The sequence below is a fragment of the Salvelinus fontinalis genome, chromosome 3, assembly GCF_029448725.1.
Source record: "Salvelinus fontinalis isolate EN_2023a chromosome 3, ASM2944872v1, whole genome shotgun sequence".
Classification (NCBI taxonomy): domain Eukaryota; kingdom Metazoa; phylum Chordata; class Actinopteri; order Salmoniformes; family Salmonidae; genus Salvelinus; species Salvelinus fontinalis.
In genome coordinates, this window is record NC_074667.1 from 15,027,382 (window position 1) to 15,171,309 (window position 143,928).

The following is a 143,928-nucleotide window of genomic DNA, read 5'->3' on the forward strand; positions in this document are numbered from 1 at the left end:
CAGTTAAAGAACAAATTCTTATTTTCAATGACGGCCTAGGAACAGTTAACTGCCTTGTTCAGGGGCAGAACGACAGATTTTTACCTTGTCAGCTCAGGGATTCAATCTTGCAACCTTTCGGTTATTAGTCCAATGCGCTAACCACTAGGCTACCTGCTGCCCCATGGCTTCATAAGGATTCATGGCTTCATAAGGATTCATGGCTTCATAAGGATTCAAATTGGAATACTACAGAATCAAAAGGGAAGCACTGAATTGCATGTGATCTCCCATGGATAGTAGGAACCTGTAGATGCCTAATTTCACAAATGCTCTACTTAATTCAGTTTTGGTTAGTTTGGTAGCTTTCAAACAAAAGAATCCTCACACTACCGGCTGTTAAAGGTAATGTTCCTGCGTTCGAGGAGACCGCATTCACGGTAAACGCTGTATATGTCGGTACAATTGGAAAATTACCTTTAAATAGCGCATAGCCAACAAAGTGCTATCGGATTGAATCCTGACCTTAAGTTGCTTACCACCTTCTGTTCTTTGGAAGACCAGATTTAAGGTTAATCAGTATCGCTTGTTTAAAAAAGAAACAAATACATTTCAGACAATTTGTTACGATGCAAGTTTTATAGGTACATTTTAGGTTTTGGGTCATGTTCTCTACAGGGCGCCATTTTAGACCAGGCCTCTGAAGAGGAATGAGAGGGACGCTCCCAGAGCCAAACCCAGGGACAAGAAGAAGGCCATAATGGCTCCAGCTGTCTCCGCTTCATGAGCAGCAACTTTTCTGTGGAGAGAGAGAATGACAGCCGATAAGGTGTGGTAAGATTTTAGGTGCAATCTCATTTCTGTCAACCTGGGAGACATTTTTCTCTCGTAATGACCCTTGCAACGTGAGTAAACTAACCATAACATTTTAAATAGACAGGAGTTCCAAAAACTAAATAAAAGCAATTTTTCTCAGTTCCACGCTATGAGCAGTTAATGTCTTTTTGCTTGGTAGGACAGAATTGCTTTGCTTTTACCATGTGTGTCGTGCCTCGTCCTTCTAACAGACATTGTAACTTTAATAATTATCACCCTATTTCTAAACTTTATTTGCCTAGCAAAAATGTATGAATCCTTGATTAATGCTCAGCCAAGATCTTTCTTAACTTCAAAATCTATTCTAAATGTGCATCCGTCGGGCTTCAGACCAGGGCATAACACCTTCTCGGCAGCATCACTGGTTTTAAATTATATAGTAAATTGTTTGGATAGGAAGAAACAGTGTGCTGCTCTATTTATTGACTTGTCTAAAGCGTTCAACATTGTCGACCGATCTTTACACATTCAAAAAAGTTGTCTGAAATTGTCCTGGATCAGGTGACAGGTAATTGGTTTATTTGGTGCCCACATTGATCGTGTCCCTGCTTAATATCTGGGCATCTGGATTGACAAAAATGAATCTTTTCAAAAGCATATGGATGAGTTGAGAATAAAGTTGAGAATAAAAATGGGCTTCTTCTTTAGAAATAGATCATGCCTCTCCCTGAACAGCAGAAAGCAGATCATTCAGTCAACTTTCCTGCAATTGCTACACTACAGTGGCACCATTTATATGACTGCAGGTGCCACTACACTGAAACCATTAGATGCAGTTTACCACACCACACTTCACTTTATTACAGGCGACAGGTTCAGTACACATCACTGCATCCTATAGCAGAAAGTAAGCTGGCCGTCTCGTAGATCGATACCCTGCTCTCTTTTTGTTTATATAGCCTTCTTGCACAAATGTCCACCTGACCTTACTTCACTGTTAAATTATACGAGTCACCAGACCTGATCACAGGGATGGCTAACTCTAGAGGTCCCGTTGATCTCTACAGGATTAGGGAAATTCAGTTATTTTGCACCCTGTGTATGGAATGATCTGCAGACCACTGCACCTTGGTGCTCCGTTACCTCTAGGGCAGTTCAATTTAATAAGATGTTTTATTGTCACATACACCAGATAGGTGCAGTGAAATGTGTTGTTTTACAGGGTCAGCCATAGTAATATAGCACCCCTGGAGCAAATAAGGGTTGAGTACCTTGCCCAACGGAATATCAACATATTTTTGACCTTGTCGGCTCGGGTATTCAAACCAGCGACCTTTCGGTTACTGCTCTAACCGCTAGGCTACTTGCTCCTTGTTGAGGAATGTGATTGCTTTTTTAAAATTGATTGTAAATATTATCTGTTTTTATTACATTGTATTTGTATATTTTGTATAATTTGTGTACTTGCAAAAGAGGCATAGGTCTCAATGGGATTTCTCTGTTAAAGAAAAGTTGCATTTTTACTAATCCCGTCTATGTCAAATTTTTGTTAGCAAATGGTTAGTTTGCTCACAGAGTCATTGCGAGAGTAAAATGTTGCCCGGTACCTTGAACGTTGATCTATTTGGGTTTGTGCCCAGGCGAAGGCAAGAGGTCTTACTTGGGCCCAAAGCACATGCAAAGGCTTGCCAGGTATCCATTTGAAAAGGCAAAGACTATCATGAAGACGATGAACCAGGCGTCGTGTTCAAAGAAGATAGGCAGGTTGTAGCGGGGCTGAACATTGCACAGCATGAAGAGCGGCACGAAGATCACACGGGCCACCAGAAGAATGGGCACCAGTTTGCTGTCCTTCCCAGGCTGAAAGTAGATGGCAGAGGCATGTCAACACTACTGTACCTTAGCCAGACACACCACATTCACATTCAATGAAAAGCACTCAAGTGCATGTTTAATAAAACATTACTGCTGGAAGGCAGGAAGCAACTGATCAAGAGTACATTACTCTAGCCCCTTTTATACTAATGACCATGGGTCCTGTCACAATTATGATTGTCCTCACATTTTCAGAAATAGGTCTGCACCTGGTATTAAAATGTGTCTCTTATCCTCAGATCCTCAAAAAGTTCTACATCTGCAACCCTTGGTACGGCAACTGCAAGGCATTCAACTGCAAGGCGCTACAGAGAGTCGTGAGTACGGCCTAGTACATCTCTGGGGCCGAGCTCACTGCCAACCAGGACCTCTATACCAGGAGGTCTCAAAGGAAGGCCAAAGAAATTGTCAAAGACTCCAGCCACCCAAACAATAGATTGTTTTCTCCGCTACTGCAAGCGGCACCAGTGCACCAAGTCTGAAACCAACAAGACCTTGAACAGCTTCTACCCCAAAGCCATAAGACTGCTAAATAGCTAATCAAATGGCTACCCGGACTACCTGCATTGACCCTTTTTGCACCAACTGTCTTGCACTGACTCTATGCACAGACACTGGACTCTACCCACACATACTGACACCCCAACACACACATACACTACATATGCCCACGCACGCACGCACGCACGCACACACACATTTTTATCCATCCACTGTGACATTTGCAACATTCATTTGACATGCAATATCCACCGTCCCATAGAGAATGAATGTGTTGGGACGGGACACGCAGCTTTTCTCAGCCAGTCGAAATCATAAATCAGCATTATTTTTATGGATATATTAAAATAAATGTCAATAGAAAAACTGCTAGAATTTTTTTACGATCGCAACCCGACCGTTGCTGAAGTGCACGAGATGAAGAGTATAACTGAATTGAAAAGGACTCTCAGCACACTCAAGATCAATGCACAATTTTAAATGTATTTAGGCTGAGCTTTGGGTCGTCGGACTTTCATCGGAGCATACAAAAACACACAATGACTGGCCACATATAGGCAACGTGCGTAAATGCAATCAAATATGATGAGCAACACCTGTGTACAACACAAACGCCAGGATGCACATCAGTAATCAATTATTTCAGAAAAAGTGTGACTTAATCGAGAGTTTATGTTGTCTATGTGTGGCCTCTGTCAGTGTGTTTTTATATGCTCTGATGAAGGCTTGACGACTGAAAACGACTGAAAACGAAATGCAGCTAGTTTGCGGTCTTTCAGGCTTCAGTTTGAAGTGATTGTGTTAGCTGTGTAGTTTGCTAGCTAACAAAGGGGAAGAGCCTCCATAGAAAACATTTTTGTTTGGCGTAGCAACCTGCCAATCAAACTAACCACCAGTCGGATTGGCTGGCAACGATGTCATTCAAACGAATGACCAGTCGGCATAGCTGGCAACAATGCAAATCGAACAAACTACCAGTGGGCTTTTGGGTAGCAACCTCTGGAATATATCTTCGTGCAAGTAGTATTAATAAATAATTTTTTTAATGAAAATATTGTATGTTAATAATTAATATGTTGGTAACCATTGTATAAAAGTGATAATGCCTTTGAAAGCCATGGTTTGGAGGATTTATTGGCAAGGTTTGCTGCCCGAGATGAACACCCGTGTCTGGTTACAGGATCCAGGCGTTTGACGCTAGTTCCTACTACACTGTGGGACCGTTTGAAAAACATTTGAGGGGTTGGACATGTCGAGAGATGAGTCCTTATTGGTCCATTATGTCACACGCTTCTGTCTATAACAGAATGGGTGCTTCCCCATTATATCGATCATCTTTGCTACCACCGATTTTTGGAACGATATATCTATGGACAACTGCAAAAATGTTGCTACTGCTCTCAAAAACATTGCTGCCCTGAATTTATCTGGTGCTATCGACAAAGCTCAGTGGGCAAACGTTTAAGTAGAGAGACAACTTTCTGGAGGAAAATGCAATGCTGATATAAAGAGATCAGCAAAATCTTTCAAGGGCATTTTCTCCTATTTGTCTCTTGGTTTTACAGGTGTATCAACTTTCAAAGCAGCATAACTTTCCCTTGTTTCCTCCATCTATAGTGTATATGACATACCATTTTGAAGCTATGATTCTGTACAAAAAAAAAAAAAAAAGCTATATCGCAATATTTGACTTAATCTCATATAAAGTTGTTTGGTCACATATAAGCTACCCTCCAAACCAAGGCTTCTAGGACATTATCACATAATCGTGTGTGGAGAGCTAAATGTAATCCAGACCTGTAAACTGGAATCCTTAGTTCACAATATGAAAAACTTGAATACGAATCAGTTAGTTTCAGGCCTTTCCGTTAAAATCGACCAATTTCTTTCACTCTATTTACAAGTGTTTTGTTTTGGTGACTTACCCACATACACACAGCAGTAAGGCTTCTCCCAACCCAGTCGCTGAGGTTGAAGAGCAGGAAACAACACACCGGGATGAAGTACAGCTCTGAGAGGAGAGAGCAATGTACAATAAGACACCACATCTGTTCATTTGTGTTTCATTGGTTGTGAATGACTGAATATGATCATTTTGTAAATGCTTGCAAAATGACAAGTCATATACTCTAATATGGACTCATAAACCATGCTCTTATCATAGATATTTATACACGCATACATGTACACCACACCCACCCACCCACCCACCTACACCCACACACACACACCCCAGGTGCCTCCATCAGCGATGGTAGACTTGACATCCACAGTGACTGCCGGGAAGATGCCGATGGTGATGGTGAAGGCAAAACACACAGAGAGAGCCAGGACCCAGATCTAGAGTAAATGGGTCAGAGGTTATTAAGAAGAAAGCATATAAGAACAGCTGATGCCACCACAGACACCTTTTCCCCTGCAGATATACAGTTGAAGTCGGAAGTTAACATACACCTTAGCCAAATACATTTAAACTCAGTTTTTCACAATTCCTGACATTTAATCCAAGTAAAAATTCCCTGTTTTAGGTCAGTTAGGATCACCACTTAATTTTAAGAATGTGAAATGTCAGAATAATAGTAGAGAGAATTATTTATTTCAGCTTTTATTTCTTTTATCACATTCCCAGTGGGTCAGAAGTTTACGTACACTCAATTAGTATTTGGTAGCATTGCCTTTAAAACTTTTTAACTTGGGTCAAACATTTCGGGTAGCCTTCCACAAGCTTCCCATAATAAGTTGGGTGAATTTTGTCCCATTCCTCCTGACAGAGCTGGTGTAACTGAGTCAGGGTTGTAGGCCTTTTTGCTTGCACACACTTTTTCAGTTCTGCCCACAAATTTCTATAGGATTGAGGTCAGGACTTTGTGATGGCCGCTCCAATACCTTGACTTTGTTGTCCTTACGCCATTTTTGAAAGTATGCTTGGGGTCATTGTTCATTTGGAAGACGCATTTGCGACCAAGCTTTAACTTCCTGATGTCTTAAGATGTTGCTTCAATATATCCACATAATTTTCCGTCCTCATGATGCCATCTATCTTGTGAAGTGCACCAGACCCTCCTGCAGCAAAGCACCCCCACAACATGATGCTGCCACCCCCGTGCTTCACGGTTGGGATGGTGTTCTTCTTCTTGCAAGCCTCCCCCTTTTTCCTCCAAACATAATGATGGTCATTATGGCCAAACAGTTCTATTTTTGTTTCATCAGAGCAGAGGAACTTTCTCCAAAAAGAACAATCTTTGTCCCCATGTGCAGTTGCAAACCGTAGTCTGGCTTTTTTTATGGCGGTTTTGGAGCAGTGGCTTCTTCCTTGCTGAGCTGCCTTTCATGTTATGACGATATAGGATTTGTTTTATTGTGGATATAGATACTTTTGTAGCTGTTTCCTCCAGCACCTTCGCAAGGTCCTTTGCTGTTGTTCTGGGATTGATTTGCACTTTTCGCACCAAAGTACGTTCATCTCCAGGAGACAGAACGTGTCTCCTTTCTGAGCGGTATGACAGCTGCGTGTTCCCATGGTGTTTATACTTGCATACTATTGTTTGTACAGATGAACAAGGCATTTGGATGAACCAGACTTGTGGAGGTATACAATGTTTTTTCTGAGGTCTTGGCTGATTTCTTTTGATTTTCCCATGATGTCAAGCAAAGAGGCACTGAGTTTGAAGGTAGGCCTTGAAATACATCCACAGGTACACCTCCAAATGACTCAAATTATGTCAATTAGCCTATCAGAAGCTTCTAAAGCCATGACATCATTTAATACAGTGAATTATAAGTGAAATAATCTGTCTGTAAACAATTGTTGGAAAAATTACTTGTGTCATGCGCAAAGTAGATGTCCTAACCGACTTGCCCAAACTATAGTCTGTCAACAAGAAATGTGTGGAGTGGTTGAAAAACGAGTTTTAATGACTCCAATCTAAGTGTACGTAAACTTCCGACTTCACTATTGTGCTCAGTTAATTCAACCCAGGAGAAAGATAGAGAGCTGTATGTGGAAAAACTGTACAACAAGGTTCCCTAACTCGCCGATGGTTTTATTTGGCCCCCCAAGTTTTCTGAGGAAAAAATATATAAGTAAATTATAATAATTTTGTGTGTAATTTTCATTTTTGGAGATAAAAGACTGCAAAAAAACCACCAGGAAATCAGCTCCAAGTCATTTTTGTTAAAGAAATCTGTTCCCAAGTATTCCCATGCATAATAGAGAGACACAACGTGATCTGAGCAAGGTTTGAAACTATTATGCTTTAGTCAAACATTATGTCTGTTTGGGATTCTTGCGGTCAAGTTGCAATCTACAAATTATTTGTAAGTATGTTCCGGCCCCCCGACTATCTGCTCAAGATAAAAATCAGCCCGCTGCAGAATCTAGTTCCTGTAGAACATCAACAGTGTGATTGAAGGTGATTTGGTTTAGGGATATACTTTCGTAGTCTTGGAAAAGCGGCAAGTTAATCCATTTTAAGGAGTTATATAAAGAGTGTCTTGCTTTTCGTGATTTTCCAATTCATAAAGTGAATTGAAATTCATGAAATACATTTTTAAAAACTCCAAAACTCATTTGCTACGAATGTGACTGGTCATTCGACATGCTAAAGAGCTAAATAAACTGTAATTTTTTAAATAATTGGGCTGTTCCACGAAATGAGTCCCCTTTGATTTTGTAAGTCGAAACTGTGCACCAATACTGAATTTGAAAAGCATGTTATATTCAATTATGTTCCCTTTAATGAATACAGTGCCTTCGGAAAGTATTCAGACCCGTTAACATTTTGTTACGTTACAGCCTTTTTCTGAAATCGATTAAATAAAATAAAAAATCCTCAGCAAACTACACACAATACACCATAATGATGAAGCGAAAACAGGTTTTTAGAAATGTTTGTAAATGTATTAAAAATAAAAAACAAAAATGCCTTATTTACCTAAGTATTCAGACCTATTGCTATGAGACTCGAAATTGAGATCAGATGTATCCTGTTTCCATTGATCATCCTTGAGTTGTTTCTACAACTTGATTGGGGTCCACCTGTGGTAAAATCGATTAATTGGACATGATTTGGAAAGGCACACACCTGTCTATATAACGTCCCACAGTTGACAGTGCATGTCAGAGCAAAAACCAAGCCATGAGGTCGAAGGAATTGTCCGTAGAACTCCGAGACAGAATTGTGTCAAGGCACAGATCTGGGGAAGGGTGCCAAAAAAAGTCTGCAGCATTGAAGGTCCCCAAGAACAGAGTAGCCTCCATCTTTCTTAAATGGAAGAAGTTTGGAACCACCAAGACTCTTCCTAGAGCTGGCCGCCCGGCCAAACTGAGCAATCGGGCGAGAAGGGCCTTGGTCAACATCCAATAACCCGATGGTCACTCTGAAAGAGCTCCAGAGTTCCTCTGTGGAGATGGGAGAACATGCCAGAAGGACAACCATCTCTGCAGCACTCCACCTGTCACGAACGTCAAAGGGAGAGAGAGAGGACCAAGGCGCAGCGCGTGAAAAATACATCTTCTTTTTATTATAAGAAGGAAAAATGAAACAAAACAACAAACCGACGACCGTGAAGCTATATATACAGATGGTGCTGACACAAACACTAAACCATCTACTCTACTAAACCCCCTAAACCATACAACACCCTAGACAATACAAAAACACACAAACTTCCCCATGTCACACCCTGACCTAACTAAAATAATAATGAAAACAAAGATAACTAAGGCCAGGGTGTGACACCACCAATCAGGCCTTTATGGTAGAGTGGCCAGAGGAAGCCACTCCTCAGTAAAAGGCACATGACAGCTCGCTTGGACAGCTCGCAAAAATCACCTAAAGAAGTCTCAGACCATGAGAAACAAGATTCTCTGGTCTGATGAAACCAAGATTGAACTCTTTGGCTTTGAATGCCAAGCGCCCGGTCTGCAGGAAACCTTACATCATCCCTATGGTGAAGCATAGTGGTGGTAGCATCATGCTGTGAGGATGTTTTTCAGCAGCAGGGACTGGGAGACTGGTCAGGATCGATTTCATCAGACCAGAGAACCTTGTTTCTCATGGTCGGAGACTTATTTAGGTGCCTTTTGGCAAACCCCAAGTGGGCTGTCATGTGCCTTTTATTGAGGAATGGCTTAATGAAAACCTGCTCCAGAGCGCTCAGGACCTCAGACTTGGGCGAAGGTTCACCTTCCAACAGGACAGCGACCCTTAGCACAGAGCCAAGACAATGCAGGAGTGGCTTGGGACAAGTCTCTGAATGTCCTTGAGTGGCCCAGCCAGAGCCCAGACTTGAACCCGATCGAACATCTCTGGAGAGACCTGAAAATAGCTGTGCATCGACACTCCCAATCCAACCTGACAGAGCTTGAGAGGATCTGCAGAGAAGAATGGTAGAAACTCCCCAAATACAGGTGTGTCAAGCTTGTAGCGTTATACCAAAGAAGACTCAAGGCTGTAATCGCTGCCAAAGGTGCTTCAACAAAGTACCTAGTAAAGGGTCTGAATACTTATGTAAATGTGATATTACATTTTTTCTACATTTTCCGAAAAGTTCTAAAAACCTGTTTTTGTTTTGTCATTATGGGGTATTGTGTGTAGATTGATGAGGGGGAAAAAATAATTGAATCAATTTTAGAATAAGGCTGTAACATAAGAAAATATGGAAAAGGGGGTCTGAATACTTTCCGAATGCAATGTAGACCACATGGAGAATTCAATAAATCCGATTCTTTATATGAATAAAGACTTGCTAAAGGGCCAAAACTCTGCCTTTTGAAATATCCCTCTATGCACCCTCTATTACTTCAATGAGGATTTTAACCCACTGAAGCCCGAGTTATTTTGTTGCTTCGACAAAGTAATTTCTGAAGATTATTATTTATTTCATGTGATTCATTTTAAGGTTAAAAAAACGGTCCCTCATTTTAGGGTCACCCTGTTATGGGAACTGAACTCTTGATTTGATATGGTGAAACTAACGCTTTCAAAATACACTACCTTTCAAATTTTGGGGTCACTTAGTAATGCCCTTGTTTTTGAAAGAAAAACACATTTTTTGTCCATTAAAATAACATAAAATTGATCAGAAATTCAATGTAGACATTGTTAATGTTGTAAATGGCTATTGTAGCTGGAAACGGCAGATTTTTAATGGAATATCTACATAGGCGTACAGAGGCCCATTATCAGTAACCATCACTCCTGTGTTCCAATGAAACATTGCTGATAGGGGGCGCTGTTTTCACTTTGGGAAAAAATCGTGCCCAAATTAAACGGCATCGTACTCTGTTCTAGATCATACAATATGCATAGTATTATTACTATTGGATAGAAAACACTCTGACGATTCTAAAACTGTTTGAATTATATCTGTGAGTAAAACAGAACTCATTTGGCAGCAAACTTCCAAACAGGAAGTGAAAATTCTGAAAATGGGGCTCTGTGTCAGGGCCTGCCTATTCAATGGCTAATATATATGGATCTGTATGCACTTCATACGCCTTCCACTAGATGTCAACAGGCAGTAGAATGTTGAATGGGGTGTCTAGCTTGATGTGAGACCGAATGAGAGCTTTTGGAGTGACAGGTCCGCTCTATTGGCAGTATTCAACTGCGCACCAGGGAACCTCACATTGCCTTCTGAAATGCGTTAGGTATACACGACGAAATGCTCCGGCTCAGATTTTATTGGATACATATGAGAAAAACATCATAAAGTTGGATTTTCAACCGAGTTTGACCAGTTTATTCGACGTTTATTGGGACTTTTGGAATTTTTCGTTCCATGCGCTAAGAGTTCTTGGACATTTGCCCTCCACATGGCTAGCCAAAGTTGCTAATTCGACAGAAGAAATGGACATTCTAAAACAAAACAACGATTTATTCTGGAACTAGGACTCCTTGCACAACATTCTGATGGAAGATCATCAAAAGTAAGAGAATATTTATGATGTTATTTCATATTTTTGTGGTTTGTGTTGGCTCCAACAAGGCGGAGAATTGTTGGGCGCTGTCTCACAATATTGCATGCTGTACGTTGTACTAAAGTATTTTTTTTAATCTAACACAGCGGTTGCATTAAGAACCAATGTATCTTTCATTTGCTGTACAATGTGTATTTTTTAGTAAAGTTTATGATGAGTTTTTTGGTTAGATTACGTGACTGTCCAAAATATCTCCGGACAATTTGGTGCAATATGGATACGTATTAACAATGTAAAACTACGATTTATACCTCTAAATATGCACATTTTCAAACAAAACATAAATGTATTGTATAACATGATGTTATAAGACTGTCATCTGATGAAGTTGTTCAAAGGTTAGTGATTCATTTTATCTCTATTTGTGGGTTTTGTGAAAGCTATGTTGGCGGTGAAAACATGGCGTTGTGTGTTTGGCTATTGTGGTGAGCTAATATAAATATATATTGTGTTTTCGTTGGAAAACATTTAAAAAATCGGAAATGATGGCTGGATTCACAAGATGTTTATCTTTCATTTGCTGTATTGGACTTGTGATTTCATGAAATTATATTATATGATATCCCTGTGGCGCTAGGCTAGGCTATGCTAGTCAGCTCTTTTGATGAGGAGGATCCCGGATCCGGGAGGGTGACTCGTTAGAGGTTAAAGAAGCAATAAAACTGGCCTCCTTTAGATAAGTTGAGTATCTGGAGCATCAGCATTTGTGGGTTCGATTACAGGCTTAAAATGGCTAGAAACAAAGAACTTTCTTCTGAAACTCGTCAGTCTATTCTTGTTCTGAGAAATTAAGGCTATTCCATGCGAGAAATTGCCAAGAAACTGAACATCTCGTACAATGCTGTGTGCTATTCCCTTCACAACAGCGCAAACCGGCTCTAACCAGAATAGATAGAGGAATGGTAGGCCCTGTTGCACAACTGAGCACGAGGACAAGTACATTAGAGTGTCTAGTTTGAGAAACAGACGCCTCACAAGTCCTCAACTGGCAGCTTCATTAAATAGTACCCGCAAAACACCAGTGTCAATATCAACAGTGAAGAGGCGACTCCGGGATGCTGGCCATCTAGGCAGAGTTTCTCTGTCCAGTGTCTGTGTTCTTTTGTCGATCTCTAGTCTGTTTCTTTGCAACTCTGCCTAGAAGGCCAGCAGCCCGGAGTCGCCTCTTCACTGTTGACGATGAGACTGGTGTTTTGCCGGTACTATTTAATGAGGAACATTGCCTTTACATTTCACTCATTCAATAAAGTTGAAATTCAGCAATATAGAATGAATCTAGCCCTTAATTTACCTTCTTGAAGATGGTCAACATGGACACGTTTTGCTCCTCTTCTCCTTTATTGAAAACTGGTTTAGTCTCTGCTGCATTTTCTGAGGGGTTAAGGAACAAGGCAATCCATTAACTGCAGTTTAAACAATAACAAAGCAGAGACCCCCTCCACTGTTTCAGTAAACAGCTGAGGGATGGGGCTGGAGAAATGTAACCACTTTCAAATTCATAGACAGAGCTGTAGATGCAAGGACTGACCATCCATGATATTAACATTACAGTTTTAACCATGTTTTGAGGCTATAGAGTGTTTGTTTACAATAAAACAAACAGGAGTACAGCATGATTGGGGCCATACTTGCAAACATAAAAGTTTTTCTAAGTACATTTTTTTGCTTTGTCTCAAAATGTGCATCAGCCAGTTGCATGTGATACAATGCTACATGTATTTATAGCTGTTCCCATAAGATAGCCTAGCACATTTAGCCCTAACCTGACCAGCTGTCCGGTGATTATTTCCTCTAACAAATTCCGCATCAGCCTATCAAAGATATTAGACTTCATGTCCACCAAACAATATAATTTCTGAAAATAGGTCTTGGCCACCAGAGGGATATTTTAAACCTCCAAATTCAAGGTTACTTTTGTTCCACTTGGTCTTTCACAATTATAGTGTGGAAATATTTCATGATGCATCCTTGACTAGTCTACTAGCTTCTAACGTTAGAACAATTCAAGAGGCACGTTTTTACATAGTTTATTCAGAAAGTATTCAAGACCCCTTGACTTTTTCCACATTTTGTTACATTACAGCCTTATTCTAAAATTGATTGAATAGTTTTTTTCTCTCATCAATCTACACACAATACTCCACAATAACAAAGCAAAAACTGTTTTTAGAAAATGTTGCTAATTTATAAAACATAAGAAACTGAAATTGTACATTTACATAAGTATTCAGATCCTTTACTCAGTACTTTGTTGAAGCACCTTTGGCAGCGATTACAGCCATGAGTCTTCTTGGGTATGATGCTAGAAGCTTGGCACACCTGGTTTGGGAGAGTTTCTCCCATTCTTCTCTGCAGACGCTCTCAAGCTCTGTCAGGTTGGATGGGGAGCGTTGCTGCACAGCTATTTTCAGTTATATCCAGAGATGTTCAACTCCGGGCTCTGGCTGGGCCATTCAAGGACATTCAGAGACTTGTCCCGAAGCCACTCCTGCATTGTCTTGGCTGTGTGCTTAGTGTCGTTGTCCCGTTGGAAGGTGAACCTTCGCCCCAGTCTGAGGTCCTGAGCAATCTGGATCAGGTTTTCATCAAGGAGCTCTCTGTACTTTGCTCAGTTCATATTTCCCTAGGTCCTGACTAGTCTCCCAGTCCCTGCCGTTGAAAAACATCCCCAAAGCATGATGCTGCCACCACCATGTTTCACCGTAGGGATGGTGCCAGGTTTCCTCCAGATGTGACGCTTGGCATTCTGGCCAAAGAGTTCAATCTTGGTTTCATCAGACCAGAGAATCTTGTTTCTCATGGTCAAAGAGTACTTTAGGTGCCTTTTGGCAAACTCCAAGCGGGCTGTCATGTGCCTTTTACTGAGGAGTGGCTTCCGTCTGGCCACTCTACCATAAAGGCCTGATTGGTGGAGTGCTACAGAGATGGCTGTCTATCTGGAAGGTTCTCCCTTCTCCACAGAGGAATTTTGGAGCTTTGTCAGACTGACCATTGCATTCTTGGTCACCTCCCTGACCTCCCTGACTAAGGCCCTTCTTCCCTGTTTGCTCAGTTTGGCAGGGCGGCCAGCTCTAGGAAGAGTCTTAGTGGTTCCAAATTTCTTCCAATTAAGAATGATGGAGGCCACTGTGTTCTTGGGGACCTTCAATGAGTGCAAGAAATGTTTTGGCACCCTTCTTCAGATCTGTGCATCGACACGATCCTCTCTCGGAACTCACCGGACAATTCCTTTGAGCTCATGGCTTGGTTTTTGCTCTGACATGCACTGTCAACAATGGGACCTTATATAGACAGGTGTGTGCCTTTCCAAATCATGCCCAATCAATTGAATGTACCACAGGTGCACTACAATCACGTTGTAGAAACATCTCAAGGATGATCAACGGAAACAGGATGCACCTGAGCTCAATTTCGGGTCTCATAGCTAAGGGTCTGAATACTTATGTAAATAAGGTATTTCTGTTTTATAGTTTTAATACATTTGCAAAAATTTATAAAATCCAGTTTTTACATTATTGGCTATTGTGTGTAGAATGATGAGAAAAAACATGTATTTAATCAATTTAAAAATAATGCCGTAATGCCGTAATAGTGGAAAAGTCAAGGGGTCGGAATACTTTCCAAATGCACTGTATATGACATAATCCCACAATTTAGTTTCACATCAATGTACTTTTATCATCAGTTTCACATCGATGTACTTTTAAATATAAATGAAGTGTATACAACATGTAAGTTTATCGTACGTCCCCTCAAAAACACAGAGCCTTATGAACTTAAATAGTGGTCATGTACCATTATCACCATTGCTACTGTGGGGTTTTATAAGGTTTTTTGACATGCTTAACTAACTATAAGCTAGTAGGGCTTCTTATGCATTAAAGTTTGAATTGCTGACTCATGTGAACCTGCATTTTCCATTGTTCTCAGGCTTACGAGTGCTCAAGGCCTAACCATGGGGCCACAGCCTGAAATATGTGTGTGTATGCAACAAATGTATCAGGACGTAAGGGATGAGCAGAAGTGTGAAATAATGTGTGTGTGTGTGGTAAGAGGGGCTGTACTGTGTGACCGAAACTGTGCTAATCTTAGAGAGGCACAGGAGGGGTGTAGAGGGAGGGGGGTGAATCAGGAGACTGCTGACTGTGGTGTACAATAGACAATAACAGATAAACTATACACACGAAGAACATCTGTGAGGTTCTGAGTTATGCACTATAACCCAATACTCAACGTGATTGAATATTAGCAACTGTATATGTGATTGAATACTCAACGTGATTGAATATTAGCAAACTGTTGGCCTGGGCGCCTGGGTGTCTGTGTGTGTGTGTGCTGGAAGTAACAGTTTGCCCCAGATAAGTGTGCTGGGAAGCTGTAGTTAGCCTTGAGCGAGAACAGTGGGCATTGTATACAGGTGCAAATAGCTCAGACAATGTTACAGAACTGTCTGACCTCAGTCTCTGGGGTGAGGGAGCGTAATCTACACAGCAACAGCGACAGGACACCAGAGAGCGCAAAGGGGCTGGGACCAGCTTAAGCGCCAACACCAACGATAGGCTGGGTGAGTCTAAACCACGCCCAGTCTCTACTCTGACAGGCCTGCTCGGAAGTGGGAACTATCTCTGTCATGAGTATAATATACTATCTTTGTCAGGAACAAATCAGTTCTCTGTCTTATCCTGCGTGATGAAACATTGAACCCGTACATACGGAAATTGCATTTGCCATTTATTAACTTTTGAATTAAACAATTATTTTAACCAAGTTCAGGTGTGCTATTGTTCCTATCTCAGTTGAACCTTCGTAGCCTTAACACTACCAGGTGGTACACATTGCTAAAGTGGTTGACTCTAAATCAACAGTGCGTGTTAAGAATGGATACGAGCTCCACTTGCATCAAGCTTTTCTGTTAAATCCCCAATGGTTTTAAGTGCCCGGGGCTGGCCAAATTCAATGTTTAATAAACTATTTGTATTTTTTGATTATTTTTTTACCTACAAGGGTCCTACAATTCTAAATAGAATAGCTAAATGATCCTTGGTCATAGGATCATTTAGCTATTGTATTTAGAATGTTAATATCTAAATCTGTGGTTGGCATGAATTTTGGGTTGATAAATAGGCTATAATTTCTGTCAAAATAGGGCTCCAAAATTGCAGATGTATTTTGTTTAATAGCGATTAATTTGCCTACATATTTTTGTGTACAAATATCACATAACCTAATTCACTTGAGGGTAGGTCAGGTAGGGCGGCAACGCCTGCGGAGAGGGCGGCTGGTGGATGCTGTGTCTTCTGGGCATTGTGATTGATAAGACTATGAATTACTTTTAGATGGGCTGGGGTCCCTTTTATAGGGCTGGAGGGGGGCTGGAGAGAGTCATCATGGGATAAATTATACAATTATTATCACAGTTTGAATTTTGAAAACTCCTGTCTTTAGTGACATCATAGTAGCCTAGTATTTGCATGATGATGCAATAGAAACTGTGACATACCAAACACAAAAAACAGGAAAATAAACAAAAATACAAAACACAGCGGAATATAAAGTTGATTATTCGATGTGGGAGGACCTTTTTTTGACCCTAAAATGAAGAAAATCTGCCAGAAATTGCAGGAGGAGACCTTCCTGCAGCTTAGAATCCTTAGTATATTAAAATATAGATTTGTAATCACCTGGTACCCCTGCATATGCACTTGATAATGTAAGAATATTTCGAAGATATATACACAACGAAGAGGACTAAAGGTCAAGAGGATTAAAAGTCAATAGAGTACTAGCGATCAATGGAAATAGTGTTTTTTCTGTAATAGGGAACTATTGATCAATGGGTCAATGGGTCAATGTCAGAGACATGGGAGGAATTTGTCTACTCATTGAGCCTGAAATAGGATACTTGTCAATTGGCCATTGGCCCAGTTTTATTGCAAGGAATTCTAATTGGTCAACCACAGGCTAGGGTTGGGTTATAAAAGTAAATTCTGTCCCTTTGTTCTGTGGAGAGAATCACTGAATAAAGAATCACTGAGGACAGGGGAGAATGAATATCTACCTCTCAGCATAACATCTATGATTTGTCCTTTTTGAATAAACCTATTTTTCTCCCCCTAGTTTGCTTTGGGGTCTGTGTTATTGAAGAGTAACATCAACTGCTAACAGTAGGCTACTGGCACTCTCTGTATGTTAGCCTACTTTTACTCCTTATTGTTATTCACTGTGTATTCAGGCTATTACTCCTGTCACTTAAAAAAAATATATACATATATCTTAATCTTAACTCTGCATTGTTGGAAAACTACCCATAAGTCAGCATGTCATTGTTAGTCTACACCTGATGTTTACGAAGTATGTGACAAATACACATTTATTTGATTTGATCCTAAGGTTTTGGCTGCACATCCCTTTTCAAAACTATCACAATAAATGTAATTCTACATTTCAAAAGAATAACAATATCTCACCTGAAATTCAAACTTGCCGCAAGAGGCGAAAAGTGCCAGGAGCCAGGCTCACTAAACTGCGAGCAAATCATTCAGTTGCCATTTTGCGTACGTTGTACCTTTGATCATCAGGTGCCGTTTGATTTCTGTTAAGGGCGTTCTTATGGAAACGTGTTCCATCACGTACATCTACATAACATTTGTAATTGGCTGATGCAGAACTTGTTACCGGATATAATCACTGCCACCTGGTCAGGTTAGCATAGGGCTAAATGTGCCAGGTTATCTTATGGGAACAGGTATACATGTAGCGTTGTATCACGTGCAACTACATCGACGATTGTAAAACCACCTACAAGGCTACTTGCATAGGGTATTTGCTGATGTGCATTTTGAGATGGAGCATACATTTACACTATGGACCCACTTATATTTTGGGTTCTGGTGGCGTTAGACAACTACCCACTGGGCACAGACGCCAATTCAACGTCTAATCCACATTGGCTCAGCGTAATTTCATTGAAATTACGTGGAAAGAACTTTGATTCAACCAGTGTGTGCCCAGTATATAAGCTCATGGAAAATTATAATAAAGCTAATTTACAAAATAAACCCAGAATATAATTGTCTTTCATTTGAAATGGATAACATTGCCTATTTCATCATCTGCTAGCTTTATGTACAATTGATTACATACTTAACCTGTTGGGGATGGGGGCGCTGTTTAGACTATTTATGCTAATGTGGCTAATTTTTTAAACGGCTTCCCACAAAATCCTTGATCGTACAATATGCATATTATTATTATTATTGGATAGAAAACAGTCTATAGTTTCTATAGGAGTTGAAATTTTGTCTCTAAGTGGAACAGAGCCCATTCTACAGCAATTTCCCTGACATGGAGTCAGATTTGAGAAACGTTGGCCACTTTTCTGAAGTCATTTAAACGGGCACTGTCGTTGCTATGACTATACGGACACTTCTTACGTCTTCCCCTGGATGCCTTTACGTGATGACGATTCCAACGGGCTCGATTGCTCGTTCACAGGCACTACAAATGAAAAAAACCTTTAGCTAGCAAGTCTTTTCTTGCTGCGTAACGCGCGTGGAAGACACCGACCCTCTCCTGTTCCAAGCATTAGTTTAGCCTGTTATATTTCTCCGGTCATCTTTTCACTCGTTATAGGAGTTACAAACATCACAAAGTAGTTAATTTAAAGCGTTTTATAGCAATTTATATCCGTTTAGTGCGATTTTGGGACATTTATTTTTGCAACGATGTGAAAAGTTGGGAACGCTGTTCAGTTCATCCCGAACGTAGTTGACATTTCCACATGGCAAGAGGACAGCTTTCCACCAAAAGACGATTTCTCCCAAGAAAGGATCCTTTGCCCAAGATACTGATGGAAGAACAGCTCAAGGTAGGACATTTTTATTATGATAAATCGTGTTTCTGTCGAAACATTTTAGTGGCTTAGGACGCCATGTTTTTTGACGTAGCTTCGCTTGGCGCAAACTGTATTGAAAAGTAAGGATAAATTAAAAAATGTAATAACGCAATTGTATTAAGAATTAAATTGTCTATCAATCCCTGTCCACCCTATATTTTTTAGTCACGTTTATGAGTATTTATGTATAAGAGTAGATCACTGTCTAAGTGGCGCAAGGACGTTTTCTTTACCAGCTTGTCTACATTTCACATTGTCTAACCATGATTTTGGTGGCTAAATATAAACATTTTCGATCAAACTGTATATGCATGTTGTAATGTGATGTTACAGGAGTGTCATCGGAAGAATTCTGAGAAGGTTAGTGAAAAAATTAATATCTTTTGGCGATGTTGACTTTTATCGCTCACTTTGGCTAGAATCAATGCTGGGCTGCTATGTGCTATGTGCTACGCTAATATAACGATTTATTGTGTTTTCGCTGTAAGACACTTAGAAAATCTGAAATATTGTCTGTATTCACAGGATCTGTGTCTTTCGATTCGTGTATGCTGTGTATTTTTACGAAATGTTTGATGATTAGTAGTTAGGTAAACACGTTGCTCATTGTAATTATTCTAGTCCATTTGTGATGGTGGGTGCAATTGTAAACTATGCCATATACCTGAAATATGCACTTTTTTCTAACAAAACCTATCCCATACCATAAATATGTTATCAGACTGTCATCTAATGAGTTTTTTTGTTGGTTAGGGGCTATAAATATCTTAGTTTAGCCGAATTGGTGATGGCTACTGGTGTTGGTGGACAAATAAAAGATGGTGGAATATGCTAATGTGTTTTTAGGTAATAGATGTACATCTTTACATATTGTGTCTTCCCTGTAAAACATTTTAAAAATCGGAAATGTTGACTGGATTCATAAGATCTGTGTCTTTCATTAGCTGTATTGGACTTTAATGTGTGAAAGTTAAATATTTTAAAAAAATATTTTTTTTGAATTTCGCGGCACTGGTTTTTCAGTGGGGGGGGGGGGGGTGTGCCGCTAGCGCCACGCTGATCCTAGACAGGTTAAGCAATAAGGCCCGAGGGGGTGACCAGTTGGTAACCAGTTTATAATAGCAATATAACACCTCGGGGGGTTTTGGTATATGGCCACTGCTAAGGGCTGTTCTTAAGCACGATGCAAAGTGCCTGAACACAGCCCTTAGCCGTGGTATATTGGCCATATACCACAAACCCCCGAGGTGCCTTATTGCTATAATAAACTGCTTACCAACATAATTAGAGCAGGAAAAACAAATGTTTTGTCATACCCATGGTATACGGTCTGATAAAGCACAGCTGTCAGCCAATCAGAAATCAGGGTTCAAACCACCCAGTTTATTATAAGTTATATTCTTTAAGAATCAATGGTTATATATTACAAATTGAAAAGTCCAAAAATGTATGTAGCAATTGCAGATTGCCTCTTTAATGTATTTCTATCTCCATGATTGTTAAAATAGGTAATACAAATATGTTTGAATAGAAATATATTCAACGGGTGTCTAAGTTAATACAAGACTTTGATTACCTTTTCTATACAATAAAATAAAAATGACAAATCTCTTTGTCTTATTTCTACATTTAATATTTTCACAAATCTAAGAAACAGAAATGGCTGTCGTTTTACCTTTCTTGAGTAGATCCAGCTTGTTCTCCTCATCACTAACTCTGTTTCCACTTTGGGTCTTGTAATATTGGTAGAACTCCTAAAGTAAGGTTCAGAACGACCAATTATCTCACCAATGGATCAAATGGAGATATTTTGCATTTTGTTTCCTTTAACAACACTGGAAAATGAATAGTGGTGAATTATAGTAGTGAATTAAATGTTGTGAAAGGGTAACCATTTGTGAAAGGGTAACCATAACCAACTCAGATTTTTCACCTTAAAATGTATACCAAAGAAAAACTATTGATTTCAAAGAATAACAAACCATACAACTCTATGCACAAGGACTACTTTTAACAATTTCTACAGAGAATTTTACAAAAACTCATTTACAGTAAACACTGTGCAGATGCAAAGTTTGGTCACTGTTACGGTAAAATTGCCCGAAAGCATTACTTGCATTACTTATTATCATTGAGTAAACTCCCCTAAGCACTTTTTCAGCAAAATAGATGTAATAACATATAAAATCCAGAGTTTAGTTATTACCAGTTTAGGGAGGACCACATAGGATATTATGGCCAATAAGATCACTGCACAGGCTGTGATGAAATATCCAAAAGCAGCATCATTTATCTCCGAGCCACCTGGGGAAGGAGAGAGAGACAGAGAGCGAGAGAGATATTTGATTTTGGAATGCCACTGTTGCCCTCCCCTGTATCATCTCTCAGACTTACTTGCGATAGCACAGATCATGGAGAAGGCAGCGAAAGTTCCCGCCATGCCTTGCCCACTCATGATGGGTGTGGTGTATTGGGTAGGCAGTTTTCCTGCCATGCCAAACAGACTGCCCTGCAGGATAGCGCCAAAGGCTGAAGAGGTTGTAAAAAAAGAGAGTCCAGTCATACAACCAGGAATTATCGCTTGACAAATTAATGACTACTCACAATGACAATGATCCCAATATGCCCCATTTACTGATAGTACACTCCCCTACATACAGTATTTATTTGGACAGTGAAGCAAATTATTTTAATTTGGTTCTGTTCTCTAGTATTTTGGATTTGAGATCAAATGTTTCATGAGAGGACAGTACAGAATGTCTGTCACCTTTTATTTGAGGGTATTATCATACACATCTGTTTTACCATTTAGAAATGGAAGTATTTGTCATAAGTATTTTAACAAATTCACTTATAGTGTATTAAAGTAGTCAACATTTTTGTATTTGGTTTCCATATTCCTAGCACACAATGACTACATCAAACTTGTGACACTACAAACTTGTTGGAAGCATTTGCAGTTTGTTTTGGTTGTGTTTCGGATTATGTTGTGCCCAATAGAAATGATGGTAAATAACTGTAAGTGCGAACCACCACATTTAATCATGGCAAGGCAACTGGAAACATGACCGAATACAAACAGTGTTATTCACTCCGCAAGGCAATCAAACAAGCAAAGCGACACGATAGAGACAAAGTAGAGTCGCAATTCAACGGCTCAAACACGAGACGTATGTGGCCTATAGGACAATTAGAGTGCCGCTACCAAAGAATGTGGACCAACATGAGTAAAACATTTAAACGTGTTAACCCTTGCATTCCTTGCCACATCCTCAGAGCATGCGCAGAGACCAGCTGGCTGGTGTGTTTACTGACATATTCAATCAATCCCTAACCCAGTCTGCGGTCTCCATTGTTCCTGTTCTCAAGAAAGCAAAGGTAACATCATGAAGTGCTTTGAGAGACTAGTCAAGGATCATATCACCTCCACCCAACCTGATACCCTAGACCCACACCAATTTGCTTACCGCCACAAAAGATCCACAGACGTTGCCATCGCATTGCCCTATCCCATCTGGACAAGAGGAATACCTATGTATTGGGGCGGCAGGTAGCCTAGTGGTTAGAGCATTGGGCCAGGAACAGAAAGGTTGCTGGATCGAATCCCCGAGCTGACAAGGTAAAAATCTGTTGTTCTGCCTATGAACAAGGCAGTTAACCCACTGTTCCCTTTTAGGCCGTCATTGTAAATAAGAATTTGTTCTTAACTGACTTGCCTCAGGAGGCTGAAGAAATTTGGCTTTTCACCTAAAACCCTCACATTTGAGACCATCCTGTTAGGCTGTATCACCGCCTGGTACGGCAACTGCACCGCCCTCAACCAGAAGACTCTCCAGAGGGTAGTGCAGTCTGCACAACACATCACCGGGGGCAAACTACCTGCCCTCCACGACACCTACAGCACCCGATGTCACAGGTAGGCCAAAAAGATCATCAAGGACAACAACCACCAAAGCCACTGCCCGTTCACCCCGCTATCATCCAGAAGGCAAGGTCAGAAGACTGAAAAACAGCTTCTATCTCAAGGCCATCAGACTGTTAAACAGCCATCACTAACATAGAGAGGCTCCTGCCAACATACAGACTCAAATCACTGGCCACTTTAATAAATGGATTTAATAAAGGTATCACTTTAATTAATGCCACTTTAATAATGTTTACATATCCTACATTACTCATCTCATATGTATATACTGCATTTTATACCATCTATTGCATCTTGCCTATGCCGCACGGCCATCGCGCATCCATATATTTATATATACATATTCTTATTACATCCCCTTACATTGGGAGTATAAGGTAGTCGTCGTGAATTTGTTAGATTACTTGTTAGATATTACTGCACTGTCAGAACTAGAAGCGCAAGCATTTCGCTACAGTCGCATTAACATCTGCTAACCATGTATATGTGACCAATAACATTTGATTTGAAACTGCACTTGAAGTAAGTTCTTTAAATTTTCCGTATTGACTGATCTTCATGTCTTAAGCCATTTTGCCACAACTTTGGAAGTATGCTTGGGGTCATTGTCCATTTGGAAGACTGTTTGCGACCAAGCTATAACTTCCTGACTGATGTCTTGAGATGTTGCTTCAATATATCCACATAATTTTCCATCCTCGTGATGCCATCTATTTTGTCCACCAGTCCCTCCTGCAGCAAAGCACCCCCACAACATGATGCTGCCACCCCCGTGCTTCACGGTTGGGATGGTGTTCTTCAGCTTGCAAGTATCCCCCTTTTTCCTCCAAACATAATGATGGTCATTATGGCCAAACAGTTCTATTTTTGTTTCATCAGACCAGAGGACATTTCTTCAAAAAGTACGATCTTTGTCCCCATGTGCAGTTGCAAACTGTAGTCTGGCTTTTTTTATGGTGGTTTTGGAGCAGTGGCTTCTTCCTTGCTGAGCGGCCATTCCAGTTATGTTGATATAGGACTTGTTTTACTGTGGATATAGCTACTTTTGTACCTGTTTCCTCCAGCATCTTCACAAGGTCCTTTGCTGTTGTTCTGGGATTGATTTGTACTTTTCACACCAAAGTCATCTCTAGGAGACAAAAAGTGTCTCCTTCCTGAGCGGTATGACGGCTGTATGGTCCCATGGTGTTTATACTTGCGTACTATTGTTTGTACAGATGAACATGGTACCTTCAGGCATTTGGAAATTGCTCCCAAGGATGAACCAGACTTGTGGAGGTCTACAAATATTTATCTGAGGTCTTGGCTGATTTCTTTAGATTTTCCCATGATATCAAGCAAAGAGGAACTGAGTTTGAAGGTATGCCGAAGAAATACATCCACAGGTACACCTCCAATTGACTCAAATTATGTCAATTAGCCTACCAAAAGCTTATAAAGCAATGACATAATTTTCTGGAATTTTCCAAGCTGTTTAAAGGCAAAGTCAAGTTAGTGTATGTAAACTTCTGAACCACTGGAATTGTGATACAGTGAATTATAGGTGAAATAATCTGTCTGTAAACAATTTTTTGAAAAATTACTTGTGTCATGCACAAACTAGATGTCCTAACCGACTTGCCAAAACTATAGTTTGTTAACAAGAAATGTGTGGAGTGGTTGAAAAATGAGTTTTAACTTCTTATGGCTGGGTGGCAGTATTGAGTAGCTTGGATGAAAAGGTGCCCAGAGTAAACTGCCTGGTACTCAGGCTCAGAGGCTAATATATGCATATTATTAGTAGATCTGGATAGAAAACACTCTGAAGTTTCTAAAACTGTTTGAATGATGTCTGTGAGTATAACAGAACTCATATGGCAGGCAAAAACCTGAAAAAAGAATCCAACCAGGAAGTGGGAAATCTGAGGTTTGTAGGTTTGCCAATCCAATATGCAGTGGGATATTGGTCATATTGCACTTCCTAAGGCTTCCACTAGATGTCAACAGTCTTTATAACCTTGTTTGATGCTTCTACTGTGAAGAATGAGGGAAGGAGAGCTCTTTGAGTCAGGTGTCTGGCATGAGCTGAACATGCGCACTGACGTGAGAGCGACCTGCTTTCCATTGCATTTCTGAAGACAAAGGAATTCTCAAAGGAATCAACAAATGAGAGCGCCTGCGGAATGGGTGTGATGCTGGGGGCTGCAGGGCCTGGGTTAACCTCTACATCACCAGAGGAACAGAGGAGGAGTAGAATAAGAGTACGACTAAAGGCTAAAAGAACTGGTCTTCTAGTGCGTTCGGAACAGAGAGTAAAGGGTGCAGGTTTCTGGGAACGGAAGGATAGATTCAAGGCACAATGTATAGACAAGTGTATGATAGGACGTGAGTACAGTGGAGGTAAGCCTAGGCATTGAGTGACGATGAGAGAGGTTTTGTCTCTAGGAGCACCATTTAAACCAGATGCGGCCACCGCATGTGTGTGTGTTGGGGGGGGGGGGGGGGGGGGCTAGCTAAGGCATATTGAGCAGGGCTGGAGGCTCTGCAGTGAAATAAGACAATAATTACTAACCAAAACAGCAATAGACAAGCCATATTTACATTAGGGAGAGGAATGTGTAACCGAGTAATCATAGGGTCCAGTGAGTAGCTAGGCGAGCTGGAGGCACGGAGATTCAGACAGCTAGCAGGCCGGGGCAAGCAGCAGGCTAGCAGATGGGCCTCAGGGGGACGTCGCAACTGGGGAGCCTGTTGTAACCCCCTCGAACGGTTACGTCAGCAGACCAGTCGTGGTGGATCGGCGAGGTAATTGAAGCCCAGGAATTGCTTAATAGATCTATTCGGCTAGATGGGCCTAGATTCGAGGCCAGCTCCAGGCTAACTGGGGCTTGCTTTGGGACAGAGATATTAGCCAGGAGTAGCCACTCGGAAAGCAGCTAGCTAACTGTGATGATCTGGAGTAAAGGTTCAGAGCTTGTGGTAGGAATCCGGAGATATGGTGGAGAAAAGCAGTCCGACATGCTCTTGGTTGATATTGCGCTGTGCAGGCTGGCAGGAGTTGACCGGGCTGAAGCTGGCAGATGTCCCAGTTAACGGCGATGGCTAACTGACATCTAGCTAGTAGCTGGCTAGCTTGAAGGGGGTTACGGTTCTAAAGTATAAAAAATTGCAGATTCATACCGCATTGGATGAGGCGGGTTGCAGGAGAGTATGTTCAGTCCGTAGATGGAAAAATGTGATAAAAAATATATACGAAGAAAGAAACGATATATACAAGGGACGGGACAAGACAATCAAAACATCCCACTGCTACGCCATCTTGGATTCCCTAATATATTCTTGATATTCTTCTTAGGGCTAGACCCCTTTTTTCTCCACTTCCTGTCTGAATAACGTGCCCAAAGTAAACTGCCTGTAGCTCAGGCCCTGAAGCCAGGATATGCATATAACTGGTACCATTGGTAAGAAAACACTTTGAAGTCTGTAGAAATGTTAAAATAATGTAGGAGAATATAATACAATAGATATGGTAGGAGAAAATCCAAAGAAAAACCAACCAGAATAATTTTTTTGAGAGACCATCCTCTTCGAATTGCAAGAGAAAGTTCATATTGAAAATTAGCTCCCTGGATACAATTCCTATGGCTTCCACAGGGTGTCAGCAGTCTTCGTTCAAGGTTTCAGGCTTGTAACTACAAAAACGAGAAGGAAATATCAGCTTTAGTAGAGGGACACAGTCTTGGAAATTCGTGTTTGTGCGCGCCATGAAGACATTATGCACCTGCTAAAATCGGTTTCCTATTGAACATACTTCTTTCTGAAATAAATATTATAGTTTGATTACATTTTAAGGTATCTGAGGAGTAAATAGAAACGTATTTTGACTTATTGAAACAAAGTTTAGGGGTAGGTTTTCGGATTCCTTTTTCTGCAAGTTGAACGAGTGGATTTCTCAAATCAATGGCGCCAAGTATAAACAGACCTTTTGGGATATAAAGAAGGATTTTATCTAACAAAACGACACTACATGTTATAGCTGGGACCCGTTGGATGATACATCAGAGGAAGATTTTCAAATAGTAAGTGAATATTTAATCGTTATTTGTGAATGTATGACACCTGTGCCAGTAAATATTTGATGTGGGGCGCCGTCCTCAAACAATCGCATGGCATGTTTTCGCTGTAATAGCTACTGTAAATCGGACAGTGCAGTTAGATTAACAATAATTTAAGCTTTCAGCTGATATAAGACACTTATATGTACATAAATGTTTAAAATCCATAATTTTTATGATTATTTATTTGAATTGCTAGCTAGCGGGACTCCTATCCCTAAGAAGATTCTTAAGATATATGTGTTGACTGAATATAAGCAGCAAGTGATGTCTGCTAAATAATGGGGCAGTTATATACTGTAGCCTCTGCACCTACTGTACATAAAGATGAGTTACTCATTCATTCATGGCTTTGGATCAAAATAAATAAGTACCAACATTCTTTCTGATAGTCTTTAATTAAAAAATGTTTTGACTGTCCGCCTCATGACCTCAAACTGTACCATTTTGTTTCTCTCCGTCGCCCACACGCACTTTAAACATTTGGATAATAATACATTTTAAAGCATATTGAAGACAGAAGTCGGCTCTTAATGAGTTCCGAGAGCCGATCTGTTATCCAATGATTATTATTAACCCTGCATTATAATTATATAAAAGCCCCTTAGATATTCTCCCAGGGCAGATTTGCCATAAAAAGCACACATTTGTAAATCCCAAACTCTAATAAAAGTAATTAGAAAGGTAGATACAAAAGGTAGTAATCAAGTGACATGGCCAAACTTTAATCGACTGAAAATAGAAGTGATTAGAAAAATTCCCGACAATTGATTGTATAATAAAACATAAAAAAATACATATATAAAATATTTTCCCAATCGAAAAATACATCTACAAATATGTTAATTTATTATAATCCATAAGAATTTACAAGGACGCACTGCAGCCTGCACGTAGCCCAGATAGGTTACTTGAACTAACGCGCAGTGGACCTGCAGTCCTAAGTTATTTTACTGTATATCCTACAAACATCGCTTCCAGCTGCCTCATGGTGCCGATTTGACATATTCAATAATTATCAAAAAAAATCCTCCTGTGACGAAAGGGGTTTGAACATCTGCATGCATCCTAATAGCAACAGTGGCATTACCCAAGTGAGTGCTACACAAGTGGTAGTGCAAGACTAAATGTCTACAAAGGAGCATGACAAGGTGCGCAGCTGAAGCTACTGACCTGTCTGTCTCTGACTTCGACCAGCTGTGATCAAGATGCTCCGTCCACTCAGACCATCGATGCTTCCTTTGCTCATATACCCAAACAACTCTCTGGTCCATGATCTCTTCAGACCTCTTTATTTTCATGATTAGCCTGATTTTATTCTTCTTGAACTGCCTGTACACGCAATTCAGCTTTTAGCTGCCATATACTGTATACTGAAATAAAGCTAAACTCAGTAATAGTTATCCTGCTAGTTGTGAATCAGTGGAGGCTGCTGAGGGGGGGACGGCTTATAATAATGGCTGGAACGGAGTAAATGGAATGGCATCAAACACGTGTTTGATGACATCTGTGAGGGAAAAAATATGTATTTACCTGATTTATTTGATATTAATGGGTAACAATTCATATTTAACTAATAGTAAGACATTTCTGCTCTACTAGTGTCTGTGTTTTTATGGTCTCCACTCCGCTAATCTGGGCGTATGGTCACCAGAGATGGGCTTGACCTGACAAATTAGTTAAAGACTGCATTACATAGACAAGAATGTGTTTTACTAGAGATAGCTTAGGAGTAGAACGATCCCTCATTGTCTCAAAATCATCCTTCCATCTGGGAAACTAAATCAGGGTGGGGTTAAGACAACAACCCACGTGCAGATAACGACAGGATGAACCCAGAGTGGCTTATGATGCCCCAATCTGCATGGGATGTGTGGATCCAATCATGACTAAGCATTTTTTGTGTCAGCTATATATAGTATTCTGCATTTGTGTAAAGATTAGGTTACTCGGTCCAACACTCAAGGGTGTGGGGTCGACCACGCTCACTATTGCAATAATTAATCGATATTGAATAAAGATGACTGTTTGAAGAAATGACAAATGTAACAGTATAACTTTAAACCGTCCCCTCGCCCCGACACAGGCGCGAACCAGGGACCCTCTGCACACATCAACAACGGTCGCCCACGAAGCATCGTTACCCATCGCTCCACAAAGGCCACGGCCCTTGCAGAGCAAGGGGCAACACTACTTAAGTCTCAGAGCAAGTGACGTAACTGATTGAAATGCTACTAGCGCGTACCCGCTAACTAGCTAGCCATTTCACATCCGTTACACTCACCCCCCTTTCAACCTCCTTCTTTTCCACAGCAACCAGTGATCCGGGTCAACAGCATCAATGTAACAGTATAACTTTAAACCGTCCCCTCGCCCCGACACGGGCGCGAACCAGGGACCCTCTGCACACATCAACAACGGTTGCCCACGAAGCACGGTCGTTACCCATCGCTCCACAAAGGCCGAGGCCCTTGCAGAGCAAGGGGCAACACTACTTAAGTCTCAGAGCAAGTGACGTAACTGATTGAAATGCTACTAGCGCGTACCCGCTAACTAGCTAGCCATTTCACATCCGTTACACAAAGTCTCTCTCACTTGATTAGAATATTCCACGACACATCCCACCTATTCCACTCCAGCCATTACCACGAGCTCATTTTCCCCAATCAAAGTGCCACCAACTTCCTGCGTTGTGAATTCCCCCCAACATCGAATACCTTACTGTTGTACTTGTCATTCTTGCACTAACACTTGTCTTATCTTACTTGCACTGATTTTACAAATTGATGCTTTATTGAGGAATGTTATTATTTGCAATGACTGTGATATGTGGTTGTTCTATCTACCTTAGTTGAATGCACTGACTGTAAGTCACCCTGGATAAGAGCGTCTGCTAATGACCAAAATGTAAAGTCTTAAATAAAGACATACAACATTGAGGGTGCTGAGGCCTAGCTCTACTTTCAGGACAACTCAGAGGATTGAAGGGTAAAATATTTGACACGTTAAAAAGAGGGAGGAAGGAGGCAAAAAAGGGACACTAGAAAGGCCGGAAAAACTCACAGTTTATGATGACAATCTTGATCATGGTCAACGTGAAAAAGGGTAGGGGTGCCATCTCTATTTTAACCAAAATGGCTGTCAGAAGAAACACCACCAAAATCACTGCCAGGCTGCCCATGATCCGAAACTTCTGAGGAATCCTGTGAGTTAGAGAGTTGGAGAGTCTCAATCTTATGCTTACTACAAGTGTTTCTCCTGCCTAGTACCCTTTTCACACTACAGAGCAGAGCTGGGCCAAGCTGAAATGCAATGGCCTGGCTACGCATCCACTGTAGTTGCTGGAACCGTGCTAGAAAGGACAATGTGAAAAGAAAATATCTGCTCCAGTACAGTGCAGCTTGGGTCGGCACGATAGTGTAAAAAGTGTACAATCGTCTAAGTTGAACCCCAAAGGAAATCTAAACATGCCTGCTCAATACATGCACACATGATCATATTAGATGTCCAGCAAAAGATTAAAGTCCTACTCCAGTCAAAGATCGTCTATTATATTTGCAAGATACTTCTAGTGACTGCTCTAACAATGGAAATACATGTCCTTAAAGATGGAAGGCAGGCGGGAGGAGGAGAGATCAGGTGGGATCATTCTAGCCAAGGAGTGGTCCAAAACTTCACATTTGTTGATTTTTAGCAATTTTCACATATAACTTGATTGTGTGTTTTGGATAATTGTCTTGCTGCATGACCGAAACTACGCTTCAGCTCACAGACAGATGGCCTGACATTCTCCTGTAGAATTCTCTGATACAGAGCAGAATTCATGGTTCCTTCTATTAAGGCAAGTAGTCCAGGTACTAAGGCAACAAAGCATACCCACACCATCACACTCCCACCACCATGCTTGACTGTTGTTATGAGGTTCTGCAGTGTTTGGTTTTCGCCAGACATAACGGGACCCATCTCGCCCTTGTACATGACTGCATTTATACTTGGTATATTGTTTTTCAGCAGGAAAAGTTTAAATATAGCGGTAGTGCATCTTCGAGATGTAACTTTGGAGTAGTGCTTTAATGCATTAGGAAAGATGTGGGTGGGGTGGTGGACAAACCTTTGATGCAGGACTGAGTTGAGACAGGTGAAGGCCAGTAAAGGCACCATGGCACAAAGTGTCATTACGTTATTGAACTTGGCCTCCAAAAGGCTACGGTTGTCCCCTTCTCCCCCGGTCCCATTGCCTGACAGGTCGGTGCCCATTTGGGAGGGGTCTCTGAGACGGCTGCTAAAATACTGTAGAGACAGAGGACAGCCACTTCATTTTTGTTAATTGCTGATGTGTGGTGATAGTTCTGGCACAACATGTCTGCCATGCATTACCCTTGTGGGTGCTATCCATTTTTAGTGGATGAAATACAATAATGTATAAAATATACTATTATGTAAAGCACTTTGAGCATGCTATAAAATGCTATTTAATTTAAAACCATCATTAATTATTAGAATGAGTAGATTAGGGGTTATCAGTATTTCTGTTAATTATCATTGGCTATCAAGAAGATCTGAAAAGTAAGACTTGAGACATATTTAGAAATTGATACAGACATTTCACTAAAAGCTCTGGCATTGTATCGTTGAACTGTATTCTTTAATTATTCACACTCTTAAAGTAGATGATAAAAAAATATTGTGTGCTCTACCATGGTAGCTGTCATAAAGAAGTTCCATGGCAGGAGAGTTCCTAAGCCCAGCATGAAAAATATCAGCCACACGCCATTGTTTCTGTTGGATGACAGATGAGAGGAAACTAGGGTTACAGACTTTATTTGTAATTTGACAAAAAAATACCATATTATGTAGGCCCACAGAAATTATAAAGGTAGAATGGTATTTACTTGACTGTTGTGATACAAAATGTTGGGGGTTCAATTAGTCATTTCTGCGGGACTATGTGAAACCACTGGGGGAGCCCTGGACGTCTGACTGACCTCAAAGTGAGCACGCTAACCAAAGTCCCTAAAGATTTAACTCCCTTAGGGGAACTCGTAACACACTTCCAAACCAAAGGCTAACATAGCGGTTACATGACCATTTGGTGCAAAGAAGTAACCAAGTGTGTCACAGAAACTTGACACTGTATCTGTCAAATTGTCAAAATGTGAAGATGTCACCATACACATTGAACACATAAAGGAGGCTGCTACTCACTTGTCTTTTGGCTCGTGGACGGACATGATTTATCTTCAGTGATTACTATCACCCTTTTCCACACTTCAGCACCAAACCTGAAAGAAATAGTAATGTCAAGGAATTACAAGAAAACAAACTCATATTATTGCATGTTATTTTATCAACTACATTAGAGAAAAAAGACAAAGAGGGTTTTAGGAACTTAAACTGGGTTAGTGGAATAAAAAATCATATTTTAATGAATATGGGGCTATGAGATCTGAAAACTAGGGTTAGACTACATTTCCACAGTGCTGAAACTTCAATTGAATGACTGAAATGAAGATCTGCTGACTCTTTGGATGCTATTCAGTAGCATACTGACTAATAGCCTAGGCTACAGTTTTTTTGCTCTTGTACAATGTAAGATTGATATTCTTAATATTACCAAACATCGAGGCATTAGACAGAGAGCATCATGCAATGTGATAATGAGAGAAAAAAAACTTACAGCAACAGACTCAGTGTCATCAACTACCCATTTCCTAGACAGTTGTCAAGATCTTCTTATTTTTTAAAGTTGAGAGGTAGGCTAATGGACATTCTAAGAATTCAGATGTTGACTCCTCCCAAAATCAGGGAAGCCCTCACTCCTCCAAGCGCAACTTTGTGTGCGTTTCAGCGCCTTAAAGTGACTAACTGGAGCTATGTCTAATCTGCCCCACAGCCTCCCGACACGCTTTTCCATATTCCCCACACTACGTGGAAGAGAGCTGTGATGTATCAAAATAACAACTTAAAATGAATGAGCTACATTATTTTTCTCTATCTGCTTAATAATTGTATGGGCCTCATTACATTTTCATTGGGATCTGTAGGCTATAGCATCTCACAAGGTAGCCTACTGTGTTCAGTCTTAGGACAATACTGGTCAGAATGGATGGTCTGATTAGGTTAATCATTCTAACAATGTGCAATTCAACCTTATCAATAACTTCCTTCCTTCACCTTTTTCATTGCCCTGTGTCTCTGGGTCAAAATTAATGAGAACCACACCTCCCTGTCTCTCTCTATCGCTCTTTCTTTCTGTCCCTCTCTCTCTCTGTCCCTCTCTCTCTCTCTGTCCCTCTGTCCCTTTCTCTCTCCCTGTCCCTCTCTCCCTCTCTCTCTCTCTCTGTCCCTCCCTCTCTCTCTCTGTCCCTCCCTCTCTCTCTCTGTCCCTCCCTCTCTCAGGCATGCACGTTCACAGAACTTTTTTCTTTAAAAAACATCTCCTTTTCTCAAATTTAGCCTAGGTCTTGTGTTCCTCTGGTTAGTAAATGCAACAAAAGCACAATGCAACTCATCACTCACTAAACTGATTGTGTAATGGTCTGGGTGTAGCTGGTGCAGAGGAATCAGGCGCAGGACAGCAGAGATGAGTAATAAAAGTAACTTTTCTCAAAATTACCAAATACATGAAGTAATACCAAGCCCACACAAAAGGACCAAAATATATAAAACAAACACGCACAAAAACCATGGGGAAAACAGAGGGTTAAATAATGAACATGTAATTGGGGAATTGAATCCAGGTGTGTAAAACAAAGACAAAACAAATGGAAAATGAAAAGTGGATCAGCGATTGCTTGAAGTCCGGTGACGTCGACCGCCGAACAAACAAGGATAGGGACTGACTTCGGCGGAAGTCGTGACAGATTGTTTAAGCCTACATTGTAGAGTGGGTTTAGGCTTGTCTTGCCTTATTATCACCCCTAAACCCCCCTGGGAGAATAGCCTATAGCCTATTTGCCTTCAATACATATCATCATTCATCATTCACATCATACATTCATTTGCATGTCTGAGTGTTGCAGGTCAAGTGATGAACAGATTAACATGTAAGTAGAATGTGAGTAGAATTCTGTCTGTGTAGAGAGAGTTAGAGCAGCTAAAGGGGGCTCAAACCTATATGATCCTATGGTGCAGAGGCAAGTGCTCTACTCCCTGCACCTAAGGGACTTGAGCATCAGCAGTAGAGCACTCACATATGTCATGCTACACATGTATCAAGACAATTATGTGTTGCGCAAAAGTACTGTGCATGTAGTAGGCTAGGCTATATTGATCAGTCAGACAGGGTGCAGATGTAAAAATCTTAACAAATAGTTTAGGTGTATAAACGCAATAACCCTACCCTCCAAGCCTTTAAACATTACACGGTAAGCAAAGGAATATAGAGCCCACAATCATTTGATCAACCAATAGCCTACATATAGCCTTGTCTACACTTTGCAAAATCAGGAAAGCTCTCTCTTAAAAACACATGAACTGTGCACTAAAATCCGAATGCATTGTTGGTCTACAGCACACAGTACACTGTACAATGACGTGCAAGGCATCAATGTTGCATAATTCTACATACATTTTCCTGGCGCAGTTGTATTTACACAGACCTTAGCTCCAAATCAAACATATACAACTATCTCAAGTCAGTAGGAGTAGTCATGTCTGACGCAACAGCATGGAATGATGTTGCTGGCAGGTTTGAGTTGAGTGAAAGCTGTGTGAGGTTAAGCTAGGAGTTCGGCCTACATTAAGGAATTGAACTCTGGATAAGATCCCATGTGATATCAGAAATAAATAAGTATGAGGGGTTGCTTTGCAAAGACAGGTGGCAGTCCTTGTGAAATATCAAAATGTGTTAGCTCAACGATGGACGAATGCCACACCCAAGCAAAATAACCTTTGCCCTATTGAATAAAAGGTACATGCAGTACAAGTTTTTGTGAAAGTAAGTAGAGCTTTTTTGAAAGAAAACCTCAAATCATGAGGGAGGCCCTCCTAATCTTTTTTAATCCAAACTGAGATGCATAGTAGCCAGATAATGGCTAGGCTATCTTAGAGAATCTTAAGTGATGAGCAATTGTGGTTGATCTTGCCTATTCAAAGACTAATACAAAAAAGGTAGGCCTAATATTTAATAAAGGGCCTAATCTTTTAAATAATTTAAGTAGCCTAATCTTTAACATAGGTGCTATTGTGTTCTTAGCATTGGCCAGTTTTGGTCTCTAACCTCCTCCCTATAGGCTGTTTCATCGGGGTCGGTGAACAGGCTAACACATGTTGACACTGTTGTGTCGTCAGCAAACTTAATGATGGTGTTGGAGTCGTTCTTGGCTACGCAGTAATGGGGAAACAGGGAGTACAGGAGGGGACTAAGCACGCACCCCTGAGTGGCCCAGGTGTTTTCAGGATCAGCGTGGCAGTTGTGTTGTTACCTACCCTTACCACCTGGGGGCGGCCCGTCAGGAAGTCCAGGATCCAGTTGCAGATGGAGGTGTTTAGTCCCAGGGTCAGCACTATAGTGTTGAACGTTGAGCTGTAGTCAATAAACAACAAGTCAGAATAAGACAGTCTGCTAAATTACCAAAATGTAAATGCACATTTGTGTGTATAGGCCTGTTCTTTGTCATCTAGGTAATTTTATCAGTTTAAACTTAGGCTACCAGATATGTCAGCAGATATGTCCTACAGTATTTAGACCCAATTGAATTAAGATATTGTGCAAAAACACACTGTCACTCTTCTTTACAAAATATGATTGAGGGTTCAAATGAGAACCACTAAGCTTGAGCTCCAGCTGAAGATAGTGGGGTTATTTTGAAGAATAATTTAGGCTACTGTCATGTTAGGCTAATTATTATTGCTGATGACAAGCATACCGATAACATCATGCAGTCACCACCATGATTGAAAATATGAAGAGTGGTTCTCAGGGATGTGTATCGTTGGATTTGCCCCAAACAAAATGATTTGTATTCAGGGCAAAAAGCTTATTTCTTTTCACTCTGTAATTTATGTTAGTATTGTGGAGTAACTACAATGTTATTGATGAAACCTCAGTTATCTCCTAACTGCCTGTCGGCCCACCTGTCTGTATCTGTTTGGTTGTCTGCCTAACTGCCCGGGGGACTGTCATGACCTGGCATATGAAATTTGAAGTCAATAGACCCAAAAGCATTTTTGACCTCCATTGGACACAATGCTCTTGCAGTTCTAGAAACCAAGAGCCTTGTTATGAATTATTGAATGAATTCTGAAAATAAATACTGTCTGTCTGCCAGCCTACCTAACTGTTTGCCTGTTTCTCTGCCTGTCTGTGTCTGTCTGTCAGCTTGTCTAACGGCCTGTCTGCCTAACAGCCTGCCTCTGTCTGCCTGTGTCTGTCTGTCTGTCTGTGAGAGTGAGAAGAGGGAGAGATGAGAGGAGGGGGAGGCAAGGAAAAAGGAGGGAGCGAGAATGGAGGGGGAGGAGAGAGATAAAAGGGGGAGAGTGAAGGAGGGGGAGAAGGTGGGATGGGAGAGAGAAGAGTGTACGAGATGAGAGGAGGGGGAAGGAAAGAAGGAGGGAGAGAAAACTAAGGGGGATGAGAGAAAGAGTAGGGGAGAGTGAGGGAGTGGGAGAGAGTGATGGGTAGAGGGTGAAGGAGGGAGGGGGAGAGCGAGGACGGAGGGAAGAGAGTCAACAGACAGACAGAGGTGGGAGAGAGAGAGATGAGAGGGGGGGCAGGGAAAGGAGGGAGAGAGAATGGATGGGGAGGAAGGAGAAAGAAGGGGAGAGTGAGGGAAGGGGACGGTGAGGGAGAGGGTGAAGGAGGGACGGGGAGAGAGAGGAGGTCGAAAAGAGGGAGATGAGGAGGTCGAGGGAGGGAAAGAAGAAAGTAGAGAGAATGGAGGGGGGATGAGGGAGAGAGAAAGAGAGAGAGAGAAGGGGAGAGTGAGTTAGAGAGGGGAGAGAGAGGGGGAAGTGAAAGAGGAGGGAGAAAGAAGAGAATGAGTGTGGATAACGAGGAGGGAAGCACTTTGCAAAAATGGTCCATCCCAGGAGATATCTTTACATTACATATTTTTTAAATTCTGGAGCAGGGGTTCCCAAAATGTTTCACTCAGCATTGGGGAACATCCCACCGCCTGAGCTATTTTTACACATTTTGTCATGGGGTGCAGATAAAATGTTGCAGTTAGAAAGTCGTTTTGTGCCGTTTAAAGCTATTTTTCTTGCAATTCTATACATTGTGTCATGTTTAATATGCATTCATGTTATATTTGAGTGACTCGAAAATTACTACAAAATATGTGGGCTAAAAAACCTAGCAAGAAAATGTTAGCTGACATGGGCTAGTTGATCTGGACATTTCTATGAATAGCTCTCTAAAGGTATGCAATGACTGACATGACAAGACGAAAACTGATGATGCACTACACAATTTCGAAATTGCACCTTGTGCATTCTACTGTTACAACTTTTAAGAGTAAGATGAAAGCCGGACTGAGTTAGCCCCCCTGCAGACCCCTCTCGCTCCACAGTTTGGGAACCACTGGTCTAGAGAATACAGATCATTTCCAATGCATATTTTAAGATTTGTGGACATGCACCATATGCTGACAAATTCTGAATCCAGATGCGTCTTTTAGATATATATAATATTACTCAGAATATCACACATGGACATTTCCTGATATGGACTCAGAACTGATATTTGAAAATAAAAGAAACCTTAACCTGACAACAAATGATATATTGGCAAAACAAACTCACAGTTAAAACTAGGTAAATAAATAAACACATCTAGCAATGGCACAATGAAGTCACAGTCAATTGTGTGGCGACAACGGTTGCTCAGAATCGTATCCCTCTAACCCACAGTCCTCTCAGCACCTTCAAGATATGAAAATTATCTTGGCTGAGGTCCATATCCAGATCTTGATATGCTAAAGCACATTTTCTGGTGCATTTCTGAGTTTTCAGCACATGCTCAATAATTTGACAATGTGAAATCCATATTTTTCTTACACGCACAAATCATTTGTGGATTCCCTCCGGATATCATACATGGTATGGCCGGATATTGACTCATTAGACATAAGCTTATGTGGACATCTTATTAAAAAAAATATATACTGACAGTAGGCCTACATAGTATATCTGTGACTCGTTTCAGGAAACTAGGCATATGTCGCGCGTCACTACTTCACGGGAGAGCCATTTGAATGTAAAAATGTGTTTTTTGCAGAAATACTTTCTGGAACATGTGAACTTTCATGTGCCTTAATCACAAACTTGTATGCCATCTGTAAATATGAATACAATTGTTAAGTTACGAGCCTAGTTGGTTTAGCCATGGAAAAGGACAGGAACCTTTCCGCTAGCCATGATTGACTGAGATAATGGACACGCTTCTGTCTATAACATGAGCTGGTCAGTATGTGTAGGTAATCCTTTCTAACACAGATTTTTTTATATATCACATAGTAGAACTGCAAAAGTGTTTCTTTCCACTTTCTGGAGAACCAAGTTTTGAAATCAGTGGAATGTCCGGTGGAATTAGAGTATGATAGCTAAGGAGATGGAGAAAATGATGGCGTTTGACTGCAAATATGCAGAGGGAGTCGAAAAGAGAAAACACAGAAGGCTGTAGAATAAAACACATGTCTCCAGATTACATCTTCAAACTAAGGGCAACCATGGCATCCGTGACAGAGAGGGAGAAGTGTCCATCCATGTATACGGGTAAGATAGTCTAGCTAGCTACATTTTCAGATATTACATGTTTCTAATTTTGTCAGAAAGTCATTTCATTTCAATTTAAAGCGTACTTTTAGCTAGCTAGCTCACTTTAGCTGCCTGTCTCACTAGCTAACATTACGTGTATGATCTGTGTAGTAATATTATTCATATTTCAGAGCTATTTGCATTGCTAGTTATAGCTTAATGTTAGCTAGCAAACACTGAACCTGGTTTGTTAGTTACATGCAGATTCATGCAGGGTAGTAACTTTATGAGTTGGGATTATGGTTGATTGTTTAGCTATCTAGCTACATGTCTAAACAAAAGACTCCACTATGCAAGTTACCATTTCAATACAATGTTCATGATGTCACTGCAACAGCTGTTGATAGACGTAGCTGGTAAATTCACAGAATAACTGACTAATTTACAAACGCTCAACACCCGTTGAGTATGGCCGGTGTCAGTAAACGTTGGCAAAAAAAGTAATTAAATTGTTGCCAGCAGCACAGTTAGTCACCAATGCTCTGGATAACATGAAAATAGCCTAACCAGCTCTGCTATGGCAAGTAAAATGGTCAGAGTGAGCTGTTCTCTCATTTATGTCTGGAAGTGGCTAGCAAGTTAGCCAGTTAGCTTGGGTGCTTGACTGCTGTTGGTAGGTCTGAACACTTGGATCAACCCGAATCCTCAGTCATAGTGTCCAGTTGGCGCTCTCACCGCTCAGAGAGCGAAACGCTCTGAATTTACGAATGGACAATCTGACAACGCTCTGAGTTTACCAATGCCCAGAGCGCACTCTGGCACTCCAGATTGAATTTACAAACACACCAGTAGTATAAACCAGCCTTTAGTTATGAAATCTTTGGTTGTTTAGTACATGGCCTCACATGTGAATCCTTAAAGAGATGGTTGGGGCTAAGGCTTAAGAGTGTGTGAACGATGCTAAAAAATAAAAAATAAATATATATATTTTACCTTTATTTAACTAGGCAAGTCAGTTAAGAACAAATTCTTATTTTCAATGACGGCCTAGGAACAGTGGGTTAACTGCCTTGTTCAGGGGCAGAATGACAGATTTGTACCTTATCAGCTCGGGGATTCGAACTTGCAACCTTTCAGTTACTAGCCCAACGCTAGTAACCGAATGGGTGTAGACAAAGAAGACGTCCCCAGTAGGTTTACCAAAACATTCAAGGGCCATTTTATTAAAAGTGAGGTTACGGGCCTCACGAGTGGTGCAGTGGTCTAAGGCATTGCATCGCCGTGCTAGAAGCGTCACTACAGATCCGGGTTTGATCCCTGGCTGTGTCGCAGCCAGCCGCGACCGGGAGACCCATGAAACGGCACACAATTGGCCCAGCGTCGTCCAGGTTAGTGGAGGGATTGGCCGGCTGGGAGGTCATTGTTGCATCACACTCTAGCGACTCCTTGTGGCGGCGGGGCACATGCACACTGACTTCAGGTCGACCAGCTGTACAGTGTTTCCTTCGACCCATTGGTTCGGCTGGCTTCCGGGTTAAGCGAGCAGTGTGTCAAGAAGCAGTGCGGCTTGGCGGGTTGTGTTTCGGAGGACGCATGGCTCTTGAGACAAGACTGTAAACTGCCAATTTGATATCACGAAATTGGGGAGAAAAAAGGGGTAAAAGTACAGCAACAAAAAAATTAGGTTACAAGTTTATCAACTTTCAGAGCAGAATTAATTTCCCATTGTTCCTGATATACCATTTTCTAGATCCGAGTCTCAACTTTTATCCAATGTAAAAAATACAATTTCAAATTTTGCTACGTAAGACCGAATCGACCTGGTAGGTCACATTTGCAAAGCATATGCTCTTGACTGAGGTCCATATCAGGATCTTGATATGCTTTTTGCTATGCCAAAAAGAATAAAAATATTTGTTTTATTGGATGACTTTATTGTTTCATTTTAAGTCATCATTTAATCTCTATAGAGCTGCTGCCTAATGCTGTCTGACAAAATCAACAAACAAAAAAGTTCTTCGAAGTAAATAAGGTGTACGTTTATGACTGCTGAATAGCAACTATCAATCACTTAGAGCATGTATTTTCAGATAGGGGTGTTCTGAGTACTCGGACAAAACGAGTATCATAATATTCAGCATTTTCCAAATAGGTTTATGACAGGATATTTTTTGTAATTATCCGTGATCGGAAAAAAGTTATTTTCAGCTGCCAGCACGTATCTCTCTCATTCAAGCGATGTGAAGCGCTGTGTGCTCCAAACAACTATTGTCTACTTCTGTCTGTAAAGAAACTTGCAGAGTATTTGTTGAGCCTGCTGCAACAATTGGATTAGAACCAGTCTGCTCTCATTTCCCCAGATAGACACACCGCAGCTGTTTCAGTCACTCACTCACTCGTCTCAGGGCACAAGTCTCCCCTTCTCCAAATATCATGTATGAATCAGAATTGGTAGCTAGTCATTGTTGTTCAATCTACTTATTTTCTTACTCTCATTGAGTCTGTTTCTGACCGTTTGAGCAGACACATGCACATTTGTGGCCTGCTGGAGGTCATTTTGCAGGGCTCTGGCAGTGCACCTCCTTGCACAAAGGCGGAGGTAGCGGTCCTGCTGCTGGGTTGTTGCCCTCCTACGGCCTCCTCCACGTCTCCTGATGTACTGGCCTGTCTCCTGGTAGCGCCTCCATGCTCTGGACACTACGCTGACAGACACAGCAAACCTTTTTGCCACAGCTCGCATTGATGTGCCATCCTGGATGAACTGCACTACCTGAGCCACTTGTGTAGGTTGTAGACTCCGTCTCATGCTGCCACTAGAGTGAGAGCACCGCCAGCATTCAAAAGTGACCAAAACATGAGCCAGGAAGCATAGGAACTGAGAAGTGGTCTGTGGTCACCCCCTGCAGAATCACTCCTTTTTTGGGGGTGTCTTGCTAATTGCCTATAATTTCCACCTTTTGTCTATTCCATTTGCACAGCAGCGTGTGAAATTTGTTGTCAATCAGTGTTGCTTCCTAAGTGGACAGTTTGATTTCATAGAAGTGTGATTGACTTGGAGTTACATTGTGTTGTTTAAGTGTTCCCTTTATTTTTTTGTGCAGTGTAGTAGCGACTCAGGGATGCTAGCCTTCTAAGCAGAGTTCCCTTGTCCAGTGTCTGTGTTATTTTGCCCATCTTAATCTATTTTTTTATTGGCCAGTCTGAGATATGGCTTTTTCATTGAAACTCTGCCTAGAAGGCCAGCATCCCAGAGTCGCCTCTTCACTGTTGACATTGAGACTGGTGTTTTGCGGGTACTATTTAATGAAGCTGCCAGTTGAGGACTTGTGAGGCGTCTTCAGTATGAGATCTTCAGTTTCTTGGCAATTTCTCGCATGGAATAGCCTAAATTTCTCATAACAAGAATAGACTGACGAGTTTCAAGAGAAAGTCTTTGTTTCTGGACATTTTGAGCCTGTAATTGAACCCACAAATGCTGATGCTCTAGGTACTCAACTAGTCTAAAGAAGGCCAGTTTTACTGCTTCTTAAATCAGGACAACAGTTTTCTGCTGTGCTAACATAATTGCAAAAGGGTTTTCTAATGATCAATTAGCCTTTTAAAATTATAAACTTGGATTAGCTAACACAACGTGCCATTGGAACACAGGAGTGATGGTTGCTGATAATGGGCCTCTGTACGCCTATGTAGATATTCCATTAAAAATGTCAAAAATGTCAGTTTCCAGCTACAATAGTCATTTACAACATTAACAATGCCTACACTGTATTTCTGATCAATTTGATGTTATTTTAATGGACCAAAAATGTGCTTTTCTTTCAAAAACAAGGACATATCTAAGTGACCCCAAACTTTTGAACGGTAGTATATTTATAGAATACACACACACACACACACACACACACACACACACACACACACACACACACACACACACACACACACACACACACACACACACACACACACACACACACACACACAATCTTTTTAAAATACACTGCTCAAAAAAATAAAGGGAACACTTAAACAACACAATGTAACTCCAAGTCAATCACACTTCTGTGAAATCAAACTGTCCACTTAGGAAGCAACACTGATTGACAATAAATTTCACATGCTGTTGTGCAAATGGAATAGACAAAAGGTGGAAATTATAGGCAATTAGCAAGACACCCCCCAAAACAGGAGTGATTCTGCAGGTGGTGACCACACACCACTTCTCAGTTCCTATGCTTCCTGGCTGATGTTTTGGTCACTTTTGAATGCTGGCGGTGCTCTGACTCTAGTGGTAGCATGAGACGGAGTCTACAACCCACACAAGTGGCTCAGGTAGTGCAGTTCATCCAGGATGGCACATCAATGCGAACTGTGGCAAAAAGGTTTGCTGTGTCTGTCAGCGTAGTGTCCAGAGCATGCAGGCGCTACCAGGAGACAGGCCAGTACATCAGGAGACGTGGAGGAGGCCGTAGGAGGGCAACAACCCAGCAGCAGGACCGGTACCTCCGCCTTATTGCAAGGAGGTGCACTGCCAGAGCCCTGCAAAATGACCTCCAGCAGGCCACAAATGTGCATGTGTCTGCTCCACCTTTTGTCTATTCCATTTGCACAACAGCATGTGAAATTTATTGTCAATCAGTGTTGCTTCCTAAGTGGACAGTTTGATTTCACAGAAGTGTGATTGACTTGGAGTTACATTGTGTTGGTTAAGTATTCCTTTATTTTTTTGAGCAGTGTATATTTTCCTGTATTATTTCCCGTAAACACTACCACCCCTCACCTTATTGGGGTAAACTAATGAACAACAACACTTAGGCTTCCACAGCTTATTCATTTTTATACATTTCGTGTCGTCTGAGATACCCAAAGATTGGAAAGCAGCTGCGGTTATCCCCCTCTTCAAAGGGGGGGACACCCTTGACCCTAACTGCTACAGACCTATATCTATCCTACCCTGCCTTTCTAAGGTCTTCGAAAGCCAAGTCAACAAACAGATTACCGACCATTTCGAATCACACCACACCTTCTCCGCTATGCAATCTGGTTTCAGAGCTGGTCATGGGTGCACCTCAGCCACGCTCAAGGTCATAAACGATATCGTAACCGCCATCGATAGGAAACAATACTGTGCAGCCGTATTCATTGACCTGGCCAAGGCTTTTGACTCTGTCAATCACCACATCCTCATTGGCAGACTCGACAGCCTTGGTTTCTCTAATGATTGCCTCGCCTGGTTCACCAACTACTTCTCTGATAGAGTTCAGTGTGTCAAATCGGAGGGTCTGTTGTCCGGGCCTCTGGCAGTCTCTATGGGGGTGCCACAGGGTTCAATTCTTGGACCGACTCTCTTCTCTGTTTACATCAATGATGTCGCTCTTGCTGCTGGTGATTCTCTGATCCACCTCTACGCAGACGACACTATTCTGTATACTTCTGGCCCTTCTTTTGACACTGTGTTAACAACCCTCCAGGCGAGCTTCAATGCCATACAACTCTCCTTCCGTGGCCTCCAACTGCTCTTAAATACAAGTAAAACCAAATGCATGCTCTTCAACCGATCGCTGCCTGCTCCGGCCCGCCTGTCCAACATCACTACTTTGGACGGCTCTGACTTAGAATATGTGGACAACTACAAATACCTAGGTGTCTGGTTAGACTGTAAACTCTCCTTCCAGACCCACATCAAACATCTCCAATCCAAAGTCAAATCTAGAATTGGCTTCCTATTCCGCAACAAAGCATCCTTTACTCATGCTGCCAAACATACCCTTGTAAAACTGACCATCCTACCAATCCTCGACTTCGGTGATGTCATTTACAAAATAGCCTCCAAAACCCTACTCAATAAATTGGATGCAGTCTATCACAGTGCCATCCGTTTTGTCACCAAAGCCCCATATACTACCCACCACTGCGACCTGTACACTCTCGTTGGCTGGCCCTCGCTTCATACTCGTCGCCAAACCCATTGGTTCCAGGTCATCTACAAGACCCTGCTAGGTAAAGTCCCCCCTTATCTCAGCTCGCTGGTCACCATAGCAGCACCTACCCGTAGCACGCGCTCCAGCAGGTATATCTCTCTAGTCACCCCCAAAACCAATTCTTCCTTTGGACGCCTCTCCTTCCAGTTCTCTGCTGCCAATGACTGGAACGAACTACAAAAATCTCTGAAACTGGAAACACCTATCTCCCTCACTAGCTTTAAGCACCAGCTGTCAGAGCAGCTCATAGATTACTGCACCTGTACATAACCCATCTACAATTTAGCCCAAACAACTACCTCTTTACCTACTGTATTTATTTATTAATTTATTTTGCTCCTTTGCACCCCATTATTTCTGTCTCTACTTTGCACTTTCTTCCAATGCAAACCAACCATTCCAGTGTTTTTTTTTAGTTTTTATTTTACTTGCTGTGTTGTACTCACTTCGCCTCCATGGCCTTTTTATATTTTTATTTATTTATACATATATCTGTTTGCCTTCACCTCCCTTATCTCACCTCACTTGCTCACATTGTATATAGACTTATTTTTTTTATCTTTTTCACTGTATTATTGACTATATGTTTGTTTTTACTCCATGTGTAACTATGTGTTGTTGTATGTGTCGAACTGCTTTGCTTTATCTTGGCCAGGTCGCAATTGTAAATGAGAACGTGTTCTCAATTTGCCTACCTGGTTAAATAAAGGTTAAATAAAAAATAAATAAAAAAACATTTTACGGACACAATCCCTCCTCTATTTCTGATGTTCTGATTTCTATTTGCCATATATTTTTAACTGTGCTCTTTCGCAAAAGTTCTGAACCTATATAGTCCCACCCTTCAGCTCCATTCAACCCCTCCCATCTATCTCTTTACACCATCCATATTGCTATTATTATTATTATTATTTATTTTCGCATGTTTTCCCGAGCAACAGATCATTCGAAAATAAAATCACAAATGTACACTGCACAAAAATATAAATGCAGCATGCAATAATTTCAAAGATTTTACTTAGTTACAGTTCAGATAAGGAAATTAGTAAATTGAAATGAATTCATTAGGCCCTATTCTATGGATTTCACATGACTGGGAATACAGATATTCAGCTGTTGGTCACAGATACCTTAAAAAAAAGGAATAAAAGGTTGATCAGTGTGACTAGGGCTGTTAACGCCACACCAGCGGTCACAAGTCATGACCGCAGTCAAATTCCACATGACCGTTTAGTCATGGCAACTAGGCTTCTCCAAGCTCTGATGCTGCTGGTAGTATTAGTAGCCTACCAAACTTGCTAACTGCCTGGCACTCAGCACTCTATTGTTCCTCTAATCACTCTGACATCAATGCAAATGTAATTGAAGTCTAAAAAACACCCCTGAGAGTCCATGAGCTCATTGCGCAACATCTCTATAGGCTATGAAATTGTGTGACAAGACAGGGTTTTTATGGCCTCTATTAAAAAGAGGAGGCCCCATCAGCTTTCTATATTTATTTCTCAACTTTCCTAATATTAAGCACATTGCTTGCTTTACAACAGGAGTATAGCCTATCTGGCCAGCATGAAAATGAACCACTGGAAAAGTGTCCTCCATTCACTATTTATGTGCATAGATGACATGTATTTTTTCCCGTGGTCCTTGTTCCCCCGACTGGTGCATGATAATGGTCCATTCTAAATCCAAACCAATTTCACACATATATTATTTAGCATATGTAAAGACAAGACTAAATGAAGAATAGACTAATGGGTGACAATATTATCACGTGTGAATGATGCCCAGCATGTGTAGTAAGGCAAGAAACAGCACATACTTTTTTTTGTGACTTTTTCTAATTATAGTCACGCACCTCATGTAGCCTAGCCCATGATTAGGTTTGTACCACAACCAAAGTGGCATAATAACTTCTTAAAATTAAGCACATTAATCCTCTTTACAACCAGTGTAGAGCCTAACTGGCATACTGTACATAGGCGCATGAGTTTCAGGAAGATAATTTTCACCATAAAAAGGCACTTTTACAATAAAGCATTACATGCATAATCACATTTGAGGTCACTTTTGAGAATGGTGTTTTCCCGCTAATTGATTGCATTTTGGAACATTCACGCTTATAGCCTACTGCCATGTGCACATTACTGCGTTCATAATGTGAAGAAATAGCCTAATAGTTTAGCAACATTTTAAGCTAAACGTTCTGATCTGTTGCATCAGCCTCATTGCTTTTAAAATGTTTTTTTGAAGCAAGTGGCTATATTCATTTGGATCTATCGCATCCCACAAGTGTCCCAGAGTATGTTTAGAATATTTATTTCTCGGACAGAAGGACAAGTTGACCATGAAGGCCTGATTCACACAGTCTTCTCTGAACAGTTGATGTTGAGATGTGTCTGTTACTTGAACTCTGTGAAGCATTTATTTGGGCTTCAATGCCAAGAGTGTGCAAAGCTGTCATCACACAAAAGGTGGCCATTTGAAGAATCTCAAATATAAAATATATTTTGATTTTTTAAACACTTTTTTGGTTACTACATTTCATAGTTTTGATGTCTTCACTATTATTTTACAATGTAGAAAATAGTAAAAATAAAGAAAAACCCTTGAATGAGTAGGTGTTCTAAAACTTTTGACTGGTACACAAACTCTTCTAAACTGTTTCGCCTAGGAAGCATGCAGACGCCTTTAGAAGTAAAAGAGCCTGGAAGATCATTTTGGAGTTAACAAAATTGTCACACTGGTGTCGTGTCTTTGCTGGGAACCTTTCAAGTTCAAAAAGGTTCTTTTAGGAACCGCTCTGAAAAATGGTCTTCGTGGACCCCGCTTTTTGTGATGGGAGGTGTTTAATTTGGAACTTTTAAAGCAATATATTGTAGAGGTGGCAGCCTATCAGAAGATTGGAGGCATCGCTTTCACACAGTTCTTTTTGGCCACCAGTTAGAGTAAATATAATTTCTGTTCATCATGCTATGTTTGTACACTGCAAATGTACATTTCCCTTGAATATTATTGCATATTACACATTCTAATATCGTAGTAATAATTAACATTGCTGATTACATAGAGTAATAAAGTGGTACTATTCCAACTTTGCAAAGGACCTTGAGGAACTCAAACACATCAGTAAGTCTCATTGAATCTACAAAACTGTCAGTTTTCAACCTTAACATGTGATGACAATACAACAGAACAGATTAACAGGAATGACATTTACTCCCATGGGTGACCTAAAAAGATATATCTGAAAGCCAAGGTCCTACTAAGCCATGCCTCCAGTCCAGGGTTCCTCCAGTTCCTCTACTATAGGTGTTTTGGCGTTACTCTGAACCCTGATCTGTCTTTTGAGGAACATATCAAGACCGTTTCAAGGACAGCTTTTTTCCATCTACATAACATTGCAAAAATCTGAAACTTTCTGTCCAAAATGATGCAGAAAAATGTGTCCATGCTTTTGTCACTTCTAGGTTAGACTACTGCAATGCTCTACTTTCCGGCTACCCGAATAAAGCACTAAATAAACTTCAGTTAGTGCTAAACACGGCTGCTAGAATCTTGACTAGAACCAAAACATTTGATCATATTACTCCAGTGCTAGCCTCTCTACACTGGCCTCCTGTTAAGGTAAGGGCCGATTTCAAGGTTTTACTGCTAACCTACAAAGCATTACATGGGCTTGCTCCTACCTATCTTTCCGATTTGGTCCTGCCATACATACCTACACGTACGCTACGGTCACAAGACGCAAGCCTCCTAACTTTACCTAGAATTTCTAAGCAAACAGCTGGAGGCAGGGCTTTCTCCTATAGATCTCCATTTTTATGGAATGGTCTGCCTACCCATGTGAGAGACGCAGACTCGGTCTCAACCTTTAAGTCTTTATTGAAGACTCATCTCTTCAGTAGGTCCTATGATTGAGTGTAGTCTGGCCCAGGAGTGTGAAGGTGAACGGAACGGCTCTGGAGCAACGAACCGCCCTTGCTGTCTCTGCCTGGCTGGTTCCCCTCTCTCCACTGAGATTCTCTGCCTCTAACCCTACTTCAGGGGCTGAGTCACTGGCTTACTGGTGCTCTTCCATGCTGTCCATAGGAGGGGTGCGTCACTTGAGTGAGTTGAGTCACTGACGTGATCTTCCTGTTTGGGTTGGCGCCCCCGCCTTGGGTTGTGCCTTGGCGGAGATCTTTGTGGGCTATACTCTGCCTTGTCTCAGGATGGTAAGTTGGTGATTGAAGATATCCCTCCAGTGGTGTGGGGGCTGTGCGTTGGCAAAGTGGGTGGGGTTATATCCTTCCTGTTTGGCCCTGTCCGGGGGTATCGTCAGATGGGGCCACAGTGTCTCCTGACCCCTCCTGTCTCAGCCTCCAGTATTTATGCTGCAATAGTTTGTGTCGGGGGGCTAGGGTCAGTCTGTTATATCTGGAGTATTTCTCCTGTCTTAGCCGGTGTTCTGTGTGAATTTAAGTATGCTCTCTCTAATTCTCTCTCTCTCTCTCTCTCTCTCCCTCTCTCTCTCTCTCTCTCTCTCTCTCTCTCTCTCTCTCTCTCTCTCTCTCTCTCTCTCGGAGGAGGAGGAGGAGGAGGAGGAGGAGGAGGAGGAGGAGGAGGAGGACCTGCGCCCTAGCACCATGCCTCAGGACTACCTGGCCTGATGACTCCTTGCTGTCCCCAGTCCACCTGGCCGTGCTGCTGCTCCAGTTTCAACTGTTCTGCCTGCGGCTATGGAACCCTGACCTGTTCACCGGACGTGCTACCTGTCCCAGACCTGCTGTTTTCAATTCTCTAGAGACAGCAGGAGCGGTAGAGATACTCTGAATGATCGGCTATGAAAAGCCATCTGACATTTACTCCTGAGGTGCTGACCTGTTGCACGCTCGACAACCACTGTGATTATTATTATTTGACCATGCTGGTCATCTATGAACATTTGAACATCTTGGCCATGTTCTGTTATAATCTCCACCCGGCACAGCCAGAAGAGGACTGGCCACCACTCATAGCCTGGTTCCACTCTAGGTATCTTCCTAGGTTCTGGCCTTTCTAGCCACCATGCTTCTACACCTGCATTGCTTGCTGTTTGTGTTTTAGGCTGGGTTTCTGTACAGCACTTTGAGATATCAGCTGATGTAAGGGCTTTATAAATACATTTGATTTCTCCTCACTGAACAAGCACTTTCCTTTTTGTAGAAATGTGTCACTGACTTCTGTATATCTGGTCACATTTCTTTTGTCAAGTTGGCTTTTATCATTTGATTTTTGAGGAGATAAGTAGGAAACAGAGTTAAAAGGTACTAAAGTTGTCACGATCGTTGTACGAACTGGAAGCATACTCGGACCAAGGCGCAGCGGATGTTGAGTTCCACATAATTTATTAGAAAGTGAAACTTACCAAAACAAAACAATAAACTAACAACGAACCGTGACTACAGAGGTGCTACGTGCACTAACTTAAAACAATATCCCATAAACACAGGTGGAAAAAAGCTACCTAAATATGATCCCCAATTAGAGACAACGATTACCAGCTGCCTCTAATTGGGAATCATACACAATCACCAACATAGAAAACAAACCTAGAACCCCACATGGAAATAATAAACTAGACTAACCCTCCAGTCACGCCCTGACCTACTCTACCATAGAAAATAAGGACTCTCTATGGTCAGGATGTGACAAAAGTACTCATATCAGACAATATCCATCCTACTCTTTTTAAATTCAGTGGCTAGTTGGCCAGCATGAAAGCAGACCAGACAAAACCACTGTCATATATTTAAATGCTGAGCTTTTAATCACATGCTGAGAGTGCACGAAAAAGGGGAAATGAAATGTGGCCAATTGACAAGAAACAAAAGTAGTTTCAAACATAATATAATTTGTGTGAGTAACAGACAATGCCAAATGTGAGCTTTTGAATTCTCTAATGTTAGAGGGAATTAGTCATGTTCAGCCAAAGTAAAATTGGTATTGCTTTTCCCTTCACCTGCATTGCAGAGTGGAGGGAAACATTTAAGTAATATTTATAAACTAGCTAACATGGAAACCATTTAAAATCTACCCGTACTCTTATGATAGTTAAGACATTATAGTGTTTACTATTATTAAAATAGTAACATCAATCACCCTGCAGAGTAAAGTACATTTTACACTATTTGTTGCACAGCTCAGTTCTATTTTGTGTGAGCAAAATTGAGCCCTATGTCTCACATCAGCCTGGTCTCAGAGCAAAACATATTATATTATACTAAAATCAGTGATACCCCATTTAGTATATGTTACTTTACGTTAGGCTACATTACATTTGTATACGTAAATCCGCAACACTCAAATTAGTATGATACGTTACGTTTGGTATGACAGTAGGTCATACCAAACATACACAATTGCCTAGCAACCCAAAAGTTGCGTGTTTGAATCTCATTTTGGCTAATTAGCAACTTTGGACTACTTACTACTTTTTAGCTACCTTGCAACCACTTAGCATGTTAGCTAACCCTTCCCTATAACCTTACCACTTTAACCTATCTCCTAACCTTAACCCCTAATCTAACATGGCACATGATTCTAAAACAGTTGAACGTAATATATCATACTAAATAAGTCAAAAGTACTATATCATACTAAAGCAGTCAAACGTAATATATCACACTAAAGTGGTCAAACGTAATATATCAAATTAAAGAAGTCAAACATGATATATCATACTAAACCAGTCGAGTGTAATAATAATAATAATAATAATAATAATAAACGGTCAAATCAAACTGGTGTTTGTACTCATGTGTATATATATATATATATACATAAAAATAAATAATATGTTTTGCTCTGAGACCAGGTTGCTCTCATGACATTTATGGGAAGTATTCTACAATATGCTTTATCATGTTTTATCACTGCCTGAAACACTTTTTTCTTAAGAGCCCTTTCCCTTTAAATCAATGATTGATTAAAACCTCTCATACCGCCTTCCAGAACAAGAATAATAATAATAATGTGGCAGTCATGTTTTAACTCTAAAGGATGATAGAAATTGGCCTGGATAGTAGATAAGGAACAACAAACAGTAAGGCCAAGTAGCACCTGCACATTTGTCCTGTATGTGTCCTATGTAATGTGTGGAGGGCTTGCACACTATTTCCAAGTTCCTTGTAAATATGTCACACTTCAATGTAATCTTTACTGAACAAAATTATAAACTTAACCTGCAAAGTATTGTTGGTCCCATGTTTCATGAGCTAAAGTAAAATATCCCAGAAAAGCTTATTTCTCTAAAATTTTGGCCACCTTGTGCTGGGGACAATAACAGGCCACTCTGAAATGTGCAATTTTGTCACACAACACAATGCCACAGATGTCTTGTTTTGAGGGAGTGTGCAATTGACATGCTGACAGCAGGAATGTCCATCAGAGCTATTGTCAGAGAATTTTATGTTATGTTCTATACCATAAGCCGCCTCCAATGTTGTTTTCTAGAATTTGGCAGTACGTCGAACCGGCCTCACAACAACCGCAGACCACGTGTATGGCGTTGTACGGGTGAACGATTTGAGATGTCAATGTTGTGAAAAGAGTGCCCCGTGGTGGCGGTGGGGTTATGGTATGAGCAGGCATAAGCTATGGACAACAAATACAATTTTATCGATGGCAATTTGAATGCACAGAGATACCATGACGAGGTCCTAAAGCCCATTGTCGTGCCATTCATCCGCCGCCATCACCTCATGTTTCAGCATGATAATGCACGGCCCCATGTCACAATGATCTGTACACAATTCCTGGAAGCTGAACATGTCCCAGTTCTTCCATGGCCTGAATATAAGACATGTCACCCATTGAGCATGTTTGGGATGACCTGGAGCGACATGTACACAGCGTGTTCCAGTTCCCACCAATATCCAGCAACCGGTCGTGATCTGGAGTCTCATAGGGCGTCACACAATTGGCCCAGTGTTGTCCGGGTTATGGGAGGGTTTGGCAAGTGTAGGCCGTCATTGTAAATAAGAATTTGTTCTTAACTGACTTGCATAGTTAAAAAGGTTAAACCATTTTTTATATATTTAAACTACGCACAGCCATTGAAGAGGAGTGGGACAACATTCCACAGGCCACAATCAACAGCCTGATCAATTCTATGTGAAGGAGATGTCACGCTGCACGAGGCAAATGATGATCACACCAGATACTGACTGGTTTAATGATCCACACCCCTACCTCTTTTGTTAAGGTATCTGTGACCAACGTATTCATATCTGTATTCCAAGTGAAATCCATACAAAAGGCACCCAGAAAAATGTATATTGGGTATGGGAATTTATACCATCAAAAAACACCATAACAGACCTGGTTTAGTTTATGACAGGGCAGCCTGTGAGACTGCAGCCTGTAGGATTTTGTTAGATTCCTGCACTGAATCATATAATCTAATAGTCATGGCTGTCACTCAGAAAAAATATTTGTGTAGTTAATCAGACATGTAAAATTTGCCTTCCATATTGGAAGAACAGCCCTGGTTTAAGATAATAGTCCCATACTGTGGTAAATACAGCACATATCCATCTTCAGATGCAGAATCAATATGACTTACTGTATGTCACGTGAGCTGACGTGACATGATGTTTTATTAAGACTGATTATTTCTTGCATCCATGAGCAGGGTTGTTAAACATAGATGTATGTATCTACTTACAAAGCTTAGCTACTCCGTAGTTGTGCTGTCCTCATCTCACCTGTTGTTGGTCATACACTGAAGTCATGGAGTTATTGTATGTTACTCTCTTTCAATTCAACCACTACACATGTAGTCTTATCCCCTTCTCTGAAATACCTCTTGGAACAACCTTAGTCGAACCAATAATACCCTGACTTCAGCTCTTGGAGAAGTCCTTGCTGCTTGCGCTGCAGTTTCTCTATTACGCAATTGATTATTCCTGTGCTAGTTGGTTTTTACATGTTCATGTCACATTTCTTCTTCCCCCTTAAAAAGACAAGTGTATTTTTCAATGACTAGTTATAGGAGAGAATGTACGGTAATGCATATTATTGCTGGCTAAAAAGATATTGTTTGCATACACACCTACTCCAGGACACCTACACCACCCGATGTCACAGGAAGGCCATAAAGATCATCAAGGACAACAACCACCCAAGCCACTGCCTGTTCACCCCGCTATCATCCAGAAGGCGAGGTCAGTACAGGTGCATCAAAGCAGGGACCGAGAGACTGAAAAACAGCTTCTATCTCAAGGCCATCAGACTGTTAAACAGCCACCACTAACATTTAGCGGCCGCTGCCAACATACTGACTCAACTCCAGCCACTTTAATAATGGGAATTGATGGAAATTATGTAAAAATGTACCACTAGCCACTTTAAACAATGCCACTTAATATAATGTTTACATACCCTACATTACTCATCTCATATGTATATACTGTACTCTATATCATCTACTGCATCTTGCCATCTTTATGTAATACATGTATCACTAGCCACTTTAAACTATGCCACTTCATGTTTACAATACCCTACATTACTCATCTCATATGTATATACTGTACTCTATACCATCTACTGCATCTTGCCTATGCCGTTCTGTACCATCACTCATTCATATATCTTTATGTACATATTCTTTATCCCTTTACACTTGTGTGTATAAGGTAGTAGTTGTGGAATTGTTAAGTTAGATTACTTGTTGGTTATTACTGCATTGTCGGAACTAAAAGCACAAGCATTTCGCTACACTTGCATTACCATCTGCTAACCATGTGTATGTGGCAAATAAAATTTGATTTGATTTTGATTTGATTTACACTAGAAAATTTCCTTTAGCATGCCTAGTTTACGACTACTATGGGTTTTCTTTTACATAATCAGGCTGGGAAATATTTTCTGATACACTTGCTGTTGAAGTGCACAAGAAGCGAGTCAGGTTTTAATTATCACTGTTAAAATGAAATGTGCGACTTGATTTTAAGGAATATTTGATGGTATTTCAACATGTAACAAAATATTATGCAAGGCTCTATCTATGGTAGTACACATGAGCATTCCGAGTGGAAATCATTAACTGGATTGATAAAGATATTGACCATGAGTTTTTGCCCTGGATGAAATGGCTGATTGACATCAACGTGCAAACAGGAAAACCTTTATTGTACATCCCTTGAATTAAAATTTAAAAAGCTAATTAAACGCTCTTACTTCCCAAACACAAAACAATATGTGTCATTATAGAGTGATCAGACAAGTCTTAAGTGTTATTGACTGTACGATTGTTTATCCCATGTGTAACTCTGTGTTGTTTTTGTCACACTGCTTTGCTTAATCTTGGCCAGGTCGCAGTTGTAATTGAGAACTTATTCTCAACTGGCGTACGTGGTTAAATAAAGGTGAAATATATATATATTTTAAATTAATTATTGTTGTCAAAAATGTAATTCATGGAGGAAGGATAAAGCTTTATCTAGTTGTATACAACATGTTGCCATATTTTTGATACTTGCTTTAGCTCTCTGTCAAAGTCTTCTAACTCGCAATCATTAATAAGATAGATAGATAGACGTCAGCTGCAGTTAAACGATATTCAACAATGTATGCTGTGTATATTTACTTGTCTACTGTCACTCACAATAACAGGCGACAATAATTACACATAAACAAACAATAAGACACTACAATGGCAGTAGAGGAAAAGTTGCTGAAACATGCAGATTGGAGCTAATTGTCCATATTATTGATCATTGCTGGTTTGACAAATGTGTTCACATGGTTTGAGAAAGGCTAAACGGTCTAGCTGTGCTTTACTTTGTACTGTTATTCTAAGATAGGTGTTGGTGAGTGTGTGGTCTTTCTAAATATGACAAACAGAGGAAAGATTATGACTCTAAGTGAGACAAATCATTTGACTAAAAGTAAATAAACCTAAGGAAAGGTGTAAACACTTACTTGCAATCGTCTGTCAGGACTATGTTCAACGGCGAGCGATGTCTCAACAGCTGAAGTTCAAAGACCAATAGGGCCTTATCTGATGTGATCTGTGTTCAATGGGAGTGGTAAAAAACACAGCAATCTCAATAATGACTAATGACTAAAATATTTGCAATACATTATATTTAATCTACCTAGTATGGAATAAATAGAATAGCCCCAAAATTGCAAGGATCAAGTTAAATCAAATGCACCTTGAACACAAACATTGGAAGTTGTTTTAAATATTTAACCAGGTCGGCTAGGGACTCTTCTACTGCATGTCATGCAATCACTAAAACATTCCATTCAACAACTGTCACTCTTTCTCACTTTGTTTTGCCAAATCCTTATTGATGTCAACAATACATGATTTAAATTAAAGTAAAAGTTGTGCGTCCATATATCAAGTTAGGTTTTAGGCTCTCATTTAAAGTCACAATCTGGAGTTTTTGTTTCAGCCCAATACGCTGGGAAAATGAATCACATGGCCACTTTCCTGCCATTAATTTTTGTCCCACGAGCACAAGAAACCAAGAGTTCGCTCGTTAGATTAGTCGTAACAGGAAAAACTGTTGCATTGTGGTATACTAGGAGATCAGCTGGTGGACGAGCCCATTGCCAAATGTGTAGATAGGGTTTGTCTTTTTTTAAATTTTTTATCTAACTTCTTAATGACAGGCATCTGTTTTACCCAAGAACTCACAAGTTCATGGAGCCTGAAATTGTGAGGAAAATAATATTACGCTAAGGCTGTTCTTCTTCGTCGGTGGCACTATCGTGCCGATTCATGGCAGTTTAAATGCTTTTGAATAGATGCTGGATGCTAAAGAACCAGCTAACAAACTTACTATAACAAACTATTTGGATGAAACAGTCTGTGGACCCCTGGAAGAGTAGCTACTGCTTCAGCAAAAACTAAAATATAAATAAAATACTAAAAAACATCCTAGATAAGTCCAAAATATGCAAACCCTAACCTACTTTTAAGCCTTGTTTAAATTAAAATAGCAGACTATTGACTGATTACTAATATGTTAATTATCAAAGTTCAATAGACTAAGATCTATTGAATCAGCTATTGAGAGTGATTAGGTGGAGGTTTTAGAAACAATGGTCATATACCCACCCAGTTAGCCAAATGATGGAGTATGAATTAAAGTTTATTTTTGGTTCTTAGTGAAAGTTGAAAATACGTATTTTAAACAATTGTTTACAGACAGATTATTTCACTTATAATTCACTGTATCACAATTCCAGTGGGTCACAAGTTTAAATACACTAAGTTGACTGTGCTTTTAAACAGCTTGGAAAATCCCAGAAATTTATGTCATGGCTTTAGAAGCTTCTGATAGGCTAATTGACATCATTTCAGTCAATTGGATGTATTTCAAGGCCTACCTTCAAACTCAATGCCTCTTTGCTTGACATCATGGGAAAATCTAAAGAAATCAGCCAAGACCTCAGAAAAAAATTGTGGACCTCCACAAGTATTGTTCATTCTTGGGAGCAATTTCCAAACGAAGGTACCACATTCATCTGTACAAGCAATAATTTGCAAGTATAAACACCATGGGACAACGCAGCCGTCATACAGCTCAGGAAGGAGACACGTTCTGTCTCTTGGAGATGAACGTACTTTGGTGCGAAAAGTACAAATCAATCCCAGAACAACAGCAAAGAACCTTGTGAAGATGCTAGAGGAAACAGGTACAAAAGTATATATATTCACAGTAAAACGAGTTCTATATCGACATAACCTGAAAGTCCGCTCAGCAAGGAGAAGCCACTGCTCCAAAATGGGGACAAAGATCATACTTTTTGGAGAAATGTCCTCTGGTCTGATGAAACAAAAATAGAATGGTTTGGCCATAATGACCATCGTTATGTTTGGAGGATAAAGGGGGGATGCTTGCAAGCCGAAGAACACCATCCCAACCGTGAAGCACGGGGGTGGCAGCATCATGTTCTGGAGGTGCTTTGCTGCAGGAGGCTGGTGCACTTCACAAGATAGATGGCATCATAAGGTAGGACAATTATGTGGATATATTGAAGCAACATCTCAAGACATCAGTCAGGAAGTTAAAGTTTGGTCGCAAATGGGTCTTCCAAATGGACATTGACCCCAAGCATACTTCTAAAGTTGTGGGAAAATGGCTTAAGGACAACAAATCAAGGTATTGGAGTGGCCATCACAAAGCCCTGACCTCAATCCTATATAAAATTTGTGGGCAGAACTGAAAAAGTGTGTGCGAGCAAGGAGGCCTACAAACCTACACGATCTATAGAAAAATATGCTCCAGTTTATGAGTTTCCAGAATAGTCGTATTTGCGTAAACTACACTGTATGCTACTGTGGCTAATTGTTATTGTTGCCAACTTCACACTATCCGTTCAAACTGCTACCCAGTTCTGTGAATGACGTTAACCTTTACTTAACACCCATCCTGGATCCGGGAGCATCCTCATCAGTAAAAGCTGACTAGCCATCATTTCAGATTTTTAAAATGTTTTACAGCGAAAACACAATATGTATTTCTATTAGCTAACCATAATAGCCAAAGACTGAACCACATATTTTCACCATGTTTCTACCGCATAGGTAGCTATCACAAAACCGACCAAATATAGATATAATTTGTCACTAACCAAGAAACAACTTTATCAGATGACAGTCTTATAACATGTTATATAATACATGTATGTTTTGTTCGAAAATGTGCATATTTGACGTATAAATCATAGTTTTACATTGCAGCTACCATCAAAAATATCACCAAAGCAGCCAGAATAATTACAGAAACCAACGTGAAATACCTAAATACTCATCATAAAACACTTATGAAAAATACATGGTGTACAGCAAATGAAAGACAAACATCTTGTGAATCTAGCCATTATTTCAGATTTTTTAAGTGTTTTACAGCAAAAACACAATATAGCATTATATTAGCTTACTACAATAGCCAACCACACAACAGCATTGATTCATGTCACGTTAGCGATAGCGAATAAACCAGCAAAAGATTATTACTTTTTTCACTAATCTTCTCAAACTTCATCAGTTGACAGTCCTATAACATCATATTACACAATACATATATGGTTTGTTCGGAAATGTGCATATTTAGCGTTACAATTCGTGGTTGAACAATGTGAATACTAGCCAAACTGCACAAAATAATCCGGATATATTTCTGACACTCACATCATCTAATCAAATAACTAATCATATACTTTACTAAGAAATACAGGTTGGACAGCAAATGAAAGATACACTAGTTCTTAATGCAACCGCTGTGTTAGATTTTTTTAAATAACCTTAGTACGACATACAGCTTACGTTATAGCGAGACAGCGCCCGAAATCTGGGCGGAATATAGTCTAAACATTTTCGACAGAAATACAAAATAATATCATAAATGGTTCCTACTATTTGATGAGCTTCCATCAGAATCTTATACAAGGTGTCCTTTTTCCAGAATAATCGTTGTTCGGTTGTAGAATGTTGTCTTCATCTGTCGATTTAGCTAACAAAGCTGGCCATGCGGCACGGAAGTGTCCAACTCACCAGAACGCATAAGAAAGAAAATACCGAAAATCGCAATAAACTGATATAAACTGATATAAGTCGGTTTAATTTAACTAGTTTATGATGTTTTTAACACATATATCAAATAAAATCAGAGCCGGAGATATCTAACGTCGATAACGAAAGTTTTTCAGAACGCAATCCAGGTGACCTTTTCGCGCCATTCCAACAGGTCTTGTTCGGCCTCAGATAGAGCTATACACCCCATTCCAATTCTCACTGCCTACTGACATCTAGGGGAAGGCGTATGCAGTGCATGTAGACCCATAGATTCCATGCAAATTAATAAACTGACCCTGGAACAGAGCCCTCGATTTCAGATTTCTCACTTCCTGACAGGAAGTTTGCTGCAAAATGAGTTCTGTTTTACTCACAGATATATTTCAAACGGTTTTAGAAACTAGAGAGTGTTTTCTATCCAATAGTAATAATAATATGCATATTGTACGAGCAAGAATTAAGTACGAGGCAGTTTAATTTGGGATCAATTTTTTACAAAGTGGAAATAGCGCCCCCCCCTATTGAGAAAAGGTTTTAAGAGACATTGGTGATTTTATCAATGTAATCAGATTGGCTATGGTATTGATATTAAACATATTATATAGCCTACTAACCAGGTGTGTTAAAAAGTGTGTTTAATTTGTAGTGTAGGCCAATGAATTGGGCTGCTATTATGTTCTGTTCCTCCAACTTTTAGCTGAGAAAGAATTGGCCCAAGGCCAAACCTATTGCCAACCCCTGCTGTACATAGTTTAGTGGTGGAGGGGGGCAGCAGTTTTTTTTGTCTCACCTAAGGCATGAGAACGTCCAGGGCCGGCCCTAACTGGGCTTACAAAAGCACATGTTTTCACTCCAGTACCAGCTTTTTGAGAAGCTGCTCTTGCGCTCTCTGACAGTTGATAGGCTTTTCCGCTCCTCAATATAGGCTGTGTATGCTAAAGAAAATACACACAGGCCAATTTAATTTCACTAATTTATGATAAGGGGAAAAACCTAACTGGTAGCCTAGCTAACAAATAGCTAACTAACTAGTAACTTGGTTAGGTTGCTAGTTCCAGTTAGTTTTCTCATCGTGAATTAAGCAGGTAGAGTAGCTACCTTGTGGTATAGTTATGTGAAATTACAATATTTTCTTGCAATTTACACAATTTTGATTCATGATTTATGCATTGACAGTTTGAAGTGGATCACCGACCAACACTCTACCACCATGTTGCGTCTAGACTGTGAGGGACCGCCACTTACAACCCAATCTGCACCCAATCGCATCGTCCATAATAACAAACAGGGCAGGCAGGGGTTTTGAGGGTGTGCAACTGTTATTTTCTGTTAAATAATTTTTTTTACATTCGCAAAGATTGGCCACATTTGCATCTTGCTTGTGATTGGAGCTCTGGGTTTGCTGCGCAAATCAAATAATCCTCTTATGGGTCTTCAAAAGGGTTCTACTTAGCACCAAAACAAGTTCCACTACAGGGACTTGTAAATATTGCAAGCGATTTGTTTGTGGAAAATGCTCAAAGAAAGTTTAGCAGATTTGTGTTGACTTGATTAGGATTAGAGTGGTTGCCAAAGGTGGCACCACAGGTTCAAAAGTGGTGTGGCCAAATTTTGACACGTCTTTTCTGGGGCCTGGAGTTTTTCCTGATCTCATGACCTGGTCAGGTAAAACTCTCGGTCCTATTCATAGGCTATGACAAAATATTATTATTATTATAGATCGCTTCCTTTTTCAGCAGTGCTATGACTATAAGGCTGGGGGTTTTCTTTTCGGGTCATGTGAATTGGAAACACTCCTGGCCTAAGGTGGATCAAACCCTTTTAAACTACCACGAACTTTGTTATTTTTCATTTCAACTTCAATGGACATCATACTCTGTAGCGTAGCGAACTACAATAGCAGGGCTGAGCGTTATGCAAAGAATGGTTACAATGTCTTTAAATATGAATTTCACTCTATAAACCAACAATGTTAAGCATGGGACTTTAACATTTTTTTAAAGACAGACAGGTTTCAATGTATACAAGTATTTTACACTATACAGAGTAGACTTTGTAACAATGTTTTTTTAAATGTTTCATGAAACCTATTCTTTCATAATCTGACCTAGTGTTCTTCTGTAATTATTCATTGTTTTAAGTCTTACTCCAGTGTTCTTTTCACCTCATTTAACACCTGATTTACTTAACAAAAGACACATCTCAAGAGGTCCAGGTATTCTCATGATTTGGCACAAGTGGGGGGGGGGGGGGGGGGGGGGCTTCCTCTTTTGTTCTCTATTGCGCTTCTATTTTTGAAATTGTAGTTTTTTTACCAGAAACATTTGTGAATAATCACCAGCAGTGGAAATTAACTGTGGAAACAAACACATATATTCAGTGAGTCTAAATTATCATTGTTAGCTGCTGGCTGCATCAATCTAGCTAGCTAATGTTAACTGAAGATAACGTTCATAGTTTTGTTAGTTTTAGAGGAAGACCAACCAATAGCTATCTAGAATTACCCAAACGGATTTTATTAACACACACCTCGTTTTCCAGGAAAATTTGTGTTCACTCTCTCGTGAGGCAGGCAACCAGGCAGGCAGGAGAGGAGTGTTGTCAGTAGTTACCAAAGCCACAAAGTCAAAATTGTCTATATCATTAAAATGAGGCTCTGTAGCAGTCTGTAGCTAGTGACTGACAATTGACTGTGACTGACAAGTGAATCCACTTGTTGCAGTGAGTTACCACGTGTAATCTCAGGGACAGGGTTGTATTCACTAGACATAGAGGCACACGGTCAACAATTGGGGGGGAAGTACTATGTCAATATGTCCAATAAGAAATACCTGCTTTCTTTTGTTGCAAAACATTTATAGGTTTTTCTATGACGTCAACTAATTAATATATCTATGCCATATTTTTTTTATGGAAATATTGGTGGGGCAAACTCAAAGAGAATATACATCAAAACCACTACACTACACACTGAATTCACCATAATTGTAACGTGTGTGCTGGGAGTCGGGAAGCAAGTTCAGGGAGTGAATAATTTAATAAATTAACGAAACATAATATGAAACAAGAAACAAACAACGCACAGACATGAAACTGAAACAGAAACAATAACGCCTGGGGAAGGAACCAAAGGGAGTGACATAAAAAGGGCAGATAATCAAGGAGGTGTTGGAGTGGAGGTGTCATTAGTTGCTGATGTGCATAACGCTGTGTGCAATATAGCAGCCTAGTGACCTAGAGGCCGGAGAGGGAGCACACGTGACAGTACCCCCTCACAACGCCGACCAAAATGACGATCCCGGAGATCAGGAGTGGACCGGTCACCTCTGGTGAGGCGTGGGAACCTGTCGTTCCGGCTGAGGCGTGGGAGCATGGCAACCCAGAGTGCCGGAGAGAGAACATACGTGACAGTACCCCCTTCCCCGGCACGCGGGTCCAGCCGCAGGACGCCAACCAAAGGGACGTTCCCAGGGATCAGGAGCGAACCGGTCATCTCCGCTGAGGCGCAGAAACCTGACTTACTGGCTGAGGCGTGAAAGCCTGATGAGCCGGCTGAGACCTCCCCGGTTGCTTTGGTCGAGGCACGGGAACCTGTTCACCCAGCTGAGGCAAGGGAGCCTGTCGAGTCAGCTGAGGCAAGGGAGCCTGTCGAGTCAGCTGAGGCATGGGAGCCTGTCGAGTCAGCTGAGGCATGGAAACCTGTCGAGCCAGCTGAGGCAGGGGAACCCGTCAAACCCGCCGAGGCTTGGGAACCTGTCAAGCCAGCTGAGGCATGAGAGTCTGACAACACCGGCTGAGGCCTTCCTGGTAGCTGTGGTACTGACACCCAGACCCGACATTACATCCAACAAAAAAAACACTCCCTGATGTTTCCCTTTGGTGAGGCGTTATTCTGTAACGCAATTTCAGGGAGTGAATAATTTAATAAACAAAACATAATACGAAACAAGAAAACACAAACAACGCACAGACATGAAACTGAAACAGACACAATAACATCTGGGGAAGGAACCAAAGGGAGTGACAGAAATAGGGCAGATAATCAAGGAGGTGATGGAGTCCAGGTGAGTGTCATTAGGCGCTGATGCGCAATAATAGGCAGCCTGGTGACCTAGAGGCCGGAGATGTAGCACACATGACAATCATAACCAACCCCATAATGAGTTTTGAGCAACACACACAAATGTTATAACATTTGCGCTATGATCAGGTTATGGGCTACTTCCCATATCTTGCTCTTATTGCATGGAAAACCATGGTAGTTGAGCATACTTTTGTAGAGTAAAGTTTATTTGACTTCAGAATCAGTTTCAGCATCAGTCTACAGCATTGCTATTCACAGTGCCATCCGTTTTGTCACCAAAGCACCATATACCACCCACCACTACGACCTGTATGCTGTCATCAGCTGGCCCTCACTACATATTCGTCGCCAGACCCACTGGTTCCAGGTCATCTACAAGTCTTTGCTAGGTAACGCTCCGCCTTATCTCAGCTCACTGGTCACCATAACAACACCCACCCACCCGTAGCACGCGCTCCAGCAGGTATATCTCACTGGTCATCCCCAAAGCCAACACCTCTTTGGCTGCCTTTCCTTCCAGTTCTCTGCTGCCAATGACTGGAACGAATTGCAAAAATCGCTGAAGTTGGAGACTTATATCTCCTTCACAAACTTTAAGCATTAGCTATCTGAGCAGCTTACCAATCGCTGCAGCTGTACACATCTCATCTGTAAATAGCCCATCCAACTACCTTCCTCATCTACATATTGTTTTTATTTACTTTTTTTGCACACCATTATTTCTACTTGCACATCATCATCTGCACATCTATCAAGCCAGTGTTAATTTGCTAATTTGTAATTACGTCGCTACTATGGCCTATTTATTGCCTTACACATCCTTACGCCATTTGCACACACTGTATATAGACTTTTTCTATTGTGTTATTGACTGTACGTTTGTTTATTCCATGTGTAACTCTGTGCTGTTGTTTGTGTCGCACTGCTTTGCTTATCTTGGCCAGGTCGCAGTTGTAAACAAAAACCTGCTCTCAACTGGCCTACCTGGTTAAATAAAGGTTAAATAAAATTAAAAAAATAACAAAAATTGTTAAGAGTGTTGGGATGCAGCCCATACATGTTCTTAGTGCAGTTGCATTAACAAGATTCTCTGGATAAGAATAAAGCAACAGTCTATAAAGCTAGTCCCTTCTTTCATCCATTGCATAGCTACAGTTCCATTGGGTTATTACAGTCTGAAGTCAAACAAGCTAAATCAACATTTCTGGAGACAGACATACTTTCTGTAACATCCAACAAAATGACATTATGCTTTATTTCAAAAATAACTAACTTTTTATGAAATTAATATCAATTTACTATTCATATTCTGGTAAAATTAGAAGAAAAACACTGCAAATGCTGCTGGAAAATATGGTTGGTTATTCTGTTTATGTTATTTTCGACAGCATAGACCTCAAAACAAATCAGGGGGGGGGGGGGAAACATATTCATTCAAAAATAACAAATCATAGTTGTTATGCTGGAAAGTTGATGGTTGATGTTAATTCTTCTCTGTTCTTGTTGTTTTTCCATTGAACAAAGAGACAGGATGTTGTTTATACCAAAACCTAGCCTGTGGTTAACCAATTAGAATTCATTGCAGTAAAATTGGCCGAATACAAAGTATCCCTTTTCAGGCTTCAATATGTAGATAGTTTGGACCAATGAGAACTTGCCACATGTAGCTATGAGTCCAAACTGGAACCCCTACACAGATTCTAAACAGATGCTAAACTGAAAAACAACTAGTTGCATTGATCTCTAGTTTCTGTGCGTTGTACATTTATCTTTGAGTATTCTTACAGAATTTTTAGGCCTACTGTAGACATGAGCAACATTTTTCTATTTCAATCGTCTGAATATGCTTATTCTGCATTGGATCTGGAAATTTCAACTCCCTACTTGCAGTAAATATCATATTTTAACTTAGCCCCCAGTTTAGTGTGAGCCAGGTGCTTCTCAAACTTCTCGTCCATCTGTTTACTCTGGGCTTCACTTAGATGGTTCTTCCAATCTCCAACTTCACCTAGGCAGAAAAGCAAGGGGGACAAATCAAAGGCGAAGATCAACTTTTTGGACCTGTGAAAACATCAACAACTGACATCACCAAAATCCTTGTATATTCACTTTGAAATGTTTTACAAAGCCTTTACTACAACCCTTTTCAGTTGTTGTTTGTTTTGGGTGGTTTCAGTCTCTTCACCAATTGAAAGGTTTCCTTGATATTACTAAGGGTGTCCCAAAGGGGTGGATTTTGGGCCTGTACGTTTGACTTTTCTATAAATACAAACAACATTGGTTGGTCTGTAGGTAATTGTAATTTCCACTTGTATGCAGATTATTCGTTTGTGCATTCTGTTGACAAGGCTGTCTTGGAGCTACAATCTGCCTTTTCTGCTTTGCAGAAAGCCCTTGTTGAACTGAAATTGGTATTTTCCAAAAAGCTCTGATAGTTTATGCATTTGTACATCAGATGGTGCCCACATTTATTGTGTTCCCTCTTATAAATATCTGGATTGACGAGAAGCTATCTATCAGAAAGCATATTGATTAATTAGTAAAAAAGTGAAGAATTAAAATTGGCTTCCTTTATAGGAGTAGGGCAAGCATTTCATTAAATATCAGAAAACAAATAATTCAGTCAACATTCACATGGCATGCCAGGGTTGTGTGTTTGATTCCTACGGAGGACCGGTATGAAGATGTACTCACTACTTTAAATTGCTCTGGATAAGATTAAATAAAACTTAAAATACTGGTTATATTATATATTATAACTCCTTTTCCCAGAAAGGTGAGTTCCAGTCCTTTCTAGAACTTTATAGCATTACTAGTAATTGTTTTTGGTCATCTCATCAAAAATAATTACTTTTGGGTATGAGTATTTAGGTGGAAATCATACAAGCTAGCAGACCCGGTGTCAGGGAATTCTAATTTGGAGATCCCTTTGACCTTCACTGAGTTATAGTGTACTCTGAGTATACCAAACATTAGGAACCCCCAAATACTTTTGGGTATGTCTATGTAGGCGGAAATCTTTTTTTTATTTTTATTATCATTCAAGAGGTTAACCGGTCAATTGCAACTAACATTGTCTCAACACAAGGTGATTTTTTTGTCATACCATTAATATGCGCTAAAATCACCCGCACTGCTAATCTCAATTGCAACCACTTTTGGCCACCGTATTAATGCTCACAAAAGTGTTCGATTTTAGTCCTGGATGCTGCCAACATTTTTCAAGACTATTTGGTGGGTATTATCTTTGGTATAAACTAAACCTACTATTTGAGCAGACTAAGCAAAGACTTAACTATTGACAATCCTTCCGTACAACTGAATTGAAGTTTTTCCTTGTTTACCACAGAGAATCTACATTAGCAATTTACTCAACACATTTTATGAATGGAAGCTCATGTTGGTGTACTTATTTCTCATTTCCAATTAATGTAATCCATGAAGAAGTAATACAGTACTGTCATTTCTTATTCAAAAAAATATATACAGTGGGGAGAACAAGTATTTGATACACTGCCGATTTTGCAGGAGAACAGGAGGGCTTCTTAAAGCAAAACAGGTCTGTGAGAGCCGGAATTCTTACTGGTTGGTAGGTGATCAAATACTTATGTCATGCAATAAAATACAAATGAATTACTTAAAAATAATACAATGTGATTTTCTGGATTTTTATTTTAGATTCCGTCTCTCACAGTTGAAGTGTACCTATGATAAAAATTACAGACCTCTACATGCTTTGTAAGTAGGAAAACCTCCAAAATCGTCAGTGTATCAAATACTTGTTCTCCCCACTGTATCTCTGAACTGTCCACATCTAAAATTGGTATCTAAATCAAGCCAATCATGATTGAGTTAATATAATCTATGTTTTAATTCAATTATAGTTTAATCAAGGTATTTCAAGTGACAAATTATATTCTAATGTGTGACATTTATATTTTAATCATGTTGACATTTAAGATTAAAGGTTTGTATGAATGTTTAATCCTATATTCTTACAATAATCCGTTTAGATCAATTACCTGCCTTGCGATTTCCAATGTTACTTATAGGTCAATATATCATTGGCAAGGACCCATGCGAAATATTTTTCCTGTAGTCCACAATTATCTCCTTTGTCTTGATCACGTTGAGGGAGAGGTTGCTGTCCTGGCACCACACGGCCAGGTCTCTGACCACCTCCCTATAGGCTGTCTCGTCGTTGTTGGTGATCAGGCCTACCACTGTTGTGTCATGGGCAAACTTAAATAATGTTGTTGGAGCTGTGCCTGGCCATGCAGTCGTGTGTGAACAGGGAGTACAGGAGGGGACTGAGCATGTACACCTGAGGGGCCCCTGTGTTGAGGATCAGTGTGGCGGATATGTTGTTACATACCCTTACCACTTGGGAGGCGGCCCGTCAGGAAGTCCAGGATCCAGTTGCAGAGGGAGGTGTTCAGTCCCAGGGTCCTTAGCTTAGTGATGAGCTTTGAGGGCACTATGATGTTGAATGCTGAGCTGTAGTCAATGAATAGCATTCTCACATAGGTGTTCCTTTTGTCTAGGTGAGAAAGGGCAGTGTGGAATGCAATCGAGATTGCAGGATCTGTTAGAGCGGTATCCAAATTGGAGTGGATCTAGGGTTTCTGGGATAATGGTGTTGATGTGAGCCATGACCAGCCTTTCAAAGCACTTCTTGGCTACAGACGTGAGTGCTACGGGTCGGTAGTCATTTAGGCAGGTTACCTTAGTGTTCTTGGACACAGCCACTATGGTGGTCTGCTTAAAACATGTTGGTATTACAGACTCGGACAGGGAGAGGTTGAAAATGTCAGTGCAGACACTTGCCAGTTGGTCAGCGCATGCTCCAGTACACATACTGGTAATCCGTCTGGCCCTGCGGCCTTGTGAATGTTGACCTGTTTAAATGTCTTACTCACATCGGCTGTGGAGAGCGTGATCACACAGTCTTCCGGAACAGCTGGTGCTCTCATGCATGATTCAGTGTTATTTGCCTCTAAGATAGCATAGAAGTAGTTTAGCTCGTCTGGTAGGCTCGTGTCACTGGGCAGCTCTCGGCTGTGCTTCCCTTTGTAGTCTGTAATGGTTTTACAAGTCCTGCCACATCCGACGAGCGTCAGAGACGGTGTAGTGCGATTCAATCTTAGTCCTGTATTGATGCTTTGCCTGTTTGATGGTTCGTCGGAGGGCATAGCGGGATTTCTTATAGCTTCCAGGTCCCGCTCCTTGAAGCGGCAGCCCTAGCCTTTAGCTCAGTGTGGATGTTGCCTGTAATCCATGGCTTCTGGTTGGGGTATGTATGTACGGTCTCTGTGGGGACGACGCCATCGATGCACTTATTGATTAAGCCAATGATTCCTCATCAATGCCATCGGAGAAATCCCGGAACATATTCCAGTCTGTGCTAGCAAAACAGTCCTGTAGCTTAGCATCTGCTTCATCTGACCACTTTTTTATTGATCTAGTCACTGGTGCTTCCTGCTTTATGGGGCTTGGCTGCCATTCAGAACAAACCCTACTCCTCAGCCAGAGCGTCCAGTGTGCGCTCTGAACGCTCTGAGAGCAAAATGCACAGAATTTAACCTTTTGCCACGATAGGGGGTGCTGTTTCGCATTAGCATAATTTGCTCTACAGATTAAACTGCCTAGTACTCAATTCTTGCTCGTACAATATGCATATTATTATTATTATTATTGGATAGAAAACACTCTCTAGTTTCTATAGCCGTTGGAATTTTGTCTCTGAGTGAAACAGAACTCCTTCTACAGCACTTTTCATGACAGGGAGTCAGATTTCAGACATCTTGGCCCCTGATCTGGGGTCGGTTTAAAGGTCCCTGTAAATGCTATGGAGAAACAGACACTGCTTACGTCTTCCCCTGGGTGTCAGTACGTGGTGACGCTTTGAATGGAGTCAATTGCGCAATCAGGGCCTGTATAAAACAGCAAATACCGGAAGTAGCTTCCTTTTGCTGCCTGCGCCTTACGCACGAAGGACGTCGGACTCGCCTCCTTCCAACCTGTTGTTTAGCCAGTAATATTTCTCCGGTCATGTTTTTACTCGTTATAGGTGTTAAAAACATCATAAGGTAGTTAATTTAAACCGTTTTATAGCAATTTATATCCGTTTAGTGCGATTTTGAGGCATTTCTTTCTGAGACACTTTGAACCGCTGGGCACGTTTCCAGTTCATGCCGAACGTTAGTGGGCATTTCCACATGGCAAGAGGACAGCTTTCGACCAAAAGACGATTAGACCCAAGAAAGGATTCATTGCCCAAGATTCTGATGGAAGAACCGCTCATAGTAAGAACAATTTATGATGATAAATCGTGTTTCTGTCGAAAAATGTTAAACGCTTATGCCGCCATTTTGTTTGGTATAGCTTCGCTTGGCGCAACCTGTATTGAAAAGTAAGGATCATTTAAAAAATGTAATTCAGCGATTGTATTAAGAATTAAATTGTCTATCAATCGCTGTCCACCCTGTATTTTTTAGTTGGTCAGCGCATGTTCCAGTTGGTCAGCGCATGCTCCAGTACACATACTGGTAATCCGTCTGGCCCTGCGGCCTTGTGAATGTTGACCTGTTTAAATGTCTTACTCACATCGGCTGTGGAGAGCGTGATCACACAGTCTTCCGGAACAGCTGGTGCTCTCATGCATGATTCAGTGTTATTTGCCTCTAAGATAGCATAGAAGTAGTTTAGCTCGTCTGGTGGGCTCGTGTCACTGGGCAGCTCTCGGCTGTGCTTCCCTTTGTAGTCTGTAATGGTTTTACAAGTCCTGCCACATCCGACGAGCGTCAGAGCCGGTGTAGTGCGATTCAATCTTAGTCCTGTATTGATGCTTTGCCTGTTTGATGGTTCGTCGGAGGGCATAGCGGGATTTCTTATAGCTTCCAGGTCCCGCTCCTTGAAAGCGGCAGCTCTAGCCTTTAGCTCAGTGTGGATGTTGCCTGTAATCCATGGCTTCATCAATAAGTGCATCGATTTTGTAAGCCGTAATCAGGAGAATGGAATTATGGTCAGATTTGCCAAATGGAGGGCGATAGAGATCTTTATATGCATCTCTGTGTGTTGATTTATGTGTCCCTGCATTAAAGTTCCCGGCTACTAGGAGCGCCGCCTCTCGGTGAGCGTTTTCTTGTTTGTTTATGGCAGAATAAAGCTCATTCAATGCTGTCTTAGTCCCAGGCTCCGTCTATGGTGGCATGTAAACAGCTACAAGAAAATACAGATTAAAACTCTCTAGGTAGATAGTGTTGTCTACAGCTTATCGTGAGATACTCTACCTCAGGCGAGCAATAGCTTTAGACTTCCTTAGATATCGTGCACCAGCTGTTATTTACAAAAATACATAGTCTGCCGCCCCTTGTCTTACCAGACGCCGCTGTTTTATCCTGCCGGGACAGTGTATAACCAGCCAGCTGTATTTTGATAGTGTCATCATTCAGCCACGACTCCGTGGCTCCCGGGTGGCGCAGTGGTCTAGGGCACTGTATCGCAGTGCTAGCTGCGCCACCAGAGTCTCTGGGTTCGCGCCCAGGCTGGGCTGGGTTCGCGCCCAGGCTCTGTCGCAGCCGGCCGCAACCGGGAGGTCCGTGGGGCGACGCACAATTGTCATAGCGTCGTCCGGGTTACGGAGGGTTTGGCCGGTAGGGATATCCTTGTCTCAGTATGTAAAAATGTAATAAAATGTATGCACTCTACTGTAAGTCACTCTGGATAAGAGCGTCTGCTAAATGACTAAAATGTAAATGTAAAATGTGAAGCATAAGATATTACAGTTTTGAATGTCCCGTTCGTAGTTTAATCGTAGGTCATCAATTTTATTCTCCAAAGATTGCACGTTTGCTAACAGAATAGAAGGAAGTGGGGGTTTATTTGATCACCTACGAATTCAACAATGATGTGTGTTAAGTGAATTTGAAGGACAAAATCTGCCTGGGTCAATAGTTCAACAAGGCAACAGTAAATATGTCGTCTGAGCCAATTGAGACATTGCGTGACCAAAGAAAATTCAGTTATTGTGTTTGACCACAGATTACCCATTATATTGACCTGATACTCCAGTGGCTGCTCTAACAATGAAAATAAATATATTCAGAAAGGGAATTCAGTTAGCCTGAGTGCCAGTCTCTTTAGATAATCCACTCCCTGTACTCCATGTCATGTGTCAATAAGACTGGCCTTTCTGCCATCTTCAAATATGAACATTTTGTCATTGGGTGTGTTCCTAAATTCATTCTGGAGTATCAGAGTACGTTCAGAGTGCGCTCTGGGCGTTCATAAATTCAGAGCATTGCCAGATTGTATTTTCTTAAATTCTGTGCATTTTGCTCTCAGAGCGCACACTGGATGCTCTGGCTGAGGAGTAGGGTTTGTTCTGAATGGCAGCCAAGCCCCAAGCTAACTGGCTAAACACAAATGAGAGAACACCTCACTTTGACTATTTTACTCGCCCTAGAAGAGCTGGTTAGACTTTTTTTCATGTAAACTAGAGCGTTAGTGACTGTATATGTGCTGCTAGCCACAATTGAATTACGTTTTTTTGCCGACGTTTACTGATACCTGTCAAATTCAATGGGTGTTGCGCTTTCGTAAATTCATATTTTATCTACTCTCTGGCACACTCTGAAATCAGAGTAGATAGCCAAAGTGAATTTATGAATTTATGAACGCATCCATTAATGAACAGAGCATTTGATCACCCTCACAGCTATCCTCCAATCAAGGATTATGCAAATGTTGGAACCGTTTTTAGTTTGTCCAGTCTTTCAAAAGTTGCTAGCTCACGTCTAAATTCTTAAAGTAAATGCATACTGTATTTCCAACTACTAATCGCCTTAATTTTGATTTTAAGCCTCAAAGTACAACAACTTGCCTAGCTAACAGATAAATGTCTGTTTTTGTCTTTGTTATAAATTCAAATTCTATTTTCGAGGCGCCACATGATGTCATGGAAAATATGAATGGTATTTTCAACAACCAATGAGCAACTCTGCCATAAATCCAGCACATATTGAACATTGAGATTGCCTAAAGGCCAATCTCTTTGGCAATAACAAGGAGTGGCAAAGAGTGGAATTTTAGCTAGAGAGACTGGTACTCAGACTAGAATGCAGTCAGGAGGCAAGATCAGGTGGGACCATTCTAGGCAATAAAGCTGCAATATGTAACTTTTCTGGCGACCCAACACAATGCACATAATGGGAGTTATCGATCTGTCATTCTCATTGAAAATAAGTCTAAGAAGCGGTAGATCTTTTCTATTTGCGCTATTTCTATACTTCCGGTTCTTACATTTAGTTTTTGCATCTTCTACTTTCAGTTTTTTACACGAGCTTCAAAAAGATGAAAATACAATATTTTAGGTTATGGAAAAGATATTTCACAGCGGTTCAGATGGTAAAAGGATTCTCTACACAATGACGGCTTGTTTTGTCACAAACTGAAATTAGGCAAACTATTAGAATTTTAGCAACCAGGAAATGACGGAGCGATTTGACATTCTCATTGACCTCCATACAAAAACACCAACTGCTGGAAAGACAGATTTTGGCCCAAGTTATCCCTGACTTCACCTCTTCACTGGTGTGATTCAGTAAATTATTTAAGTAAATGACGGACAGAGACCATTCCACAATCCCCTACCTGATTTCATCGTGGGGGACAATAATGAGAGGAATAAAGTAAAGTTTTTGTTTTACAACATTAACAACATTTTGTGAATACAATTTATTAGAATTATTATGAACTTACCTTTTCGGAAAAACACATTGCCATGTTTTCCATGGGTGTTCTTGGAACTGTCCTTCATAGCATTGAAGGTGCTCTGCCCTGCAATTGTCTGGACTTGCTCTTCAGTCAATGGGAAACCAAAGAACTTGGATATCTGCTGCACCCCCTGACCTAGATTCTGAAGAATAAACAGAGTGGAGTTTAAACTTGTACATCCAACTTTGTGCATTCCACAACTCTCAAAAAAGCCAGGAGGACATCAATGTGATGTAAGACAACGATAAAATTGAATGTTAATGACATATAACATATACATTACTCACACATAATTAGGATTGTAAATCTCCCAGTAATTTACCACATCGGAAATGTTGTTAATTAAAATCCTTAGTGTCGATTGATGCACCCGTGAGTCAATTTAATTAACATAATACAAACATCTGTCTATACCTGAATATTTTTATTAACGTCTTAATATATATATATATTTGTCTATATGTGTCTAGTAGTTAGACCATGTGGTTCAAGAGAGCCTAATTAATGAAAAAAATTAATGTCCAATTATCTCTGGAACTCTTCCAACTATTGACTTCTCACAACTGCCGACCGGTTGGCCCAAAAACATTTACAGCAAAGATATATTGGCATAGTAAAATCAAATATAGAGGATATTCCATGCTGAAACCCTCATGGTAAACAACGGTATTCAGTAAATTGATTGGTTATATTTAAGATTATGTTATACAGCTTTGTGAATCAATTATTTTATATTAAAAACATTTTATTGTATTATTTTATACCTTTAACATGTTATGAAAACTCAAAAAAAATCTGTTAGTTTACTGGTACATTTCAAAAGTTAGGCCTAATTTTTTTCACATCTACACCCGCTCTCCCTCTCTGGCGCCCGACATGGCCGGTTTACTAATCACTAGCTCTGATTACCATCATTACGCACATCTGGCACCACCCTTACGCGCACCTGCGCCTCATGAGACACACCTGGACTCCATCACTTCACTGATTACCTCCCCTATATCTGTCACTCCCTTTGTTCCATTCCCCAGGCAGTATTAGTTATGTGTTTCATGACCTGATGCTACTCTTGTTTTGTATCGAGCCAGCACACCAGTCCGTTCAGCAGTCTGCCCAGGTCAGCGATGCCGGTTTGTCTCTCCCGGGACAAATATGACGGAACCCCATCTAAATGCAGTGGCTACCTACTCCAGTGCTCCCTCTATTTTGCACACCATATGGGAATTCCCACCACCAAGAGGTCCAAGGTTGCTACGGTTATTTCTCTGCTGACTGGGCGGGTGTGGGCTACGGCAGTCTGGGAGAGAGGAGAGGAGGCACTGGCTTCGTATGAGGGGTTCATGGCTCTGTTCAGAGGTATCTTTGACCATCCACTGGAGGACAGAGAGGTGAGTGAGCGCCTACTTCAACTACGGAAGGATGATCAGACTGTTGAGTACGCGCTCACCTTCCGGACAGTAGCAGCATTCAGCAGATGGAATGAGCCAGCACTCCATACGTTATTCAGAAGAGGACTGCGTGAGGAGGTCAAGATGAACTGGCATGTAGAGATGACAGCCTCTCATTGGACACACTCATCACGATGGCCATCCATTTGGATAACCTACTTCGAGAGTGTTGGTACCCTCATCGCTTCTCTCCCTCCCTTAGTGACGACTCTGTAGCAGAGCCTGAACCGATGGAGGTGAAGGTCACATGTCTCCCCACGGCTGAGCGAAGCAGACGGAAACTGCTGGGGCTCTTTCCTTATTGTGGTCAAGGAGGCCCCCAATTTCAGCAGTGTCCGTTACGTCCCAACTCGGGATCCACAAGAGCAGAGGGACAGTCACGTGATCTTCCACCTCCTGGGGAAGGTGTGAGTATCCAATCTTCATCATTTTCTGCCAAACCCTTTTCAGTGTTGATCACACTAGCTGGCTGTCCGTCATGTACTGTTTCTAAAGTGCTAGTGGATTTCTGTGCCGCGGGGAACTTTATTGACCAGACCGTTACCTCCTCTCTGAACATCACCTTATACCCGCTCTCCTCTTCGTTTCTCGTCCAAGCCCTTAATAAATTGGCCACTAGGATCCGGAACCATCACACACACAACTCACCGTAGAGTCCATTAACCTGGAAAACATTCTCTTCATTAGTGCATCAGTTCACAAGATCATCCTCGGCCTACCATGGCTCAAACGCCATAACCCCACCATCTCATGGTCAAGGATGAGAATCATGGACTGGGAAACCGCATGCCAGAGGACTTGCTTTCCCATACCCTCTCGAGTCGTAGCCCCTGTGGTCTGGGACGTAGATGTGGACATTCTCCAGGCTCTGAAGAGGAAACACGCACCCACTACCTGTCCTCCTGACCGCATCTACATTCCCATGGGGTAAGGGATCGGTTGCTGACCTGGGCACACACAGCTGTCATCACTGAACATCCATAGATCAGATGTACCATTCAATCTCACTATTGGTGGCCCACCTTGGCGCAGGATGTTATTCGCTAAGTCAACTCCTGTTCTGTCTGTGCCCACACTCCAGCAGGGAAACTCCTGCCCCTTCCCATGCCTCAGCGTCCCTGGTCTCATCTATCCATTGATTTTGTCACTGATCTTCGCTCCTCTGACAGTTTCACCACCATTTTGGTGGTTGTGGATAGATTCTCCAAATCCTGTCATTTCATCCCTCTCTCTGGTCTCCCTACGGCTCTCCAGGTCGCTGAGGCACTGTTCCAGCAGGTCTTTGGGCACGATGGCCTTCCGGAGGACATCGTCTCCGACCGTGGCCTCCAATTCACATCACAGGTATGGAGAGCCTTCATGTTTATTTTATTACACTCACCCCCTTCACTTGCTTCTCGACTCCCAGCGTCTCTGTTACAAATATTCACTATTTTTGCAACCCTATACACAATATGGGTTTTACCTCCTTCATTTGCTCATAAGTGACCATCAATACGTTAGGATTGTCCATTAGTTTCTCCCAGGCGAGGGCATGGTTGAAGTAAGAGCCCCAAGCCACTGTAAAAAAAGAAACAAATACCATAAGGTCAATCCATTCAGCAGTCATGTGACTGTACATAATGTTTTTGTAGTGTGCTGTATTGTACCATAACTATAGTGTGATTATCCATTTGTTAGTGCGATACTGTGGAAAGAATTTAATTTTCATTAATTGCATTTATCGGACAGGGATCTGACATCAATGAAGATTTCTGTAAATGTGCCAGACGTAAGCCAGCTAAAACATTTATTTTGTATTTTTAACCCGCATAATAAACATTACACAGAGCAGCTCAAAGGTTTAAAAACTGAAATGTCTGTAAACATTGTGCTGATTGTCCTTCAGCCAGACTCTGGGTTCAAATACATGTGTATTTACATATTAGTATTTTTGTGGTAAAACTAATTACTTCTATTTCAAAGTATTTAAAAAATAATAATAATAACTACTTTTTAAAACCTGTCTGCCAACAGCTAGTTTTCAGTGGTTTTCTCCTAGCCACTCAGACCAGTCCTACCTATATTTGTGAGAAATATTTCCCAAACATTCTATGAATGTATGAAAATGCTCACTTGTCAGAAAATCTAAAAACAAAAATGCATCATTCTTCCTGGGGGTGTATATGAACAAGATTTCGTTTTGCTGAAAAGCTGTCAGTTCCACTTGAATTGTTACACAAGTGATTTGATATTGTTATAAAAACGGCTTCATTAAGCTTAAGCGGAGTTGGAATGTGAAGCTAACTGACGCTAGCTAGCTCTAGAAAATCCCAAATAGATATACAGTGCTTGTTGAAAGCAAGACCACTTTAGAACTTTTACATACTCTTATTAGGTGTGTTTGTAAAGCAAAGCACAATTGTAGATTTCTTACATGCTCATACTGTTGTTTGATTTGTCAGCTTAAGAGCTAAACAATTTACGCAATTAACAAAAAACTAACCATGTGTCCAGACTGCCCCAAGTCGGGTTGATTGAGAAAGGCTTTTTATAGCATTCATACTTTAAAACTTCTTCTGGCTGCAAGCCCGAGGCCGCCCACAATATGATAACAGCCACTTCAAGTGCAGGGCGCGAAATTCAAAATATATATTTTTTTAATATTTAACTTTCACACATTAACAAGTCCAATACAGCAAATGAAAGGTACACATCTTGTGAATCCAGCCAACATGTCCGATTTTTAAAATGTTTTACAGCGAAAACAGCACGTATATTTATGTTAGCTCACCACCAAATACAAAAACGGACAGACATTTTTCACAGCACAGGTAGCATGCACAAAGCCAACCTAACTAACCAAGAACCAACCAAACTAAGCAACAAACAACTTCATCAGATGACAGTCTTATAACATGTTATTCAATAAATCTATGTTTTGTTCAAAAAATGTGCATATTTCAGGTATAAATCATAGTTTACATTGCAGCTACAATCAGAAATTGCACCGAAAGCAGACAGAATAATTACAGACACCAACGTCAAATACCTAATTACTCATCATAAAACATTTCTGAAAAATACATAGTGTACAGCAGATGAAAGACATGCATCTTGTGATTCCAGCCAATATTTCCGATTTATTAAGTGTTTTACAGCGAAAACACAATATAGCGTTATATTAGCTTACCACAATAGCCAGAAACACAAGCCATTTCCCAGTAGCAAAAGTTAGCGATCGTAACAAACCAGCAAAGGATATATAATTTTTGACTAACCTTGATAAGTTTCATCAGATGACAGTCCTATAACATCAGGTTATACATACACTTATGTTTTGTTTGAAAATGTGCATATTTAGAGCTGAAATCAGTGGTTATACATTGTGCTAAGGTAGCATATTTTTCCCACAACGTCCAGATATTTTTCTGACACTTTTCCTGACACACATATTCTGACCAAATAACTATTCATAAACATAACTAAAAAATACATGTTGTATAGGAAATGATAGATCCACTAGTTCTTAATGCAATCGCCGTGTTAGAATTCTAAAAATAACTTAATTACGACATACAGCTTCGGTATAGCTAGAGAGTACCGAAAAGCTGGGCGCCAACGACTAGTTCACATGTACGACAGATATATGAAATAGCATCATAAAGTGTTTCCTACTTTTGCTGATCTTTCATCAGAATGTTGGACAAGGGGTCCTTTGTCGGGAACAATCGTTGTTTGGATTTAGATTGTCCTTTTTCCCTCTCGATTTAGCAAGCACACTAGCCAAGTGGCACGAAGCTCTCCATGTCAACAAACGGAAGAGAACGGAATACGGCAAAACTCCCGAAAAAATTTCAATAATCTGATTAAACTATATTGAAAAAACATACTTAACGATGATATGGTCACATGTATCAAATAAAATCAAAGCCGGAGATAGTAGTCGCCTATAACGACAGCTTTTCATAAGGCAATCCCCGGTTCCTTCTCGCGCCTTCCTGAAAACAGGAAATGGGTGACACGTCATTCCAAGAGGATTCATTCCACTTCAGACCAAGATAAACACTCCATTTCTTCTCTCACAGCCTCTTGACATCCAGGGGAAGGTGTATGACGTGCATGTATACTAATACGTATCATGCCCATTTATAGGCAGGACCTAGAAGAGAGCATCGATTTCAGATTTTCCACTTCCTGGTCAGGAAGTTTGTACCAAATGAGTTCTGTTTTACTCACAGATATAATTCAACCAGTTTTAGAAACTAGAGTGTTTTCTATCCAATAGTAATAATAATATGCATATTGTACGAACAAGAATTGAGTACGAGGCCGTTTGAAATGGGCACCTTTTATCTGGCTACTAAATACTGCCCCTGCAGCCCAAACAGGTTTACTACACCTAACAAAAATGTTAAGTGTTGGTCCTATGTTTCATGTGTTTACATCCCGGTTTGTGAGCATTTCTCCTTTAACACAATAATCCATCCACCTGACAGATGTGACATATGACATATGATTAAACAGCATGATTATTACACAGGTGCATCTTGTGCTGGGGAGAATAAAAGGCCACTCTAAAATGTGCAGTTTTGTCAAACACAATACATTGTATTCTTGTCTAGTTTTCATGTCATTAAATTATGGAAACTTACCACGCAGCACATTGGTCCTCCGATCCTTCTCGCCTCTCCTCCTCTGAGGAGGAGGACGACTTAGACTGCGGTTACAGAACCACCTACCTAACCCGGACCAAGCAGCGTGGAAACGGGCAGCAGCGACAGCAGCAGCGGTACAAGGAGGAATGGACATGGGAGGAAATCATAGATGGTAAAGGACCCTGGGCAGAGCCAGAGGAGTGTCGCCGCCCCAAAGCGGAGCTGGAGGCGGCGAAAGCGGAGAGGCGGCATTATGAGGCGCTAGCAAGGCAGAGCGGCTGGAAACCCGAGAGGCTCCTTCTCGTCTCTCCTCGTCTGAGGAGGAGGACGACTTAGACTGCCGTTACAGCATGCGGACTGCAGGAATGTCCACCAGAGCTGTTGCTAGAGAATGTAATATTCATTTGAGGCGGCTTATGAATAAGCTGTCATTTTAAAGAATTTTGCAGTACGTCCAACATGCCACAACCACAGACCAAGTGTATGGCGTCGTGTGGGTGAGCAGTTTGCTGATGTCAACGTTGTGAACAGAGTGCCCCATGGTGGCGGTGGGGTTATGGTATGAGCAGGCATAAGCTACGGACAACGAATTACATTGTATCGATGGCAATTTGAATGCACAGAGATACAGTGATGAGATCCTGAGGACCATTCATCCGCCACCATCACCTCATGTTTCAGCATGATAATGCACAGCCCCATGTCCCAAGCATCTATACACAATTCCTGGAAGCTGAAAATGTCCCATTTTTTCCCCTGGCCTGCATACTCACCAGACATGTCACCCATTGAGCAATGTTCTCATGTTCAGGCTATCCTGTCTTCACATTCTTAATAAAGTTTATACAAAGTGGTAATTACCATAAATTAGCATACCACTTAATGGATTCAACGGCAAAAATAAGAACACAGTAGTAGACATTTTAAATGTTACCACTCAAACCATTTCAGCTACAAACATTAAAACAATATTACAATTTTCTAAACTTTTTCATAAATACTTTATAACAAGCTAGCACCACACCACATTTTATTTAGGAAATGTACTTTCTAGTTATTATTACTTGATTTCTTTGGCTGGCAATCTTTCCCTCTACCAATTTATTCAACTATAACCAGTCATTGCCATTACTACAGCGGTCACTACCACTTTTAAAACTTATTTCACAACCATAAATCATTTAAGACCAGCTAGAAAGCACAGAAATGTTATTTAAGAAATGTAATTTTCTAGTTGTGCTATTCATTACATCCAGCCTATCCAACATGACACTGCATTTCTTTCAAACAATACGAATGTGTTGAGTTGTTCTTTAAAATCAGCAGGTAGCCTAGTGGTTAGATCGTTGGACCTTGTCAGCTCGAATCTCCAAGCTGACAAGGTAAAAATCTGTGGTTCTGCACATGAACAAGGAAGTTAACCCACTATTCCTAGGCCGTCATTGAAAATAAGAATTTGTTCTTAACTGACTTGCCTAGTTAAATAAAGGTAAAATAAAATAAATACAAATTCTCACCTTCACCCTCCATGAAGTCTGTGAAAAATGAATCCCAGGATTTGGCATTAGGCAAAACAGGGTTTGTGTTCATGAAGTGGTAGTATGATACGACTGTATCTTTTGGGTTTCGGAACACAACCAGCATCTGAAAGTCAAAGTTACCACAGATAATTGTTATACTATTGGTGCAATTGAGTTCCAAAGTTTGATGTAAAACCACAACATAATTCAGATGAACATGGAGAGAATATTTTCAGGCATTTCTCAGGAAGAATATTTTGCAGTGAACACGTTGGTTAGTTAGTTGCCTACAATAGCAGATGACTAACATTATTAGCTTACTTATCTACCGTAAGTGCAGTCACTTGGAATCTGCATCCTAAAATGGAATCCGCGGTAGGGGGAAACAGCCACTGTCCACCCCACCGAGGTGAGTAGCGTTGTGTAACATGCAGTACATATTTTCTGTTCCATCACGTGTGCAATGACGTTCGTAAAAAAAATAAGGTTCATTTTTTTGCATGAACTTTTGTTGTTGTAATATCGCAAATGGAAATTTCACCATTAAGGATTCCAGTTTTTAACCTACAAATATGTGTTTAATTATGAAGTCAACACTCATACAAAAGGCAATTCAGATTCAGACACAAAAGATGCAACCCCTGTCAACTCCAGGGGAAGTGTAATACCCCTGCCTGATTGGCTGGATTTATTCCACATTACGTCTAAGTATTTATTTTACACATCTCAGGATCATTTGCCTATCTTTAGGAAAGCTCACTCTACCTTCCAAACTTTTATTTATTCTAGAATTGAGATAAATTGCTCTATAATTCCAACACAAGACTTCAATTTCAAATGAAAGTGTCCACAGGATGTATAATTGACATTTGTATTGGAATAAGAGGAATACAATAGCTAAAATGAAAATAGAAGTGGGGGGGAAATATAGTTTCTAATCCAGACGCATAAACGGTGCGGGGCGAAGTACCCACTCCACTCGCGGATACGTCATCTTCAATGAGGCTCTGGTGCGGGAACTGTCGCCGGAAGCTCCGGACCGGGAACTGTCGCCGGAAGCTCCGGACCGGGAACTGTCGCCGGAAGCTCCGGACCGGGAACTGTCGCCGGAAGCTCTGGACTGGGGATCGTCGCCGGAAGCCTGGTACGTGGGGCCGGCACTGGTGGTACCGGGCTGGTGACACGCACCTCAGGGCGAACGAGTGGAGCAGGCACAGGACGTACTGGACTGGGGAGGCGGACTGGAGGCCTGATGCATGGGGCCGGTACAGGTGGCACCGGGCTGGTGACACGCACCTCAGGGCGAGTGCGGGGAGGAGGCACAGGACGTACTGGACTGTGGAGGCGCACTGGAGGCCTGGAGCGTAGAGCTGGCACAACGCGTCCTGGACAAATGACCACCTTCGCACGCAAGCACGGAGAGCTGGCACAGGACGCACTGGGCTGTGAATGCGCACTGGAGACACAGTGTGTATCACCGCCAAACATGGTGCCTGACCGGTCACATGCTCCCCACGGTGAGTACGGGGAGTTGGCTCTGGTTCAAAACCTGGCTCCGCCAACCACCCTGTGTGCCCCCCTCAAATTGTTTTTTGAGGCTGCCTCTCGGGCTCCCGTCGTGGCCGCGAACCCCAGTGTTGTCGTTGTTCCTACCTCGCTGCCTCCGTCTGCTCCCTTTCCTGCCAGGATCTCATCCCACGTCCAGGATCCCTTACCGTCCAAGATATCCTCCCATGTCCAGGATGTCTGCTCCTCATGGCCCTGCTGCTTGGTCCGTTTGTGGTGGGATCTTCTGTCATGCTCGTTATAATGAGTGGACCAAGATGCAGCGTGGTATGTTTCCATCCTCTTTATTTGGACGAGAAACTCAAAGAAAAACAATAAAGCACGAAACGTGAAGCTAACGTAGTCCTCGCAGGCAACTATACATAGACAAGATCCCACAAAGCACAATGGGGAAATGGCTGCCTAAATATGATCCCCAATCAGAGACAACGATAAACAGCTGCCTCTGATTGGGAACTATACCAGGCCAAACATAGATATATAATCACCTAGATCACCCACCCTAGTCACACGCCGACCTAACCAACATAGAGAATAAAAAGCTCTCTATGGTCAGGGCGTGACATCCATTTTGAGTTTGCATCCCAATATTACATTTTATATACAGTATCAGTCAAAAGTTTGGACACCTACTCATTCAAGGGTTTTTCATTATTTTTACTATTTTCTGCATTGTAGAATAATAGTGAAGACAAACTGTGAAACAACACATATGGAATCAGGTAGTAACCAAAAAAGTGTTAAACAAATCAAACTATATTTTATATTTGAGATTCTTCAAAGTAGCCATCCTTTGCCCTGATGACAGCTTTGCACACTCGGCATTCTCTCAACCAGTTTCATGAGCTAGTCACCTGGAATCCATTTCAATTAACAAGTGTGCTTTGTTAAGTTAATTTGTGGAATTTCTTTCCTTCTTAATGTGTTTGACCCAATCAGTTGTTGTGACAAGGTAGGGTGTGGTAGCCCTATTTGGTAAAATACCAATTCCTTATTATGGCAAGAACAGCTCAAACAAGCAAAGAGAAACAACAGTCCATCATTACCTCAAGACATGAAGGTCAGTCAATCTGGGAAATTTCAGGAACTTTGAAAGTTTCTTCAAGTGCAGTTGCAAAAATCATATAATCGCTATGATGAAACTGGCTCTCATAAGGACCGACACAAGAATGGAGACCCAGAGTAACCTCTGCTGTAGAGCATAAGTTCTTTCGAGTTACCAGCCTCAGAAATTGAAGCCCAAATAAATGCTTCAGAGTTCAAGTAACAGACACATCAACATCAACTGTTCAGAGGAGACTTCGTGAATCAGGCCTTCATAGTCGAATTGCTGAAAAGAAACCACTAGTAAAAGGACACCAATAAGAAGAAGAGACTTGAAACACGAGCAATGGACATTAGACAGGTGGAAATCTGTCCTTTGGTCTGATGAGTCCAAATTTGAGATCAATGGTTCCAACGGGCATGTCTTTGTGAGATGCAGAGTAGGTGAACGGATTATCTCTGCATGTGTAGTTCCCACCGTGAAGTAGGGGTGCGGGGGTGCTTTGTTGGTGACACTGTCAATGATTTATTTAGAATTCAAGGCACACTTAACCAGCATGGCTACTACAGCATTCTGCAGTAATACGCCATCCCATCTGGTTTGTGCTTAGTGGGACTATCATTTGTTTTTCAACAGGACAATGACCCAACACACCTCCGGGCTGTGTAAGGGCTATTTTACCAAGAATGACAGTGATGGAGTGCTGCATCAGATGACCTGGTCTCCACAATCACCTGACCTAAACCAAATTGAGATGGTTTGGGATGAGTTGGACTGTTTGAAAAGCATTCCAGGTGAAGCTTCTACACCCAAGCTATAAGACTGATGAACAATTAATCAAATGGCTACCCGGACTATTAACATTGACCCCCCCCCTTTATTTTTACACTGCTGCTACTCACTGTTTATTATCTTTGCATAGTCACCTTACCCCAACCTACATGTACATACTACCTTGACTAACATGTACCCCCGCACACTGACTCGGTACCGGTAAACCCTGTATACCGGTACCACTTGTACTCGGTACCGGTACCCCCTTTGAGCCTATCAGACGAGGTAAATGCCTTTTATGCTCGCTTCGAGGCAAGCATCACCAAAGCATGCACGAGAGCAACAGCTGTTCTGGATGACTGTGTTATAATGCTCTCGGTAGCCGAACAAAACCTTTAAACAGGTCAACAGTCACAAAGCCGCTGGGCCAGACGGATTACCAGGGCGTGTACTCAAAGCATGCGTGGACCAACTGTCAAGGGTCTTCACTGACATTTTCAACCTCTCCCTGACCAAGTCTGTAATACCTACATGTTTCAAGCAGACCACCATAGTCCCTGTGCCCAAGGAAGCGAAGGTAACCTGCCTAAATGATTACTGCCCCGTGGCACTCATGTCGGTAGCCATCAAGTGCTTTGAAAGGCTGGTCATGGCTCACATCAACAGCATCCTCCCGGACACGCTAGACCAGGGCTGCCCAACACTCTTCCAGGAGATCTACCATCCTGTGGGTTCAGTCCTACCCTAATTTAACACCTGATTCTACTAATTAGCTGCTCAATAAGACCTTAACTAGCTTTATCAGATATGCTAAATTAGGGATGTACTGAAAACCTACAGGACAGTAGATCTCCAGGAAGAGGGCTGGGCAGCGCTGCCCTAGATCCACTCCAATTCGCATACCACCCCAACAGATCCACAGATGACGCAATCTCAATCGCACTCCACACTGCCCTTTCTCACCTGGACAAAAGGAACATCTATGTGAGAATTCTGTTCATCAACTACAGCTCAGCGTTCAACACCATAGTGCCCACGAAGCTCATCACTAAGCTAAGGACTCAGGGACTAAACACCTCCCTCTGCAACTGGATCCTGGACTTCCTGACGGGCCGCCCCAGGTGGTAAGAGTAGGCAACAACACGTCTGTATTCCCTTTTCACCCACGACAGCGTTGCCAAACACGACTCCAACACCATCAAGTTTGCTGACGACACAACAGTGATCACCGACAACGATGAGACGACCTATAGGGAGGGGGTCCGATAACTGGCAATGTGGTGCCAGGACAACAACCTCTCCCTCAATGTGAGCAAGACAAAGGAGCTGATCGTGGACTACAGGAAAAGGCAGGCCGAACAGGCCCACATTAACATTGACAGGGCTGTAGTGGAGCAGCTCGAGAGTTTCATGTTCCTTGTTGTCCACATCACCAACAAACTATCATGGTCCAAACATACCAAGACATTCGTGAAGAGGGCACAACAAATCCTTTTACCCCTCAGGAGACTGAAAAGATTTGGCATGGGTCCCCAGATCCTCAAAAGGTTTTACAGCTGCCTCACCGAGAGCATCCTGACCGGTTGCATCACTGCCTGGTAGGGCAACTGCTCGTCATCTGACCGTAAGGCGCTACAGAGGGTAGTGCGAACGGCCCAGTACATCACTGGGGCCAAGCTTCCTGCCATCCAGGACCTATCTAATAGGCGGTGTCAGAGGAAATCCCCCCCATGCCCCACCACACTTCTCTTCCAAGCATAGTCACTATATGTACAAATTACCTCAACTAAACGGTACCTCCACACACTGACTCGGTACCAGTGCCCCCTTGTATATAGCCTCGTTATTCTTATTCTTATTGTGTTACTTTTTATTATGACTTTTTATTTTAGTCTACTTGGTAAATATTTCCTTAACTCTTCTTGAATTGCATTGTTAGGGCTTGTATGTAAGCATTCTACAGTTAAGTCTACACTTGTTGTATAATCGGCATGTTACAAATACAGTTTGAATTGATATAACCTCGTTATTGTGATGTAATTTCATTGTGCTACTTTGAATTTATATAGTAAATATTTTCTTAACACTATTTCTTGAACTTCATTGTTGGTTAAGGGCTTGTAAGTAAGCGGTTCACAGTAAGGGATACACCTGTTGAATTTCAGCGCATGTGTCAAATAACATTTGATTTGATTGAGAAAATGACAAGAGTGTGCAAAGCTGTCAAGGCAAAGGATGGTTACTTTGAAGAATCTAAAATATAAAGTATATTTTGATATGTTTAACACTTTTTTGGTTACTACATGATTCCATATGTGTTATTTCATAGTTTTGATGTCTTCACTATTCTACAATGTAGAAAATAGTAAAAATAAAGAAAAACCCTTGAATGAATTTGGTAATACATCCAACCTGCTTCACAAACGCAGAACACGTGTAACCACCCCAGGCCTGGACCTCCACATGTGGCATCTTCACCTGCGGGATCATCTGAGACCAGCCACCCAGACAGCTGATGAAACTGAGGAGCATTTCTGTCTGTAATAAAGCCCTTTTGTGGGGAAAAACGAATTCTAATTCGCTGGGCCTGGCTCTCAAGTGGGTGGGCCTATGCCATCCTAGGCCCACCCATGGCTGCTCCCCTGCAGTGAAATACATGTGAAATCCATAAATTAGGGCCTAATGAATTTATTTCAATTGACTGATTTCCTTATATGAACTGTAGCTCAGTAAAATCATTGAAATTGTTGCATTTTATATTTTTGTTCAGTATAATTACGAAATGATAAAAAATATGAATAATATTCCATTAGGCCACTATGTCATTGTCTGCAGGAAAAGGCTACGTGCCTTACTGTGATTATTTTCAATTAAAATGGTTAAAAAGTGACTAAATAGCTTCTTAGTAAAGAACAATCTGGGAGTGGTCTGAGCGAGAGGCGTTATTGGACAAGCCTAATGGGAGGAATATGTTGTGGAAGAAAGAGAGAAGGTGATACTCGCAACTGGCGACTTACTGGCGTGGGAGCACAACGTGATGACTCAATCGCAGTTTATGACATTGTTTGGATGGCAGACCATTTGTAGGCTATCACAGTGATCAAACACACCTTATCTGTGGCTTTCTCCGGGAAGGGACGTTCCCCCAGAACCCTGGGAGCATGGACACCATTGGAGGTGTGAAGACAGATGAAAACGTAATGAATGTTTCTGCGTGAATTACATTTATGTTTGGATTGTTTCAAGAGTTTATAAAGAGCTATACATTATGACATGTTGTACTGTATGTTTATTGTACTGTAAGTTCTATGCATTTATTGTTGTTACAGGGAAACAGTGTTATTTTGTTTGTCGGATGGTGGATAGTTCAAAGAGGAGAGACACAGGGGTGCGCTCCTGTCATTTGATTTGGAATGATTAGATTAGAAACTGGGTGTGTTTTCCTGTCTTTTGTTTTTACTAGAAAAGTGCAAATAAACTGAGCCAAAAAAGAAACGTCCTCTCACTTTCAACTGCGTTCATTTTCAGCAAACTTAACATGTGTAAACATTTGTATGAACATAACAAGACTCATCAACTGAGACAAAAACTGAACAAGTTCCACAGACATGTGACTAACAGAAATGGAATAATGTGTCCCTGAACAAAGGGGGGGGTCAAAATCTAAAGTAACAGTGATTATCTGGTGTACCCACCAGCTGCATTAAGCACTTTCTTTCTTTTGGTGTTTTTCAGAGTCAGTAGAAAGGCCTCTTTAGTGTCCAAAGTTTTCATAACTGTGATCTTAATTGCCTACCGTCTGTAAGCTGTTAGTGTCTTAACGACCGTTCCACAGGTGCATGTTCATTAATTGTTTATGGTTCATTGAAAAAGCATGGGAAACAGTGTTTAAACCCTTTACAATGAAGATCTGTGAAGTTATTTGGATTTTTACGATTTCTCTTTGGAAGACAGGGTCCTGAAAAAGGGCCATTTCTTTTTTTGCTGAGTTTAAATGCTAATTCAGGTTGGGGGTGAGTTTCTGCTTGAATTTGGTTTAAAGGGAAGCAGTGAATTGTTTTATGCTTTGAGAACTAGCTACCAAGCTCCTGTGTGTACCACACACAAAGTTTATCCTCTTAGAGATTATTCTGAAGACACATTACATGATACATTACAGAATAACACAGACAGGCTAAGATGTATCATGTATTTCATGTGCAATGTAATTGTTTGAGTGTCAATTATTTTGTGACTAATAAATTATTAGTGGAATTGAGTAAATGCACTCCTCGTTTTACAGAGTCATTATTCAATTGGCTATACGTTTATAATTTAGTAGGTCTATTGGTAGCTGTCTATATGCTTGCCTCAAAAAAATAATGCTAGAACATTGGTCATCAGAATTAGCTATTTGTATCTAGTCTCTTAATAATTGCATTAAGGTGCAAGTTAGCCACATTCATGTTCATTACAATCATACTGAGTGGTGATGCAAGGTTCGCTACCTTGACTAGATTCCTCCAGAGACAGTCAAGGCCTGTTGCATTTATTCACACAATATTGGAGACAGATTGATGAATGCAGTTTATTGTTACAGTGCCTTCGGAAAGTATTCAAGTATTCCACATTTTGTTACGTTACAGACTTATTCTAAAATTGATGAAATAAAACATTTTCCTCAGCAATCTACACACAATACCCCATAATGACAAAGAGATAACAGGTTTTTTGAATTTGAGCAAATTTACATGTATTCAGACACTCTGTTATGAGACTTGAAATTGAGCTCAGGTGCATCCTGTTTCCATTGCTCATCCTTGAGATGTTTATACAACTTGATTGGAGTCCACCTGTGGTAAATTCAATTGACTGGACATGATTTGTTAAGGCACACAACTATATTTAAAAGGTCCCACAGTGTGTATGTCAGAGCAAAAACCAAGCCATGAGTTTGAAGGAATTGTCCGTAGAGATCCGAGACAGTATTGTGTCGAGACACAGATATGGGGAAGGGTACCAAAACATTTCTGCAGCATTAAAGGTCCCCAAGAACACAGTTGCCTCCATCAATCTTAAATGGAAGAAGTTTGGAATCAGCAAGACTCTTCCTAGAGCTGGCCAACTGGCCAAACTGAGCAATCGGGGGAGAAGGAACTTGGTCAGGGAGGTCACCAAGAACCTGATGGTTACTCTGACAGAGCTCTAGAGTTCCTCTGTGGAGATTGGAGAACTTACCAGAAGGACAACCATCTCTGCAGCACTCCACCAATCAGGCCTTTGTGTGAGAGTGGCCAGACAGAAGCCTTTATGGTAGAGTGGCCAGACGGAAGCCACTCCTCAGTAAAAGGCACATGATAGGCCACTTGGAGTTTGCCAAAAGGCACCTAAAGGCTCTCAGACCATGATAAACAAGATTCTCTGGTGTGATGAAACCAAGACTGAACTCTTTAGCCTGAATGCCAAGCATCACATCTGGAGGAAACCAGGCACCATCCATACGGTGAAGCATGGTGGTGGCAGCATCATGCTGTGGGTGGTATTTTTCAGCGGCAGGGACTAGGAGACTAGCCAGGATCGAGGGAAAAATGGACAGAGCAAAGTACAGAGATTCTTGATGAAAAGCTGCTCCAGAGCACTCAGGACCTCAGACTGTGGCGAAGGTTCACCTTCCAACAGGATAACGACCCTAAGCACACAGCCAAGACACCGCAGGAGTCGCTTCGAGACAAGTCTCTGAATGGCCTTGAGTGGCCCAGTCAGACCCAGTACTTGAACCTGATCGAACATCTCTGGAGAGACCTGAAAATAGCTGTGCAGCGATGCTCCCCATCCAACCTGACAGAGATTGAGAGGATCTGTAGAGAAGAATGTGAGAAACTCCCCAAATACAGGTGTGCCAAGCTTGTAGCGTCATACCCAAGAAGGGCCGAGTCTGTAATCGCTGCTAAAGGTGCTTAAACAAAGTACTGAGTAAATGAGCAAAAATGTCTAAAAAACTGTTTTTCTTTAGCATTATGGGGTGTTGTGTGTAGAGTGATGAGGTGAAAAAACTATGCAATCAATTTTAGAATAAGGTAGTAACGTAAACAAAATGTTAAGAGGTCTGAATACTTTCCGAATGCACTGTATATACATATATATTGATGGTTGCGGATTAATTTACTTATACTGATGCTTTTTATAAATATTTGACGCTCAAGAACTAAGACACGTTGCCAAAAGTTTAAAAAGTCTTATTTGAACTAGCATGCTGGAGCATGCCTACTTGAGCCGAGGACTCACAGGACTAAGAACCCACTTGATACAGGCCATTTTATGTGTTTTATATTAGATTACGCTGTTTTTTATCTGTTCGTCGCCAGCCTGTACTTTCTGAAAAACGTAAATAAAAATACAAATGGCAAGCTGTCGAAAGAGAGGCATTGCGCAGCTGCTGAGTGTTGTAGTTCATGTGTGTAGTTCCATTTAAACAGTTGTAACTTTTCGGCTCCGTGCTTCTTCTTGGCCATCAAACACATTGAAAACGTAAATTCACCCATAAATATAAGTACACATTTTATATCTTAAATTACTGCGTTTTCATTGACAATACAAATTTGAGGCTCATTCATAGCCTACAAAAAACGGAGGTGAAATTGATGTCACTTTCATATCGTATTAATTTCCTGTTATTCTAAAAATAAAAATTTGCCACACTGCATTAGATTAAGCACTCCACAATGGAAGGGAGGCTAGATTCAAGTTATTGTGACATGTTCTTTAGTAAAGTTATTAACACTGACCTTTGTTTTTTTCGCAATAAAAGTGCCAGGGATGTTATCAGGGTGCAAATGTGTGCCCAGTAACCGCGGAGAGGGCATTTCCCCCACCACCTTGAAAACAAACAGAGGGAAAGGACAAAGGTTTTAGTAGCTTATCATATGGCATACCAAAATGCAGCAGAAAACCACAAGGTACATCATTTGTAAAAAATTACATGAAAAGAAATGGTCATTTAGCAGCCGATCTTATCCAGAGCGACTTACAGGAGCAATTAGGGTTAAGTGCCTTGCTCAAGGGCACATTGATAGATTCTTCACCTTTTAGGCTTGGTGATTCGAACCAGCGACCTTTTGGTTACTGAACCAATGCTCTTAACCAGTGTCAGAATGATAACAATCAAAGGCAGGAGCATGAGAAATACAAAAATAAAATGTTTGATTTGACTTGCCTAGTTAATAAATAAAAATTCCTTTGAACAGGTCGATTACAAATACCTTGAAATGCACTAGTGCATCCTATTGTAGGTTATTCTGAAATTGTTCAGTGTGTGGCGCGTAAAAACTAAAGGCTGATTTACCTCAATCGGTAGCGACCAAAAGTAATTTCAAGAATTAGCGATTCCTGTGAGCGAGTAATAAAAAATGTAAAAATACTTTTGGGTATGTCTATTAGGTGGAATTTTTACATCACATTTAATTTAAAGATCTGTCATTGTCATTGAAAGCAAGTCTGATAAAGAGATCTATTTCGATTGACTAGGTATTGACTTAGTTCTGTTATAGAAAACTGTTAAAGTATACATACCTTCTGCATGTCAGGAGAGAAAAACTCCATCAGTGGAGGTATTTGAGACACTTCTTGTTGCCCAGAGGCTGCAGCCATGATTTTGCGTAGCACAGCAACCATCCAGTTGAACCCTGGAAAAGCACACTCAATTAGGGCTTTGCTGGCAAAAGCAGTATAGGACAGACTATATAGTTTATAGTGTCCACAAAAGTGTGTGTACAATGTGAGCCTGTGTCCAATGTGGTCTATGTTTTTAAGGCTAACTAATTTGTTTGAGTATCTTCATGGGTGGCAGTTGGAACACATTGATTCTGCAAAGAATGCTCATGATGTGGTTACAGGACACATATAGACATATTCCAATGCACATGCTCCTGTGGGCTCTTGATACATTTGTTAATGTTCAACAACCAACTGTTGGCTTCTTAGATCTAGAAGCATTTTGTATTAAGTCCTATACACATGTTGTCATGCCCAGTACTATATAACAGCAGTACTGTGTTCTGCACTTTATTTGATGGCAAAAAATATTTCCACTATGTAATCCAGTTCACGCTAACTACCACAACAGCAGGGATGGTTGCACTTACCACATTTTGGGTAGGCCACCAGTAAAATGTCATCGGGTCTGCCCTCCAGCTTCTTCAAGCCTTCAAGATTTTCTGAGGGACTCATGATTGTAGAGTAGAGGATCCCCTCATACAAGTACAGCTTATTCTCATCCTTCACATTCTTTGCCTCCTCCATTTTAGACATGCCTTGCGCAGACATTGGTTTGCTCATTTTGTGTCCTGGTGACTTAATGACAGTCTATTTATGTATTCAGACCCCAATGGAGATGCACAGAAAAGGTGTTAGTATTTGTGTTCCCGGCCTATACAGTAAAACAGGACTTTCCAGTTCACTGGTGTGATATTGTTGAAGGGAGGGACTAGTTCCCTATGCACAGTGACTGATTTGGAGAGAGTCACTTGCTCATAAAATGGGTGAGAGTTCAACTCCAGTGTAGGTTAGATTTGTCTCAGTAAATTGGAATACTCTTGAAAGAAAAAGCAACAAAGGACAACACACGTGGAATGTTAATGACGTACACACTAACTCTGACTTACACTCATACTTGCTCTTACTCAAACAATGCATCAATACTCAGCCAACTCACACAGCTGTCAACACATGAAAATAGCTTTGTCACTGTGACTATACTCTCTCTTGTTGAGGGTTATCTAAGTTGAAGCATAATGGGGTGTGCCTGTTGAAAGAGATTATCAAAGATTACATTCCATTTTCCAGTCACAAATGTATGAAGCTTGTATCCTTTACATGACTACATCAGCTTGATAAAGCTTGTTCAATGTCAGATTCAAAAGATACTTAAAACTTAAGAGTTTTCCATTAAAAATGTCTTCCTATTAAAAGGTCCTATGCCTAACTTTGCTTTCCTCTTGAGAAAGCTAGGCGAATTGCAGCCACATAAACAACTCCCCCCCCCCCCCCCTCATCCCATTTGACTTAATGGCTATGGGATCTTGTGGAAGCCAGCGGAGAGCTCACACCTAGATTCTTTAACTTTCCGTTTTGTCCACCAACTTCAAACAGCTGAAAATTTGATATTTGAGATGCACATTGTAGATGATTCTCTACACTCTCAACTGCTTGTTTTCTTACATAAAATGAAATTGAGCGACTTCTGCATGTTGAGCGCATTGGGTTGGGCACTTGCCCCAGTCTGCCATTGCTAGTTTTTGTATTTATTATGGATCCCCATTAGCTGCTGCCAAAGCAGCAGCTACTCTTCCTCGGGTCCAGCAAAACATTCACAACAGATTTCATAACACATTAAGTGTGTGCCTTCAGGCCACTACTCTACTACCACATATCTACAACACAAAATCCATGTGTACGTGTGTGTATAACGCGTATGCTATCGTGTGTGTGAATGCATGTGTCCGTGCCTGTGTTTGTGTCTCTTCACTGTCCCCGCTGTTCCATAAGGTTATTTTTAAAATCTAATTTTACTGCTTGCGTGAGTGAGTTTATGTGGAATAGGGGTCCATGTTCATGGCTCTATGTAGTACTGTGCGCCTCCCAAAGTCTGTTCTGGACTTGGGGACTGTGAAAAGACCTCTAGTGGCATGCCTTGTGGGATATGCATGGGTGTCTAAGCTGTGTGCCAGTTGTTCAAACAGACAGCTCGGTGCATTCAACATGTCAACATGTCACAAATACAAGTAGTGATGAAATCAATCTCTCCTCCACTTTGAGCCAAGAGAGATTTACATGTATATTATTCATTTTAGCTCTCTGTGTACATCCAAGGGCCAGCGGTGCTGCCCTGTTCTGAGCCAATTGCAATTTGTGGCAGCTGACCACACGACTGAACAGTAGTCCAGGTGCGACAAAACTAGGGCCTGTAGGACCTGCTTTGTTGATAGTGCTGTTAAAAAGGCAGAGCAACACTATTAGACAGACTTCTCCCCATCTTAGCAACTGTTGTATCAATATGTTTGACCATTTTACAATCCAGGGTTACTCCAAGTAGTTTAGTCACCTCAACTTGCTCAATTTCCACATTATTCATTACAAGATTTAGCTGAGGTATAGGGTTTAGTGAATGATTTGTCCCAAATACATCGTTTTTAGTTTTGGAAATATTTAGGACTAACTTATTCCTTGCCACCCAATCTGAAACTAACTGTAGCTCTACCTGGAGTAGAATCAAGAACGCTCTCGGTAGCCGATGTGAACAAGACCTTTAAACAGGTCAACATTCACAGTCATGGGGCTAGACGGATTACCAGGACGTGTACTCAAAGCATGCGCGGACCAACTGGCAAGTGTCTTCACTGATATTTTCAACCTCTCCCTGACTGAGTCTGTAATACAAATGTTTCAAACAGACCACCATAGTCCCTGTGCCCAAGGAAGCGAAGGTAACCTGCCTAAATGATTACGCCATGAAAGGAAAAGGAACACCTATGTGAGAATGCTGTTCATTGACTACAGCTCAGCGTTCAACACCATAGGGCCCACAAAGCTCAACCCTAAGCTAAGGACCCTGAGACTAAACACCTCCCTCTGCAACTGGATCCGAGACTTCCTGACATGCCGCCCCAAGGTGGTAAGGGTAGGTAACAACATGTCTGCCACACTGATCCTCAACACTGGGGGCCCCCAGGGGTGTGTTCTTAGTCCCCTTCTGTACTCCCTGTTCACCCACAACTGCGTGGCCAAACACCATCATTAAGTTTGCTGACGACAGTGGTAGGCCTGAACACCGACAACGATGAGACGGCCTATAAGGGAGGAGGTCAGAGACCTGGCAGTGTGGTGTCAGGACAACAACCTCTCCCTCAATGGGAACAAGACAAAGGAGAACAGGTCCCGATTAACATCGATGGGGCTGTAGTGGAGCGGGTCGAGAGTTTCAAGTTCCTTGGTGTCCACATCACCAACGAACTATCATGGTCCAAACACACCAAGACAGTCATTAAGAGGGCACGACAACACCTTTTCCCCTCAGGAGACTGAAAAGATTTGGCATTGGTCCCCAGATCCTCAAAATGTTCTAAAGCTGTACCATCAAAAACATTCTGACTGGTTGCATCACCTCTTGATATGGCATCTGCTTAGCATCTGACCGTAAGGTGCTACAGAGGGTAGTGCGTACGGCCCAGTACATCACTGGGGCCATATTCCTGCCATCCAGGACTTCTATATCAGGCGGTGTCAGAGGAAGGCCCAAAAAATTGCCATGGACTCCAGCCACCCTAGTCATAGATTGTTCTCTCTGCTACCACGCGGCAAGCGGTATCGGAGCGCCAAGTCTTGGTCAAAAGGGCTTCTTAACAGCTTCGACCCAAGCCATAAGACTCTTGAACAGTTAATCAAATGGCTACCTGGACTATTTGCATTGTCCCCACCCCCTATTTTTTACGCTGCTCCTACTCTCTGTTTATTATCCAGGCATAGTCACTTTACCTTTACCTACATATTACCTAAATTACCTCGACTAACCAGTGCCCCCACACATTGACTCTGTACCGGAACCCATATATAGCCTCACTATCTGTTATTTTATTGTTGCTACTTAATTATTGGTGATATTTCTAAATATTTTTTCTTAACTACATTGTTGGTTAATTAAGGGCTTGTACAGTAAGTAAGCATTTCACTGTAAGGTCTACGAATACCTGTTGTATTCGGCGCATGTCACAAATAAAATTTGATTTGATTGCTGTGCTTATAATGGGGGAAAAAATAGCCTAATAGTTCATCTACATTTTCAGCTAAACGATCAGCCTCATTGCTTTTAAACAATTTTGATGCAAGTGGTTGTATTAATTTGGTGATCTATTGGATCCCACAAATGTCCCAGAGTATGTTTGGAAATTTTATTTATTGCACAGATGGACAAGTTGACCAATAGAATAGGTCAACTTTTGTACTATGGGGGATAGTAGATTGACATAGGCTGGTGCTTTTGCTGTTCGTTAGGCCTACTCATCTTGCTGGCAGACGAAAAGTAGCCTAAATGTGGGACAGTTCTAACATCTTCAATATGCGCACAGTTACGTCCCCGATGTCTGTCTTCATTCACTTGTAGCCTACTTCTTAGCTGAAATGCCTGTGAGAAGGACCCTAGCACTTGAAGGGCATTTGCTACATCTGAGAGAGCCATGTTGAGTGAGAGGTGCTTCGGATGCTCCGGGAGAAGGGAATTTATAATTAGTCTATTATATTCAGCTCAAGCTGCAACTTTGGACGCCGACCATATTCAACGGGTTTTGAGCGTACGTAAATTCGTCAGTTATTCTGTGCTCTTGCACAATCAGATGAGAGTGCTCTAAAATAGGAGTAGATAGCCAGAGTGAATCTACGAACGCAACCTATTGACTTGATTATTCACATCATTCTAGCTTAGCTAAGTGGTATAGACATTATGCGTTATTAATAGATATTGTTAATGAAGTCGCAAGATGTCTAGCTGTTCATTTGATATGCTAAAAATTTAGAAAGAAGTTGCATGGCAACAGCATCAATTTCCGGTGGACATGCTCAACTGAAAGTATACCGTTCGTTTACAGTATACTAAAACTAACTAATAGTATGTAGTATATACTCATACAGTATGTTAGTATGGGTATTCAAAAACAATAACCCAACGTTTGTATCACAACTAAAGTTGTATAAATAACTCAATTAAGCATATAGGTGGAACAGTTTCTTTGTTAACCCATCAACACAGAATAGCCGCATGTACACACTTCCTTTGAAATTGTTTGGACAAAATATCCTTTAAATTTATTTAGCTATTGTCACGCCCTGGCCTTAGTATTCTTTGTTTTCTTAATTATTTTAGTTAGGTCAGGGTGTGACATGGGGAATGTATGTGGTTTTTGTAGTGTCTAGGGTGGTTGTAAGGTTTAGGGGGTTTATTAGAGTAGTTGGGTTTATGTGTAGTATAGAAGTCTAGCTGTGTCTATGGTGGAGTGTATGTTTCTAAGTATGTCTATGGTTGCCTGAGTGGGTCTCAATCAGAGACAGATGTCTTTCATTTGTCTCTGATTGGGAGCCATATTTAAGGCAGCCATGGGCATCATGCATTTGTGGGTAATTGTCTATGTTGAACGTAAGTAGTTTGTGTGTGCACTTGCGTTTGTAGCTTCACGGTCGTTTGTTGTTTTGGTTAGTTTGTGTATAGTGTTTGTTTCGTGTTTTTTTCCCTCTCTTACAAAATAAAGAGATGTATTTTGCATACGCTGCGCCTTGGTCCACTATCATTCAAGAAGACGACCGTGACAGAATTACCCACCAGAATCGGATCAAGCAGCGTGTGAAACAACAACAGGACCCACCTACACAGGACTATTGGAATTGGGAGGAAATTCTGGACCGCGAAGTACCAGGAGAATATAACCGCCCCAAAGCTGAGCTGGAGGCAGCGAAAGCAGAGAGGCGGAGATATGAGGAGGCAGCACGGAAACAAGGCTGGAAGCCCGTAAGTCAAATCCAAAAAAATTCTTGGGGGGGGGGGGCTCTCAGGTAGTTGTGTCAGTCGGGAGACGTGAGCCAACTCCTCCTGTTTACCGTAAGGAGCCGGTGAAGGCGGATTTGGAGGAGAGTGACACAGAGACAGTAAAGGAGTTAATGGAGAAATTGGAGGAGAGAGTTATGAGGGATGTATTGGTTTGGTGCATGAGGCACGGCATCCGTCCGAATGAACGTGTTGGTGATTTAATGTCACCGGGAACAGCTCTCCATACTCGTCCTGAGGTGCGTGCTAGCCGTCTGGTTAAGACAGTGCCTACAGCACGCACAAAGCCTCATGTGCGTCTCCAGAGTCCCGCGCGTCCTGTCACTGCTCCTCGCACTAGCCCTGTGGTGCGTGTCCCCAGCCCAGTACCACCAGTGCTGACACCACGCACTAAGCCTCCTGTGCGTCTCCAGAGCCCTGTTCCTCCTCCACGTACTCTCCCTGTGGTGCGTGTCTCCAGTCCAGTGCCTCCAGTTCCGGCACCACGCATCAAGCCTCCTGTGCGTCTCCAGAGCCCTGTACGCACTGTTCCTTCTCCCCGTACTCGCCCTGATGTGCGTGCCCTCAGCCCGGTACCACCAGTGCCGGTACCACGCACTAGGCCTAATGTGCCTATAGTGCGCCTCGAGAGTCCAGTGTGCCCTGTTCCTCCTCCACGTACTAGCCCTATGGTGCGTGTCTCCAGCCCATTACCACCAGTGCCTACACCACGCACCAAGCCTCCTGTAAGTCCCCAGAGTCCTGTGCGTCCTGTTGCTGCTCCCCGCACTAGCCCTGAGATGCGTGTCCCCAGCCCGGTACCACCAGTTCCGGCACCACGCACTAGGCCTAATGTGCGTCCCCAGGGTCCAGTATGCCCTGTTCCTTCTCCCCGCACTGGCCTGAAGGTGCGTGTCCTTAGCCCGGTGCCTCTAGTTCCGGCACCACGCACCAGGCCTACAGTGCGCCTCAGCCGGCCAGAGTCTGCCGTCTGCACAGCGGTGCCTGAACTGCCCGTCTACCCAGCGCCATCTGAGCCATCAGTCTACCCAGTGCCATCTGAGCCATCCGTCTGCCCCGAGCCGTCAGAGCTGCCCGTCTGCCCTGAGCCGTCAGAGCCGTTCGTCAGTCAGGAGCCGCTAAAGCCGCCAACCAGACAGGATCTGCCAGAGCCGCCAACCAGACAGGATCTGCCAGAGCCGCCAACCAGACAGGATCTGCCAGAGCCGCCAACCAGACAGGATCTGCCAGAGCCGCCAACCAGACAGGATCTGCCAGAGCCGCCAACCAGACAGGATCTGCCAGAGCCGCCAACCAGACAGGATCTGCCAGAGCCGCCTACCAGACAGGATCTGCCAGAGCCGCCTACCAGACAGGATCTGCCAGAGCCGCCAGCCAGCCAGGATCAGCCAGATCCGCCAGCCAGCCATGAGCAGCCAGATCCGTCAGCCAGCCATGAGCAGCCAGATCCGTCAGCCAGCCATGAGCAGCCAGATCCGTCAGCCAGCCATGAGCAGCCAGATCCGTCAGCCAGCCATGAGCAGCCAGATCCGTCAGCCAGCCATGAGCAGCCAGATCCGTCAGCCAGCCATGAGCAGCCAGATCCGTCAGCCAGCCATGAGCAGCCAGATCCGTCAGCCAGCCATGAGCAGCCAGATCCGTCAGCCAGCCATGAGCAGCCAGATCCGTCAGCCAGCCATGAGCAGCCAGATCCGTCAGCCAGCCATGAGCAGCCAGATCCGTCAGCCAGCCATGAGCAGCCAGATCCGTCAGCCAGCCATGAGCAGCCAGATCCGTCAGTCAGCCATGAGCAGCCAGATCCGTCAGCCAGCCATGAGCAGCCAGATCCGTCAGTCAGCCATGAGCAGCCAGATCCGTAAGCCAACCATGAACCGTCCAGCCAGGATCCGTCCCTCAGTCCGGAGCTGCCGTCCCTCAGTCCGGAGCTTCCCCTTATCCTGGAGCTGCCCCTTATCCTGGAGCTGCCCCTTATCCTGGAGCTGCCCCTTATCCTGGTGCTGCCCCTTATCCTGGTGCTGCCCCTTATCCTGGTGCTGCCCCTTATCCTGGTGCTGCCCCTTATCCTGGTGCTGCCCCTTATCCTGGTGCTGCCCCTTATCCTGGTGCTGCCCCTTAGTCCGGTGCTGCCCCTTAGTCCGGTGCTGCCCCTTAGTCCGGTGCTGCCCCTTAGTCCGGTGCTGCCCCTTAGTCCGGTGCTGCCCCTTAGTCCGGTGCTGCCCCTTAATCCAGTGGGGTTAAGTTGGAGGGTGAGCATTTGGAGGAGGCTACGAAAGCGGGTAGTGACTATGGTGGGGTGGGGACCACGACCAGTGCCGGAGCCGCCGCCGTGGACGGACGCCCACCCAGACCCTCCCCTAGACTTTGTGCTGGTCCGCCCGGAGTTCGCACCTTAAGGGGGGGGGGGGGTTATGTCACGCCCTGGCCTTAGTATTCTTTGTTTTCTTAATTATTTTAGTTAGGTCAGGGTGTGACATGGGGAATGTATGTGGTTTTTGTAGTGTCTAGGGTGGTTGTAAGGTTTATTAGAGTAGTTGGGTTTATGTGTAGTATAGAAGTCTAGCTGTGTCTATGGTGGAGTGTATGTTTCTAGGTATGTCTATGCTGCCTGAGTGGGTCTCAATCAGAGACAGATGTCTTTCATTTGTCTCTGATTGGGAGCCATATTTAAGGCAGCCATGGGCATCATGCATTTGTGGGTAATTGTCTATGTTGAACGTAAGTAGTTTGTGTGTGCACTTGCGTTTGTAGCTTCACGGTCGTTTGTTGTTTTGGTTAGTTTGTGTATAGTGTTTGTTTCGTGTTTTTTTCCCTCTCTTACAAAATAAAGAGATGTATTTTGCATACACTGCGCCTTGGTCCACTATCATTCAAGAAGACGACCGTGACAGCTATGTTCTTTTTTTTACCCCTTTTTCCCCCCAATTTCGTGGTATCCAATTGGTAGTAGTTAGTCTTGTCTCATCGCTGCAACTCCCGTACGGACTCGGGAGAGGCGAAGGTCAAGAGCCATGCGTCCTCCGAAACACAACCCAACCAAGCCGCACTGCTTCTTGACACAATGCAGATCCAACCCGGAAGCTAGCCGTGGCGACCTGGTAAGCGTGCACTGCGCCCGGCCCGCCACCGGAGTCGCTAGTGCGCGATGACACAAGGATATCCCTGCCGGCAAAACCCTCCCTAACCCGGACGACGCTGGCCAATTGTGCGTCGCCCCATGGACCTCCCAATATACACTCAGTGGTCAGTTCATGAAAATGGTTAGCTCCTGCAGACAGTGAGTTCCGTGACCGTGGCTTGCTATATAAAGCAGGTATAGAGGCATTTAGTTACTGTTGGATTGAACATTAGAATGGGCAAAACGAGTGACCTAAGCGATGTTGAGCGTCGTATGATCATCGGTGCCAGGCGCGCCAGTTCCAGTATCTCAGAAACACCCGGCCTCCTGGGCTTTTCACGCATGAAAGTGTCTAGGGTTTACCGAGAATGGTGTGACGAACAAAATACATCTGGTCAGTGGTAGTCCTGTGGTTGAAAAGAGCTTAGAGATGAGAGAGGTCTAAGGAGAATGGCAAGAATTGTGCAAGCTAACTGGCGTGCCAAAAACAGACAAATAACGGCACAGAGTGACATCTGGGGAACGCATAACTTGTCACTCCTTGTCATGTTTGGGCTATTGCAGCAGACAACCACACCGGGTTCCACTTGTATCAGCTAAAAACAAGAAGAATCTGCTCCAGACGGCACGTGATCACCAACACTGGACTGAAGAGTGGAAAAACATTGCCTAGTCCGACAAATCCTGATTCTTGTTGTAATCCTGATGGCAGTCAGGATTTAGCATAAGCATCATGAGTCCATGGCCTCATTCTGCCTGGTGTCAACGGTACAGGTTGGTGGCGGTGGTGTAAAGATGTATGGAATGTTTTCCTGGCACTCGTTAGGTCCCTTAATACCATCTGAGCAGAGTTTGAATTCCACACCTTGTAGAATCCATGCCTCAAAGAAATCAGGCTGTTCTGAATCCAGGTACTAGATGGGTGTACCTAATAAACTGGTAACTGAATGTTTTTCATGATGGGTAATGTGCGCAATGATTTAGTGAATTATTATAGGGTAAGTATTAGAAAAAGACGCCTCAATATTTGTAGCCATATGTGAAAAGACTCAGTACTCAGTAGTCAACTTGGATAAAGTCCGCTTTTTTCAGCTTCAAAGCATGCAAACTTCCTGTCCGAGTTTCAGTGCCTGTGCCAGGAGTGGTAAACCATGTTTGAAAGCAATAAAAGTTTTCCAGACCCAGCTTTGGCCTTGATCGAAGCTTTTGATCAAATCAAAGACAAGTCTTCAAAACTAACATCAACAATGCATGTTTGGACTGATATGAACTTAGTTAAGAGATCCAGTGACATCCGAAAAGCCTCCAGGCATGCATCTTTAACTTGAATTAGAAATAGTCCGAATCAATTTGGAGATATCTAATGCCCCATGTTTACTAGCACCCGGTGCAGAAACACCGTTTACCATTAATTTTAAATGGAAGGAAAGTGGTGAGAAGCGGAGAGGGCGGGGGACCGCTAGGCGATGACCAATCATATCGAGTGGTTCCCATGAAGAATTTGAGGCTATTTTTGTATTTTTTATTTGACCTTTATTTAACTAGGCAAGTCAGTAATAAGAACAAATTCTAATTTTCAATGACGGCCTAGGAACAGTGGGTTAACTGCCTTGTTCAGAGGCAGAACGACAGATTTTTGACCTTGTCAGCTCTGGGATTCGATCTTGCAATCTTTCGATTACTAGTCCAACGCTCTAACCACGTTCTAGCCACTATGTGACCCAAGGCTGGAGAATTTCTTCAGCAAAGATGGCTGTCAAAAAGACTGGGATGGAAGAAAATGTAAGTAATTATAACGTCATTACGAATCATGCAAAACATGTACAGTTGAGATATGTTAGTTAATGTGTGCATTATAAAAACAGAGGAAGAAAGAGGAGGTGGCGAGAGAGGTGTAAGATACAGAAAAGGAAAGAGGTAAGCACATAGGAGCAGGGAAGGCAGCATATGATTAATTAATCACAGATCTACCCTAATATTCTCTCAGTTCATCAGTTCACAGGACCAAGACTGAGAACCACTGCTCTTCATCTCTTCATCTAGCTTTCACAGCTCTCAGTGTCTGAGGACAGAAAACCACAGACTTCGTTATACTCAAATTAGACCACACTGAATATTATGTTATTATTATCGCCATCCTCAATTCTAGGGACTCGAAATACACAGAAGTACCTGCCCTATCCAGAATAGTATACTCTCTCACTTTGACAGTTCCCTTCACCCTCCTCCATGGCTGTTAGCTAGCTACCTACAAATGCATTTGGAGTTTGTTTTTTACAGTGATAAATACGTCAAGACAGCTAGTTAATGTGAAGTTAGGTAGCTGGTGATATTTAATTAACTTAGCTAGCTATCTATACACTATGTAAAGTTGGCCAGATAGCTAGCTAGCAGCTCATTTGAGTTAGCGGGCACTGTAGCTAGTTAGCTAATAATACATTTATTTTTTATTTTTGACATTTTCAAAATGCATTTACTTACTTGAATAGTTTCTCCCAGCCGTGTGGACGATTGGAAACAAGGTAGCAAAGTTTGTTTGTCACCAGAGCGTTTTAGAGCATATTACTATTTAACTAATTGATACGATCCAATAAGCTGGATATCATTAAGTCTGCAGCTGAGGAGTTTTTGGGGGTGGCAGGTAGCTTAGTGGTTAGAGCATTGGGCCAGTAACAGAAAGGTTGCAAGATCAAAACCCCGAGCTGACAAGGTAAAAATCTGTCATTTTGCCCGTGAACAAGCAGTTAACCCACTGTTCCTAGGCCGTCATTGTAAATAATAATTTGTTCTTAACTGACTTGCCTAGTTAAATAAAGGTTAAAAAAGAAAAACTATTTACCCATTTAATAACCAGACCTTCATACAAGCTTGCTATGCTGAATTCTTGATGAACAATCGAATGTGCTGCTATATGCTGGCAATACGCCCACAAGCGTGTACAAATACACCAAGAAGGCGCAGCAGTTAGACGTGTTTGTTTCTGTCCCATGTAAATATTCAGTCTATCATTTTTTTGTATACATTTCATTATTTTTCAATCTCTTTTTTCCATGTTCGAATTAAATATACCTTCCTGCAACCCGCATCACCCAACGTGGTACGGATTTGCTATTTTTTAGACCTTATAACTGGAACCTCCATCAGGAGCTAGCCATCAGAAGCTAGCCAGCTAATTAGCTACTAGCTATTTAGTCATTGTTAGCCACTGCTAGCGGTCTTTACCTTTAGCTCAGACACTAGCCGCTTTAGCCTGGATATCCCAGATAATACCTGCCAGTCTGCACAGCGCAATATCAGCCCTGAGCATATTGGACTGCTTTTTTCACACCACTACATCACCGGATTCCTGATGCAAGCTCTGGACCATTACACCGGATCTTTGCAGCTAGCTACTACTGAGTGGCTATTGTGGCTAACGCCCTTGCCCAGAAGCATGCACCAGCTAGCCTCGAGCTAGGCCCATCTCCTGGCTAGCAAACGAAGTACACCAACTACAATACCTCTCTTGCCAATTTGCCTGGACTCTTTGTCAACACGGAGCCCCGCCGATCTCTCACAATTGGTCTGCTGACGTAATTTGGCCAATGTGCTCTCAACCGTCCTCTGCGTCATGGATGTTGGTCTAGATCCATCTGCTAGCCCCGGCCCGCCGTGTCACCCGCTCACCTAGCGTAGTAATCGACTACCGATTGGCTCCCTGTTTCATCTATTGCTGCTCATTGGACCCTATGATCAGTCGGCTACACAGCTGATGCCTGCTGGACTGTTCATTAACCTGTTTGGGCTGCAAGCCCGAATTCGGTACGACAATGACAACAGCTGCAGGGCGCGAAATTCAAAATCTATTTTTTTAAAATATTTAACTTTTACACATTAACAAGTCCAATACAGCATTTGAAAGATAAACATCTTGTCAATCCAGCCAACATGTCCGATTTTTTAAATGTTTTACAGAGAAAACACCACATATATTTATGTTAGCTCACCACCAAATACAAAAGTGGACAGACACGTATGGATATGATTATGAAGTATGAATTATGATTCAAGTAGCATGCACAAGCCAACCGAAATAAACTAAAACCAACCTAAAGAGCCCAGAAAAAACTACCTCAGATGACAGTCATATAACATGTTACACAATAAATCTATGTTTTGTTCATAAAAAGTGCATATTTTAGCTATAAATCAGTTTTACATTGATCCTACCCAAAAATGCTAACACATAGCTAGAGTCTGAATCCAGACGGGAGTAGCCAGAGAAAATACATACACCAACGTCGGCTACTAATTACACCTCATAAAACATTTCAGAAAAACATATGGTGGATAACTAATGAAAGACAGATATCGTGTGAATAAAGCCAACATTTCCGATTTTTGAAGTGTTTTACAGCGAAAACACAATATATCGTTATATTAGCTAACAACATAAGCTAGCATAAGTCAGCACTAGCATTGGTCAAGCGCTAGCCTAGCACAGTTAGCCCACTTAGCACAGCACAGCTCAACAGATATATGAAAAAGCATCCCAAATTGGGTCTTATCTTTGTTGATATTCCATCAGAATGTTGTAACGGGGTCCAATGTCCAGTAGAGTCTTTAGTTGGGTTCCAGAACGAATTATTTCCCTCTTTGGTTAGCAAGCACAATAGCATTGCGGGGCTACACAGCGTTTCTTCAAAAAATTCTTCCGTCGTATCACATCTAAAGTCCAGAATAAATTGCAATAATATAATTAAAGTATATTGAAAAAACATACTTTAGGATGATTTTGTGACATGTATCAAATAATATCGTAGTCAGACATCATATTCACCGTTATCTACCTTGTTCCAGAAGCCGAGACCAAATTATGCTTCGCGCCCGGAATTTTTTTTTAACTGCGCAGGTCTCACAAGAAGGTGTGTTATTCAGTCCATGGACGAGATATTCGACTCCTTTCAATTCTCACTTCCGAATTACAGCCTGACGAAGCCGTGTGACATGTCCCTATGGTCCCAAGTCAAAGGGCCTTTTATAGAGAAGGTCTTAAAGAGACACATCGCATTTTGGAAATCTCAATTCGGCTGGGAAAATGGCTGTAAAAATATTTCTGTTCGACTTAGAGAAACAATTCAAACCTTTTTAGAAACTATAGACTGTTATCTATCCAACAGTAGTAAATATATGCATATTGGAAAATAAAAAGTTTCTTAGGAGGCCGTTTGAAAATGTGCACACATTTTCCAGTTTTTTCAATATTCAGCTTGCAGCCCAAATAGGTTTTAACACGGTACTTCATTTAGTTTATCTGTCGGCCCCAGCCTCGAACTCAGGCCCTGTGTGTAGCTAACTGACCCTCTCTACCCATTCATTGCCATTTACCCGTTGTTGTTGTCCTAGCTGTTAACCCGTTGTTGTTTCACCTGTTGTTGTGTTTGCTCTCCCAATCAACACCTGTGATTGCTTTATGCCTCTCTAATGTCAACATGCCTTGTATACTGTTGTTTAGGGCAGCTCTCATTGTTTTATTTTACTGCGGAGACCCTAGTCCTGCTCAACATGATTCAGATAGGCCCCTTGTCCCACCCCCCACACATGCGGATACCGCACATAGCTGAACTGCCGCCTCTACCTCTCTCATCGTCACTCAATGCCTAGGTTTACCCCCACCATACCCTTGTCTGTACACTATTCCCTGAATCTATGCTACCACGCCCAGAAATCTGCTCCTTTTATTCTCTGTTCCCAAAGCACTAGATGACCAGTTCTTATAGCCTTTAGCCATACACTTATCCTACTCCTCCTCTATTCCTCTGGTGATGTAGAGGTTAACCCAGGCCCTGTGTGTCCCCAGGAGCTCTCATTTGTTGACTTCTGCAACCGTAAAAGCCTTGGGTTCATGCATGTTATCATCATAAGCCTCGTAAGGTAGCTTTATTCATTGCTTTAGCACACTCTGCCAACCCTGAGTCCTGGCTTAGGAAGGCCACCAAAAAATCTGAAATTTCCATCCCCAATTGCAACATTTTCCGTCAAGACAGAACTGCTAAAGGGGTCGGAATTGCAATCTACCCGAGAGATAGCCTGCAGAGTTCTGTCATACTATCCAGGTCTATGCCCAAACAGTTCAAGCTTCTACTTTTAAAGATCCATCTCTCCAGAAATAAGTACCTCACTGTTGCCGCTTGTTATAGATCCCCCTCAGCTCCCAGCTATGCCCTGGACACCATATGTGAATTGATTGATGATAGATGGAGGGCAGAGTTTTTACTGCTAGGTGACCTAAATTGGGATATGCTTAACACCCTGGCCATCCTACAATCTAAGCCAGATGCCCTCAATCTAACACAAATGATCAAGGATCCAACCAGGTACAACCCCAAATCCGTAAATATGGGCACCCTCATAGATATCATCCTGACCAACTTGCCCTCTAAATACACCTCTGCTGTTTTCAACCAGGATCTCAGCAATCACTGCCTCATTGCCTGCGTCCGTTATGGGTCTGCGGTTAAACAAAACAACCACCCCTCATCACTGTCAAATGCTCCCTAAAACACTTCTGCAAGCAGGCCTTTCTAACCGACCTGGCCCGGGTATCCTTGAAGGATTTTGACCTCATCCTGTCAGTAGAGGATGCCTGTTTGTTCTTTAAACGTGCTTTCCTCACCATCTTAAATAAACATGCCCCTTTCAAAAAATTTAGAACTAAGAACAGATATAGCCCTTGGTTCACTCCAGACTTGACTGCCCTTCACTAGCATTAAACCACCCTGTGGCGTACAGCACTAGCTTTGAATAGTCCCTGCAATATGCAACTTTTCAGGGAAGTCAGGAATAAATGCACACAGTCAGTTAGGAAAGCAAAGGCTAGCTTTTTCAAACAGAAATTTGCATTCTGCTGCACTAATTCCCAAAAGTTTTGGGACACTGTAAAGTCCATGGAAAATAAGAGTACCTCTTCCCAGCTGCCCACTGCACTGAGACTAGGAAAAACTGTCACCACTGACAAATCTACGATAATCGATAATTTCAATAAGCATCTCTCTACGGCTGGCCATGCTTTCCACCTGGCTACCCTGCCAACAGCTCTGCACCTCCCCGCAGCATCTAGCCCAAGCCCCCTCTGCTTCTCCTTCACCCAAATCCAGACAGCTGATGTTATGAAAGACCTGCAAAATTTGGATTTGGATACCTACAAATCAGCTGGGCTAGACAATCTTGACCCGCTCTTCCTAAAATTATCCGCCGCCATTTTTGCAACCCATATTACTAGTCTGTTCAACCTCTCTTTCGTATATTCTGAGATTCATAAAGATCGGAAAGCGGCCGGGGTCATCCCCCAAACAGTTACAGACATATATCCATCCTGCCCCGCCTAACTAAAGTCTTCGAAAGCCAAGTGAACAAACAGATCACCGACCATTTCGAATCCCACCATACCTTCTTCGCTATGCAATCTGGTTTCCGAGCTGGTCACGGGTGCACCTCAGCCACGCTCAAGGTCCTAAACGATATCATAACCGCCATCGATAAAAGACAGTACTGTGCAGCCATCTTCATTGACCTGGCCAAGGCTTTCGACTCTGTCAATCATCGTATTCTTATAGGCAGACTCAACAGCCTTGGTTTCTCTAATGACTGCCTCGCCTGGTTCATAAACTACTTCTCAGATAGAGTTCAGCGTGTCAAATCAGAGGGCCTGTTTTCCGGACCTCTGGCAGTCTCTATGGGGGTGCCACAGGGTTCAATTCTCAGGCCGACTCTTTTCTCTTTATATATCAATGATGTCGCTCTTGCTACGGGTGATTCTTTGATCCACCTCTACGCAGACGACACCATTCTGTATACATCTGGCCCTTCTTTGGACACTGTGTTAACAAACCTCAAACGAGCTTCAACGCCATACAACACTCCTTCAGTGGCCTCCAACTGCTCTTAAACGCTAGTAAAACTAAATGCATGCTCTTCAACCGATCGCTGCCCACACCCGCCCGCCCGACTAGCATCAATACTCTGGACGGTTCTGACTTAGAATATGTGGACAACTATAAATACCTAGGTGTCTGTAATCTCTCCTTCCAGACTGACATTAAGCATCTCCAATCCAAAAATACATTTAGAATCAGCGTCTTTCTTCGCAACAAAGCCTCCTTCATTCATGCTGCCAAACATACCCTCGTAAAACTGACTATCCTACCAATCCTTGACTTCGGAGATGTCATTAACAAAATATCCTCCAACACTCTACTCTGCAAATTGGATGCAGTCTATCACAGTGCCATCCGTTTTGTCACCAAAGCCCCATATACTACCCACCACTGAGACCTGTATGCTCTCGTTGGCTGGTCTTCGCTACATATTCATCGCAAAACCCACTGGCTCCAGGTCATCTATAAGTCTTTGCTAGGTAAAGCTCCGCCTTATCTCAGCTCACTGGTCACCATAGCAACACCCACCTGTAGCACGTGCTCCAGCGGGTATATTTCACTGGTCATCCCCAAAGCCAACACCTACTTTGGCTGACTTTCCTTCCAGTTCCCTGCTGCCTATGACTGGAATGAATTGCAAAAATCAATGAAGTTGGAGACATATCTCCCTCACTAACTTGAAGTGTCATCTGTCAGAGCAGCTTACCGGTCGCTGCAGCTGTACACAGCCCATCTGTAAATAGCCCATCAAATCAAATGTATTTATATAGCCCTTCGCATATTAGCTGATATCTCAAAGTGTTGTACAGAAACCCAGCCTAAAACCCCAAACAGCAAGCAATGTAGGTGTAGAAGCACGGTGGCTAGGAAAAACTCCCTAGAAAGGCCAAAACCTAGGAAGAAACCTAGAGAGGAACCAGGCTATGAGGGGTGGCCAGTCCTCTTCTGGCTGTGCCGGGTGGAGATTATAACAGAACATGGCCAAGATGTTCAAATGTTCATAAATGACCAGCATGGTCAAATAATAATAATCACAGGAGTTGTCGAGGGTGCAGCATGTCAGCACCTCAGGAGTAAATGTCAGTTGGCTTTTTATAGCCGATCATTAAGAGTATCTCTACCGCTCCTGCGGTCTCTAGAGAGTTGAAAACAGCAGGTCTGGGACAGGTAGCACATCCGGTGAACAGGTCAGGGTTCCATAGCCGCAGGCAGAACAGTTGAAACTGGAGCAGCAGCACGCCAGGTGGACTGGGGACAGCAAGGAGTCATCATGTCAGGTCGTCCTGAGGCATGGTCCTAGGGCTCAGGTCCTCCGAGAGAGAGAAAGAGAGAAAGAGAGAATTAGAGAGCATACTTAAATTCACACAGGACACCGGATAAGACAGGACAAGTACTCCAGAAATAACAAATTGACCCTAGCCCCCCGATACATACACTAATGCAGCATAAATACTGGAGGCTGAGACAGGAGGGGTCAGGAGACACTGTGGCCCCATCCGATAATACCCCCGGACAGGGGCAAACAGGAAGGATATAACCCCACCCACTTTGCCAAGGCACAGTCCCCACACCACTAGAGGGATTTCTCTAACCACCAACTTACCATCCTGAGACAAGGCCGAGTATAGCCCACAAAGATCTCCGCCACGGCACAACCCAAGGGGGGGGGGGGGGGGGGGGCTCCAACCCAGACAGGAAGATCACGTCAGTGACTCAACCCACACAAGTGATGCACCCCTCCTTGGGACGGCATGAAAGAGCACCAGTAAGCCAGTGACTCAGCCCCTGTAATAGGGTTAGAGGCAGAGAATCCCAGTGGAGAGAGGGGAACCGGCCAGGCAGAGACAGCAAGGGCGGTTCGTTGCTCCAGAGCCTTTCCGTTCACCTTCACACTCCTGGGCCAGACGACACTCAATCATAGGACGTCTAGGAGTCTTCATAGGAGTCTTCAATAAAGACTTAAAGGTTGAGACCGAGTCTTCGTCTCTCACATGGGTAGGCAGACCATTCCATAGAAATGGAGATCTATAGGAGAAATCCCTGCCTCCAGCTGTTTACTTAGAAATTCTAGGGACAATTAGGAGGCCTGCGTCTTGTGACCGTAACGTATGTGTAGGTATGTATGGCAGGACCAACTCGGAAAGATAGGTAGGCGCAAGCCCATGTAACGCTTTGTAGGTTAACAGTAAAACCTTGAAATCAGCCCTTGCCTTAACAGGAAGCCAGTGTAGGGAGGCTAGCACTGGAGTAATATGATAAACATTTTTGGTTCTAGGCAGGATTATAGCAGCCGTATTTAGCACTAACTGAAGTTTATTTAGTGCTTTATCCGGGTAGCCGGACAGTAGAGCATTGCAGTAGTCTAACCTAGAAGCAACAAAAGCATGGATACATTTTTCTGCATCATTTTTGGACAGAAAATTTCTGATTTTTGCAATGTTACGTAGATGGAAAAAAGCTGTCCTTGAAACAGTCGTGATATGTTTGTCATATCAACAGTTACCCCATACGTCTCATAGCCAGTGCGATTGAGTCAAAGCACGGGGCGCGTTTCTTCACAAAATTGGATCTCAGGAGCGCTTTACAACCTGGTGCGTATCTGGGGGGGGGGGGGGGGACGAGTGGAAGAGGGGGACGAGTGGCATTTAGTACCACCTCAGGGCACTATGAGTACCTCGTCATGCCGTACGGGTTGATGAATGCTCCATCAGTCTTCCAGGCCTTTGTAGACGAGATTTTCCGGGACCTGCACGGGCAGGGTGTAGTGGTTATATCGACGACATTCTGATATACTCCGCTACACGTGCCGAGCATGTGTCCCTGGTGCGCAGGGTGCTTTGTCGACTGTTGGAACATGACCTGTACGTCAAGGGTGAAAATTGCCTGTTTTTCCAACAGTCCGTCTCCTTCCTAGGGTACCGCATTTCCACTTCACTTACCCCTTCCACAATGGCCGTGGTCGCACCTATCGGTGGATTTCCTAACGGATCTTCCTCCATCACAGGGTAACACCACGATCCTGGTTGTTGTGGAACGTTTTTTTAAGTCCTGTCGTCGCCTGCCTTTGCCCGGTCTCCCTACGGCCCTACAGACTGCGGAGACCCTGTTTACACACGTCTTCCGGCACTGCGTGGTGCCTGAGGACATAGTATCTAATTGAGGTCCCCAGTTCACGTCAAGGGTCTGGAGGGCGTTCATGGAACATCTGGGGGTCTCGGTCAGCATTACCTCTGGTTTTCACCCCGATAGTAACGGGCAGGTGGAGAGAGTGAACCAGGATTTGGGTAGGTTTCTGCGGACCTATTGCCAGGACGGGCCGGGGCAGTGGTCAGCATTTGTGCCCTGGGCAGAGATGGCCCAGAACTCGCTCTGCCACTCCTCCACTAACCTCTCCCCCTTCCAGTGCGTACCGGGGTACCAGCCGGTTCTTGCGCCTTGGCATCAGAGCCAGATCGAGGCTCCTGCGGTGGATGACTGGTTTAAGTGCGCTTAGGAGACATGGGACGCCGCTCATGAGCACCTTCAGCGGGCCGTGAGACGCCAGAAAACCTGCTCAGGTCGCCACCGCAGTGATGTCCCGGTGTTCGCACCGGGGGACAGGTTCTGGCTCTCGACCCGAAACCTGCCCCTCCCACTGCCCTGCCGGAAGCTGTATGTGGGGCCATTCAAAGTCCTGATGAGACTGAACGAGGTATGTTACAGGTTACAGCTGTAACAATTAATTACAGCTGTGCGAATTAACCCCTCGTTCCATGTGTCTCTCCTCAGGCCGGTGGTGGCTGGTCCACTCCAGGAGTCTGAGGTGCGGGAGGTTCCTCTACCCCCTCTGGACATCGAGGGGGCCCCAGTGTATGCAGTTTGATCCATACTGGATTCGAGGTCGCCGGATCGCCCTGCGTCTCGCCCTCCGGGTCGAGGCTGGTGTCGGCGTGCTGTTGGAGCCGTGCGTCATGGGGGGGGTACTGTTACGACCTCCGCCGAGGTCGGTCCCTCACCTTGTTCGGGCGGCGTTTGGCGGTCGACGTCACCGGTCTTCTAGCCGTCACTGACCCATCTTTCATTTTCCATTGGTTTTGTCTTTATTTTCTACACACCTGGTTTTCATTATCCAATTACATGTTCATGTATTTAACCCTCTGTTTCCCCCATGTTTGTTGTGCGTGATTATTTCTATGTTCAGTTTGGTTTATGATGGCTGGTTTTTCGACGGGTGCTGTGTTCACCCGTGCGTAATGTTTACCGTTGGTTATTGGTCAAGTATTGTGTTTACCTTGTGCCTTTTTTTTGTTGAGTAAAGTAAGTTGCTCACTCATTTTGCTCTCCTGCGCCTGACTTCATGCACCGGCTACACTCACCTTCTGACAGAGCCACACTTGACGGCCTAAGCGGCACACAGCAATTTACCGCGTGCTAGTGAACACGAGCTGTAATCTTACATCTGATATCTAATCTTAAACATAAACATTAGCGACTAGTTAGGTGTTTTCTCGTACAAGTGACCACAAAAAATCTGCCAAGTATGTTGTATGGCTACTTTTATGATACGATCTGTAAAACATTTGAGCAATAATATACATTTTGACTAGACATTCAGTCAGTCACAATTTACGACATTGAGGAGGAAATGGCAACGGTGCTTCAATCCGAAAGTGCGGCAAGTGAAGTGTGTGATAATGAATGGAAAACAGTGAAATCAAAGAATGGAACAAAACAAGCAAAAGTTGTAGTAGAAGACAAGGACCATTCCATTAATGCATTTATTCTTGGGCTTTATTTTTTGTCAAGGTGATTAATTTGGGAAATCCATTTGTAATATCGAGGACTGTGAAGAAAGCAGTGGGAAACTAGAAGAGGCGTTGATTTGGTTAATTATGTTGATGAAGAAGAGAAGAAGTGTGCACTGGATCTGGCAAAATTGTTCACGTCACAAGTAACATTTATTGATCTTTGGAACAGGCTGCCTGCCAAAGGAGTTATAGCTCGAGTTTTGTTGGATATAGATGATGAGTACCTTAGTCAGAAAATCTCAGGAGTGGTCAGTGCACGTCACCTGACCTGTATGGTAAATGGAAGGAAGGTAGTATATTATTATTGAGGAGACTCTACCTGAATATGTGAAGCTTGGATATGTGAGGTATGCGGTGAGAGCATGTGTCCAAAACATTACACTAATTAAATTGTAAATTATATGGTCACGTGTCAAATGTTTGCAGACGGGAGAAGTATGATATTGAAGTATGTGTGAATGGAAAATGTTGCAACTATGGTGGGGATCATACTCTGGACTTCCTTGAGCGCCCTCTTAGGGTGAAGGAGTTTGAGATGTCAAGGATTAGGGTTGCGCAGCGGATCTCCTATGTTGAGGCGTTGAAGAGAGTCGAAGGGGGCAAGAGGCAACAATCTTGAAGATATGGAAGTGGATGTGTTGCAACCAGTTGCTAGTGTTTTAAGTCAATTGGGTGATCTGGATACACTCATGATGGATTTTGTGGCATTTATAGGCACATTGAATAATTTTACAGCACAAGTGTCTAAGAAGTCCAATAAGCTGGATGTCATTATATCTGTAGCTGAGAAGTTTTTGGGGTACCCAAAGACTTCATGGCAAAAGCACTACAAGGACTTTTGCCATCAAAAAAGTCCTTGTACTACAAATGTCCCGGCCTCACAGGAGAATTCTGAGCTTGTTTAGGGACCTGATTAGAATCTTTTTTTACAGAAAAGCAGGTTGATTTTGTTGAGTTAATTTCTGTTTTGGTAGTTTGTATCATTCAAACAAAAAAAAATTTGCCAAATGTTTTCCTTTTTTGTGATCCTCATATCCACCTGCACAGTTGGTGGTGGAATGTACATTTAATTATTGAGAACGGCATTATACCATAGAAGACGAAGATTAGCAACTCCCAGAATGCATGCACTTTCTACCACATGCAGGTAGAGTAGAGCAGAGCCGTCATGGCGGAGGTGCAATCAGCCAACCAACCACCCTAGCAACAGCAAAAATGCAATTAACCCGTTACAACCATGTTCGACTAGAGTATTTAGTCCACTGCAACGTTCCAGGCACAAATTGATGACCATTCATCTAATACTGGTAGCAACATTTTGACAGTGACCAGAAAGTTATTCAGATGGTGTGGAAATAAATGTAAGTTGCCATCTAGCTAGCTTGTCAAGCACGCTCCAGCTCTCCCCCCTGGTGCTCGAGGGCGCCAGGCTGCCCTGCATTACACACTCCTGCCACCATCATTACGAACACCTGCCTTCCCCCGTCATGCACATCAGCAATTATTGGACTCTCCTGGACCAAATCACTTCTGTCTTTACCGCTCCTTTATTTGTCAGTTCTCCAGTTCTGTTCCCCGCTGCTGTATTGTTGTAACGGTTGTCCTCCTCCTCTTCAGAAGAGGAGGAGGAGTAGGGATTGGACCAGAGCGCAGCGTGGAATGTAGACATAATTAAGTTTATTAAAATAAAGACGAAAACCGAAAACACTTCAACAAACTACAAAATAACAAACGAATCGTAGACAGACCTGAACTATGTGAACACGATGAACAAAACACGAAGAACGCACGAACAGGTACAGACTACAACAAACGAACGAACAAACCGAAACAGTCCCGTGTGGTGCAACATCCACAGACACAGAAGACAATCACCCACAAACAAACAGTGTTAACAGGCTACCTTTATATGGTTCTCAATCAGAGGAAATGTCAAACACCTGTCCCTGATTGAGAACCATATAAGGCTAATTACACCTGACCTAAACATAGAAACACAAAACATAGAATGCCCACTCAACTCACGCCCTGACCAACTAAACACATACAAAATGAACAGAAAACAGGTCAGGAACGTGACAATTGTTTGTCGTCTGTCCTTATGTTACCTGATGCTGATGGTGTTGATTGTTTGCTCCATGTTTGTTCCAATTAAATGTTGAATCCCCGTACCTGTTTCTCATCTCCAGCGTTGGTTCTTACAGAATGCAGCAGCCATCAAATGAAACATCGGGGAGTGCTGGCATTTCGGTTGGTGGTGGTGAGGTTGGGTCCGAGGGTGTCTTAGCTCGATGAAATCAAATCAAATTGTATTAGTCACATGCACCAAATACAACAGGTGTTGAACCTTACAGTGAAATGCTTACTTAAGAGCCGCTAACCAACAGTGCAGTTTAAAAAAATACAGATAAGAATAAGAGATAAAATTAACAAGTAATTAAAGAGCAGCAGTAAAGAATAACAATATATACAGGGGGGTGCCGGTACAGAGTCTAAGTGCGGGGGCACCGGTTAGTGAGGTAGTATGTACATGTAGGTAGAGTTAAAGTCACTATGCATAGATGACAACAGAGAGTGGCAGTGATGTGGAGAAGGGGGGGGGGGGGGGGATGCAAATAGTCTGGGTAGCCATTTGACTAGATGTTCAGGAGTCTTATGGCTTGGGGGTAGAAGCTGTTTAGAAGCCTCTTGGTCCTAGACTTGGCGCTCCGGTACTGCTTGCCGTGTGGTAGCAGAGAGAACAGTCTATGACTAGGGTGGTTGGAGTTTCTGACAATTTGTAGAGCCTTCCTCTGACACTGCCTGGTATAGAGGTATGGATGGCAGGAAGCTTTGCCCCAGTGATGTACTGGGCTGTTTGCACTACCCTCTGTAGTTCCTTGCGGTCGGAGGCCGAGCAGTTGCCATACCAGGCAGTGATGCAACCAGTCAGGATGCTTTCGATGGTGCAGCGGTAGAATCTTTTGAGGATCTGAAGACTATGACAAATATTTTCAGTCTCCTTTGGGGGAATAGGTTTGTTGTGCCCGCTTCACGACTGTCATGGTGTGCTTGGACCATGTTAGTTTGTTGGTGATCTGGACACCAAGGAACTTGAAGCTCTCAATCTGCGTCACTGCAGCCCCGTCGATGAGAATGGCGGTGTGCTCGGTCCTCTTTTTCATGTAGTCCACAATCATCTACTTTGTCTTGATCACGTTGATGGAGAGGTTATTGTCCTGGCACCACTCGGCCAGGTCTCTGACCTCCTTCCTATAGGCTGTCTCATTGTTGTCGGTGATCAGGCCTACCACTTGTGTCATTGGCAAATTTAATGACGGTGTTGGAGTCGTGCCTGGCAGTGACCGCATTTGAGCAATTGGATTACTGAACAAAACGCGCCAACAAAATGGAGGTGTTTGGATATAAAGAGGGACGTTATGGAACAAAACAAACATTTATTGTGTAACTGGGAGTCTTGTGAATGCAACCATACGAAGATCAGCAAAGGTAAGTGATTAATTAGGGCTGAAATCCCGTTAACGGGATCGATATGACAACACCCAGTGACAGTGCAGGACGCCAAATTCAAACAGATAAAAAAATCCTCAAATATACAAGTATTATACACTATTTTAAAAGACAAACTTGTTGTTAATCCCACCACAGTGTCCGGTTTCAAAAAGGCTTTACGACAAAAGCATACCATGCGATTATGTTAGGTTCAGCGCCAAGTCACAGAAAAACACAGCCATTTTTCTTGCCAAAGAGAGGACTCACAAAAAGCAGAAATAGAGATAAAATTAATCACTAACCTTTGATGATCTTCATCAGATGACACTCATCGGACTTCATGTTACACAATACATGTATGTTTTGTTCGATAAAGGTCATATTTATATCCAAAAATCTCAGTTTACATTGACGCGTTATGTTCAGTAATGTTTTGCTTCCAAAACGTCTGGTGATTTTGCAGAGAGTCACATCAATTTACAGAAATACTCATCATAAATGTTGATGAAAATACAAGTGTTATACATGGAATTAAAGATCTAGTTCTGCTTAATGCAACCGCTGTGTCAGATTTTAAAAAAGCTTTATGGAAAAAGCACACCGTGCAATAATCGGAGTACAGCGCTCAGGTAACAAAACAAGCCATACAGATACCCGCCATGTTGGGGAGTCAACAGAAGTCAGAAATAGCATTATAAATATTCACTTACCTTTGATGATATTCATTGGAATCCACTCCCAGGAATTCCAGTTCCACAATAAATGTTTGTTTTGTTCAATAAAGGCCATCATTATGGCCAAATATCTCCTTTTTGTTTGTGCGTTTAGTTCACAAATGGAAATTCAAGATGTTCAGGCAGTTAGTCCAGATGAAAAGTTAAAACGTTTTATTACAGTTCGAAGAAACATGTGATACGATGTGTAGAATCAATCTGTAGGATGTTTTGAACATACATTTTCAATAATGTTTCAACCGGACAATTCCTTTGTCTTTAGAAATGAAAAGGAACAGAGCCTCTCTCACGGGCGCTCGCCTGACTTAGTTCATGGCATTCTGCCAGACACCAGACTCAAACAGCTCTTATTCTCTCCCCCTTCACAGTAGAAGCCTGAAACAAGGTTCTAAAGATTGTTGACATCTAGTGGAAGCCTTAGGAAGTGCAATTGGACCAAATTTTACACTGTATATTGGATAGGCAAAGACTTGAAAACCTACAAACCTCAGATTTCCGACTTCCCGGTAGGATTTTTTCTCAGGTTTTTGTCTGCCATATGAGTTCTGTTATACTCACAGACATCATTCAAACAGTTTTAGAAACCTCAGAGTGTTTTCTATCCACATCTACTAATAATACGCATATCTTAGCTTCTGGGCCTGAGTAGCAGGCAGTTTACTCTGGGCACCTTATTCATCCAAGCTACTCAATACTGGCCCCCAGCCATAAGAAGTACATTTTATTGCTATTTCTGACTTTCGTGACTTATCTACTTGGCTGGTAACTGTATGTAATGTTTTGTGTGCTGAGCGCTGTCTTCAGATAATCGCATGATTTGCTTTTGCCGTAAAGTTTTTTTGAAATCTGACACGGCGGCTGGATTAACAACAAGTTAAGCTTTATTTGGATATATTACACTTGTGATTTCATGAAAGTTAAATATTTATAGTAATTTCATTAGAATTTGACTCTCTACCGTAGTCCCCGGCCACTTGGAGCACCGCCGCCGGGGTAGCGTTTTTTTATGGTGGAATACAGCTCATTCAATGCTATCTTTGTGCCAGCCTCAGATTGTGGTGGTATTTAAACAGCTACAAAGAATATAGATGAAAACTCTCTTGGTAGGTAATGTGGTCTGCAGCTTATCATGAGGAACTCTACCTCAGGCGAGCAATAGCTCGATACTTCCTTATATATTGTGCACCAGCTGTTGTTTACAAAAATACATAGATCGGTGCCCCTTGACTTACCAGATGCCGCTGTTCTATCCTGCCGGTATATTGTATAACCATCCAGTTGTGTTATTCATGTCGTCGTTCAGCTACGACTCGGTGAAACATAAGATATTACAGTTTTTAATGTCCCGTTGGTAGGATATACATGCTTTTAAATCGTCCACTTTTTTTAGGCAAAGGCAGATTAGCCACTCGTTTCTGGATCCTAACAAGGCATCCCAATTGCCTACCGAAAAAACTCATTTTTCTCCTGTGAATGATGGGGATGAGGCCCTGTTCGGGTGTCTGGAATAAATCCCTTTCGTCTGACTCATTAAAGGAAAATAAATAGTCTAATCGAAGGTGAGTAATCGCTGTTCTGATTTCCAGAAGCTCTTTGTGGTCATAAGAGATGGTGGCAACATTATGTTTAAAAAAATTACAAACAATGGGAAAAAATAAACCAAATAGCACAGTTGGTTAAGAGCACATAAAAGTGCAGACATGCCCTCTGGCACCATTCTTCCTGTGATGTTATTTTGTGTAAATGATGTTGCCACAAACAATCCCATAAACAAAATATAGCTCATTCCTTTCCGATCTCTTCATACAGTAAAAGGCTAATACATTTCTACACATTTGAATAAAGTCAAGTAATATATGTATATTTCCTGAAATGTTCACAATGTCATACTCCAAACACCAGCATTGATTTACCCAAACAGCAAAGAAGTATAAACCACTCTAAAATGTGATTTGTAACTTCACATTCATTCTGAAATAAATTACCCACTCACTCTTTAATGTGTTAATGTGTTGTGTATTCCAAAACAAAAATTCCAACAGACATGAAGTTGATTATAAACTGGGTGGTTGTAGGCCTTAATGTTGATTGGCTGATAGCTGTGGTATATCGGACCGTATACCAGGGGTATGACCAAACATTTTTTATAACTGCTCTTACATTCAACAGAACAGTCTGCAGTCTAGGCAAAACTGAAAGCTCTGGGCCAGAGTTTGACAAGAAAAGATTGTTTAAGCAAGAGATGTATAATGTTTAGCTGGTTTGGTGTAAGGTTTTGTTGTGAGTGTGTAGAGTTATTAAAAAATTGCCTACAGTTTCAAAGATTTTGCCTGAGCATTCAGAAAAAGGTAGTAATATACTGTTTAGCAAGATAGTAATGAGGAAGCTTAATACATAAGCACTTGTGGTTAAGGTGAAGGTAATATTGCCCTAGTTGTTAATGGGCTGCAGGTAACTGCTGTCATAAAGCGTGGTTAATCATTCAGGTTTAAGTGCAACTACAAAGTCTATTTATTTGGTGGGAAGAAGTATATTAATTCCAAGGTTTAGCTCTGATCAAATAGAGAAATGGGTATTCAGCTCATAGTGAAGTTGACAGACTGTAAATGTGAAACCTAAGAATATGTGTTGGAATGGCAAGTTATGCTAAAATGTGTATCAATGTCATTTGAAGTATACATTTGTTTATGCTAGGTCATAATACAGACCATGCCAACAAGGAACTTTAACAGTCTTCAAACAGCCTAACAAATGATATGTGGGTACAAGAGGTTGACATTAGGCTTTGGTGTGGCAAGTGGAGCGTTACCCCATATCAGTCACATGCTCGTGTCAATATACTACATGAAGGATAAATGAATGTTAATGCATTCAATATCAATCATATTTTAGTTGCTAAAGTATATTACATACATTAGTTAGCCAACTGTGTTTAAAAGGTGATTATATCAAGGAGTTATAGGTCAGGCTACTTGAAGGCAAGCCATGTCAGGTTTATATGAACTAGTGAGTATATAAAATTGGTAAGCACACGAAAGGTCAAAGTTGGTTAACGCTATGTCGAAAGCCTATAACTTACCATACTGTGATAAAGGTACCCAGTGAAGTGTGCTTGTAGGTGAGGAGGCATTTTATTAGGAAGTGCACTTGTGAAGTGACGTCCAGGGGTTTCTGGCAAATGACGTGCAGGCGTTCACATCACTGTGTGTAGTTGTGTGAATTGATGACAAAAGATAAATGTGGTTGGGTGAAAAAGGACGCTATCAGTTGTTCACTGATTGGAGTGTAAAAGTGAAGGCTAAATCTTAACTGCAGCCTTCAACCCTTTGCACTGTAGAGTGTAATTTATACAGGCAGGGTCAATGTTTTTCTGCCACTATTAGGTATTTTGTCCATTCAGCTTAGGTTAGAAATAATGGCATATTAATGAGGTTTTCAGGTGATGTTGTACATGAAGGAAGGGTTTGTACTTGAAAGGTTACAATGCATTCAATTGTCACAGATACATTTGAACTAATGTTCAGGTTCAAAAGACTACTCTCATGAAGAGTCATGAGGAAATAGACTTGCAATCAAAACAGGCAACTGTTGCAGGCAGGTGGCAGGTGTTCACCATGTGAAGGTAATGACAGTGAAATGGTAGGTTAATCCTGTAGAGAAAAGGTGCTAATGGGATGGTGTGTAAATAGAAAAAGGACTTCATCCAATGTGATAGGAAAGTCTATGTTTGTTTGTGTAGTATTTCCTACGCATTTGTTATGTTCCCCAGGTAGGATAGTTAGGTGAATGTTTTTTTAGGGTTTTATGGTGAGAGTACATTTTAGGTGGTAGATGGTGGTTTTTACTGATGTGGAAATCTTTCGAAGTGATTGAAGTCAGATTAGGCTAGTAAAGTCTTCCATCCCTGGCATCTCCCTACTCTTGTTGTAAAGCATTAGAAAAGGTAAACGTCAATGGGGTATAGATGTCCCAATAATATTTGATGGTATTGAATCGTAGGTTAGTAGTAGTCTGGAGTTGTTAATTAAAAGACTTTCTGAAGCATAAAGGTAACCTTGAACAGATAAGGGGAGATGAAGTCATTTGGTCTAGTATAATCAGACAGTTTAGTTTGTAGGTTAGGTTTAGATGTCAACCAAACATTAGCGCTAGCACATGGGGGGAAAAGGTCAAACAGGAAGTGTTTAACAAGTAAAAAGTAATTTCCAACTTACCCAAACCAAAATAAATAACTAGTAAGAGAAAATATATGCCAGGTGTATTAAATGGTTAACTTAAGAGTTTAGGGAGCAATTGATATTTAGCTCTACCTGATTAATTAATGACACCCACCTGGTGTCTCACATCAAAAAGATGCCATGATTAGAAGGGGAGAAATAGCACATGCAGGAGAAATGGTTTTGTGCTTTAGAGGTGAGTTATAAGTGTATTGGGTAGCAGTTGGTCAAAAGGTAAAGTAGACCAAGGGAGATATAGGAGGAGAAACAATATAATAATGAAAAGCACAGGCCAGAAGGCTATGTAGTATAGTAGAGGTGACTTTGGAGTTTGGTCTAGCTCAGAAGTGGTTCCACCTGTATGAAAAGTCAAGAATGGGTATTAAGCCATATGTATAGGTGAGTATCAAAACCCAGCACATACTTTCACATTTAATACAGATAAGGTGTGGCAAAAATAGTTCTGTTGCCTTAGGTCAGTAGGGGAATTAGGTGGAATCACTACATAGGTGGAGAGAAGCTTACCTTTTGTCGAAACCGGCATAGGTTTGTGCACTTCTCGCATTCCTTCCTCGCTTGACTCCGCAGCGTGACTCGACTCGGTCTTTGTGTCTGTGGGTCTTGGTGTCTGGCAGGCCGGCCGGCGCTATGGAGGCTGGCGCCCCGTGTGGGCCTGATATAGGGCTAGAGAGTAGAGTGTCTCTCTCTCTCTCTGTGTGTGTGTAGCTTGTGCATGCATGTGAGTGAGTGAGTGGAACAAGGCCTTTCTAGATCAATATGTGTACAGTGCCCCCACTCCCTTTGTCTACTGGCATGTGCACAATCATCATCTTGTCAATCATAAAAAACAAACAAATAAACACTTTTATTGCATAGACTTATTCCACAATAACAACTTTCCCTCTACTCTGTTAGGCATGTATTCCAGACACACATTCATTGGTGATGGATTTGCTTTTTTCACTGACGGGGTGGGTGGCTCTTAAAAGAGCCTTTGGGTTAGTACAGCAGGTCTCCAAGTTTACTTGGAGCTGGTGTATTTGGTCACGGCCTTGGTGCCCTCGGACACCGCGTGCTTGGCCAGCTCTCCGGGGAGCAGCAGGCGCACCGCGGTCTGGATCTCCCTGGAGGTGATGGTGGAACGCTTGTTGTAGTGGGCCAGGCGAGAGGACTCTCCGGCGATACGCTCGAAGATGTCGTTCACGAACGAGTTCATGATTCCCATGGCCTTGGAGGAGATGCCGGTGTCGGGGTGGACCTGCTTCAGCACTTTGTACACGTAAATGGCGTAGCTCTCCTTCCTCGACTTTCGGCGCTTCTTGCCGCCTTTCCCTGCGGTCTTGGTGACGGCTTTCTTGGAGCCCTTCTTGGGCGCGGACTTTGCTGGCTCTGGCATGATGCTGATGCGTCGAATGATGGGCTGGACTGCGCTTTCCCCTCTTATGAAGAGGAAGCTAAGCAAATTCAGCGGCCCTGGACACGCCCCTGCTTTCTCATAGGCCCCTGCTTCCATTTGCCCAGTGGAGCCGAGCGCGCATAACAGCCTTCCACTCAGAGGCTGCCTTCCCTAACAAAGACCTGTGCGCCCTACCTCCCCCAATTTCATAGCCTATGCTCTTTAACCGGTGGGGAAAATGTGTCTTTCAAAAGGGGGTGGGTGTTAATGCATATCCTACAACCTTTTTGGACTTAGTAGGGCTTTAGGTTTTCAATCTGTCCTTCTGCCCCTGAACAGGCACTGTTCCTATGCCGTCATTAAAAATCACATTTGCTTCTTAACTCACTTGCCTACTTCATAAATAAAGGTCAAATCAATCAATAATTAAAAGGGTGGGTGCCGTCCAAATACGACTGTTTCTACACTGTCACAATTGCGCCGAGCCTGCACTGAACATAACAGTCCTACTCCCTGTCCACTCGAGAGTGGCTCATGGTTTCCTACAACTCTACGATCTTCCTACGACTATGGAATTGGCCCTTTTGAAGCGGATGTGGGTGGCTCTTAAAAGAGCCTTTGGTTTCAAGTCGGGATGTTTTGACGTTCCGAAAAAAAAAAAAAGAGTGCGTTTAACCGCCGAAGCCGTACAGGGTGCGTCCCTGGCGTTTCAGAGCGTAGACCACGTCCATGGCGGTAACGGTCTTCCTCTTGGCGTGCTCGGTGTAGGTCACGGCGTCACGGATCACGTTCTCCAGGAACACCTTCAGGACACCGCGGGTCTCCTCGTAGATCAGCCCGGAGATACGCTTCACGCCGCCACGGCGAGCCAGACGGCGGATAGCGGGCTTGGTGATTCCCTGGATGTTATCGCGGAGAACCTTACGGTGACGCTTGGCGCCTCCTTTTCCGAGTCCCTTGCCGCCTTTGCCTCTTCCAGACATCGTGTATTGTTCGCTAGTGGAGTTCAAGTGAATAAATGACGTATTCCGCGGTGCGTGGTGCTCTTATTATCTGCAGTTGGAGGACCTGATTGAAGCCAGTGGCACAGAAAGCGCGCGCTTTTGCCTGGCCTCTGTTGCAAAGGGAAGGAGGGGAGGAGCGATAGGGGTTCTGCCAAGAAGAAATGAAAGCGAGGCCAAACAGTGACAACTGGGTCATCCACTAGTATTAGTATGTTCCACAGTAGTTGAATCAGCTGTGACTCTCCAGGGCTACAAACAAAAATGCCTACTGGTAGGCTACTCTACCCCTGGAGTTGGGAAACACTGATTTAGTACAATTCAACCCACTGCAGTTTCCCCCCAATAGAGACAGGCCTAAACAAGTGGAATAGAGGTCTCAGTTAGAAAGGACAAACGAAGGTGACTCTTCCACACACCTAATAACAAGTACTAACACACCAAACGTTCATGCCATAATTGAGACGCCGTCAAATCCAAACGGGGAAGATATAGGCCGGGGGGGAAACAAATACACATGGAATGCCATAAAGCCAAAGTGGCCCGTTAATGTCACCTCGTCAGTCATGTTGCTATTGAAGGCCGTGTAATATAACATCATTCTTCTTTTTTCTTCCCTACACAGGATCCGGCCTGACGGTCAGGGAGCCAAGAGGACACGAGGTGCCGGATGGGAAGGGTGGTGATACCTCTGTAAGGTGAAACAGCAGTAAAACATTCCTCAGACACACACACACACACAATGAAGGGATAGTTTTCCATTTCATACAGAGGTGATAAGGATGTGCAAATATTGTATTGTACTTGTGTTCACACACCAATAACAAAGCGTATTATTAAGGAATGAGTGGAGCATTTTTAGGCCAGATAGCACTATGGGCGCCAGATGGCCTCAGATGTGGCGTCAAATGACCGCCACAGAAATAGGGCTCATCTCAACAGGTCATTTGAAAATGGACACGTACTGGCAATTGATCAATGGGTGCAGTTTATTCACATCTCAACTGTCACTAGCTTTCATCTTACTACTTATTGTTGCCATAATTGTCTCAGGCCTCGGGTTTAGTACATCAAGAAACAGAGATTGCCTTTTAGGAGAAGGAGTGACAAGCTTTCAACTAGGTGGGATAGAGCTAGTGTCACAAAGTCACTTTGTCATAGCAGGTTAGGAGAAATAGGATCAGGTTAGAAAAAGGGTTAGGCTTACCCGAAATGTCACTTCCCCTCCTAGTTGTACTCCGTGTACGCACAACCGACTTTACAAGTCATCACACAGAGAGCACACTTGAAGCGCAACTGCACTGTCTGGAAGACAGCGCCTGACTGAATTGGAATCCCTCAAATGGCACACTAACTGCATTCCGCTTTATGATGTCACAGTCAGGCCCTCGGAACACCGGTCCTCAACATTCTCAAACACCTTGGATACCGAAGGCAAACATTCTCCATTCACTCACATTCACAAATCAACCAGGGAGAAGGCTGCCAGGAATTGGATGGTGAAAAAAGCTCACCTCCTTCACAGAGCAACATCATAGGACATAGAACGATACTCTGTCCGAGGACGTGCTCGGGCCCTTGTGTTCAACAGCAGGTTAGACTCTGTCACTTGTTCTCTTCAACTGCTTGCATTCCCCCTATTATCAACAGCTGTGTTCCTCTATAGGCTACGCTGCAGAAACCTCACGTGTAGAGTACAATAACAAATAACACAGGGCCTGTTACCACACCCTATAGGCTAGGAGTTTCATTTGGACCACAGTGACATCGGTAGTAAATAACTGACGGGGACATAAAGGGGAAATGGGGGTGGGGGGGGACACAGCACAGTCATGTGTAACAAGTAAGATCTAACCATGTGGCAGGATTCCACACAATACACCCAAGTCTAACAAAAGGGATGGAATGGGAATACATCGATGAGCAATGTCAGAGCGGCATAGACTAACATACCTAAGAATAGAATACTGTATATCCATATGACAAACTAGCACGGCATGATGAAAGTGACCGGTGTTCCATTAATCAAGGGCCCAGTGATTTGGAACACAAACACACACATCACAAGACAGGAATGAAGACATGATTTAGGCGAGATGCAATGTTGACATTTACATTACATTTAAGTCATTTAGCAGACGCTCTTATCCAGAGCGACTTACAACTTGGAAAGTTCATACATATTCATCCTGGTCCCCCCGTGGGAATTGAACCCACAACCCTGGCGTTGCAAGCGCCATGCTCTACCAACTGAGCCACACGGGACCACGGTTGACACCCTATGCTTCCTTTAGGAGCTCAAAGGAATAGGTCAACCCATATAGATAGGGAGGCATTGACCAGAAGTCATGTTGCCAACACTGTCCTTCAAATCATTCACGCCTAGAAGGAATACATACGTCTGCTCGTCATTCAAGCCACATAGGGAGGGATCTTGGCACCACCTGCTGGATCAGAAGTGCTACTCGCAATGGCACACAGAGAGAGCATTTATGCCTCAACCTGATGCAATTTGCACAAGTATGTGGTTCAAAAAAAAAACACAACAGATCATCAAATAGGCAGAGTTTCCAAAACTCCAAACACATGTTCATGTAGATTACCTCCAAATGTAGATTGGAAGAAATTAAATAGAACATGTTCTCCTAGGTCACGTGAGCATTGCAATGTGGAAAAGTATGACTTTAGAAGAGCATGTCTTGAAATGTGAAGCGTGTATTTGGAGATGAAGCACAGAATAGGTTTGGTGAAAAAGTAACTGTACGTCACCGTGACTTCATTGGACTGCTCTTAAATCATATTCACTTGCACATTTTCTGCTCTTTTATCTCCTGCAGATATGGAACACAACGTTCATGTGAATGTATGTATCTCAAGTGTCAAATGAGGGTAAGTTACATAGTACTGCTTTATTAAAAAAACATTGCTACTTTTCTCTCTAGCCTAGTGCACTCTTTATCTGTAGGCAGCTGCCATTATATCATATAGCCTACAGGACAACTTTTTCTCCACGACTACATCTTACACCAATGCACCCCGAGAAAGGTTTTGTTGCAGTGACCAGGGAAAGTGTATGGGAAAAAACGTGGCCGATTCTGTCACCAATGTTGGATGAGGGGTGTATTCAACTGTGCCTATAACATGTCGCAAATCCCTCCAACGGGAAATAGGCCTTTTCAGCACCACGGCGCTCCGCTACTACCTGTCTCGTGAGTGCTGAATACAGCAACGCATGCGCATAGATGTCCTGTCTGCTTCCTGATTTGGCTAAAGGTTCACCTCCACTTTTTGCCTGTGCCATGCGTCTGACTATAGTAGATTATCCCTTTGATTCAACGGGTTATGTCGTTTTCCCACCTCTTTTGACCTGCGTTCTTTGTATTCGCCGGGTGCTTTATAGGCCCATCACTTTAGCACTGTGATTTCGCCATTTAACCGGCAGCCTCTATTTAGCTCCTTTACTGTGTCTTATCATTTGTTTTCCATTGCTGAGCAAATCTTCTTCCGCGTAGGTCATTTAGCTACACTGTTAAAAAAAAGGAAAAAAAGAAAGAAGGATGTGTCAGCCCAACAACCACAAAAACCAACTAACAAATAGACTCATTCAAGTATGCACTACATCGGTGCACTCAACATTGACATACATTCGAAACAAAGAACACATGAAGTCTAAATCTCACATAAGAAGTCGACTTCTAATCTCAATTCCTTATTAAGTCTATGCAGCTGGTGATTGCAATGATGTAATTGGTCAACTAATAATAGGACTAATCATCGCAGCCGCTTGTGCCCTGTTTCATAACAGCTGTTTTGCAAGCCGTTGATGATCACATCTTTGCTGTCCCGCTAGCTTTTCTCTTAAGGGATCTCCGATGTAATCTAAAGGAGGAACAATGGGTACGTAACAGGATTATCAGTTTTGGGTCAATACCTTAGTCAGTCGCATGAATTATGGGGTGCACATGTTTTGGTCTTTTTTTTTAACGGTCACATGGCACAGAAATGATGGAATGGGGATTTTCCACTAAGTCATTGACACAATCTAGCATGTTACATTCCAACAGCTATTGGATTCGAAAAAACACCACGCGTACAACTTGGGGACCCGAGGACCGAGTTTGGGAAACGCTGGCCTGAAGATCAAATACCACTACGATGTTGGCACTAGCCGCGTTTAACCACTAGATGGCCGCCGTGCTCCACGGTAAAGTTTTCCCCTCTGCACGAGTCTCTCGGCAGCACTGCAATACGGGACTTTCATCAAAGTCTGGTGGCATGTTATGTTTTTCCTAGCTACAAAGGGACCAGTTTTTGCCACATGTCATTACTTTCACTCACTACTGCTAGTGTATTTCCCCTCCTTTGTAAAACTTTTTGACTCTTCTACTCTAGGCATACATACATGTGGTCACATCACATGGAAGCTACAATTATGCAAGGGAAAACGTGCAATACGTCACCTTTATTTAACTAGGTACGTCAGTTAAGAACCGACGCTTATTTGCAATCACGGCCGGGAATCGAACCACGGTCTGTAAGTCGACAACATACATGGTGGGAAATGGAACAATTGGGCCTTTTTGACGGAAATATGGAGGTGGCTCTTAAAAGAGCCTTTGGGGGATTTTGGTGATCGTTTAAGCGCGCTCTCCGCGAATACGACGGGCCAGCTGGATGTCCTTGGGCATGATGGTCACCCTCTTGGCGTGGATGGCGCACAGATTGGTGTCCTCGAACAGGCCGACCAGGTAAGCCTCGCTAGCCTCCTGTAGGGCCATCACGGCGGAACTCTGGAAGCGCAGGTCGGTCTTGAAATCCTGGGCAATTTCTCTCACCAGGCGCTGGAAGGGCAGTTTGCGGATCAGCAGCTCAGTGGACTTCTGGTAACGACGGATCTCTCGCAGAGCCACGGTGCCGGGCCTGTAACGGTGAGGCTTCTTCACGCCGCCGGTGGCCGGGGCGCTCTTGCGCGCAGCCTTGGTGGCGAGCTGCTTCCTGGGTGCTTTGCCACCGGTGGATTTGCGAGCGGTTTGCTTGGTTCTGGCCATGGCGCTAGCTAGCTTCTTTCTTTCACAGTCAGAGTATAGCCTCCAAATGCCTATGTGAAGTTTATAAAGCCGCCAGCGGCGTCTGCTGATTGGACACCATCTACGCACCACCCCGATTGGCCCGTTGCGGAGGCCTCCTCCGTTGCCCATTGGACGGGAGGCTCGGCCTCTCCCTGCCTCCCCACAATGCAACCCCCACCCTCGCCGACGCGCGCTTGGCTCTTTTGTTAGGGCCGACACTTTACGCGCATTAATAGCGGCCCACCGGCCCAACTCCAGAGTGCAATGCTATGGCTAACGAGGCCTAGTAGGGTGTTTATTGTTCATTCAACGCCTCATGTGGGCGGCCACTTGATACGGTGCCCTGTAAGTGGCATACAAAGGACACTTTGCGCTTTTGATGAGCTAGGTGGTTGGCTCTTAAAAGAGCCTTTTGGGGGGTTAAGTAGTCAAGTTGCAGCCGCAGTAGCGATTTTACTTGGCTTTGACGGCCTTCTCAGTCTTCTTGGGGAGCAGTACTGCCTGGATGTTGGGCAGCACACCGCCCTGAGCGATGGTCACGCCGCCAAGCAGTTTGTTCAGCTCCTCGTCGTTACGGACGGCCAGCTGCAGGTGACGGGGGATGATACGAGTCTTCTTGTTGTCACGGGCAGCGTTGCCGGCCAACTCCAGGATCTCAGCAGTCAGGTACTCGAGCACTGCGGCCAGGTACACCGGTGCGCCAGCGCCCACACGCTCGGCGTAGTTGCCTTTGCGCAGCAGCCTGTGCACACGACCCACGGGGAACTGGAGCCCGGCACGGGATGAACGTGTCTTTGCCTTCGCCCTGGCCTTGCCTCCGGTTTTGCCTCTTCCGCTCATATTGCTAGCTTCAGTATGTCACAGAAAGTCAGAATGAGCCGCTGGCCACCTCGAGAGCCTTACTTATACCTCGCCACAAGAGGCACCGATTGGCCACCGGGCCGGTGTGGCCTTATCCAATTGGAGTGAGGGACAGACAGACTGTCAGCCCTAAGCCCGCCCTCACCCACACGCAGGCAGGCAGCTGAGTGAGAAGGCTCCAAATATGTGACAAATCAAATCATCCAAATGGGAAACACATACGCTATAGTATTAACATGGTTCGGATGATGATTAACACATCACAGCAGCCTGCCTCCTCTCCAATTGGAATTATTAATGCCAATTCTAACACTTCACAACAATTGCTGGTGCTGCACTCTTGAGTGAGAATTGTGCGCCATTTTTATTATTATTATATGTCTCTCCCTATCTCTCTCTCTCCGGGCAGCGCACACCCAGAGTGGGAAAATGTGGCGCGTAAAAGTAGCCTGGTGTGCTTGTCATCATTTCCTTTTTTTGCCACGACAGGTAGAACATGGAATGACATGCGCTTTTATGGAAAGAGGTGGGTGGCTCTTAAAAGAGCCTTTTGTGGTAACAACATGTGTCGAGTGGAACACCGTTTGGAATAGCTTTACTTCTTCTTGGGGGCTGCCTTCTTGGCCTTGGCTGCCTTGGGCTTGGCTGCTTTGGGCTTCGCTGCCTTGGTAGCCTTCTTGGGGCTCTTGGCCGCCTTCTTGGCCGCTGCGGCGGGCTTCTTCACCTTCTTTGGGCTCTTGGCGACCTTTTTGGGTGTAGCGGGCTTCTTGGCCTTCTTGGGGGACTTCTTTGCGGCGACGGCCTTCTTGGCTGCTACCTTCTTGGGCTTCTTCGCCGCGGCGGGCTTCTTGGCGGCCACCTTCTTTGCTTTGGGGGCCGCGGCTTTCTTGGCGGGCTTCTTCGCCTCGACGGCTTTCTTGTTGAGCTTGAAGGAGCCGGAGGCACCGGTGCCCTTGGTCTGGACCAGGGTGCCTTTGGTGACGAGGCTCTTGACGGCGATCTTGACGCGGGAGTTGTTCTTCTCCACGTCGTAGCCGCCTGCCGCCAGACTCTTCTTGAGCGCGGCCAGGGACACGCCGCTCCTCTCCTTGGATGCGGACACCGCCTTGACGATGAGCTCGCCTACGCTGGGTCCCGCTTTCTTGGCCTTGGCCGCTGCCTTCTTCTTGGGTGCCTTGGCCGGCGCGGCGGCGGCGGGTGCTGGTGCGACTTCTGCCATGGTCCGGTAAACACACTTACTGAACACTACGGTAGTCTGTGAGGAGGAGTAGTTTGCTGTAGACGCTGCTCTGCGCTATTGAAGCTCCACACGGTGCAGGGGGCTGGCCTTAAACGCGACATGAGAACCATGTAGACTCAAGCCACCCAGCTCAGCTTCTCCGGGCTGGCCAAATTCTCTTTCACTTGTGTTTTCTGGTCGCCAATATCGGTCCAAAAGTCACCGACGGAGCCGTGTTTTTGGGCCAAACGCGAACGGCCCAGCGAGCAGACTTGTCTCCGTTCAGAATAAAGTCATGTGGGCTGCAGAAGCCCCGTGCATTTTGTTGCGACTCGCTCAAAACCTCACCGTTCGACTGTCGGCTGGAGCTGTGCGCACTGCTTTTCCTGTGCTATTTGTCTCCTAAATGGCCTAAAAGTGCATCCCATTGCGAGCACCATTGATTGTGTAGTGAGCCGAGATGTCTGGCAAGGGAATCAGATGGTTTGGCGTCCCCTGATGTGGCCCTGGGTGTTTTAAAGGAGAGCTCTTTTGGGGACCTTAAAACACATGCACTTGTGAGGCCTGGCTGAGACTAGTGTTGTACTCCAACTTTCAACTACTATTCGTCATGTGTCCAGGACGACGACGACACCCTGTGTGTGTGTGTGTGTGTGTGATGTTGTATTAGTCCTTTTGTTGGATTTGGACACAGTGTCTTTTTTGGGGGGCCGATAGGAAGGGAGATAGGTAGTCTCTCTGTCTGTCTGTCTGTCTGTCTACTAATCAATGATGTATCTATCGCTTGACTCCGCAGCGTGACTCGACTCGGTCTTTGTGTCTGTGGGTCTTGGTGTCTGGCAGGCCGGCCGGCGCTATGGAGGCTGGCGCCCCGTGTGGGCCTGATATAGGGCTAGAGAGTAGAGTGTCTCTCTCTCTCTCTGTGTGTGTGTAGCTTGTGCATGCATGTGAGTGAGTGAGTGGAACAAGGCCTTTCTAGATCAATATGTGTACAGTGCCCCCACTCCCTTTGTCTACTGGCATGTGCACAATCATCATCTTGTCAATCATAAAAAACAAACAAATAAACACTTTTATTGCATAGACTTATTCCACAATAACAACTTTCCCTCTACTCTGTTAGGCATGTATTCCAGACACACATTCATTGGTGATGGATTTGCTTTTTTCACTGACGGGGTGGGTGGCTCTTAAAAGAGCCTTTGGGTTAGTACAGCAGGTCTCCAAGTTTACTTGGAGCTGGTGTATTTGGTCACGGCCTTGGTGCCCTCGGACACCGCGTGCTTGGCCAGCTCTCCGGGGAGCAGCAGGCGCACCGCGGTCTGGATCTCCCTGGAGGTGATGGTGGAACGCTTGTTGTAGTGGGCCAGGCGAGAGGACTCTCCGGCGATACGCTCGAAGATGTCGTTCACGAACGAGTTCATGATTCCCATGGCCTTGGAGGAGATGCCGGTGTCGGGGTGGACCTGCTTCAGCACTTTGTACACGTAAATGGCGTAGCTCTCCTTCCTCGACTTTCGGCGCTTCTTGCCGCCTTTCCCTGCGGTCTTGGTGACGGCTTTCTTGGAGCCCTTCTTGGGCGCGGACTTTGCTGGCTCTGGCATGATGCTGATGCGTCGAATGATGGGCTGGACTGCGCTTTCCCCTCTTATGAAGAGGAAGCTAAGCAAATTCAGCGGCCCTGGACACGCCCCTGCTTTCTCATAGGCCCCTGCTTCCATTTGCCCAGTGGAGCCGAGCGCGCATAACAGCCTTCCACTCAGAGGCTGCCTTCCCTAACAAAGACCTGTGCGCCCTACCTCCCCCAATTTCATAGCCTATGCTCTTTAACCGGTGGGGAAAATGTGTCTTTCAAAAGGGGGTGGGTGTTAATGCATATCCTACAACCTTTTTGGACTTAGTAGGGCTTTAGGTTTTCAATCTGTCCTTCTGCCCCTGAACAGGCACTGTTCCTATGCCGTCATTAAAAATCACATTTGCTTCTTAACTCACTTGCCTACTTCATAAATAAAGGTCAAATCAATCAATAATTAAAAGGGTGGGTGCCGTCCAAATACGACTGTTTCTACACTGTCACAATTGCGCCGAGCCTGCACTGAACATAACAGTCCTACTCCCTGTCCACTCGAGAGTGGCTCATGGTTTCCTACAACTCTACGATCTTCCTACGACTATGGAATTGGCCCTTTTGAAGCGGATGTGGGTGGCTCTTAAAAGAGCCTTTGGTTTCAAGTCGGGATGTTTTGACGTTCCGAAAAAAAAAAAAAGAGTGCGTTTAACCGCCGAAGCCGTACAGGGTGCGTCCCTGGCGTTTCAGAGCGTAGACCACGTCCATGGCGGTAACGGTCTTCCTCTTGGCGTGCTCGGTGTAGGTCACGGCGTCACGGATCACGTTCTCCAGGAACACCTTCAGGACACCGCGGGTCTCCTCGTAGATCAGCCCGGAGATACGCTTCACGCCGCCACGGCGAGCCAGACGGCGGATAGCGGGCTTGGTGATTCCCTGGATGTTATCGCGGAGAACCTTACGGTGACGCTTGGCGCCTCCTTTTCCGAGTCCCTTGCCGCCTTTGCCTCTTCCAGACATCGTGTATTGTTCGCTAGTGGAGTTCAAGTGAATAAATGACGTATTCCGCGGTGCGTGGTGCTCTTATTATCTGCAGTTGGAGGACCTGATTGAAGCCAGTGGCACAGAAAGCGCGCGCTTTTGCCTGGCCTCTGTTGCAAAGGGAAGGAGGGGAGGAGCGATAGGGGTTCTGCCAAGAAGAAATGAAAGCGAGGCCAAACAGTGACAACTGGGTCATCCACTAGTATTAGTATGTTCCACAGTAGTTGAATCAGCTGTGACTCTCCAGGGCTACAAACAAAAATGCCTACTGGTAGGCTACTCTACCCCTGGAGTTGGGAAACACTGATTTAGTACAATTCAACCCACTGCAGTTTCCCCCCAATAGAGACAGGCCTAAACAAGTGGAATAGAGGTCTCAGTTAGAAAGGACAAACGAAGGTGACTCTTCCACACACCTAATAACAAGTACTAACACACCAAACGTTCATGCCATAATTGAGACGCCGTCAAATCCAAACGGGGAAGATATAGGCCGGGGGGGAAACAAATACACATGGAATGCCATAAAGCCAAAGTGGCCCGTTAATGTCACCTCGTCAGTCATGTTGCTATTGAAGGCCGTGTAATATAACATCATTCTTCTTTTTTCTTCCCTACACAGGATCCGGCCTGACGGTCAGGGAGCCAAGAGGACACGAGGTGCCGGATGGGAAGGGTGGTGATACCTCTGTAAGGTGAAACAGCAGTAAAACATTCCTCAGACACACACACACACACAATGAAGGGATAGTTTTCCATTTCATACAGAGGTGATAAGGATGTGCAAATATTGTATTGTACTTGTGTTCACACACCAATAACAAAGCGTATTATTAAGGAATGAGTGGAGCATTTTTAGGCCAGATAGCACTATGGGCGCCAGATGGCCTCAGATGTGGCGTCAAATGACCGCCACAGAAATAGGGCTCATCTCAACAGGTCATTTGAAAATGGACACGTACTGGCAATTGATCAATGGGTGCAGTTTATTCACATCTCAACTGTCACTAGCTTTCATCTTACTACTTATTGTTGCCATAATTGTCTCAGGCCTCGGGTTTAGTACATCAAGAAACAGAGATTGCCTTTTAGGAGAAGGAGTGACAAGCTTTCAACTAGGTGGGATAGAGCTAGTGTCACAAAGTCACTTTGTCATAGCAGGTTAGGAGAAATAGGATCAGGTTAGAAAAAGGGTTAGGCTTACCCGAAATGTCACTTCCCCTCCTAGTTGTACTCCGTGTACGCACAACCGACTTTACAAGTCATCACACAGAGAGCACACTTGAAGCGCAACTGCACTGTCTGGAAGACAGCGCCTGACTGAATTGGAATCCCTCAAATGGCACACTAACTGCATTCCGCTTTATGATGTCACAGTCAGGCCCTCGGAACACCGGTCCTCAACATTCTCAAACACCTTGGATACCGAAGGCAAACATTCTCCATTCACTCACATTCACAAATCAACCAGGGAGAAGGCTGCCAGGAATTGGATGGTGAAAAAAGCTCACCTCCTTCACAGAGCAACATCATAGGACATAGAACGATACTCTGTCCGAGGACGTGCTCGGGCCCTTGTGTTCAACAGCAGGTTAGACTCTGTCACTTGTTCTCTTCAACTGCTTGCATTCCCCCTATTATCAACAGCTGTGTTCCTCTATAGGCTACGCTGCAGAAACCTCACGTGTAGAGTACAATAACAAATAACACAGGGCCTGTTACCACACCCTATAGGCTAGGAGTTTCATTTGGACCACAGTGACATCGGTAGTAAATAACTGACGGGGACATAAAGGGGAAATGGGGGTGGGGGGGGACACAGCACAGTCATGTGTAACAAGTAAGATCTAACCATGTGGCAGGATTCCACACAATACACCCAAGTCTAACAAAAGGGATGGAATGGGAATACATCGATGAGCAATGTCAGAGCGGCATAGACTAACATACCTAAGAATAGAATACTGTATATCCATATGACAAACTAGCACGGCATGATGAAAGTGACCGGTGTTCCATTAATCAAGGGCCCAGTGATTTGGAACACAAACACACACATCACAAGACAGGAATGAAGACATGATTTAGGCGAGATGCAATGTTGACATTTACATTACATTTAAGTCATTTAGCAGACGCTCTTATCCAGAGCGACTTACAACTTGGAAAGTTCATACATATTCATCCTGGTCCCCCCGTGGGAATTGAACCCACAACCCTGGCGTTGCAAGCGCCATGCTCTACCAACTGAGCCACACGGGACCACGGTTGACACCCTATGCTTCCTTTAGGAGCTCAAAGGAATAGGTCAACCCATATAGATAGGGAGGCATTGACCAGAAGTCATGTTGCCAACACTGTCCTTCAAATCATTCACGCCTAGAAGGAATACATACGTCTGCTCGTCATTCAAGCCACATAGGGAGGGATCTTGGCACCACCTGCTGGATCAGAAGTGCTACTCGCAATGGCACACAGAGAGAGCATTTATGCCTCAACCTGATGCAATTTGCACAAGTATGTGGTTCAAAAAAAAAACACAACAGATCATCAAATAGGCAGAGTTTCCAAAACTCCAAACACATGTTCATGTAGATTACCTCCAAATGTAGATTGGAAGAAATTAAATAGAACATGTTCTCCTAGGTCACGTGAGCATTGCAATGTGGAAAAGTATGACTTTAGAAGAGCATGTCTTGAAATGTGAAGCGTGTATTTGGAGATGAAGCACAGAATAGGTTTGGTGAAAAAGTAACTGTACGTCACCGTGACTTCATTGGACTGCTCTTAAATCATATTCACTTGCACATTTTCTGCTCTTTTATCTCCTGCAGATATGGAACACAACGTTCATGTGAATGTATGTATCTCAAGTGTCAAATGAGGGTAAGTTACATAGTACTGCTTTATTAAAAAAACATTGCTACTTTTCTCTCTAGCCTAGTGCACTCTTTATCTGTAGGCAGCTGCCATTATATCATATAGCCTACAGGACAACTTTTTCTCCACGACTACATCTTACACCAATGCACCCCGAGAAAGGTTTTGTTGCAGTGACCAGGGAAAGTGTATGGGAAAAAACGTGGCCGATTCTGTCACCAATGTTGGATGAGGGGTGTATTCAACTGTGCCTATAACATGTCGCAAATCCCTCCAACGGGAAATAGGCCTTTTCAGCACCACGGCGCTCCGCTACTACCTGTCTCGTGAGTGCTGAATACAGCAACGCATGCGCATAGATGTCCTGTCTGCTTCCTGATTTGGCTAAAGGTTCACCTCCACTTTTTGCCTGTGCCATGCGTCTGACTATAGTAGATTATCCCTTTGATTCAACGGGTTATGTCGTTTTCCCACCTCTTTTGACCTGCGTTCTTTGTATTCGCCGGGTGCTTTATAGGCCCATCACTTTAGCACTGTGATTTCGCCATTTAACCGGCAGCCTCTATTTAGCTCCTTTACTGTGTCTTATCATTTGTTTTCCATTGCTGAGCAAATCTTCTTCCGCGTAGGTCATTTAGCTACACTGTTAAAAAAAAGGAAAAAAAGAAAGAAGGATGTGTCAGCCCAACAACCACAAAAACCAACTAACAAATAGACTCATTCAAGTATGCACTACATCGGTGCACTCAACATTGACATACATTCGAAACAAAGAACACATGAAGTCTAAATCTCACATAAGAAGTCGACTTCTAATCTCAATTCCTTATTAAGTCTATGCAGCTGGTGATTGCAATGATGTAATTGGTCAACTAATAATAGGACTAATCATCGCAGCCGCTTGTGCCCTGTTTCATAACAGCTGTTTTGCAAGCCGTTGATGATCACATCTTTGCTGTCCCGCTAGCTTTTCTCTTAAGGGATCTCCGATGTAATCTAAAGGAGGAACAATGGGTACGTAACAGGATTATCAGTTTTGGGTCAATACCTTAGTCAGTCGCATGAATTATGGGGTGCACATGTTTTGGTCTTTTTTTTTAACGGTCACATGGCACAGAAATGATGGAATGGGGATTTTCCACTAAGTCATTGACACAATCTAGCATGTTACATTCCAACAGCTATTGGATTCGAAAAAACACCACGCGTACAACTTGGGGACCCGAGGACCGAGTTTGGGAAACGCTGGCCTGAAGATCAAATACCACTACGATGTTGGCACTAGCCGCGTTTAACCACTAGATGGCCGCCGTGCTCCACGGTAAAGTTTTCCCCTCTGCACGAGTCTCTCGGCAGCACTGCAATACGGGACTTTCATCAAAGTCTGGTGGCATGTTATGTTTTTCCTAGCTACAAAGGGACCAGTTTTTGCCACATGTCATTACTTTCACTCACTACTGCTAGTGTATTTCCCCTCCTTTGTAAAACTTTTTGACTCTTCTACTCTAGGCATACATACATGTGGTCACATCACATGGAAGCTACAATTATGCAAGGGAAAACGTGCAATACGTCACCTTTATTTAACTAGGTACGTCAGTTAAGAACCGACGCTTATTTGCAATCACGGCCGGGAATCGAACCACGGTCTGTAAGTCGACAACATACATGGTGGGAAATGGAACAATTGGGCCTTTTTGACGGAAATATGGAGGTGGCTCTTAAAAGAGCCTTTGGGGGATTTTGGTGATCGTTTAAGCGCGCTCTCCGCGAATACGACGGGCCAGCTGGATGTCCTTGGGCATGATGGTCACCCTCTTGGCGTGGATGGCGCACAGATTGGTGTCCTCGAACAGGCCGACCAGGTAAGCCTCGCTAGCCTCCTGTAGGGCCATCACGGCGGAACTCTGGAAGCGCAGGTCGGTCTTGAAATCCTGGGCAATTTCTCTCACCAGGCGCTGGAAGGGCAGTTTGCGGATCAGCAGCTCAGTGGACTTCTGGTAACGACGGATCTCTCGCAGAGCCACGGTGCCGGGCCTGTAACGGTGAGGCTTCTTCACGCCGCCGGTGGCCGGGGCGCTCTTGCGCGCAGCCTTGGTGGCGAGCTGCTTCCTGGGTGCTTTGCCACCGGTGGATTTGCGAGCGGTTTGCTTGGTTCTGGCCATGGCGCTAGCTAGCTTCTTTCTTTCACAGTCAGAGTATAGCCTCCAAATGCCTATGTGAAGTTTATAAAGCCGCCAGCGGCGTCTGCTGATTGGACACCATCTACGCACCACCCCGATTGGCCCGTTGCGGAGGCCTCCTCCGTTGCCCATTGGACGGGAGGCTCGGCCTCTCCCTGCCTCCCCACAATGCAACCCCCACCCTCGCCGACGCGCGCTTGGCTCTTTTGTTAGGGCCGACACTTTACGCGCATTAATAGCGGCCCACCGGCCCAACTCCAGAGTGCAATGCTATGGCTAACGAGGCCTAGTAGGGTGTTTATTGTTCATTCAACGCCTCATGTGGGCGGCCACTTGATACGGTGCCCTGTAAGTGGCATACAAAGGACACTTTGCGCTTTTGATGAGCTAGGTGGTTGGCTCTTAAAAGAGCCTTTTGGGGGGTTAAGTAGTCAAGTTGCAGCCGCAGTAGCGATTTTACTTGGCTTTGACGGCCTTCTCAGTCTTCTTGGGGAGCAGTACTGCCTGGATGTTGGGCAGCACACCGCCCTGAGCGATGGTCACGCCGCCAAGCAGTTTGTTCAGCTCCTCGTCGTTACGGACGGCCAGCTGCAGGTGACGGGGGATGATACGAGTCTTCTTGTTGTCACGGGCAGCGTTGCCGGCCAACTCCAGGATCTCAGCAGTCAGGTACTCGAGCACTGCGGCCAGGTACACCGGTGCGCCAGCGCCCACACGCTCGGCGTAGTTGCCTTTGCGCAGCAGCCTGTGCACACGACCCACGGGGAACTGGAGCCCGGCACGGGATGAACGTGTCTTTGCCTTCGCCCTGGCCTTGCCTCCGGTTTTGCCTCTTCCGCTCATATTGCTAGCTTCAGTATGTCACAGAAAGTCAGAATGAGCCGCTGGCCACCTCGAGAGCCTTACTTATACCTCGCCACAAGAGGCACCGATTGGCCACCGGGCCGGTGTGGCCTTATCCAATTGGAGTGAGGGACAGACAGACTGTCAGCCCTAAGCCCGCCCTCACCCACACGCAGGCAGGCAGCTGAGTGAGAAGGCTCCAAATATGTGACAAATCAAATCATCCAAATGGGAAACACATACGCTATAGTATTAACATGGTTCGGATGATGATTAACACATCACAGCAGCCTGCCTCCTCTCCAATTGGAATTATTAATGCCAATTCTAACACTTCACAACAATTGCTGGTGCTGCACTCTTGAGTGAGAATTGTGCGCCATTTTTATTATTATTATATGTCTCTCCCTATCTCTCTCTCTCCGGGCAGCGCACACCCAGAGTGGGAAAATGTGGCGCGTAAAAGTAGCCTGGTGTGCTTGTCATCATTTCCTTTTTTTGCCACGACAGGTAGAACATGGAATGACATGCGCTTTTATGGAAAGAGGTGGGTGGCTCTTAAAAGAGCCTTTTGTGGTAACAACATGTGTCGAGTGGAACACCGTTTGGAATAGCTTTACTTCTTCTTGGGGGCTGCCTTCTTGGCCTTGGCTGCCTTGGGCTTGGCTGCTTTGGGCTTCGCTGCCTTGGTAGCCTTCTTGGGGCTCTTGGCCGCCTTCTTGGCCGCTGCGGCGGGCTTCTTCACCTTCTTTGGGCTCTTGGCGACCTTTTTGGGTGTAGCGGGCTTCTTGGCCTTCTTGGGGGACTTCTTTGCGGCGACGGCCTTCTTGGCTGCTACCTTCTTGGGCTTCTTCGCCGCGGCGGGCTTCTTGGCGGCCACCTTCTTTGCTTTGGGGGCCGCGGCTTTCTTGGCGGGCTTCTTCGCCTCGACGGCTTTCTTGTTGAGCTTGAAGGAGCCGGAGGCACCGGTGCCCTTGGTCTGGACCAGGGTGCCTTTGGTGACGAGGCTCTTGACGGCGATCTTGACGCGGGAGTTGTTCTTCTCCACGTCGTAGCCGCCTGCCGCCAGACTCTTCTTGAGCGCGGCCAGGGACACGCCGCTCCTCTCCTTGGATGCGGACACCGCCTTGACGATGAGCTCGCCTACGCTGGGTCCCGCTTTCTTGGCCTTGGCCGCTGCCTTCTTCTTGGGTGCCTTGGCCGGCGCGGCGGCGGCGGGTGCTGGTGCGACTTCTGCCATGGTCCGGTAAACACACTTACTGAACACTACGGTAGTCTGTGAGGAGGAGTAGTTTGCTGTAGACGCTGCTCTGCGCTATTGAAGCTCCACACGGTGCAGGGGGCTGGCCTTAAACGCGACATGAGAACCATGTAGACTCAAGCCACCCAGCTCAGCTTCTCCGGGCTGGCCAAATTCTCTTTCACTTGTGTTTTCTGGTCGCCAATATCGGTCCAAAAGTCACCGACGGAGCCGTGTTTTTGGGCCAAACGCGAACGGCCCAGCGAGCAGACTTGTCTCCGTTCAGAATAAAGTCATGTGGGCTGCAGAAGCCCCGTGCATTTTGTTGCGACTCGCTCAAAACCTCACCGTTCGACTGTCGGCTGGAGCTGTGCGCACTGCTTTTCCTGTGCTATTTGTCTCCTAAATGGCCTAAAAGTGCATCCCATTGCGAGCACCATTGATTGTGTAGTGAGCCGAGATGTCTGGCAAGGGAATCAGATGGTTTGGCGTCCCCTGATGTGGCCCTGGGTGTTTTAAAGGAGAGCTCTTTTGGGGACCTTAAAACACATGCACTTGTGAGGCCTGGCTGAGACTAGTGTTGTACTCCAACTTTCAACTACTATTCGTCATGTGTCCAGGACGACGACGACACCCTGTGTGTGTGTGTGTGTGTGTGATGTTGTATTAGTCCTTTTGTTGGATTTGGACACAGTGTCTTTTTTGGGGGGCCGATAGGAAGGGAGATAGGTAGTCTCTCTGTCTGTCTGTCTGTCTGTCTACTAATCAATGATGTATCTATCGCTTGACTCCGCAGCGTGACTCGACTCGGTCTTTGTGTCTGTGGGTCTTGGTGTCTGGCAGGCCGGCCGGCGCTATGGAGGCTGGCGCCCCGTGTGGGCCTGATATAGGGCTAGAGAGTAGAGTGTCTCTCTCTCTCTCTGTGTGTGTGTAGCTTGTGCATGCATGTGAGTGAGTGAGTGGAACAAGGCCTTTCTAGATCAATATGTGTACAGTGCCCCCACTCCCTTTGTCTACTGGCATGTGCACAATCATCATCTTGTCAATCATAAAAAACAAACAAATAAACACTTTTATTGCATAGACTTATTCCACAATAACAACTTTCCCTCTACTCTGTTAGGCATGTATTCCAGACACACATTCATTGGTGATGGATTTGCTTTTTTCACTGACGGGGTGGGTGGCTCTTAAAAGAGCCTTTGGGTTAGTACAGCAGGTCTCCAAGTTTACTTGGAGCTGGTGTATTTGGTCACGGCCTTGGTGCCCTCGGACACCGCGTGCTTGGCCAGCTCTCCGGGGAGCAGCAGGCGCACCGCGGTCTGGATCTCCCTGGAGGTGATGGTGGAACGCTTGTTGTAGTGGGCCAGGCGAGAGGACTCTCCGGCGATACGCTCGAAGATGTCGTTCACGAACGAGTTCATGATTCCCATGGCCTTGGAGGAGATGCCGGTGTCGGGGTGGACCTGCTTCAGCACTTTGTACACGTAAATGGCGTAGCTCTCCTTCCTCGACTTTCGGCGCTTCTTGCCGCCTTTCCCTGCGGTCTTGGTGACGGCTTTCTTGGAGCCCTTCTTGGGCGCGGACTTTGCTGGCTCTGGCATGATGCTGATGCGTCGAATGATGGGCTGGACTGCGCTTTCCCCTCTTATGAAGAGGAAGCTAAGCAAATTCAGCGGCCCTGGACACGCCCCTGCTTTCTCATAGGCCCCTGCTTCCATTTGCCCAGTGGAGCCGAGCGCGCATAACAGCCTTCCACTCAGAGGCTGCCTTCCCTAACAAAGACCTGTGCGCCCTACCTCCCCCAATTTCATAGCCTATGCTCTTTAACCGGTGGGGAAAATGTGTCTTTCAAAAGGGGGTGGGTGTTAATGCATATCCTACAACCTTTTTGGACTTAGTAGGGCTTTAGGTTTTCAATCTGTCCTTCTGCCCCTGAACAGGCACTGTTCCTATGCCGTCATTAAAAATCACATTTGCTTCTTAACTCACTTGCCTACTTCATAAATAAAGGTCAAATCAATCAATAATTAAAAGGGTGGGTGCCGTCCAAATACGACTGTTTCTACACTGTCACAATTGCGCCGAGCCTGCACTGAACATAACAGTCCTACTCCCTGTCCACTCGAGAGTGGCTCATGGTTTCCTACAACTCTACGATCTTCCTACGACTATGGAATTGGCCCTTTTGAAGCGGATGTGGGTGGCTCTTAAAAGAGCCTTTGGTTTCAAGTCGGGATGTTTTGACGTTCCGAAAAAAAAAAAAAGAGTGCGTTTAACCGCCGAAGCCGTACAGGGTGCGTCCCTGGCGTTTCAGAGCGTAGACCACGTCCATGGCGGTAACGGTCTTCCTCTTGGCGTGCTCGGTGTAGGTCACGGCGTCACGGATCACGTTCTCCAGGAACACCTTCAGGACACCGCGGGTCTCCTCGTAGATCAGCCCGGAGATACGCTTCACGCCGCCACGGCGAGCCAGACGGCGGATAGCGGGCTTGGTGATTCCCTGGATGTTATCGCGGAGAACCTTACGGTGACGCTTGGCGCCTCCTTTTCCGAGTCCCTTGCCGCCTTTGCCTCTTCCAGACATCGTGTATTGTTCGCTAGTGGAGTTCAAGTGAATAAATGACGTATTCCGCGGTGCGT

At 43.2% G+C, this 143,928-nt stretch overlaps 10 protein-coding genes across 10 annotated transcripts; all 10 read right to left on the reverse strand.

The window, feature by feature from the left end:
• Positions 1-596: 596 nt before the first annotated feature.
• Positions 597-55,853, reverse strand: slc29a1b (solute carrier family 29 member 1b). The gene is made up of 14 exons (XM_055907487.1): positions 55,697-55,853; positions 35,499-35,595; positions 32,274-32,350; positions 31,766-31,847; positions 31,180-31,358; positions 30,132-30,271; positions 21,444-21,578; positions 21,256-21,353; positions 20,725-20,803; positions 12,447-12,526; positions 5,403-5,511; positions 5,097-5,182; positions 2,456-2,655; positions 597-778 (listed from the first exon to the last, which is right to left on the reverse strand). Exons 3-14 carry the CDS (start codon positions 32,297-32,299, stop codon positions 667-669), a joined length of 1,326 nt encoding a protein of 441 aa, XP_055763462.1. The 5' UTR covers positions 32,300-32,350; positions 35,499-35,595; positions 55,697-55,853; the 3' UTR covers positions 597-666.
• An 8,757-nt stretch (positions 55,854-64,610) lies between these two features.
• Positions 64,611-92,627, reverse strand: LOC129839828 (sulfotransferase 6B1-like). Its single transcript, XM_055907499.1, has 7 exons — positions 92,281-92,627; positions 91,709-91,821; positions 90,925-91,014; positions 80,773-80,899; positions 76,084-76,178; positions 73,156-73,312; positions 64,611-65,401 (listed from the first exon to the last, which is right to left on the reverse strand). Exons 1-7 carry the CDS (start codon positions 92,471-92,473, stop codon positions 65,274-65,276), a joined length of 903 nt encoding a protein of 300 aa, XP_055763474.1. The 5' UTR covers positions 92,474-92,627; the 3' UTR covers positions 64,611-65,273.
• Positions 92,628-122,830: 30,203 nt separating this feature from the next.
• Positions 122,831-123,552, reverse strand: LOC129839865 (histone H2B-like). The gene has a single exon (XM_055907563.1). It carries the CDS (start codon positions 123,496-123,498, stop codon positions 123,007-123,009), a length of 492 nt encoding a protein of 163 aa, XP_055763538.1. The 5' UTR covers positions 123,499-123,552; the 3' UTR covers positions 122,831-123,006.
• Positions 123,553-123,636: 84 nt separating this feature from the next.
• Positions 123,637-129,666, reverse strand: LOC129839888 (uncharacterized). Its single transcript, XM_055907597.1, has 2 exons — positions 129,102-129,666; positions 123,637-124,377 (listed from the first exon to the last, which is right to left on the reverse strand). The coding sequence occupies exons 1-2, from the start codon at positions 129,578-129,580 to the stop codon at positions 124,053-124,055; spliced, it is 804 nt and encodes a 267-aa protein (XP_055763572.1). The 5' UTR covers positions 129,581-129,666; the 3' UTR covers positions 123,637-124,052.
• Positions 129,667-129,746: 80 nt separating this feature from the next.
• On the reverse strand, positions 129,747-130,393 carry LOC129839871 (histone H2A). Its single transcript, XM_055907574.1, has one exon. The coding sequence runs from the start codon at positions 130,289-130,291 to the stop codon at positions 129,905-129,907; it is 387 nt and encodes a 128-aa protein (XP_055763549.1). The 5' UTR covers positions 130,292-130,393; the 3' UTR covers positions 129,747-129,904.
• Positions 130,394-130,841: 448 nt separating this feature from the next.
• On the reverse strand, positions 130,842-131,607 carry LOC129839847 (histone H1). Its single transcript, XM_055907523.1, has one exon. The coding sequence runs from the start codon at positions 131,529-131,531 to the stop codon at positions 130,908-130,910; it is 624 nt and encodes a 207-aa protein (XP_055763498.1). The 5' UTR covers positions 131,532-131,607; the 3' UTR covers positions 130,842-130,907.
• Positions 131,608-132,584: 977 nt separating this feature from the next.
• On the reverse strand, positions 132,585-133,319 carry LOC129839851 (histone H2B-like). Its single transcript, XM_055907537.1, has one exon. The coding sequence runs from the start codon at positions 133,250-133,252 to the stop codon at positions 132,761-132,763; it is 492 nt and encodes a 163-aa protein (XP_055763512.1). The 5' UTR covers positions 133,253-133,319; the 3' UTR covers positions 132,585-132,760.
• Positions 133,320-139,493: 6,174 nt separating this feature from the next.
• On the reverse strand, positions 139,494-140,084 carry LOC129839881 (histone H2A). The gene has a single exon (XM_055907585.1). The coding sequence runs from the start codon at positions 140,043-140,045 to the stop codon at positions 139,659-139,661; it is 387 nt and encodes a 128-aa protein (XP_055763560.1). The 5' UTR covers positions 140,046-140,084; the 3' UTR covers positions 139,494-139,658.
• Positions 140,085-140,595: 511 nt separating this feature from the next.
• On the reverse strand, positions 140,596-141,361 carry LOC129839838 (histone H1). The gene has a single exon (XM_055907510.1). The coding sequence runs from the start codon at positions 141,283-141,285 to the stop codon at positions 140,662-140,664; it is 624 nt and encodes a 207-aa protein (XP_055763485.1). The 5' UTR covers positions 141,286-141,361; the 3' UTR covers positions 140,596-140,661.
• Positions 141,362-142,338: 977 nt separating this feature from the next.
• Positions 142,339-143,073, reverse strand: LOC129839858 (histone H2B-like). Its single transcript, XM_055907551.1, has one exon. It carries the CDS (start codon positions 143,004-143,006, stop codon positions 142,515-142,517), a length of 492 nt encoding a protein of 163 aa, XP_055763526.1. The 5' UTR covers positions 143,007-143,073; the 3' UTR covers positions 142,339-142,514.
• Positions 143,074-143,928: the final 855 nt, after the last annotated feature.

What these genes read in the sequence shown, in the direction of transcription:
- slc29a1b (XM_055907487.1), bottom strand. Translation starts at nt 32,299, where the DNA reads ATGTCCGTCCACGAGCCAAAAGACAA. An exon ending in TCTTTATGACAGCTACCATG is followed by an intron (nt 31,359 to 31,765) that starts GTAGAGCACACA and finishes CTGTCTCTACAG; the next exon opens with TATTTTAGCAGCCGTCTCAG. An exon ending in TGCATGTGCTTTGGGCCCAA is followed by an intron (nt 779 to 2,455) that starts GTAAGACCTCTT and finishes CTCTCTCCACAG; the next exon opens with AAAAGTTGCTGCTCATGAAG.
- LOC129839828 (XM_055907499.1), bottom strand. Translation starts at nt 92,473, where the DNA reads ATGAGCAAACCAATGTCTGCGCAAGGCATGTCTAAAATGGAGGAGGCA. An exon ending in GGTGGCCTACCCAAAATGTG is followed by an intron (nt 91,822 to 92,280) that starts GTAAGTGCAACC and finishes GTGCTTTTCCAG; the next exon opens with GGTTCAACTGGATGGTTGCT. An exon ending in TTATTGCGAAAAAAACAAAG is followed by an intron (nt 80,900 to 90,924) that starts GTCAGTGTTAAT and finishes TTTGACTTTCAG; the next exon opens with ATGCTGGTTGTGTTCCGAAA.
- LOC129839865 (XM_055907563.1), bottom strand. Translation starts at nt 123,498, where the DNA reads ATGGAAGCAGGGGCCTATGAGAAAGCAGGGGCGTGTCCAGGGCCGCTG.
- LOC129839888 (XM_055907597.1), bottom strand. Translation starts at nt 129,580, where the DNA reads ATGGGCAACGGAGGAGGCCTCCGCAACGGGCCAATCGGGGTGGTGCGT. An exon ending in CTGTTCGAGGACACCAATCT is followed by an intron (nt 124,378 to 129,101) that starts GTGCGCCATCCA and finishes GAACTCCACTAG; the next exon opens with CGAACAATACACGATGTCTG.
- LOC129839871 (XM_055907574.1), bottom strand. Translation starts at nt 130,291, where the DNA reads ATGAGCGGAAGAGGCAAAACCGGAGGCAAGGCCAGGGCGAAGGCAAAG.
- LOC129839847 (XM_055907523.1), bottom strand. Translation starts at nt 131,531, where the DNA reads ATGGCAGAAGTCGCACCAGCACCCGCCGCCGCCGCGCCGGCCAAGGCA.
- LOC129839851 (XM_055907537.1), bottom strand. Translation starts at nt 133,252, where the DNA reads ATGGAAGCAGGGGCCTATGAGAAAGCAGGGGCGTGTCCAGGGCCGCTG.
- LOC129839881 (XM_055907585.1), bottom strand. Translation starts at nt 140,045, where the DNA reads ATGAGCGGAAGAGGCAAAACCGGAGGCAAGGCCAGGGCGAAGGCAAAG.
- LOC129839838 (XM_055907510.1), bottom strand. Translation starts at nt 141,285, where the DNA reads ATGGCAGAAGTCGCACCAGCACCCGCCGCCGCCGCGCCGGCCAAGGCA.
- LOC129839858 (XM_055907551.1), bottom strand. Translation starts at nt 143,006, where the DNA reads ATGGAAGCAGGGGCCTATGAGAAAGCAGGGGCGTGTCCAGGGCCGCTG.